Here is a 134,966-nt window from a genome sequence, read left to right on the forward strand (position 1 = left end):
ACTGCCTTTTATGCATGTGAAATCTAGAAATGCTAAGCCCCTTCATTATTTCCCTTGGGAACCTTATAATTAATGTTTCCTTCTAAGAAGTAACCCTTTGCCAGACTGGTATGACCCTAAATCTGCTACATTTAGATATTACTGAAATTTTCATTACATGGGCACAATCCAACCACAAAGGGAAGAGAGTAAGCATTTGTTAAGGCCTTACCATGTGCCAGGCCCTGTGCTACGTGCTTCACAAACATTATCTCATCTGACCCTCACAATAGCCTTAGGAGGTAGAATATAGTCGAGGAAATTGAGGCAGAGGTTAAGGGACTGATGTGAGGTCATACAACTAGGAAGGCCCTAGAGCTAGACTTGAACCCAAGCCCTTCTGATTCTGGAACCTTCGTTCTAACCACCGCCTCTTGATTATCCTCCCAGTTGCCTCTGCTTCTATCAAGCGTTGACCTAAATCCTGAGGGTGCCTTCCAAGGCTCCTTCTCAGGGGTTATGGATTCTGCACTATGGATGGCATTTTCCCGTCTCCTGCTGGGGATTTCTGGTGGGTGTCTTTGGCACCCGGCTGTGCTGAAGGTGTGGTTTTATTCCCTCTGCTGTGACCCACTTCCTCTGCCTCCTCTCTGTCCAAGCTTACTCCCTCAATTCCTTCCTCCCCTTGCTACAGCCAACACTTCTAGGCTCAGAGTGGGCTTTCTGCCTCTGTCTCACCTCTCCTGGCTGCCCTTTCTCCACAGCTGGAGAGTGCCCACCCAGAGCCTGCCCATCGGCATGCTGCCCAGGGTCCACGGCACACAAAAGGTGGCAGAACCGGGGCGTCTCCAAGAGGGAAAGGACCCTCAGGGCTGGGAAGGGCTAGCTAGAAAAGGGAAGAGTGAGGCTGAGAAGACAAGGAATTTGACCACAGTCATTCATGCCAATGGCCGAGCTGGGATGAGATCTCACATCTCCCGGCCAAGAAGCCTGACGGATGGTGATTGCTCCTCCTCTCCCTGCCCACCTCCCCCACCCCACAATGAGAAACCTCCGGACAAGGTGGCTCTAGGACGGACTTTATTGTCAGGTTGACCACAGCCCCAGGGGCTGGGGCAGGGGGCCCCCAGGGCCAGGGAGGCAAGGGCAGAGACGGTCAGGGCTGTTTGGATCGGGGCCAGAGGCGGCTGGTAAGAGAACTGAAGAAAAGGCTCTGTTTGGTGGTCTTGGCCAGGTCAGCCATGCGCTGTTGCTCCTCCTGGGGGGTGGGGGGAGAACAGGGTGAGGCCTCGGGGCCCTCCAACAAGCACCTGAAGACCCAGGCTCCCCTCTCCTCCCCCAGCTCCTTCCTCCAGGAAGTCCTCCATGGTTTCCCTCCTCCATGCATCTCCACACCCAGAAGCCACAGACCTGCTCCAATCGAGACTGCCGCTGTTTGAAGGCCTCCAGAGGGTCTTCCTCTTGAGCATAGTTTTCTAGGACCGTCCGGACATCCTCCACCCCATTCAGGGCGATGGCTTAAGGGAGGGAAGAGGGAGGACAGGCTCAGGGAGGTCAGAGGACTGGAGAATCAGAGGTTTAAAGCTACACGGGGCTAAGAAGTCACCTAGGTCAACATGCTTAGTTTACAGAGAAGGAAACTGAGGCAACGATGGCCTGAGAGAGCTGGGACTCGAACCCGGGTGTCTCACTCCTTCCACTGAAGCCCCCGGCCCCAAGGCCAGGATCAAAGGCTCAAAAGGGAGGGGCAGGCGGGGCAGCTCACCCTTGAGGAAGGCAGACAGGTCGAGCAGGGTCCGGTCATCGGAGTTCCCATCCCAGGGTCGCAGGGCCACGCCGTTGTTGGGCTGAAGCCGGAAGGCCTCCTTCTTACAGTCGACCACGACCACACGCGCAGGGTCTCTGTTCAGGCAGGAGATGTCCTGGCAGAGAGAGCGAGTGCTCACCACAGGATTCATGCAACACCAGCCCTCCAAGGGCTCCAAAAGCAGCCCTCAGGTCTGACCTGAAGAGGCCACAGTCTCTTCCCTGACCTTCCCTCACCACCACCCTACCCCTAGCAGTACTTTGATATGGTGTCCATCCATGTAGCGTGTTGCATCCCGGAAGAGGCGGTAGGAGATAAAGCCATGGGGATCCACACTGTCAATGAGGGGAAAGGCTGTCTGGGAAGGAACAAGGGAGTCAGTATCTCACCTTCCCTTCCCTCGCAAAGGACAGCTGGAGTCCTCTCCTCGCCCCGGGAGGGACTGAGGAAACAGGTGGTCCATCCCCAACCCTCCCCAGACCTTCCTTCCAATCTGGCCCCCCCACCCTTTAGTTCCCTAACCATGCCAGTCTCTGAGGTGAAGATCACAATCTCATAGAGTGGGGCCAGCTGCTGAAAAAGGGTCTCAATGCCTGGACGCTTCTTGAACCGCCAACCCGTGGCCAGCTGCAGGGAGGAGGGAAGCTCATCAGAGGAAAAGAGACATCACAGGGTCACAGGGACCCTCTCTGCTGCCCAGATAACAAGGCATGCTCCTCCTTGCCCCTTCCCCCAATGCTCAGGAACTGCAGCCCTGCCTTGAGGGCCCTGCCCAAGATCCCTCTGGGATTCCTCAAGGACTGAGAATTCAATGGCGTGGCTTCTTTGGCACTAATACAGACCACCCAAGATGGCAGCAGGCATTTAATAAAGGCTTACTGACCCACAGATGACTGATTATTTCTTGGTGGATGGTGTTCAAGATTTGTTCTGGCCAAAAAATTCATCCCTACCTCCATGACCCTATTTGGTCACGAGCCTCTTAGAACTCAGAGGCTGATCCTGAGACATCTAGGGGGCCTTCATCAAGTAGCCCCCCCATCCCACCCCCATAGTGGAGATAGCACTGATTCCAGAAAAAATGCTACAAACTCTGAGATATTTCCCCTCAAGAAACCTGGAAATCCCCCCAAAAGCTTGGGGTACCTTAAATCTTTTCCTTCAAATCCTACAGAAGCTCCCAGGCCCTACTACTGAGTCTTCTACCTTCCTTTCTCCCCTATATCCCAGTCTGGGCCCCCACTCCCACGCACCGACCACTCGGGATGCAGCAGGACACCCGTCAGCTCCAGGACAAGTGTATATGGGGGTTGATAATACGGCTCTCGCAGAGGGTCCGGGAGGAGGCAGGGGCTGGTGGGTTCAATGATCATCTGTGGAAGGGGGAAGTCACTTGAGAGGTCAGGGGAGGCTGGAGATTCCAGGGTACCTGAGAGAAGACTAATTCTCAGGCCATCTTTGCAGGGTTTGAGGATATCTCTGGGGAATGGTGAGGACATCGGGGAGAAGACAGGACAGTCCATGAGGGCAGGAAGGAGTCTGGGGGCGGGGGAGGGTTCCTGTCTCTGAGACTCCTGGGAGGCAGCTCTGGGGACTTTTAGGGCACAGTAGGATCAGGGGTCAGGTCAGCTGGAAGGGGAGGACTGAGAGCAGCTGAAGGTGGACGCTATAGAGGAAGAACCTGGGTGGGTCTTCAGAGATACCTCTGGGATCTGGAGAGGTGGGGAGCCTAGAAAAGAAACCTGGGGACCATCCCACCTGTCGATAATCCTTAAAATACTTGTATGTTCGCCGGAGTTGCTGAACCAACACAGGATCTAAGGAGAGATAAGAGAAAGGACCTTGTCTGCCAGCCCCCAAGAAGCCTCTCGTTCTCCCAATTCTCAGCCCCTGGCCCAGAGACCAGGTAACAACACCCTCCCTCCCCACCCCCCCAGCAGAACCAGGCAGAGGAACAAGGCTAAGTAGTAATGGACTTGATAGGAACAGCAGGATCCCATCCCCTGAAGGGCTGGTAGGAAGCCACCTTTAGGTTCTGTCCCCTTCAAGAGACCAGAGAGCCCCTGGAGGACGGGCCAGGGCAGTGTGGGGAATCAGGAGGGCCCAGACACCTGCACAGAGAATGCGGGAAGGCTGGGGGACTGGGGGATGCAGGCACTGAACACTAGAGGGGCTGAGGGTGTCAGGCACCTGGGCCATGAAGGGGCTGAGTCTTCAATAGGGGAGAGATTCCTCAGTCCCCAGGGGGGTGAAAGAAAAGACAGAGAAGGCATGTGGCTGGCCCCTCCCCCAAGCCCCTCCCCCACTGGGCTTGCCTCAACCATCTGCTCCTTCCAGAGGGCCCCCCCACTCAGAGGATGGTAAGGGGCCTTTGTCTACCCCAGCCCAAGCCCTGCAGCTGCCCCAAACACTGAGGGGGAGGGGTTTAGCTACCAGATGGGCTGGGGGAGGGGCTCCTGGACAGTGGTCTCAAAGGAAGAGGGGGCCACAGAACCTGAAGGGCTCAGCGCCCAAGCCCCCCCCTCCCCTATCCGCCCATGAGGACACTCACCATTGTCAAACTCATCTGGAATCTGAGGAGAAGATGGAGAGAGAGAGAGGTGGGTGAGGGGGGCCTTGGGGGAGGATCCCCAAGGGGATTCCAGGGTCCTCTTCTCCCTTCCTTCCCCCACCTCTTCTTCCCAAGGGGGGGGACATCAAAGGGACTGGAGGAGGTGGGCGGAGGGGCTGGGCAAGGCCGGGCACTTCAAAGCCAGAGGGCGGGGCAGCCCAGACACCTGGCATGCCCAACTTACCTTCACACCATTCTCATCCACAGAATTGTTTCCTGAAACAGAAAGACAGGGAGGGTCAAGAGATGCCTGGACCCTTAGGGACTGGAAGCCCCCTCCCCCCAAGGCCTAAACAGGGAGCAGGGCCAGGGTCCCCTCTTCCACCCCATTCTGGGAGCAGAGGAAGTGGCCACAGTTGAGGCCACAGGGGCAGCCCGGGTATGTCCTGGTCCAGAGTCAGCAGCTGCCCTCTGACAAAGGCAGGGCAGGTTTGGGGATGAGGGGTCTTACCAAAGATATAAACTATGCTCACGGCCCCCCCAGCCCCGAGGAGCCCGGCCACCCAGATCGCCAGCTTTTTGGCATAGCTGGGGCCCTGCTGCTGCTGCTGCTGCTGCTGCTGCTGCTGCTGCTGCTGTGGCTTGCGATGTGTGGGCAAAGGTAAGTCTTGCATATGGCTCTGCAGAAGAAACAGCCCAAGGTCAGGTCAGCACACACTGGGCTCAGATTCTCATTTAGTAAGTGCCTACCGTGCGCCAGGGATAGCAACAAAGGCCAGACATGATCCCTGCTCTGGGGGAGCTTACGGGCAAACAGCCACGTGCTAACTCTGAAAAAGTAAGACCCCAAAAAAGCTGGGACCAGGGGACCAGGAACCTGGGGGGATCCCTGGAGCAACAGCGGCTGGCACCCAGACTCTGGAAGTGTTGGGATCTGGGGAAGAAAACTGGGAGCCCGATTCAATCACAACCATATTCAACAAATATTACAGACAAAGCACAGAGAAGTGATTTAAAAGCCAGGTGTGGGACCCCACCTGTGGCCCCTGCTCACCTAAGCGGGCCCCAATTCGATCAGCCCGTGATGGGGTGAGGCGGGTGGCCATTAGGCTGCTCAAGGATGGACAAATGAGTCCAGCCTGGGCCCAAGGGGTGGGGGACCTGCAGCCTCCGGGCCACACGGGGCCCTCCAGGTCCTCGGGTGCAGCCTTTTGAATGAGTCTGGGGATTTGTTTGAATTTGGTCAAAGGGCTGCACTCAAGGACCTAGAGGGCCACATGCGGCCCAGAGGCTGCAGGTTCCGCATCCCTAGAGTAGGAAGAGCCAGAAAGACCAGATGCTGGCTGCTGGGAATCACAGACCAAGAGGTTCACTGGCCACGGTCACAGATGGAGGTGCTGGAGAAAAATTCAAACACAGTCACCAAATGCAGATAGACACCAGGGTTCCAAGGGAGCAGCCAGATACCTGGGACCCCAGGGTGGGTAATCACAGTCCTCAATACAAAAAGCAATTTGGAATGAGGCTAAAAAAAGCATCAAAGCGACCATCCCCATGACCCGAAGGCCCATAATACAAGGAGGTCACTGACAAAAAGGAAGGCCCCAAACATGTCAAAGGTCACCTGATGTAAAAACAAAGAACTGGAAACAAACCCAGAGCGTGGAGGGCTCTCTCTCCCTGCCTCCACCTACCAGCCCATCAGGGCCTCCTCTGAACTGAAGCAGGGGGAACAGGGCCGGGGAAGACTTGGAGAAGAGGCTGCCACCATAACCGGATAACCCAAAGCTTCACCGAACCACGAGCACTTGGGGCGACCAAGAAGCTCAGCCCCACCGGGTGAGAACACGCAGCCAGGGGTGTCTGAGCCCCAGGAAGGCCTCCCTTTCCTCTCCCTTTTTATTCATCCTTCCAAAGGGTAAGTTGATGGGGTTTGGGGGAGGAGTATATTTATAAATAAAGATGACATAAAAGCCAAATGTCTGCATGATGAAAATTTTTAAAATAAAGGTGGAGACAAGCATTTGCTAAATGCCTCCTGTGTGCTGAGCACCCTACTAGGCACTGAAGGAGTCAATACTTGCATAGCATGATTACGTGCCAAGGCCAGCGCTGATTTGATTTTCAAACACCTCTGGGGGGAGGTGCTGCTATTCCTCCTACTCTTCAGACCAGAAAACCAAGGCCGGCAGCGTCAGCGACTCGCCCAGGGTCACGCAGCAGGAAGCATCCAAGGCTGGATCTGACCTCCTGCGGTGCCCCCAGCACCTCTATCTGACGCAGTAACAGCTAGACCTGACGATGACAAAGCCCTTGGAGCGCCTCACAAACCTGTGCTGTGCTACTAGACACCCACTTTACAGATGGGGTAACTGAGGCCGCCACATGGCCAGGCTCGCCACCAATACCTGCCAAGGGCCACAGCCCCCGGAGTCCCATGGGAAGCCAGATGCCCAGCCCCTGAAGGGCACAGCGGCTGGTGTGGGGGCCCCTCACCCGGATCGCTTCGGCCCTCTCAATCCAGCCAAAGCCCAGGCTTCCTCGGCCACCCGGGGACAAGATTGGAAGGGACTTGACATCCTTCACCACCTGGCTCCCAGCAACCTCTCCAGGCTTATACGGCCTTCCCCAATGACAAGCTACTGCTCCTCAGTCTCCAGGCCTTTGCCCAGGCTGTGCCTGTTATGCATGCCATCTTCACCTCCTCCAAAGACTCCCTAGCCTCAGTTTAACTGCCTTCTTCTTGCTCTCCCCCCCTGATGCCCCACTTCTCCCCATAAAGGACGACCTCCCCCGGCAGTACTTTTCTGCACACATGCCACATCTACTGGCACAGATACCACATCTCCCTGCCGAGGCTGACTTTAGGATTTGTCCCTGGAGTCCAGGCTGCTTAAGTCCTGGGGGCTTTAAAGGTTCTGCCTAAGCTCCTGAGGAACTGGGCCTGGGGGACCAGAGGGCTGGATCCTTGAAAGGTTCCAGAGGATAGATCTGGATGCTGGGGACTCTAAAGGAAGTTATGAATGGGGGATCCAGATAGTGGAAGAAAGAGGGCGCTGAGAGCTAAGGACATCTAGGTGTTCCAGGGGATGGAAGAGGCTGACGCCTGGGTCCTTCAGGGGAGGGGAAGGGAGGCTGGGGATCAGGACACCTGGGTCCTGGGGGAGGGTAACGCCGGGGATAAGAGCACCAAGGACACTGGCGAAGGGGACTCTGGGTATCCTGACCAGGGGTCCTTGGGGGCGGGGCCGGCAACTCGGCCCGGGTTCCACGTGGGAGCCAGCCACGCTGTGGCGCGAGGCCGAGGGTGAGGAGCTAAACCTAGAACCTGGGGAACCTAGAACCCAACGTGTTCTAGGCTCCGCACTTCCTTCTCCCTCTGCGCCCCCCTCCCGTCCGCTCCCCGCGCGCACGCGCAGTGCTCACCTGTCCTGGGCCTCGCGGCGGGGTCACCATCCGCGCGCACAAGGACCTGGGCAAGGGCACGAGCCCGAGCTGGGGCCGTAGCCGCAATCGCAGCCGCAACCAGTGCCCACCCTGCAAGCGTGAGGGCAGAGCCACCGCAGCCACCGAGGCCGCCATCTTGCTCGGACGCTACCGCCGCCGCAGCCTGGCCCCGCCCCGTTCGGCCCTCTTCCACGGAGCCCGACCAATGAGCGCACGGAGCGGTGCTCGCGCCTCTGACCAATGAAGAGACAAGAGTTCCTCTTTTTCCCGCCCCCTCCAAGAGCAGCCAGTGGGCTTCGGAGAGGGCTGCGGCTTCAGCCAATGAGAGGACGCTATTTTCTCCATTTCTCCCCTCCGGGGCGCTCTCTTCCCCCACCCCCAAACACATGTGTGCCTAGAAGTCAGGAACCGGTCATGACGGGACCCAGGGAGGGTCAAAAGAGCTTCGTGCGGCCGAAGCGAGGAAGCTAGTGTGTTCACGGGCTTGTATGAGCTGGGCTTCCTTGGGCTTCTTCCAGGGAGCCCGAGCACCGATGAGAACCCCTCCCACGCCTTAGCTGCGGGTTCCCTGGTCAGCACAGGCCGCCCGAAGGCGACAACTAAAGGCCTTGGCAAGGCACTAGCAGAGGATGCTGGGGGAGTTTCATGCAGGAAGGGGTAGGAAGGGCCTTGAACGCCAGGGAATTTTGTACTGGAGGGCATAGGGGGCTGACGTGGCAGGACCCGTGCTTTAGGTGAAAGGAAGGAATCCACGGGAACCATGGGAGCTGATGAGATTCCCCGAGTGAAGCCATAGGAGAGAGGAAGGTGCAGCACAGCCCTGGAGGTCACGATTTGGGGGAGGGTCCAGCCAAGGAGACAGAGAAGGAAAGGTCAGCTTGAAGGGTGTCCTGAAATAGGACAAGAGCCTGACCCACAACAGCATCCAAGGCCAGAAGTCAAGGAGAATGAGGACCCTGAGAAAAGGTCAGTGGGCTTGACTGATGGTCACTTCGGAAAGAGGGGTCACCAGGATGATGAGGTCAGAAGTGGGATCTTAAGTGATAGGCCCCTGTTGTTCGGTCACAAGAAGCAGAAGAGGTATGGGAATATGGAGGGATGGAAAGACTCCAGACTCAGGGGTGTGTGCCAGAGGAGACAGGGCTGAGCCTGCCAGGTGATGAGCACCGACTGTTAGGGGAAAACAAACCAAAGCCAAAGTCACCCAAGGGCCACCCTTTGGCAGAGGGCAAGGAACTTTTCCCCTCTAGTGCTGGTTTGGTCAGAACCTGTCTCGTCCAGTCCACTCAAGATCCCTTCAGACAGCTGAGAATGACACCACTGATCAAACAATCTTTTATTCAAAGACCACAGACAGAGCAAGCTGGCTGGGGTGGGCTGGAGCTGGGAGACTTCTCTGTGGACAGCCCTGCAGGTGGTTAGAGAATCTTCAAAAAGGAACCAACAAAAATAGACCAAGGTCTCCCAGGCCCCTGCTTTGAACCTGGCTGGGGACAATGGTGGGGGTGGGGTCAGGGTGGTGGTGGGATTAGGAGGCACGAGGAGGCCCCTCCAGCTTTCCTCTAGGCTTCCAAAAGCTTCCCTAGAAACCGGAGATTGAGGATCTTGAGCTGCTCGTCCAGGTCCATCCGCACGATGCCGTCCTCCCCATCGATGCTCAGCAGGTCCCCTGTGGCCTCCCGGTCCTCCCCTAAGATCACCTTCACCTGGAGAAGAGAAGAAGGGGCTAGCTCCCACCTTCATCTAGTAATAGGGGGAGGGGGGCTCCATCCTTTGGAAAGGAGAGCCAAAGTGCTTTCGAAAAGTAACCACCCTTTAGTGACCTTCCTCTGGCCCCAGCGGTTCTGCCCTTTCACCTCATCACCTTTTCCAGGGGCCCAGGACCCCGTTACCTTGTTGCTCTTGGTAGGAGTGATGGGCTCAAGATGCTCACTGGAGATGCTGACTACCTTCTCACTGTCTTTCAAATACACAGAGCACATACCTCCCTAGGGGGCAGGGATAACAGGCATGCAGCAATCAGTCCCCATACCAGGACCCTAAAGCCACCCCAAGTTGAGCGCTCAGCGCCGCCATGCTCACTTCAAGCCATCTGATTTCCACTGCCACCAAAGCCCCAGGTGTCCAGCACCAGGCCTAGCCCCAGAGAGCCCAAGTCCCCAGAAAAAGAAGATGCTGTAAAATAGGTGGGAAGGAGACCTGCAAGAAGCCCTTACCCCCTCCCTCCCTCCCAACACCACTGTGACCTCCTCAGGGACCAGGGTTACTTCATCTCGGGCCCCCTACATACCGTGACACTTCGGATGACACCTGTCTGTCCAACCACCTGGCTGTCCAAGTAGGTGTCTCGCACCTTCACCTGGATGTCTGTGGTCACCCAGTCACTGGAGTTCTGCTCAATGCCAGAGCCAGGTGTATGAGGATTGTAGCCACCTGGGGATGGTGCCCCAGGAGTCATTGGACTATAGCCCACTGGGCTAGGGCTAGGGCTAGCCTAGGGTTAGAAAGGAAAGAAGGGTCCTCCACAGTTAGTTCAGTTACAGTTATCATTCAATTCAGTAAACGCTTATTAAACACCTGTGTGCCAGGCCTGTGCTAAGCACCGGAGACACACATCAGATCATCTGGCATGTTCTCAGCCCACCATTCCCACTCCAGCCCTAGTCTCCCCGCAAAGCAGGGACACTTCTCCCCCTCCTTCTCCCCCCAAGGTCTCTGCTCAGCACCTGGTAAGCCATGGGCGAGGGTGTGGGGTGGTAGCTGGCAGGGGAGTGGGTGTTCTGATAGCCAGCAGGACTCGGCGCCACCTGGTGGTAACTCTGGGGGCTGGGCTGGTAGGAGCCTTGTGGCGAGGGGGCCGCATAGGGTGAAAACTGGTCCGTGTTGTACCTGGGGGAAAGGCCAGGTGGTATAGGGACAGAAGGAACCTACAGCTCCCGCCTTGGTCCAAGGCCACTCAGGGTCAGAAGAGGGCAAGGAATGCAGCCAGAGAGGGCAGGAAGGAGGTGGGCAGCAGCTTGGCTTGCTCCTTCACACTGGGAGCTTCCCACTCAAAATCCATGAGTGAAGATTCCTGCATCCCCATACTGACTTGGTGTTAAACTGTAACCTAAGTTAACTGTGTTTTACTGCATTTTCATTTATATTCTTAAATATTTCCTAATGACACTTTAATCTGGTTTGGGCCCATGGGCCACTAACACCCCTGCTTATATCTCTATGGGAGGTGAGTCTAGGGAGAAGAGTCCCCTGCAGACAAGTCAGGGAGGGGAAGGCACCCCCTCCCTCAAGGGCATAAGGTGGGGGAAAACGCAGCCCAGGTGGATGGGTGCCATCATCACTTACATGGCGGGGGTTCCAGGAGTCTGGGGGTTGTACTGTGCATTGACCTGTGGGGATGAGGGATCAGGATAGCCTGGTGTCTGGGGGTTGGGGGTCCCACCGTAGGCTTGCGGGGATGGGGTAGGCTCATCATCAAAGGCATACTCATATTCTTCCTCTGCCCTGAATGGGGGGAGAAAACAAGATGGTTGATAAGGGGAAGCATCCTTGCCCCTAATTCACCCCCACTGCAGTTCTGTTTCAGACCCTCCCCATGACTGAGGAGGGGGGGAAAGCCCCCTGCTATGGCCCTCCCCTTACCTGGATGGTGTGTTGGGGTTGTTGGGGTCCCAGGCACCACTCTGGGCTGGTGTACGGCTGCCATCATGAAGGGGAGTCTGGGAACCATAATGTGGAGTGCGGCTGCCTGCAACAAGAGGAAAAAAGGGCATATAGGATTCCACCCCACTCTGTCTGCACCAGCCTCAAGGGCTATTCTCATCACCATCCCCCAGGAGAACATGCAAACGCACGCACGCACGCACGCACGCATACGCTTTCCTTATCCCCATACCCTATTTCTCAGCCCTCAGATAGCCCCAGGATAAGGAGACTCACCATCGTGCAGAGGGGTCTGTGAACTGTACATGGGGGTACGGGAGCCCTGGACATACATGGGTGTCTGAGAGCCATACATCGGAGTCCGTCCATAGGCTGAAGTCATGCCCCCTGGACGTCTGGTGCCACTGTGAGTAAACATGGGAAGCCAGAGTGAGAAGAGATAGACAGCTGATGGACAAAGGAGATGGTGAGGCACAATAGGTACTCCTCCCAGCCCCAGAAAACCTTCCCCTGCTACTAACACTGTGGTGAGCCGCAGGCGATCCACAGAAATGGTCTGGCAGGTCGAGTGAAGCTCTACTCGGGCCGTGGACTCAGTGGCATCCTTCACTACCCCAATATAGCCTGAGCAGGGAAGGCACAGGAAGGGTTGGAGGCTGTCCATGATCTGCATCTCCAAGAGCCCCCTCCACTCCTCCTTGACACCAGCCCAGACTCACCTTTATATGGACCCTGAGAGATGCGCACGGTCTGTCCAATAAGGTCGTTATCTCTGCGGCCACGGCCACGGCTCATACCACCAGCACCAGCAGTCCCAAATCCTCCCCGCTGACCTACAAGAACAGGATGGCAGGAGGGGAGAGGTCAGGATCCACCTTCAATCTCCACCCAATCCTGGTCCCAAACCCCTTGCCTAGGTTCTGTTTGTTCGGAATCTCTTCCCCAAGCCAGGGCATCCCAGATTCTCCCCTACCTCCCCTGCTCACCTCCAGCACTAGGGTGCATTGGGCTGCTGATGCGAGGGCTCATCGGGGCAAAGCCACCCACAGTGAAGTTTGTGACATCTCGAGGCTGGGAGAGAAAGATGAGGGGCAGGAGGCGGTAAGGAGACAGGGTACCCCATCCCTGCCTTCCTCCCCCATCTCCCCCACACCACAGGCTCTGCACACTCTGAAGAGCTCTAGGAAATGGGGGCTGTTATGATTACTCCTCAAAGATGGTTCCCCCCCACCAGCTGGCCCTCAGCACAACGTACCTTGGAGCCGCCAGCCAACACCAAGTTACGGGTTTTACAGACAAACATGCCACCATTTTCCACCAGCTTCTTGCAGTGGAGAAATGCAAATCCTCGGTACAGATGCCTGATCTCTCCTTCTCTGCCCTAAGAAGAAAGCCAAAGTGAATGTGCCCCTGGGGTCCCACTCCTGCCCCTTGAGCCTTCTCCCCACTCCTGAGCACAGTTCCTTCCCCCACCAGCTCAGCCCAAGCCCCTGCTTCCCTTGGGAGCGCTCCACCCCTATCCTTACCGAATGGGGGCCATCGATGACCTTCACAATGTCTTTGACGTGAATGTTGTTCTGTTCTGAATCCAAGGCCACAGCAAAGCGGTTGTCCTTCTTCCGAGTCACTGCCTGATGCCGAACTGTAACCACCTTCCCAAACATGTTCAGGACCTATAGGGGCCAGAGAAGCCGGGTGAGCACCCCAAAGCAACATCCAGGGTTTCCCCTTCTGCCTTCCCTCACCCACCTGGAAGGTCTCTCTCTCCAGCCGAACAATGACTCCCAGAGTCTGGGGGTCCAGCTGCACCAGCTCACCCCACTCATGCTGGCCCCCAACATCCACCCCTGAGGCTGTCTCTGAGCAGAGCTGGAGGTCCCTCGGAAGGACTTTCAGCTATGGGGGGAGAGAAGAAGGGGGGTGAAGAGGAGATACTGTGTGCCAGAGACACTCACCATGCCATACCCCAGCACAGCCCCTACCTCGTGCATGGTAAGGTCGGAGAAGAGGATCACAAAGTTCTCTTCAACGCGCACAATGAGCCCTGTGTCACCCTCAAATCGCCCAGCAATCACTTTCACATGGTCCCCCATCTTGAAGTATTTCCGCAGTTCCTGGGCTGGGAACTCTAGCATGTCCTAGAAGAGTGTGTGAAAGGCTTGTGAGGGTCTCCATTCTCTCCCCAGGGAGCCCTCACTCACCTCTTCATGGCCCCCAGGTTTGTGAGGGCCTCTGTTCTCTCCCCAGGGAGTTCTCATCCACCTCCCTGTGGCCCCTAGGCTTGCAAGGACCTCCATTCTCTCCCCAGGAGCCCTCATTCACCACCCCTTAGCCCCCTAGGAGGCAGGAAGCCCACCTTCAGGTCCTCATGCTTGGGCATAATGGTGATCTTGTTGCCGTCCACACTCAGGATCTTGCCCTGAAGGTTGATCAGCTCACCTTCACACACTTCCACGTTGTCCCCAGGCTGGAAGTTGTGTTCACGTTCCTTCCCTAGAGGAAAAGAATAGGAGGCATGAAGAAAGCAAAGGGGGCCGGGTGCCCAGCGCTCCTGAGGGCTGGGGGTGAGGCTCATACCTGTGCTCTCAGTCACCACCTCGAGGTCAATTCCCTCTGGCTGGTCCTCAAATTTTTCCAGTTCTGAAAGTGTGGGCTTCACCCCCTCTGTGATCTAAAGAGAGGAGAAAGATGATGGGGGTAGGGGGGGCAGGCCATCAAGGAGTACCTACATGGTCAGAATATATCCTAGTCCCTCCAGGGGGCCACTGTAAGGGGGGGTCTGCCCCCCCAAAATGACAGGGTACAAGAATGTGACCCTGCATGCACTCTCCAATCCTTTTTGGGCAAAAGCAGTCTTTCTTCCTTTGTCCATAAAAGGCTGGGTGTTGTGAAGCCCTTCCTTGATTTGGGCAATAAATGGAGTTAGGGTGCAGGGTGGGAGAGGGGGCAAATTTGAGAGAGAAATGAGGTTTTATGAAGGTGAGTGGGGCTCAGCAATCTAGCTGTGGTTTGGAATATTCCAGAAGAAAGATAAGAAGACAGCACATTAATTCAGACTGTGAGCTGCTGGGCAGCAAGCTTTGGCCTTTCCCCATATCCCTAGCAAAGAGCACAGTGCCTGGCACATGAGATGCTTAATAAGGGCCTGCTGACCCAACCATGGGAAAACTGGTTTGAGCCAAGCTGAGCAAGCACTCTGTTGTTCTGCCAAGCAGCAACAATATCTCCCAAGGTCCCAGGGAACCCTTGGCCCAAATGCTAAGTGCTCGAAGCCCCACCAAGCAATCAGCAAGCTCCCAAGGCCAAGGAGGCAGCCCTGGAAGCTCAAGGCCACCAGGCTCAAGCATCTTGTGCCCTGAGAGAGCCCAGGGCTGAGGGAGGAAGAATGCTCGGACAGGCAGCCAGGCCAACCGGGGACACCTCTGGCAGACACTCACCACCGCTGACATGGCGAAGCTTTTGAACAGGAAGCCTTTTCGGCTGTAGCGGTTCCCCTCAAAGATCAGGAAATCTCCATCTGAAGCCACATCTCCCCCCAGGGAACTAGAGGAGACAGGAGAGAACAGATGCTGAGGGGATGGGGGCGAGGGAAAACTCGCTAGAGCTCTCAGGCCTAAGTTCACTCATCTGAAAAGTGGGGAGCAGAACAGCCCCCACTAAGGGGAAGGATGGGCCAGGCCTCAACACCAAGTCACAGAGAAGAGCAGTCCAGAGAACTGCCCTTCGAGGCCACGCTGTGACCTCCATCAGGCCCCACACAGCCTTCCCACAGCCTCCCAAGTGTGAGTGCCCCACGCCAGCCCAGGGCTCCCCACTAGGCTAGAATGTTCTCAGAGGAGTCAGCTAAGTCTCATCTCTCTCTCCTTCCCCAAGAAACCTTTACTCGATGTCCCCTACAGCCTGACCACGTGGGGCTTGACAATGAGGGTTGTCTCAATCTCAAACGGGCTGCCTCAGGAGGTGATGAGCTCCCCACCCAGCAGAGGCTAGATGCTGCTTGTGAGGAAGAGAAAGGCCCCTTAATCCCAGGGGCCATGAAACCAGTGACTTTTAAAAAATACATCAATTGCTGCTCTTTTAACATCTCTGGGTCTCCCTTGTGTTCCTGTTTTATTCTATGCATCTGAAGTCATGACTCTGGGAAAGGCTCCACAGGCTTCCCCTGACTGAATGCCCAAGGGACCATGATACCAAAAAGCCAGAGGAGATTCTCAGGCAGGTACAGGGTGGAGTAGTAAAAGTTGTGACAGCTGGCCTCTGAAACTCCTTCCCCAAGGGAGGAGGGAAGTAGTCTTGAAACAAATGACCTACACTGAGTTACTGGCTAGGGGCGGGGGGATGGGGAACACAAAGCAGGAAGTGGGGGGGAGTTAAGGCGGGGAGGCCTCAATCAGTTCCCAGAGGGTGAATTTTACCGTATCTTCTCAGCATCAAACAATCGTTGTGGGGGTCTCTTGAACTTTTTCCTCTTGGCAAACCAGTCTTTCTGTGAGGATACAGGAAGAGGGAAGGGATGATGACTGTCGATTCTGCCTGGAGGGGAACCTAGGGGCTGAGTCCCTGGGCCCATCCATCCCCCTCCCCTCGGCTCATGTCCCTACCAGGCTCATTCGGGCTTTGATGCGGTCATAGTCAATTCGAGGAATCATCTTGAGGGAGATGGTGTTCTGGCTGGGCTCTACATAGTCCACCTGGAAGGATGGGCAGAAATGATCAAGGATATACCCAGGGCTGTCTTCTGAGCTTCAGCAGCCCTAGAAATCATTGAACCTAAGACCCACAGGACTGGGTGCACCAAACCACCACCCCACCCACCCATCTAAGTAGTCCCTCCCTCGTCTCGGGTACCTGGGCAATGTCATCTTTGTAGATGCCCCTCTTGAGACGGACCCAGGACTTGGGCTTGAGATTGGTGACCTCCTTGACCACCTTAAGTACATCTGTCATTTCCTTGATGGGCACCATCTGCTGGTTCCAGTAGCCCAGGCGCAGGTTGCCTACCCCCTCAATGGCCTGCTTCACATGGGTCTGTTTGTAGGCTTCCACATAGATGTAGCCCTTGACGTGTTCTGGGGCCACCACTGACTTGATCTGCAATGGCTGTGGAGAGGAAACATGGCAGGTAGAAGACACCATCTCGGGTCAGGGTCCCAGAAGGGAGCTGTCCCTGCCTGCTGTGCCAAGGGACCTCTCCAAGGATTGTCTCCTCCCTTTCTCGCAGCCTGTTGCCCCCCTCAGTTCAGATGTTTACTCAAGGCCCCCTTCAGCTTTTGAAAGCTACAAAACAATCATTCTATCTAATCGTCATCCCCAGGGTGCCTGGGCACAAGGCAGGTACTCAGGAAACACACGATAGCCCTCTGGAAAAGCTACAGTCCTCTGAAAAGAAGTTGGATTTGAATAAGCTCCCTTGGGCACCTCATAGGAAGAAAGAAGAGAGGACATCAGCTCTGCTGGTCTGATGGGAAGCAAGTTCAATGGCATCACTACATGCCACAGAACTGAGTTACGGGCTCTGAAGGACCTTCCCCATAATGGCAGGAGATGCCTAATTTGTGAGCTATCACCCCTCACTGGGAGAGTCACAGGTGACCTTTTGGGAGCAGAAACTTGTGTCAAGGAAGGGGCCCTCACTTCCTGCACCCTGATCCAGCTTCCATCTACATCCAGAGTCCCCCACTTTGGGGCGGCACAAAGAGGGATGGCCAGAGCTGGCTTACTCACCACCTCCTCCCCCATTATTGACCATCCCCTCCCAGGAACACGCCTCCAGCCCTCCCCAGCAGCTACCACCTACTGTGTCTGTGAACTGGTAGGCAATGAACTTTCTCATGAGGGCAATCGCTGTTGCTCGTTCCTCCCCAATCTGGAAAGAAAGACGGTCCAGAATGAGACAAGGTGGACAAATAAACAGGCCTTCCCCCCAATCCCTGAATCCCATTCCCCAGGCCAAGAAACTCACCTTACATTTCACAGTCCACAGATTGGGGTCCCTGAGAAAAGAGGAAAGGAGACATTACTGGGGTCCCAAGACAACAAAGCTTGCTCCACCACATCCCCACCTGGAGAGCTCCTCCCCCTTCTTTCTCACATATGTCCAGTTCCAAGGCCGGCCCTCTTTCTTGACCTTCCCACAACTGGCCCACCTGCAGCCTGGGCTTGCAGCCAACACCACATTTAGGGGCTCCTCTGCATTCCAGAGGTGATTCCTCACATGCTCTCGGGCCAGCCCCCCCACCAGGCACTTCCAGGGCTGCTCATGTCCACCCTGTCATCCCACCCACCCCCCTACCCCCCATCCCCTTGCCTCCAGCACAACATACTTGACTCCAGGCAGCAGCTGCTGTTGAGTAATGTCGTCCGAGAGCTCGTCAGACCCCCCGTACACACTGTGATTAGAGGAAAGCGGTCAAATTTGTGCCATCCCCAAGTCCCGACCCACCCCCAACCCCCAACCCCCCAGCCCTGACATGCTCACGTTTCTCCCACAGATGATTTAGCGTATTTCTTCATGTAATACTCGCCCAGTTCCTCTTCTCGCTGATCCCTGTGATGGAAAAGGGGGGGAGAAGCAAGTCTTACACACCAATTCACAGGGCTTAGACTAGCTGGGAGGGCCTGGGAAGTCACAACAGCTACATTTTACAGATGAGGAAACTGGGGATTGGAGACATCCAGTGACCTAAGGTCCCCCGGGGAATGGAAGGCAGAGCTAGGACCTGACTTCACAATCTAAGCTTGCTCCTCAGGCAGCACCTTCCATGCCCCAATACTGTCCCCCCAGCCCCAGCACAATTACCTCCAGAGATTCTGGAGGCGGCGTGCCCCAGAGCGGTCCTCATCCAGAACGACATTGTCAATGTTGGATGCTGCAAGAAAGAGGAAGAGCCAGTGGGCCAGAAGGGATGAGGAGAGATGGGGCAGGACTAGCTGCACCCTGAGCTCAGCTGTGGGAAGGAGATGGGCAAAGGACAGAGACTCCAATTGGGGAAGGGGGTAGAGAAAACCTGGATGACAGCGAAGCCTAAGAAGTGTCTCTGCCCCTGCCTCAAGCCCGGCCAGCCCCAATTTCCAGCTCGTGGGTGCCTAGAGCAAACACCCATGGGCTAGCTAGCTGCACCTCAGTTATTGTCAATACAGAGCACTCGATAAAAATACACAGAAACACCTACAGAGTCCTAAAAAGCAAATAGCAATGACAAGCCCTTCCTCCCTCCCTCCCCTGCCACTAGGAGGCTGCATTTGGGTGGGGAGGGAGGGTGGCAAGAGGAAGGGGAAGGGTTGGGGGGGTGCGTAAAACACCCCTGACTCTTACCTTCAATCTCTTCTACTCGGAAGAAGAGGAGGTGGTGGTGGTGGTGGTGGTGGTGGAGGTGGTGGTGGTGGTGGTGGTGGTGGTGGAGGTGGTAAGCAGACACAGTATGAGCCAAATTATATCAGCAAAATCAACCAAGGTGGGGTGGGGTCAGGCCAGGGAAGGGACCAGGAATGATGGGTAAAGGAACATAGGAAGGACAAAATCAAAACTGAAGGCGAGGCACAGGGAAAGCCGGAATGTATGAATCGCACAGCACGAAAAACAGTGGGGAAGGGTTTGGGGGGGACAGCTTGGGGTGGGCCAAAGGGCATAGGCAGAGAAGAGAAACCCAGAGAGGACCCAAGCCCACTCCCACCCCCACTCCCCAAATGATACCTCTCTAGGAGGGAAGGGTCCCAGTACTGCCAAACACCCCAATATACCCATTCCCTAAGGCCCCCTCCCCCCATTCAGGTGCCTAAAAGAAAAGGATATGAGAGCTGTTCTCTCAGGCAGCAACAGAAAGAAGCCAGGTGATAGAGGAGGGGGATGTAGGACTGGAGAGACAGGGAGATGGGTTCTGGGGCCATCCCCCTACCCATGAAGGACTCCATTTTAGAATATCAGACACTCGCCTTCCCCCGCCCCCTCTACCCTTCCCTTCCCTTCTTGCTCAACCTTGTCCGGGGAAGTAGAGGCCAGCTCACGATCCCCACCCCAATCTAGACCCTGCCCTTTGCTAAACCCCAATCCTGAGGGCTCCCCAGAGTCTCCAGGCCCAGGCAGAGCTAGGGGAACACAGGAAGCTGGCCTCTTTTTGCTACTTACCCTTCTCTAGAATGTCCTCAGCTCCATCTTCCCATTGGTCTTCATCTTCATACTCATCATCCACGTCTGAAAAGGCCCCAGAAGGAAGAAGATTGAGACTGGGATGCTGAGGTACTCCCTTTGTACCCCACCCACCAGACCCTCCTTTCCTATCAAGCCCAGCCCCACTGAGAGCCAGAGAATGAGTTACAATAAGCGGGGCGGAGGGGATGCCCAGGTACAACCAAACAGCTTTGTCCTAATCCTGAGTCCTTAGCATGAAAGCCTTCTGAACTGTTCTTGTGCTACGGACCCCTCAGGCAGTCTGGCGAAGCCAATGTTTTTAACATTAAATTAAATGCACAAAATATACAAAGTTTCCAAAAAACCCAATTATGCTGAAATATAATTATCAAATATTCTTAAAAACATGTTTATACAACTATGAAGGACTTATGAAAAATGCTATCCATCCCCAGAGAGATAACTGAGGGTGTCATACAGACTGAAGCATGCCTCATGCCTCATGACTTTATTTTCCTGGAGGGTTTTTTGGGATCTATGTTTTCTTTCATAACATGACTATCAGGGAAATGTTTTGCATGAATACACACGTATAACCTATATCAAACTGCCTGTCTTCTCAAAGAGAGGGGGTGGGGAGGGAGGAAGGGAGAAAATTTGGAACTCAAAGTTTTTGAAACTAATGTTAAATGTTGTTTTCACATGTAACTGGGGAAAAATAAAATACTAAATAAACAAATGAACAAACCAACCAAAAAAGTTCAAAGACCCCAGGTTAAGAACCTCAACCTTAAGACAAAGGATTTGGGAAAATGACCCAGAGATACCCAAGTTCTTGGGGCTGGCCACAGAACTCATCTTCCCAAAATGATACCCTATCCCCAAAATTCCATATTTTCCAGGCACATGGGAGGAACCCAAGAGAGACTAAAGGTCAAGCATTCTACCCCCTTGCAGGCCCACTCTTCAGCTCACCGGCTTCATCCAGGATGAAACCTCCATGTCTTGGCTTTTTAGGGGGACGGTCATCATCTTCTTCCTCTTCCTCTTCATCATATTCCTCTTCTTCTTCCTCCTCTTCCTCTTCCTCAGGCTCTTCCTCCTTTTCACTGCCTGCCACACTCCGTCGCTCCTCCTCTACCTGCTGGAAGGATAGAGGTGATGGTTGGAAAGCCAGAAGAAGAGCCATACCCAGAACCCCTCACGATGCCCATTTCTACCACTCAGAATGACTTCAGTGAAGGTGAAAAGGTTCACATTTCTTAAAGCGAACAACCTAGCTGGGGTTCACAGAATCACAGAGTTGGAAGGGTCTTCAAATCGCATCAGGGCCAACACCTTCATTTTACACACACACACACACACACACACACACACACACACACACACGCACACACATGCACACACACACACACACACATGCACACGCACACGCACACACACAGTGAGAACCAGAAGGTCAGTGACTTGCCCAAGGTCCCACTGTGAGTAAGGACAGAGCTGGCCCCCAAGCCAAGGCCCCCATGGAGGCCTGAAGGTCTATAAAGTCAGGCAGGGGGAGAAGTCCCTCCCTAGTGACCACGATCACCCATCATCGGCTCCACCTAGCCTCCTCTACCAGCTACAGGACAGATAATACTGAGAATGCTCAGATCCGGGGATTGGGCAATGGGGCTGCAGAACCAGGCAGGGAAACTTTCCAGGTGCCTCTGGGAGAAGGAACCAAGGACCCGGATGAGAAGCAGAGACATCCAGAAGCCAGCAGAGGGTGCCAGAGAGCTGGTTCTGAGGCGTTGCCCTAGGAAGAGGGAGAGCCCCGCCCGTGCCCCCCCAACCCCAGCACACCTGCCCAGACCAGACCAAGCACCCCCTCCTCAGCACTCACCTCAACCTCCTCCGCCTCCTCACTGCTCCGCTCACTGTCCTCCTCCTCCTCCTCCTCTGAAAAGTTGCTGTCATCACTGTCAGACATCTTCTAGGTCTTTAGGTCAGACTAACCAGGGGAGATGAATAAGTCAGGGCCATGGGCTCCCCCAAATGAGGCAGGAAGACAAAGGATCCCCCGATGGCCTCATCTCTTCCACCTCCAGAAGGCCCCCTCCCCCATCCCCACCGGTTCCTTCCTGTGCCAGACCACAAGGGGCTTCCAACGTGTCTCCTCAGAAGCCCCTTCCCCTCTACTCTGTCCCAAGAATCCTCTATTTTCTCTCCCTCTAAACACACAAAGGAAACCCTTTGCAAAGGCTCTCAGCCCTGCTCCCCACACGCAAGCACACAAAACACACACAGCCCCTGTAGCCCAGTCCCCATCACAGGAGTGTCTACTAGGCACCCATTGTGTGGAAGAACTACGGGCTCCAGCTGAGAACACCGGCCTAGAAGGACCAAACCCCCCATCCCCAGGTGAGTCCGGTCCGGGGAGGGAGGGGCACAAAAGCGGATACAAAGTAACACAGAGTAACCAGAGGGAGCGGATGCTAACAGCCGGGCCAATCGGGAAAGGCCTCCCTGGGAAGAAGCCCCCGCAGCCGGGACATCCTGGGAGGGTCCTACTATGTGCACAAGTAAGAAGGAAAGAAATCCCCAAAATGGAGGCAAGGGCGCCCCTCTCTGGAAACGGCCCAAAGGACGTTTGGACTGAATCTGGGTTTGGACCGGCAGGCTCAGGGGCTTGTGCGTTATCCCAGAGAGCACAGGGACTCCGGGGCAAGGTGTCTTAAGGATCGTCCTTTGGCTCCTGTCCTGAGGTTGGACTTGCGTGGGCGGGGGAAAGGGGAGGGTCCTGGGGAGCTGGACACACACCCACCCACCCCACCCCCAACACCCACACACACACCCTCCCCTTCGCCTGCCCCAGGGACCCTTCCTGGACCCCCTCTGCCACGTACACACAATCGTTAGCACATGCGCCAGGGCTTACACACTTCTTCCCCACCTGAAGCCAGGTCCCATCCCACAACAGTGTCACAATCACGCGTGCACTCACCCTCACATGCTTCCTTTAAAACCTCCACTTTACAGGCTCTCTGACATTCGATTTCTCACCCTTACACACTTACAGGCTTACTCTGCCACACTCCCCCTCTCATCCTTACACTCCCCCGACACATTCATCTTTACACGCCCCTGACACACTCATCCTCACACTCGCCCTCTTGGACCTCCCACACACACTCGTCTTTACACGCCCCCTGACACACTCATCCTCACACACTCGCCCTCTTGGACCCCACACATACTCATTTTTACACTCCCCCTGACACACTCATCCTCACACTCGCCCTCTTGGACCTCCCACACACACTCGTCTTTACACGCCCCCCTGACACACACATCCTCACACACTCGCCCTCTTGGACCCCACCCCCGGCACACTCATCTTCACACTCCCCCTGACACACTCGCCCTCGCGGGATCCCCCGACACACTCACCTTTACACACGCACACGCGCAGCCCCGCTGGGCCCCTCCAGCCGCGATCCTTACCCCAGGGCGGGTCGGCGTCGCTCACTCCGGGTCCCGCAGCTCCTGGTCTGGCTCGGGCGGACGCGACGTCAGACGAAGCGGCGGCGACGGCGACGGCGGCGACGGCGGCGGCGGTGACTGGGGCGGCTTATCTCTCGAGAGTTCGCGAGAACCGGAACCGCGACCGCCACCTTGGGAAAGGCAGAGAAAAAGCCCGACTTCCGGCGGGCCGGCGCCATCTTAGGAGCGGCACAGGAGACCGGAAGTGACGTATTGGGAGGAGGCGAGGAAAGCCGGGAGAGGGTTGGGGCAAGGCTAGAGGAGAGGAGGCAAGGAGGCGGTCGGCTCGTGCCTCGAGTGCTTGTGCGCTCTGGAGCTGGAAGGGTGGCGGGGGGGCGGGGGAGGAGTGCCTGTGACGTCACAGAAAGGGACCTTAGGGGACTTTCTAGTCCGCTCCTTACCTGAAATGGAACTGCCCTGGGCCCCCGAAGGGCGAATCACTACCGGCCCTCTCAGCTTCCTAGCCATCTGCCGTTCCTTCCTCCAGACTCATGGTTTTTACGCTTTGGCCGACAAAAGTACCCAAAGGGGAAACTGAGGTCCAGAGAGGATCAGTCCAAGTCCGGCCAGGATTTGAACCGGGGTTCTCTAACGAACTCTAGGGTTCTTTCCGCTCCTTGCAGCTGCCTCTGCCTACTTGGCCTCTTGTCTTTATAGCCCCTATTTATTGTTAAGTCTTTGACCTTTATATTTTTGTCACTATGCATTTCATTTCAGTTGTCAGTTTTCTTGGCATGTGGTTGGGCAAAATCGTTCCAAATAATTTCCTTCCATTTCTTCTTCATTTGTTGTGAATTCTCCTTTATCATTTGAGTTATTGGTAATTAGGTTTTCCTAGCTATTTAAAAATTTCAATTAGGTTACGTTTTATTTCAGTGGCTTTTTCCTCCCCCAAAATCAACCGTGCTGGTTTTATTAATTAAATGGGTTTTTACTTTCAGTTTCAAATTTTGGAATTTTATTTCGGGGTCTCATTTGGTTCATGAAACAGATTGGTTGTCTAGCTTAGTTTTACTTGCATGCCCATTTATTTGACTGTCCTCTCTTTTGTGGATCTGTGTTTAGAGATACATTTTCCCCAAAGGGCAGCTCTGTCTGTAACCCATGGGTTTTGATATACTGTCTCATAGTTGTTTCCTTTGGTGAAATGACAGATTGTTTCCACGTGTTTTTTGACTCACCAATTCTTTGGAGGAAGTTTGATTTTTAATTCTTTTATTCAGTTGCCCTTTACTGAATAATACCGTGTTGTTTGGTGGTCAGTCAGGTTGTGTTCCACATTTTGGCCTTGATGTATTTACTTTGCACGTGAAGGATGGGTCAAAGTACTAGCTTGATGCTGCCTGATAAACTGAGTCAGTATGTCATCTCCCTTCCCAGAGCCCCCAGTCCTACTTGGTGAAATTAGAGGAAGGGGCAGGTAACAGAATGGACAGAGCTAATGAGGTAAGGTTTGGCCTCATCTGACAGAGCTGAGTGGTGGTGGCATTCACAGCTTGTCCTTGCTCAATGGGCTTCAACACTCACATCTCATCAGTACCCTCAACGCCCTTGGGCCCTCGGGTCAGAAGGCAGAGCAGAGCAAAAGCCACTTAAAGCCTCAGGCTAACAGCGGATAGAGTGCCAGGCCTGGAATCAGGGAGACTCATCTTTCTGAGTTCAAATCTAGCCTCAGACGCTTAGTAGCAGTGTGACCCTGGGCAAGTTATTTCACCCTGTTTGCCTCAGTTTCCTCATCTGTAAAATGAGCTGAAGGAAATGGCAAACCACTCCAGTATCTCTGCCAAGAAAACCCCAAATGGGGGCAGAGTTAGACTCCAATGAACCAGAAGCTCATCCTACTCACTCATTTCCTACCACCAGCTACATACCTAGGCCTGGATTCCACCTAGCCCCACCCAGCCCAAGAGATCTTCTTCCCCATCCCAATATCTTTACTGGGGCCTTTTGTTTGTTATCTGCAAGGCCCCGCCGCCCCCCCCCCCCAAGTAAGTTCCTTGAGGGCTGGGACAGTCTTTCTTTTTTCTAATATGTACCCCCCCCCGGGGGCTATGTGATGGAATCACCCCTGGCTAGCAGAAGGACCACCAGCCATACCCCCAGTGGTCTCCATTCCAGAGAGGGAATCTTCCTTGGTCCTTTACTTTGACCCTGAACCTGAGTCCTGGGGAGAGGGGGATTTCTTGACCTCCCCCCGCTACCTTCAGTGGGATGGCATCCAGCCATAGTATTAGGCCATAACAGTGCGGGGCAAACGAGTATGGGTTACGATTTTTATCTGGTAAAACAGCCTGAGCATCTGGCTCAGACTTGAGTCTGGCTAATGATAAGAGCAAGCAGTACTGACCAGCTAGCCTTTCTGTCCCACTCTCAGGTTTGCAGAGCTTTTTATAAATGACTTCATTCGATCCTCACAACCCAGCTAAATTATCAGTTAGAACTACCCAGCCATCAACTGGCTGCCTCCTCCTCTTCCCTTGTAGGTCTAGTTTCATGATCTCCCACAGTGGGTTCTAGGAGGGCAGCCATTGAGCCTGGGAGGGCACTCCCCCGCCCACGGAAGGGGAGGAGGCTCTCCTTTGAATCCTAACCCAGGGCTTGGCACTTCAGACAGTGGATAAATGTTAGGTGACCTTGAATCTGATGTTCTTCCCTCCCGCTCCACCTGCTTCCTTACAGCCTGAGGGCATCTTGATCCAGTCCTCCCAAGTATTAGAAATGGCACCCTGCTCCTAGGCCTGGGTGACCAGACCCTCCCCTGCCCCGATCTGGACAGACCGACACACACAGACACACACACAGACACACACACACACACACACACACACACACACACGCCTTCCCTAAACGAACTGTAGACCAGGGGTCCTCACCATCTGTCAGTCCCACCCTTCCACATTCTTCCTGTCCCCCAAAATCTTCCATCCCTAAAGGTCTTGGGAAACAACTCCAGGTAACTCCCCAGTAATGTCACAGGCCCCTTTAGGTGACTTTTGTCCCCTGTAAACTGATGGGAACACTGTCCTGAACGTGGTAAATTTAGAGGGGCAGTAATAAGTGGAGGAGGAAAAAGAATTGCTTTGTCTTTGTTAAAACTGTGGAATTGGGGCAGGGGGCAGCCCAGAAAACTTGTGTAGGCCTGAGAGAGAGACTCTAACTCAGAAATGCCGTGCCAGCCAAAATGTGATTTACCAACCATTTTACTAAGTGTTTGTGCCTCCTGTGCAATTCACTGAGCTGGGCACAAGACAGGAAGGCCTGGCCCCAACCAGTCTAGGAGGTGGGAAAAGCTACGTTCATGAAATTCGTGAGATGAACCGAGTGTTCAGCAGAGCTGAGGCGTCGGAAGGGCCCTCAGAGAGGGCAGCCCATGGATGAAGGTCACAAGGACCATCTGTCTGGTGCCTTCACCTTCCTGTGGAGGGAAGGAGACTTGCCAGGGTCACTCAGCTAATCAACTAGAAGCCCAGCCATTCTTCTGACTCCACTCCACCATGCTGGGCTTTGAAGGAGGGATAGGTGGCATTTGGATAGGTAGAATTAGAGTTAGTGGGGAGGTCATTCCAGGTGGAGGGAACCTAGAGAGCAAAGATGCGGAGGCTGGGAACCTTGGTGCCCACTTCAGGAGGTAAGCAATCCAGTTTGGCTGGAGGGAAGATCCTGGGGGTCTAGGGTATGGCACTGAAAAGCCAGAGAAGGTAGGCAATGGGAACCATGGAAGACTTTTTCTAAAGGAGATATGAGGGAGTGTCCGGGTGCAAAGCTGTGCTTTGGAAGGCTTCCCCTAGTCGGCGGTCTTTGCAGGGTGCACAGGGTTTGGTGGGAAGCAGGGGTCACGGGTGGGAATTCCAGCTAGGAAGCAGCTCTCACTGTCCCAGGGCAACGTCATGAGACAGGGTCTCAGATTGGGAAGAGGGTGCATCCTCATCTGTGAATATCAGTTCCGGGTTATGCAGCAGGGGTCATCCACCTGGCAGCAAGATCCAGGTCCATTAAGTATTTCACAAACCTCTCTGTGCCCTTAGGATGTTATTTATAGATCAGTCACTCCCTGATATTCACACTTTTATTTGATAAACATGTAAATGCCAACTGGATGCCCAGCCAAGTGCTAGGGTCAGGACACAGCCTGGGGAGGGGTTGGGAGAAAGGGGAACTTTAGGGATCCTAAAGGCGGAAGCAGTCCTGTCCATGGAAGGTGGAAGGTGCCGCATTGGGGTGAGGGCAGCAGCATCATCACCTGTCTGGAGATGGAGGGGGTCTGGGCTAGGCCTTGGGGAAGCCAGCCTACTCCACCTTCTCCAAGGGGAACAGAAGCCAAGGGTCCCCGACCTCCACCTCCAGCCCTAGCCCAGGATGTGAGGCCCTCCCTGAAGGGATGGGTGTCAGTCACTCACCATATCTGCCTTCTCTTCCTTCTCTGGTCTTCCCTAGTTCCCTCCTACCCTAGGACCTGCTGGCACTCCAGATGTGGTAACAGGGGACCCTGGAAATCTAGGCCTCTAAAGGCCTCCAGCCTGAAAGCAAGGGTGGGGGTGAAGAAGATTCAGGTGTTAAGAGAGGGGCAATGGAGACCTCCAAGATCTCCCATTCCCTTCCCTTTTTATTCCCCCACTTCCTTCCCATCCCTCCTTCCCTGAGGGATACCTGAGAATGTCTCCGGGGACCTGCAGGGGTAGTGCATGGGGGAGGGCTGTGCAGAGGCTTGGCCACCCCCCCTCACCCAGCCTGATGGGCTCCAGCACAGGCTACGTGCAGTAGCTCCAGAAGTTTGGCCAAGAATTGGAGGACAGGCCTCTCAGGGTATCCCTCGCAGGGGGAACAGGGGCCTGAGGCAGCTCCTCCCCTGGCTCCCCACAGGTGGTACCCCAGGGCTCGAAATGAGCGCTTCAGCCGGTTCACAGCCCTCACTGCTGCTGGCCCTTCCTCATGCCCAATCACAGACAGCTCCACCCCAAAGCAGTGCAGACTCTCCATAGGGCACACCTGCAGAGACCCACCACCTCCATCCTGTCCTGGGGGACCTCCAGCAGAAAGGCCCCTAAATTCCATTCCCCATAGCCTTGACGGAACACACATTGATGGAGACTCATCACCCCCATCTTGAGGAGTCCTCATCAGAGGGCCCAAAACATGGCTTCTCAGAATATACCTCCCAAGACACCCAAACTGCTGACTTCTGAGGCACACCCCTCCCAAATCACTGGCATCCCAGGGTATCTAGGTGAAAGGGAATCAGACACTCTTGCCTAGGACCCCCGAGGACAGACAGGTTTGCCCTTCTTAAGGGCCTCTGACTTTCTCTTCTCCTCCACAGAAAAATGGGGAAATAGGACCCCCACCATGGGGAGTGGGATAGGGCAAAGCATACTCACAGAGAGACTATCCGGAGTGTAAAGGGTCCCGTCATTTCTATCGCCCTGGGATTGGAGGGGGAAAGAGCTGGCCACCAGATAGCCCAGGTTCCTTTCCCACCATGCCCTCCCATCCCCACCAGCTGCTGTCCTCTCCCAGTTCCCACTGGCCACCAGCCTGCCCACTCACTAGGGCCTCCATGATAGCCATAAGAACCTCGAGGGGCTCCCAAGGGCAGCTGGGGGGCCCCAGAGGGGGACCCCCCAGGGGGTGAACCAACACAAGGAGGGCCCAGAAGAACCACATGAGGGCTGGTGGGGAGGGGAGGGCCTCTCCTACCCCTCCTACCCATCTCCCTGGCCTAGGGAGCAGGGAGCCTCAGGCACCTGGAAGAGACGGATGGGAGGGGAGGGTTAGAGTGCATTTGGGTGAGGCAGAGCTCAGAGCTTCTGCAGAGCAGAGAAACGCTCCCCAAACCAGGGAAACTTCGGGAAGGTGTGAAGAGTCCCCACAGTGAGGAGGGGGAGATGTTGGCTTGAGTTTGGGAGAAGGGGGCCCAGCCACACACACTCAAATCTCACCGATACAGACTAGGCCCGTGTTCACAGGTTACAGTGTAACGGATTTAGGGCTAGTGTCATTAGACCTGAGTTCAAATCCAGCCTCATTCCCTGGCTGGGTCAAGATGGGTAACATTCATTTGCCTGCCTCAGTTTTCCCATTTCTGTACTAGTGATAATCATAGCCCTCACCTCCCAAGGTGGCTGTGGGGCTCAAAAGACATAGTATTTGTACCCTGCTACTTAATGCTAGCTAGCACTCTTCTTGTCTGGGTCTCTAGAGTAGGGGACTGGCTCTGTCTCTTTCCGTCTGTCCTGGAGCTGTCTGGGCCTCGGGGTGAGGGTGGGAGCTGGTGTCTCTGCAGGCAGGTCCCTGGCCATGTCTCAGGGGGTACCCATTTCTCTTCCATCCCCTCCCCCTTCACTCACTCACCCTCGAATCCATCCTATGCTCTCAGCTCCACAAAGGAATGACAAGTGGGAGGCTTCCAGCTGGACTTGGAAGTCTGGCCCCTCCCCGGTCAATCAATCGATCAATCTATCAGGGGCCAGCAACCAGGGGAGGTGCAGTCAGAGGTCCCAGGAGATGAGGCGCTACGGGTCCATGGAGTCCTGGGGACACATAGCCATAGACAGACACACCTCTGACCTCCCTGGACAGAGGGCTAGGCTGGGGAAACTGAGGCAACCCCCCCCCCCAGGCTGTAGGGGTGGGAGGCGCGGGTCCCTGAGAGGATGCCCAAGGGGGCTTGGAGGGGGGTTGCTGTGGAAACGGGGGAGGGGAAGGACTTAAGGTAAGGGTCTTGAGGAGAGTGTGGGGAGAAGGGGATCCTAGAAGGGGCTTTTGGAAGGGGGGAGTCTAAAAGCGGGGAGATGGAGGAGGGAGGAGAAGGGGGTGGTTCGAGAGAAGGAAGGCTGTCCTGAGGGCGGGCGGGGGGAGGATCGTTAGGCAGGGGGCGCTGAGGAGGGGGATGGAAGTCCAGCGGATGGAGTCTGGAGGAAAGGTCTTAGCCTAATGGGTGGGAGTCTTGAAAGAGGGAGCGGTACGGGTGGGCGGGGGCGGGAAGAGGGCCTTGGAATCTTAAATGGGAGGAGTTGGGGCAAAGGCCGGGGAGAGGAGGGGGCGGTGTCAGGGATGACTATACAAATGATAAGAGCCAGCCAATAAGGATCGCCGTCACTTCGCTGCTAGACCGTTGGCTCCTCCCCCTTTCCCCAAGGCCAGGCTCCGCCCCTGCCGTAAAGTGCCGCCGCCGCACCTCTTAGGCCCTACCCCCTTTCTCTGGTGAGCAGCTTGCCCAGGCGTCTGCGCCTGCGCAAACCGTGGAAAACAGCCCTCGCGTTCCCAAGAGCCCCTTTCGTGCTTTAGCGCCGCACGGGTGAGGAGCTCTCGTCTACGGCTTCCGCCGCTGCCGCCGCCACCACCACCTCCTCCTCCTCCTCCTCCAGCCCGGTTCTGGGCCTGCGCCGCCAGCCAGCAGCATGCCGTCCAAGGGGCCGCTCCAGTCCGTCCAGGTCTTCGGGCGAAAGGTAGGTGAGAGGGTCCGCGGGGTGGGGGAGGGGAGAAGAAGGGGGCCTTCCGGTTCCGCCGGGGCCCACGTGTCTGCGCCCGGGGACGCCTCCCGAGCTGATGGATCCGGGCGATCCAGAGGTTCAGATCTTGCCTTTGACATCTTCCCGCCCAACATCGGCTCGTTCTCTCCCTGGAGTGGGCTCGTGGATGCGTGGATGGAAGGCAAACCTCCAAGCGTGTCGCGGATTAGGCCTACCGTGAAAGAGCCGAGGTTCGATGGAGATAGCCCTGGCGTAGCGTTAGGAGGGGCCTGGATTCGAAGCCGGGAAGTCAGGCCTTGTCTTTGCTCTCGCAGGCCTATGACCAGCCCAAAGCCTCAGACCTCCCCCGTCTCACAAATTCACATACATAAAAGTACATGTGTCTGTATACATATATGTGTACTTATCACTCTGAAGTTTGCAACCTTTAAGAAAAACCAAAGAATTGCATCGCCCCCGAAACCCCACCCACCCAACTCTTAGAGAGATGTGAAATGGTCTTCTGGGTCAAGGTGGCCCCTTGGCTTAGGATGCCCTCAGCCCTTTGGACCCTCTTTTGCAGGAACATAATTCATCTTCCAAATGAGCCGGTGGCCTCGGGGTCTTTGTCTCTCTGGCTCAAACCCTTCCCAAACCAGATTGGGGCTCTTCACCCAAGGGTCTGCCTGGCATTGCCTCCACCAGGGCCCTTTTCTCAATTCCTCTCAGGGAGTGGTGATAGTATTTCAGTCTCAGCTGGTCTTAACTGACTGGTAGGGAGTTGGCCTGGCAGGGGGAGTAATTACCCCATGTTTCCAAATGGGAAAAGTGAGGCCAGAAGAGGGGGAGGCTTGGAAGGGCACCTTGCATTAGAATGAGCACAGGTCTGTGAGGTGCATTTGTGTATGTATGACCCTCAGGTTAACAGTCACTTGATCTTCAAAACAAAACCAATGAGGTGTGCGGGGTGCCCAGGATCACATAGGTCATATCTAAGACAGGATTTGAACCTTGCTTTTCTTGAATTCCTGCCCAGTGCTCTCTCCATTATGCCATGCCTCCTCACAGGTCCTTTGCCTGTTTTCTTCAGTGAAATAAAGGTTTTGGATTGAAACTTTCTGAACTAGAGATCTCAAATATTTAGCTATGGGTTACTTGGTGAGTTTGGACCCCTCCTATCTGCCTTACTGAATCTCAGCCACTTCTCCTGTCCTCTTCTTGGAAATGGGTGTAAGCTGTCCCGAAAAGTGCCTTTGCAAATTTTAAAGCACTGCACATGGAAAATTTACTCCTGTTACAGGCCCCTCAGCAATGCTGGAAGACCACTACATCTTTAGCTAAGTTTCTGTGTCTAGAAAATGGACGTACTCTCCCTACCCTTTATCGTTGTGGGGAGGAAAGCACTCTGTAATCCCTAAAACCACATAGAAATGTGAGTTTTTTTCTTCCCAGAAAACTGCCACCGCTGTGGCCCACTGCAAGAGAGGCAATGGGCTGATCAAGGTGAATGGGCGACCACTGGAGATGATCGAGCCTCGCACCCTGCAGTACAAGGTACCTGGACTGGCCTGCCGTAGCCTCAAGGGTTCTCTACACCTCCCCCGCCTCTTTAGCTCTCTTCATCTCTTCAGGGAAGAGAAAAGGCAAAGGCAGTCCCAGTGCCCTCCTTTTCTGCTGACCAGAGTGAAGGGGCCGGGTGGGGGTAGGGCAGGCAGACACACCTGCTGTTAAGACACTGAGCCAGCACAGATCAGGGGATAGCAAGGAGGCTGTATGTGCTTATAAGCTCCTCAGCAGGAGAAAATGTAATTCTTCTACTCACCTACCTTTGGAGGAAAAGATAACCTCGCCTAGACTTAGCAGTCCCTGTATTTGGCCAGCAGGGATTTATTAAACTTGTGCCTTGTGCAGAGCACTGAGAGTACAGATACAAGAAAGGGGGGAGGGAGGTGGTGAAGGACAGCTGCCTTAAGCCCCTCCCCTAAAGAGAGGCCTTGGGAGGAGCTCACCTGTGGTAGAAAGGGCCCAAAGGCTTGGGCTGAGGCTCCTGGGACATCATGATCATAGTTGGTGTTGATTGGTTTGGGAAGGAGTCTGCCCTTGTCACATAATGGGGAAAGAGTGTTCTGGGAGCCCTTGTCAGGCCATGAGTGGTTTGCCATGATAACCAGCCAGCAGATTATTTCACTGTGTTATGGTCAGTTGGAGTGATCCTAGAGGCACATCTGCTGAGACTGTCTACTGTTTTGCAGCTGCTGGAGCCTGTCCTCCTGCTGGGCAAGGAACGTTTTGCTGGAGTAGATATCCGGGTCCGTGTGAAAGGAGGAGGCCATGTCGCCCAGATCTATGGTGAGTTGGGTTTGGGTGGAAAGAGGAGCCCAGGAATGTCTCTACCAGCCTCTTGGCATTCTTGGGGGGTGGCAATTACATAGTCACTGCTAATGTCCCCTCTTCCTCCTTGTGCAGCTATCCGGCAGTCCATCTCCAAAGCCCTGGTGGCTTATTACCAGAAATGTAAGTAAAGAGCCAGTGATGTGGTCATTCCCATACCCTCCCTGTTTCCTGGGTATCATTGTTAGGCCTTGGGGGCTACATCCGTCCATGACCTGGGTCTACAGGAATCATGTGGACAGCAGCAGGGGCCATCGATTCCTCTTTGGGGGGTAGAGTTGGTGGGTGTTTCTGTGGGATGCTTTCCTTCTCTTGGCTCCTCCTTCCTTGTCTTTAGGGCGGGTGAGCCAGCTTCTGTTTACAAAACACTTTGCGTGTGTTTCCTCTTTTGATCCCACAACCCACCCTTTGGGGTGGAAGCTATGCCCAGGGTCACACTCCTAGTTAAAGGTATCTGGCACAATTTGCACCAGGTCCCCTTGCCAGCTGTCTGTAGATACTGTCTGTACTTAGGACCAAATAGGAGTCAACCTGGAATTGTTGGTCAAGTTGTTGTCAGTGTACTGATAGGGCTGTTCTTCCTCCTTCTACCTCCTTCCAGATGTGGATGAGGCCTCCAAGAAGGAAATAAAAGACATCCTTATCCAATATGACCGAACTCTGCTGGTGGCTGATCCTCGGCGCTGCGAGTCCAAGAAGTTTGGTGGCCCTGGGGCCCGGGCTCGCTACCAGAAATCTTATCGATAAGGCAACTGGTGGGATTGTGGGCCTTTTTGCAATAAATTTGCTATATAACCTTTTCAGGTTTAAGAAGCTGTGGTTGGTCTTGAATATGGATGGACCTTTATGTCCTAAGAGGGAAGCATTGGAGCTGAGCCACAGATCTCTAACCTTTCTCATGTTGAAGTGCTAGTCTGACGTAGTGGACTGTCTTCCCCAGCTACCCCCACATCGAGATAAAACAGTCACCCTTCTCAAAGTGGGTTTGAAACCTTTTTCCTGTTCTTAAAAGCAAAAGGACCCGGTCCTTGCCCTCAGGAAGCCCTTACTTAAGGAAATGTGACAAATAGCGCTGAACAAGGCATTTCCTATCTCTGCTCTGATGGTCTGCAAGGTGAGTTAGGGACAAGGGCCAGGATTAGGCGGCAGAGATGGGAAGTGGTACATGTGTCTGTATACATATATGTGTACTTATCACATATGCATAAATTGGGCAACTCAGTGCTGTTGTCAGGATGGAATGAGTCTTCTGTGTGCTGATGGATCCCAGAAGGTGATGGAAGTTGGTCAGTGATGTAGGGAGTGGGTTGATCAGGATTTCTAAGCAGGGAAGTGTTAGAACTATAACTGTTAGGAACAAACAGGTACCAAGTGTCCTGGTGAGGGGTAGGAAGATCCTCCAGAAAAGATCAGGCCTTGGGCACTGGCTAAAGGACACAGTTGACACTAACCAGAGGAGGATGAGGATGCTGGTGGGATCTCCAAGTAGATTTCACAGTTGGGTCTCTCTTAGGGCCCTGCTGGATCCCATGTGTGCTTTCTACCCAGCTAAATAGAGAACAAAGGAAATGCAGGCTGTGCTGTGGAGGGGTCCCTGCCCCCACTGTTTTCAACTGCCAGGAGGTGTGGAGAGCCTTTTCACCTTAATAAAGCCATTCAGCCTCGGGCTGAGGAGCTTGGGTGACCATCCTGAGGGTGGGCCCTGAGAAGATGCTGAAAGGGGATTTTTTCTTGGTGGGGACCCAGAAGCTGCCCTTTCTCAGAAATTTAGACTTCCCAGTTGGTGTGGAGGAAAGGGATGGGCCAAGAGGCAAGTGGAGGGTGTGTGATGGAGGAAGTCTGGTCAGGCCTCTACATCTAGCTCCTTCTTCTGGACCTCGAACTAGTAGCAGGGCACTCTTGGGCTTCTACCCTTTACCCACTGACAGGCCTTCCAACTCAGAATCTAGAGGCTAGGGTCCTAAAGACTTCAGGGGGAGAAGGTTGAGGGAGTTCCCTGGTTGAGGACCCTCAGCATCCCACCAAGCCCCTCTCTACACCATTGCCCTCCAATCCTAGCTTTGAAACGACTACTTTCTGTTCCCACAGCCATTACTGGGTTTAGGCTGTTGGGTTTGAGAAGAGTTGTTGCTTAACCAATTTTAAATTGCTGATTGATGGGACAGGAGCTAGTTTGCAGAGGGCACCATTTACCACCCAGAAATGGGAGATGTTCTATGAGGTGGAACATGATAGAGCAGAAGGCCATCTGCTCCAAACCTGGAGGACACAGACCCAATAGGGTTAAGTGACTTGTCTAAGATCACTGGGCTAATACTGGTAAGGACTGGAACTCCGCCCCCTATTTTCCTGACTGCTACATCTCCAGTCAATGAGGGGAAAGGTCTCCAGCCTCTGAGCAGGTTCCTTCTAAGCCACACCTAGTCTAGAGTGTTTGGAGTCTAGAGTGGGACCTGTGCCTAAGGGCATTCCTAGAGGTGCTAGATTCTCTCAGCTGTGAATACCTGGCCATCTCTGCTAGGTCTCCGAGCTTTTGAGAAATGTGGCTTGCCTGATCCCCCACCAGGAACAGCTGGGATGCATCTGGAGCTGAATGACTGCCTGTATACCCCACCCCCTTTCCCCCAGGGGAGGGGGAAGATGCAAAACAGAATTCCCCCCCCCCCCCACTTGGCCTCAGTTGGAGGGGGGAGTGGAATGCTGGGAATGCTTGCTGACTGGGAGCGTTGGCTGGGAATTTTCCTTCCTTCCCTTGGATGGCATCCTGGGAAGCCGTGGGCGGGAGAAACATGGCCTGGGAATAGCCCTTATACGGTCGTTCGCTATCAAACCTTTCACTCCCCCCTAGCTGTAGAGGGCCTGTTACAGACTTAGGGGAAGGAGACCCCGAGGCTCCAACCCTGACCCACAAAGCAGCACGTTGGTGAGAGGCTTCATAAGATCTAATCCAGCAGCTGGATTGGCTCTGTCCGTGGTGAGCCTGTGGGTTTGAGGTGAGCAGAACCTACAAAGGGCAGTCTCCCAAGATGAGAAGACATGCTCAGGCCAGGCTACACCAGACAGACTCCCGAAAGCGGCTCCTTTGGAGGCAGCCTCCTGGGCCTCTTGGTTAAGACACTCAGGGGTTAGAGACTGAGCAGGCCCAGGAAGCTGGGTGGTCCAGATTACATCGAGGACAGGCCCCTGGCTGAAGTTCCCCCAGCTACTTGTACACCCCAAAGCTCAGATGCTACAGACTCCATAGTGCCTTACCTGTTTCATCCACATAACAACCCAGCAAGATGGGTTCTATCGGTGTCCCAATTTTACGCATAAGGGAACTGGCAAGTTAAGTGACGTGTTCCAGGGGGTCATATAGCTAATGAGTGTCAGAAGCTTGTATTGGAACTCAGGCCATACTGCCTGTCTCCTAATCTGGAAGGAAAGGAAGGGGACCACAGGCCCCTCCAAAGGGGCATTCTGCCCTTGAAGAGAAAACACCTCCACGTGCTCTGGAGGACAGGTTAATTAATCTCCTTTGAGGCAACAGTGCCCAACTGGAGTCAGGCGGAGCTCCAAAGCTGTGGTCTTCAGAGATCTCTTCTAACCTTCCTCTTTGGTGAGGACACTTAGGCTCATGAGGTCTGCATTGCTCACGTGGGTGAGCCAGTCTTCAAACCTACAAGTTCTCCGCCCATATCCAACTTTCCCCACTACACCGGGTTTCAGGCTTCCTGACAGTCCTGTCTCTACCCTCAGACCAGAACTTCCCAAAAGCAAATAGCATCACCCCCCCATATCCAGTCACTAAGAATGAAACAGCTTACATCCATTTATTGGGGGTGGGGGTGGGGGGCTTGGTCTCTCAAAACAAGGAGAGGAAGTGAGGAACTGGAGTCAGTGCTAGGATAGAAGGGGCTTGAGGGTTACGTGGAATATGGGATATTTCCTTACCCAGATCCCCAAGCCCCATGCCCTTCAAAGAGAATTCCCTTCCTGCAAAGGGTTTGGGGGAAGGGCAGCAGGGTTGACAGTATTTAAATGGAGCTGTACAACTGAAAATGCCCCCACCCAAGGAATGTGCAAACATAAAATAACATTAATTATTAATAACATTAAAGGCAGCCCCCTATGGATTTTCAAAGCACTTAGTGGGCCTAACAGACCTGGATTGGACAATGGGAGTGTATAAGGGAACTGAGGCACAAAGCCAGCTCCAAAGTGGGACCCAAATGTCCAGATCCTCAGTCTTGTCTTCTCAGGGCCTTAAATATCTTCAAGTCTATTTTTGGAGACCTGGGCATGCCTCCATCCCCGACCTTGTGTCTGGAGGACACCTTCATTCAGCTCACCTTCTAGGACTGGCCTCGGTGGCTCCCTGAACCCGCCGCTGCCCTGGGAGGTCCAGGGAAGCCAGCAGAGGGGCATGATTCAGGCGGACCTGGGCCTTAGCTGGACCCAGCCGCCCTCCACCCCCAACTCGGATGCTGACTGTGGTAGAATAGCTGGGCCGAGCCGAGGGTGGTGGTGGTGATGGGGCTCGAGACGAAGGAGCCGAAGCCCAGGGACCCCTGGCTGGGGAGGGCCTCCAGGCCAGGGGAGCCTCCCCTTCTGGGACCCCTGCCCCTCTCCTTGCTAGACTCTGGCTGATACAAGAAGCAGCCAGGTACCTGGACAGGGCAGCTGCACTCGAACCTAAGAGCTGGCGTCCCTGAGGAGGTAGGCTTGGGGCCAGGGCTGGAGGCAGGGCTTCGGGGGCCGGCTGAACAGCCTCTGGAACAGGGAGGTTCAAGGCTTCCTCTTTGGGGACCTCAGTGTCTAGGAGTCCACCAGCCTCAGTGGAGCAATGCTTCCCAGCAGGGGCAGGCTCAGGCCTTTGGGTGACCAATGGGAGGGAAGCATGCGATCGCATTGCAGGGACCAGAGCCACAGAAGCATGAGCATAAGCCATGGGAAAGCTCACCTCTCGGACCAGGACATGGCCAAAAGCAGAGAGGGGCCCTAGAGGGAGAGAGACAGAGGAAGAGTCACCTTTCTCCCCTTTCCTTCACCTCCCTTCCCCCACCCTCACCCCACCACTGACCTTTACCTCCCCTCCCACCAAGGATTCTAGTACCTTGGTTCTGGGAGACTTACCTGGTTGAAGTTCCTCCTCCTCCTTTGGGGGAACCAAGAGTTGGTGGGAATGTACCAGGCCCCGGGTTCTCCTCCGGCAGCCAGCAACAGACACCTGGTTCCCCGCCTTCTGGAGTCTCTCGATTCGGTCACTGTACATACGTGCTAACTCCCGGACTCGTGTGGCCACCCTCTCTGAACCAGCAGCTCCACTGGAGCCATCCCCATTCCTGGTCCCATCCCCACCAACAAGGAGCTGGGACAGGGAACCCACTCTGCAGTTTCCCCTGAAATCTGACTCTTCCAGGATGAGCAAGGGTTCCAGAATGCTGCCCTGGGGGCTCCTTCCCTCTATGGAACCTTGCTCCATGGCCCGCCAGGCCCTCCGGATCTCCGAACAGGAGTGGAACTCTGGGGTCTCTGAATTACCAGTCTTGATGGGAGAAGTGGGAGACTGCTCGCCTTCTGTGTCCTCCTCCTCCTCGTCTTCCTCCTCCTCTTCTTCTTCCTCCGTCCAGGATGACTGACTTTCCTGTCTGGGCTCAGCTCCATTATCCATCTTTTCTGATGGGATTGTCGTTCCAAATGTTGTAGCATCTGAATTCTCATCCTGAGCTGATGCTTGGGAGCAGGGTTCCCCTTGTCCTGAGGAGTGGTCAGAAATTCTGGGGCTGTCCTCACAACTGGGAATTTGGGGAATGTCTGGAAGCCTGGGGATGTCAGAAATTGCTGCAGTGCCCAGAATTTCAGAAATGCTGGAAATTTCAGTATTGTCCAGACCCTCTAGGACATGGAGTGGGGATGCCCCTTGGCCTTCCAGCTGTTTTCCCTCCTCCTCTTCAGAGGACTCTCTGCTTAATGGATCTGGGGTCTCTGGGCCAACATTCTCAGTCAGGTTTGGAGACTCGGACTCCTCCTGAAATTTGGGGGCTTTGGAAACTTCCAGGGGTGAAAGCTGGAGGAAAGAGAGGGAAAAGGTTAGGGCCAGACACCTGGTCTTCAGATGGTACAGGTCCCGAATTCAGTGTCTGAACAAGACCAGCCCCCATCAAGGACCCAGGGGCTGCCACTGGCTCACCCCTGGTTCCTGGAGACCTCTCTGGGTCAGCAGCTCCATGATCTCCTCAGTAATAGAGAGCCCTGGGGGGTCCAGGTTTGGGGGAGCTGGTTCCTCCAAGTCTTCAGAGGTTCCTGAGGCCAGGACCAGGGCCGGCTCCGGGGCTGGGGCGTTGCAGAGGGACTCTGACGTTGGGAACAGCTCCCCCTCACTGCCTGCATGCTATCAGGGGGTAAACAGTGAGACCACTGGGCAAAGACAGGTGCCCAGTGTCCAGTGCCCACCCCCTCAGAAAGCCTAGCTTCTGCCTCCCTGGCACAGAGGTGGTGTTTCTTACCTTGAGCCTGGATCCAGCTGGAGGAGAAAACAAAGGATATTAGGAAGTTCTTTAATTTCTGCTTGTCAGTTCCTGGACCCCCTACCAATACATACATATATAGCCCATCTAGAAACAGTGAAGGACAAAGGACAGACACAGACACAGACACACACAGACACACAGACATACACACACACAAACCAGTCCCAGAGGGAGCCAGGGAAACTGACCTATCTGTGGAAACATGATGTGAGGCTCCTTTGCGGGCTCTGTGGGGGTGGGTGGCGCAAGATAAGTGACTTGGGGTGGCTGGCTAGGTGCTTCCCCCACAATCCCCATCCCACCCCCCAGCCCCAATGGTCTGGGCTCTCCACTTACCAGACTGCCTTCGGCCTCTTCGGCCCAGGGGAGCCCCTGCAGGGCTGTTCAGAGAAGGGGAAGGGTCTGTGGGGAAGAAGAAGCTGCTCATCCTCTGCCTTCCCACCCCCCGCTCCCTGCCCCCACACACTCACTCATGTCCTAGCTGAGGAATGGGCCCATTGGGTCCCTGGGAGATAGACCCTTGGATCCAAGGGTGCATGCTGGTGTGCTGGGGTCCTGAGTCCACTGATGGAGTAAGGCTGGAGGGGTGAGCCACCTGAGCAGTCTTTGTACCTGTTGTCCTTCGGCCCGTGAAGTTCCGGCCTTCAGGGAGGCGGGGGGACCCAAGTGGGGGTGTTAGAGGCTCACAGCTGGGCTGGCCTTCAGGGGCGCCTGCAAAAGAAGTCTGGGAAGTCAAAGCCACCACCTTATCCCACACAGGTTTCCTTCATTCCCCCTTCCTCACCCCTATCCCCTGGTGGTGGGCTGTGCAAAGTTACTCACAGTGGAAAGTGTTTTCCAAGAGGACTTGCTTTGCCTGAAAGAGACCAAGAGAAATGGCTGCAGGGTGGATTCTCCCAGGGCCTCTGGGCAGGGCCAGGGGCTGGTTGGGGTGAGAGGCAGGGCAGGGCAAGGACCTCCTCACCTTAGGGGGAATGGAGGCTGGGTGGTTTTCCACTATTAAACGCTGCAGGTAGTGGAGCCACAGGCGTTTCTCCTCATGGTTCTTGGCCTGGGGGTGTGGGAATGGGGCAAGAAAGAGAGCCACATAAGGACCAGAGGCCCTTAGAGGAGTGCCCCCCACCCCCCACCCCAGCCCCCTGGTCTGTGGTTACCTGCAGCAGGTGCTGGTGCTTGGGGATGGTCACATCAGCTACCTTGAAGCTCAAGGGGTCTTTGGGACTCTCACTCACAGAGAGGTTACAGCACTGGGGGGGAAGGGGGTGCAGAGCCTGAGTCTCAGATCTTACAGCCACCAGGCCTCCTAGTCCCGGGGATCGAGACCCAGGCTCTTGGCTTCCCACTCCAGAGAATCTAGGATGGTTTGCCTCCTTCCAGCAGGGCAGCCTCCTAACCTCACTCCCTGGAGAACCCAAAGGTGCCTAGGTCTCTGGCCCCCCCCACCCTCCAGGGATTTAGGCATCCAGTCTTCTGGCTGCCTGCCTATTCAGGGATCTCACCCCTCCTAGAATGCACTCAGACTCCTTTTCTCCCCAGTCCCCATGACCCACCCCTCCCAGGATAAGCCCCAGACTCACAAAGATGTGTCCTTTGTAGCTATAACCAGGACCTCGTCTTTTGGCCACCAGGAGCATACGAGAGAAGAGGAACAGGAGACGCTGGCCCCCCCGAAGCCGGGGGCCACCCCCACCTCGGAACACACCCTCCAGGACCAGTTCCCCAAAGGCACTCAGTTCCGGGCCCCCCCAGCCTCCCAGCCGCCGCTGTACTTCCTGTGATATGTGGAGACATACAAATGGACATCCATTGAGGGGGGCACCCATGGATGGACAAGCAGGGGCCAGGAACAGGACTCCGCCCCGATCCCAGGCTCCCAGAGGCAGCCTGCCCTGCTCCCCAAGCCCTTGACACACCTGCAGGCGAGCTGCATGCTCCTGTTTCCTCTTCATGTCATTAATGTACCAAGCAACCGCTGTCATGGAGACAATGGCATCTTCCACCACCTCTCGGCCCCCAGGGCCTTGCTCTGCCCCAGCTCCCTCTGGCCAGTGTTTGCCCAGCTCCTGAGAAGGGAGGGAACGGGGAAGGAAGGACATAGCATTCAGCCGCTTTCTCCCCAAGCCCGTCTCTCTGCATCTGGGTCAGTCTCTCATCTTCAGTCTCTATGCGTCCCTGGGTCTGGGTTTCTCGTCATGTTCTAATTTTCTCCAGCATCTCTCCCATTCACTCCAGACACGATGCTGGCCCACTAAGTCACCAAGGCCTGGGTTTCCTTCTCCCCAGTCCCAGTATAGGGCCCTGCCCACTGAAGGGTCTTATAAAATGACTCCAAAAAAGCCATCTTCCATATGGGTCTCCTCCGATCTTTGTCTCTCCAGCCATTCTCCTGGGTTCTCTCCCTGCCCCCTGCCCCCCACCCCCGACAGCTGCCTCATCATCCCCCAGCCCTGAGCTTTCGCCTAATAACAGGAAGCAGATTTATTTTTAGGGTCTGTCCTTCTCTGTCTCTAGCTCCCCCTGTCTCTCCCCATCCGCAGTCCCTAGGCCTGGGTTGGCACCTGCAGTAAGAGGTGGTACTTTAGGATGCGCTGCACCGGTTTGAGGAGGAAGCTCTGTAGAGGCAGGGAATGTCGAAGCTGGGCCTGGCGCTCCTGGAGCCACTGGGCCATGGGAGGGGAGAGGGATAGGTCCCGAAGCAAGGCCATTGAGCTGGGGAAGGGTGGAAGTTACAGGAATTAAAAAGGGTGATGGGAGTCTGGAGGGCATGATGGTGGCGCAGGGGGCAGTCAGAGGGCCACTAAAGGGGCTAGATCATGGAGGACATTGGCTTTCCAACAGCAAATAGCACTTAAATGCCACACAGGGCCAGAGAAGGAAAGATGATGGTAGCTGGAGGTCAAGGGGCCCCAAAAGGAGCTAGAGGGGGAGAATGAATGGGCTCACCTTGGGTAGTTCATACAGTAGAGGGTATAGATGTCAAACTCTTCACTCTGAGGGCAATATGTATGGTCAGCAGGGACCCCAGATGTCTGGCTGCCCTTCCCCCACATTGTGTGCGCACACACACAGAGATCTAGGATCCCAGCCCCTTCTCAATCCCCTTCCTCTGCTCTCATGTCAGGCATAACCCCTCCCAGGGCTCTGGGGACCTGCCTTTCCTCCCGACCCCCGAACCCCAATGGGTGTATATCACTGGCATCTGACCAATGCTCACCCTTTGCACAAAGCAATCAGCGATGCCATGGGCACTGCCACTATTCTCCAGGTCTTCTAGGAGCTCACTGTGAGGCAGGGAGTGGGGACAGGGGAGAGGTGACAAAAGGTCCCCCATCTTGAAGGGAGGCCCCCTTGTCCTTCTCTCCCTAGATCCCAAAGACCTCTGCACCCCCACATTCAAGAGTCGTTATACCCATGCCTCAGACCCAAGACCCAGGAAGGCATCCTGTCACCCCTGAATCAAGTGTCAATTATGCCAGCTCCCCCAGATCCAGGGTCCAGGAATTCAGTTCTCAGAGCTGATATCAACTCCTGGGAAGAGGGGACCTTATGGGAAGGTCATTTATACAGACCCTGATTGCTGCCCCACCCCTTCCCCTGCCACAGCATGGTGTCTAGAGTACTGGAATTGAAGTCAGAAAGACCTGGGGTCAAATCCTGCTTCAGACACCTGTATGACCCCCAAGCAAATCAATTCATGTCTTTGAACCTGTTTTCCCATCTGTAAAATGGAGCAGCTTCTGTTATCTGGCTTCATGTCATTGTTAAGTGGGGAGGGGGAGAATGGGTTATAGTGTGACATCATCCCCATGATATAAAAGAGGAGCTCTATCCAGAGGCCAATCCTAATGAGAATCTAAGTGGATGAGAGTGGGTTTTTCCTGGAAGCATGCCTCACAATTCCTAGACATTTGGCTCCCTTCTGACCTGCTAAACTCATAGATGTCTTCAATGTTGGAAAAGAGGGTCCCGAGATGTTCTGAATTCAGCCCAGGAGGGCCATTGGCCACCAGACATCCCAGGTAGTCCTGCAGGGAAGAAACCCAGTTCTCCCAATCCCCCTGCCTCCAAGCCCAGGCTGATAGCTGGGGTAGGAACTGGAGGGGGGCTGAAAGCACAGGATATGGACCCAAGAGGGTTTCTGGGAGAATTAAAAGGGAGAAGGGTTTTCTGGAGGACCTGGATGGGTACTACATTTGGGGAGTCTGAGGAAGGGCCCCCCCTCACCTCCACAATGCTCCTAAGGTCCCGCACATAAGCCCGTTCTGTCTCCACAATCTCCCGGACCACACGCTCCAGGTGTGAGGGCTTCTTGGTCCCTTGCCCTGGCTCCCCTCTAGGACCCACAGGAGTCAGGTGCAGTCGAATGGGGGGACCTGGCGGGGGCTCCAGGCCTGGCACAGAACAGGCCTGGCTGGGGCTGGGGCCTGGGCTGGGGCCTGGATGAGGCTCCCCCTCAGAGCCCACAGTACTCAGAGATGTAGAGCTCCCAGATCCTCGGGGGGAGGCCATGGGCAGGGCTGGGGGAAGTCCTGTTGGGAGAAAAGACCAGACTAGACTCAGCAGCAGGCAACAGGCAGCAGGCTTCCAGGGCCACCTGACACTCCCCTCAAACAGTTCCCCTTGCACATCATCTGTACACAAACATGCTTCCTGGTATCTTCTGTATACTCCTCTCACCTCGGTGGCTACACCCAGGGCTTGGGGTCGGGCTGGGTTTGGTGAGACTCTGACGGTGGGCTCCCTCAGGCATGGCTGGCAAATCTCAAAGCACTGTCCTGGGGGCACCAGAAAAGAGAGAGGCCACTGGCATTTGAAGAAAGTGAGGGGAAGATGGGCAGGGATGGTTAGAAATACGCAAAGGTTTGGGAACTCAGTGAGACACACACACATACACACTCCCCTCCTCATCAAGGTCTCTCTGGGAGTGAGCTGATGAGCCTTTGGAAGGGAAGGAATTTATTTGGCAGAAGAAAGAGAGAAGAGACAGACCCTGAGAGAAAGAGATTGAGGGAAAGACGGGATGATGGAGAAAGAAAGGGAAAATGAAACAGACTGACATAGACAGCAAAAGATTTCTGTTTTCTATTTTGCTATCCCTTGAAGAAGAGAGTAAACTGCCTCTTGATCAGATATGAGAAGAGAAGGGAGAGAGGAGGGGAGGGGAAGGGAGAGGGAGCCAGAGAGAAGAGAGGAAAAGAGAGAAAGGAGAGGGGAGGGGGGGGCAGTGAGTGTGTGTCTGAGGGGAGGGGCTGGGAAAGGCTGCGGGGGCGGGAGCCTTGGAGGGTCCCCAGGGGAAAGGAAGAGAGGAGGCTGGAAGGCAGGATGCCAGGGTCCCAGCTGAGCCTCCCCCCTTCCATCTCCTCAGCCTGTTTCTGTCTCAGTCCCTCTCTGTCTCTCTCTGACTCAGTGTCTCCTTTTGTCTCTATTTCTGGATTCTGAGAAGTGAACACAGGCCCCCAGCCATAAACTTCGGCTGTGCCTCAGCAATGTAATACCTTTGAGCAGGGAATGGAGCCAGACTCAAGCCCTGATGAACCGACCATTTCCTTTCTTGTTGGAACCAAGACACGATTTAAAGGGCTTCCTAAGTCTGCCCCCTCCAAGATCCCCAAGGATCAGCTCTAAGAGCCAAAACACTGGAGGAGCCTGTATCTGGAGGGAGAGGAATGTGTCTGGGCTCTAGATCTGCACAAAGGTCTCTGATCTTGGTTGGGGGGGGGCGGGATGTCGGTGTGGGTTCTGAATCTGAGCGGCACTAAGGGAGTCTAGTCCCCACGTCCACCCAGGGGACCCAGGGATCGAGCCGACTCCCAAGCCATCCCTTGGTTCAGGGAGGAGAGGAGAGGGAGGGGGCCGAGGAGGAAGGGGGCCGGGGAGGAAGGGGGAGCGGGGCTCTCCTGGGTCCGGCGCCGGCCCCGCCCCCTCCCCGCCCGCCTGCTCGCCCCCTGTTCATTGTTCCTGGGCCGGAGCCGCCCCTCCCCCGCTTCCCTCCGCTTCCCCTCTCCGCCTTCTCCTCCTCCTCCTCCGGCCGCCTCCCCCCTGCCGCCCCCCCGGATCTCACCTTCTCCCTGGGGGGCTTGCGGGGCCCCAGACCCCGGGACCCCTGCGGGGCCGGGTCTTGCAGCAGCCAGCAGTGCGTGTTCAGCCCCGAGAGTGTCCGCAAGTGGAGACGGAGCGGAGCTACCCGAGGGGGCCGGCGTGTCCGTCCCGGGAACAGCCGAGGGGCCCAGCCCGGCCAACTTTGGCCGGAGGTCCAAGCGGGCTCCTAGAGGGCACTCCAGGGCCCGGGCAGGGCGGCAGGGAGACTGGCAGCCAGTCGTCGGTCTGTCTGTCTCCCTTCGTGGGTCCGTCAGTCCCTGGGCGCTGGGCCGGGCCGGGCCGGGGGGCGGCGGCGGCGCCACATCTGGGGAGGGGGGCCGGCTCCAGCTGTGGACCGGGAGGAGGGGACAAGGCAGGCAGGCAGGCAAGCAGGCAGGGGGGCTTGGCTCCTCCCCGCCCCCTCCTCTCCATCCCCGCCCCCTCCCGCCCAGACATCCTGTTCCCGCCTGCGGGGGAACTGGGGAGAGGGTGGGGTTAAACCTAGCCGGACCACCGCGAGTTAACATGCCTCATGAATATTCACGAGGGAGACCTCGCCCACAGTCCCAGCCTGGGCCAAGTGCAGCCGGGCCCCTTCATCCTCCCCCTTTCCTGGGTTGCAGGGCAGCCCCAGGCTGGACTGGAGGTGGGGGTCACTGGAAGGCGGAGGATCGGGACGCCTGGCTCCCTCCTCCCTCAAACAGCTGGGAAAACTTCCCAGTTATAGCTCGGGTCCCCCTGGGCGAGAGCGTGGGAACTGGAGGAGGCGCCTGGAGATCCCCCCCTTCTGATCCCCAATCCCCAGCCCTGGGTCACTGAACAGATCCGAAAACCTCGGAATCCGCTTCTCCAGAGCCTCAGTCCATCCTCCTGGATCCCTCCGGAGCATCTCTACTGGTCTCTTTCTTTGTCTCTCCCAGGCGTCTCTCTCTCTCATCCATCTCCTTCAGCCTCTACGAAGATTTCTTTTTCTTTCTTCCAACAGCTGTTTGGGGTGCTTTAAGGTTAAGCGACTTGCCCAGGATCACCCTTCCCTATTTGGGAGAGGCTGGGCTCGAACCCAGGTTTTCTAAGAATTTAAGTTTTAGAGCAGTTGACGATTGGCTTCCTGCGCCAGAGATGACAGGTCAGGACCAAAACGAACTTCAAGTTATCAAGCATCTACTACGGGCCGGGCGCTGTGCCGTTCTTGGACCTTAGAATTCCTAGTTTCCTTCACAACCTAAGTTCCGCTTTCAACATAAGAGGATTCCTAGCGGCTAGTGCTTTCCTCCCTCCACCATCACCTGGCATTTATTTTGTAACCCTAAATCTGGATGGAAGATGAGCTCACTGAGAGCTAGATAAATAATGGACTGATTGAAGAATCCCCCAATCCCTCCAAATTCGAGTCTTCCCTGTTTGTTACTACCTATTTATCCTGGCTATAACTTGTTTGTGCATATTGGTTGGTTGCTTGTCTGTCTCCCCCATTAGATTGTAAGCTTCTCGAGGGCAGGGACTTTTTGCCTTTCTTTGTAACCATAGTACTGAGCTCAGTGCCCGGCGCGTAGTAGTATTGACCTATCCACCCACTGTGGTATACGCTGGTTCTACAAAGATCTGACCCTATAAAATATAGGATATCGTCCTGGCTAACCCGGAGATTACATTGTGGGAGGTGGGGAACTTAATAAATGTCACTAGATAAGAAAGGACAAAGCAATTTCGGAGATAAGGTAGCAACAATTCTGAGCAGCAGTCGAGGTCTCCAGATCGCTGCCGCGGGGGCCGGAAAGAGAAGTTTCCGGTTTCACCTCTGTAATTTACACAAAACTCTCCTTCATTAATTCCATTCTTTCAACTAGCCGTTGGTAACAAATCGCTGAATACTCAGGTGTTGCAGGTTACAAATAACTCCAGTCTCAACTCTCAAGGAGTTTACATTCTAAATAGAGGGGCGGGGCAAAGACCCGTGCTAGAACGTCTCACCTATTCAAAAATAATGCAAAGGAATTGGCAGGGGGTTGGGAGGGGAGCATTAGAGTCTAAATCTCAGCCGCTTTTTTCCCCTTCAGATTCAGAGGTCTGGAATCCAAAATTATGCCAGGTGCCGCCACCGGGCGGTTGCCCAACTCTAGGGAAGTGTGGGACAACCGTACAGATAAGGAGGGAGAGTGTTCCCAAGCGCCCCCGTCTAGGTGAGGTCTAGGAGCAACTTGCCTCCAAGCAACCCTAACCTCCCATGAACTTGTCAACTCGCAGGGTGAAAGGAACCCGAGCACCTAGTTCTGTCCCCTAAACCTCGAAATCCCAGCACCACTCTTTGCTCCCGCCCCACCCCCTGCCCCGGTTTGCTTCATGGGGACAGAGCGTCGAAGGGCGCTTTTCTCATTGGCCGGCAGGGGGCAGGGGCGATCTGTGATGTGGGCAACAGGAAAGTGGACGGGGTGGGGGAGTTGGGTGTGCGCATGCTCCCGCAGAACACGAGAGCGCGGTGGTGAAGCTTCTGGTGAGGAATCTAAACGACGTCACGTGCGACGTCACGCAGGCGCAGGAAACAAGTAGACGAATGAGGGGGGAAGAGAACCGGGAAAAGGGTCACGTGGGTAAGCCTGAAGGGGCCTGCTCCGCAAAACAACGACCGAAGCTCCAGTGGCGCAATCGGTTAGCGCGCGGTACTTATACAGCAGTACGGCCGTAGCGATGCCGAGGTTGTGAGTTCGATCCTCACCTGGAGCACACGTTTTTCCTTCCACCTCACATTTTAATAGATAATCATGAGTCCTGGCTCCAGCCTCGAGCCCCTGCTCTCTCTAGGCTCCCAGGATCATGCGGGCTGGACTAGGCGCCATTCCGCACGGCGGCCGGGAGGGGGCAGCCGCGGTCTTCGCCTCGGGCCCCGTCCCCCGTCCCCGTCCTCCTCTTTCGGTTCTCGGGGGCGCGGGCCTGGCATCTTCCTCCCTCCCACCCACATCTCTGTGGCTGTCTCCTTGCGGGTCTCCCTCCTGCCCTCCTCGGCTGCTGTTTCTCAGTCCCCTCGCATCAGACCTCCGAGCTCTTTCTACATCCCTACGTTTCTGGGACTCCCTCCCCTACCCTCTCCGGTTTCCCAGAAGAAGAGGCCGAAGGTCACAGGAGGCCCCGGGAATGGTCCGGACTGGAGCCTAGCAGCTGAACGGGGCGGGGCCCGCGGGCGCTGACGCCAAGACCCCGCCCTCGGGGTGGCCTCCTGGCCTTATACGGGCATCGGACGGAGCGGAGGGCCCCCCCCGCCTTCCCTCCCCCTCTCTCCAGTCGGGGCGGGGACTCCGGGGCACACGCGCGCACAAACACACACACACACACACACACACACACTCGCACCCCTACGTCACTGACACGTAGCCTCTCGCCCTGCCGGGGCCGGGGCACATTCCGTCCCCGTTCCCCCTCCCCGCCCCCTCCTCCTTCCCCAGTCGCCTGCGAGACGGAAACTTCCTGTCCCCACCCACGGCCTCGGAGAGCGAAGAGGACTGGCAAAGACTCTCCGCAGAGAGAGACAGAGACTCTCCCCCCCGAGCTGTCGGCGGTTTAGATGGGGAGCCCCCGGAGGGCAGGCGCTGTCTGCCTTCTTTGTAGCCCCAGCTTCTACTTAGCGCAGGACCTGATACGCAGTAAGCGCTCAATCAATGTCTGTTGACTGACGGGCAAGGGAGAGAACTCTTAGACACAAGGAAGTATTCAGAAACACAGACTGGCAAGAACAGACGAGAGTTACAGGAAAGGGAACAAGTGTTTATGGAGAGCCTACTGTGTGCCGCGCACTGCTAATTAAGCGCTTTACAAATATCTCACTTGACCGTGAGGTTCCTGAATCACCAGGAGGGAGGGACACGGAGGCGCTGACTCCCCCAAGTGGGGGAAGGGACAGAGACACGAGAAGCCTGTTGGGATTTCTCGGAGACCCAGGGAGACGCCCCTGAGAGTCAGGAGGGAGGGAAAGTCAGAGTCCCCTCAGAGTCAGACACCCCGCCACCACCACCTAGAGACAGATGGGAGAGATGAAAGAGGGGTGGGGATGAAAACACGCTGACACTTGTAGAGGGGGGCTGATAAGAGAGACAGACAAGGGGGGAGATGGGAAGGGGAAATATGGAGGGCAGGTACAAGCACTGAGAGAAAGGTAGAAGAGATGGGCATTGTGGAGAGGGGCAGAGTGACTGAGTCGTATAACTCGTTCTGAACTTCTGGAGCTAAGACTGCAATCAGTCCCTTCCCCCACCCTTCCTGGTGACCTCACCCGGGCCACCTCCTCAGGTGAGAGGAGTGCCCTTCCTTCCTTCCTAGGTGAGTTCACCTGGAACCGCCCTACCCTGGGGCCAGAGGAGTCAGGAACCAGCTAGACAGGCCCCCTAGGTCCCAGGACAGGCCTCCCCACCCCTGAACCCCAGGAGACAGACATGAAGACAGCCTTTCACACACAAGATTCCTCTTTTGTGAATTGTATTAGTTTTAATTAAAAAACAAACTCCACCAAAAACAAAAATAGAGAGATTTCTTTTTTGTTTAGCTAACAATATATATATATATATAACATTTCAAATATATATTATAGTGGCAGCAACCTCCCAATATTAGACAAAAGGGAGAGGGGGACGACTGCATTTATAAATACTATAAAACCCGTCGGAATAAATAATGTCGTCACCATAAATAAGGGGCCCCGAAGTGAGGCAGGGAGATGGATTTGGTCTGGTTAGGTGGGGTTTGAGCACCAGGACTGGGGAGACCCCCATCCAGGGGAAACTTGGGGAAGCTTGTTCACAGCATGAAGAAAGGGGGGTAGCTACTATTCTGACCCCCCCCCAACAGGGTGTCTCAAAGACAGTACAGTTTTAACCTAGTAATGCTTACAACTGAATTAAGACTTTTGGGACACGCTGTAATATACACACATACATACACATATGTATATATATACACACATATGTATGTATGCGTGTGCATACACACACATATATGTCAATTCATTATGCTACATAAAAAAACACCCCCAGAACACCTCTTTGAGAGTTTTTGCTCCCCATAGGGACCTGCCCTGGGAGACTAGGCAATGGGTGAATGCTCTGGGGGCTAAGCAGATGAGGGACCTCCACATCTGGGCACAGCTGGCAATGGGAGAAGAGAGGAACTTTCTGATCCCCCTACTCAACTGAGTTTAGAGTAACGAGGGTGTTCAGTCGGACACAGATAGCCGGTTGAAGATGGGGAGTCGCTTGGGGGGAGCCGGGGCCAGGAGGTGAGAGTTAGAGGGTGCAAAGGCACCCCCCACTGCTACCTCAAACACTGGGGAGTCAGACCCCCCCAGGCTGCTTCCTCCACTGCTGGCCTGGTCATCTGGCTCAGAGCCCAGGGAGTGAGCAGAAGGGCTTCGAGCCAGCCCCAGCCCCAGCCCCAGGCTCAGGGCATCCCTTGTGGGCCCCCAAGTACCCGTGGTCTGGCGGCAGGAGGGGCAGCAGGCTTCTCCCGCCGTGGCTCCACGGGGCACTGGGCCAGGGGCAGCAGAGAAGGCAGAGGGTGAGAAAGGGACCTCCCCGGGGGCGGTGGGTATTGGGGGCGGAGAGGAAGAAGGGGAGAAGAAGCCTGAGGGGGAAGGCAGGTCCGGCAGGCCTGGAGGGCTCAGAGTGGGAGAGCCCCGGCGACGGGAAGAGGGGATCCCAGAGAAGCTGATACTCTGCCGGAGCAGGGGCGGGTGACCCGACGTCACCTGCAGATCATAAGGGTAGTGGATGAAATGGCAACGGGTTCCATATGGGCAGGCGCCCATGGTTAAGAATTTGCGGCACAGCTCCGTCTTGTACTTGGGGTGGCGGCTGGCCGGTCGCAGCTCTCCAGGACCGTGGGCGAACTGGCATTTGGAGCCGTAGCGGCATTTGCCGCTCTCCGAGAAGGTCCGGCACAGCTCCGTCTTGTATCTGGACGAGGAGGCCGCCCCAGCCGGGGAGGTGGAACCAGGAGCAGATTCCGAGGGCGCTGTGGTGGCAGCCGGCACGGCCCTGGGCGGCAGGGGCTCAAAGCCCGGCGGCGGGGGTACCCAGGCGCGGCCCTCCACCAAGCTGGTAGAACGGCCCGGGAGCCGGGAGGCCAGAGGGGCAGAGGCCCGCGGGGGAGAAGGCGGCTCCAGGTCTGCGAGGCTCGGACTCCAGAGGCTTCGAGAGCCCCAGCCCAGGTCAGGGTCCAACTCCCCACGGGTCGCTGACGCCAGCTCCGGGCTCAGGGACAGGAGTTTCTGTTAGGAGGGAGAAGGGCGAGGAGAGGAAGATTAGGGAGGAGACTGACCGTCGGACCTAAGGTCGCAGAGCAGACCAACCCCACCCAACTGCACTTCTGGCCTCTGGAGAGTCCCTGGGAACTAAAGCGTCGGTTCAGGCTCTAGAGAACTCCCCCAAACCCAGCCCCACCCTAAAATGGGGGGGGGTGCGGGCCAGGACCCAGGCGTCACTCTCTTTGCCCCTACCTGACTCCACCCTAAGGCAGCTCAGAAACTGGAATCGTAAGTTTCCCCCAAGTAAACCTCCCCCCAACTTAAAGAACCCCAGCTCCTAGTCCCAAGACAACCCTAGCATGAGCACACACACACACACACACACACACACACAACACACGCCCTGAGGAAGCAGCACCCCCTTCTAAGCCTTGGGTTCCCTATCTTGAAGGGACCCTTCTCAGATCCCAGGGGGAACTCCGACTTCAGAGTCTGCCAAGCTATCTGCACTCAAGAAAGACTGTGGGACCCCAGCCCAGAAGTACTGGCGAAAGGAGAAACGTTGGCCGTCACCGCCACTGTCCTCCCAACTAGACAGCAGGCGGAGGCGGCCGGCACCCGGGCTCCCCCGCTCCAGAGGTGGGCAGGGAGGCAGAGGTGGGGCGGACAGGAGGGGGCAGCTCACCTCGTAGAGGGCGCACAGTTCCATGCCGGCGGACTTGGGCTTCCCGCCTGCAGTGGCGCTTCCGTCTGTCCCAGTGGATGCTTAGGCTGTGCGCGTATGCTGGTCTGTGGGGAGCTTGGCCAGAGCGCTATTCTTGAAGGGACAGCTTTGGGGGCGGGGCCTCTTGGTTCCGCCCAGGACCCACCCCCCGGGGAGCTCCAGGAGCTAGAGAGAGAGGAGGGGGGTGACGGGGGACCGGGAAAGGGCGGGGACTAGGGAGGACTCGGGGGAGGGGCGATTCCCGGACTGAGTGCCCCCGAGCGGGGCGGGGGAGGCCCAGCACCTTAGTCCTGGCGAAAAGCTGACCCTTAGAGGTTCCCCCAGTCATTGGATCACAAGCCCTGGGATTTAAGACTTGGAAGGGAACTCTCTCGTCTTCCCGTCTAACCCCCCTCATTTTTCAGAAGGCGAAACCGTGACCCAGAAAGGGCCTGAGAAGGTCTTTCCCAGGTTCAAGCCCCTTCTCCTACCTATGCGGGCAGCTAAAGGTCAGGAACGGGAAGCACCGTTAAGGTCCTAGAGCCAGAGAGGGAGCCAGAACCAAGAGACACAAGAGTGGACACATAGAGTCAAGTACTAAAGACCTGAAAGCCAGATACTGACAGAGACCCAGGAGCAGAGAGGCAAACTCCATTTATGAATTCTCTAACCCCAGAGAATACAGCCAGGAGAGAAAGCTGGGAGACCATGAGTGCTAGATTTTCCAGAAATGGAAACTGAGGCACAGAGCAGGGCAGGGATCTGTCTCAAACCCCCAAGGGGGTTGGGCAGAGTAGAACTGGAGACCAGGACTCTTGAGATAATCTCTCCCATTCTGAGGAATGTTCTCATCCCTAGCGACAGATTTTGGGGGAGATGACCTCTCAGGCGGGGAACTATCTTATTCTAGGCCTGGGGCTGGAGTCTTTCTCTGACTTGAACACATTTAAAATAGCAGAAATCTTCATTTTCCAAAGTGAAGGCTTCTCCTCCAATGGTGCTCATTTTCCAGAATGAAGACTTCTGTTAGGATGGAGATCTCTGAACTTGTGGGAAGCTTCTCTGGGGAGAGATGGCCAGAAGGGACCTTCCCAGGAGCTGGGACCTCCCCAAGTCTCCCTTGGGTCTCGTGAGCCTGTGGTCTCCAATTTTCACCTGCCCATAGTGGCTGGCTCTCACGCTCCCCAGTGACTCACCCACCGCAGGGTGTGTATGTGTGGGGGCCCTTCCTGGAATCAGGTGACGTAAGGGCAGGGAGGGGGGAGCTGATCCGATGCTAGGGTTCCTCTCTCCTTGTAAACAGAGAGCTGACAGACCTAGATCACAGCATGCTCTATCAGATCTGGGCCTTGATTTCAGCTCAAAGCAGGTGAAACTGTGACCCAGAGACCAGGTCACTGCCACCTTATGGGGAAGATGGAATGCCCCCCCTTCTCCACCTCGGAGGTTCTCTGGGGGCCAGAAAGAACCTCTTTCCCCAAGACCCTTCCCCACTTCCCAGTCATCCTGAGGGGCATTGGTTTGTCTTTCTCTTGGGATCCGAGCTTGTGGGTACATTCCAGCATCCTGACTCATTCCCTGATGACTCTCCAAGCTCCCCATGCTCCACCCCCTAAACCAGAGTGTTACCTCACCATGCCTCAGGACTCCTGGGTCTAGGTCCAGCTTTAGAGGTAGGGTGGAGAGGGAGAGTCTATAAACCCCACTGAATTTGTCTCAAAGACCACACTTTTCAGTCCCCAACTAGTGTCGTCAGACATCCAGGCTTTCTATTCTCCCTCCTGCTCCACCTCAAAAAAGATGCGATATAGAAATTTCAAAGCCTCTGGTAGCTTAGTATAGAGGATAAGTAACTGAACATGTAGTTAGGAAGACCTAGACTGAAATTGTGCCTCACACACTTGTTAGCTGGATGAATCCAAGCAAATCCGGGCACCTCACTTGGCCTATTTCCTTTTCTGTAAACCAGGGGGGATCCTCTTGACTCCTAAGGCCCCTTCCTGGTCTAAATCTGTGATCTCAGAGGTCTAGCTGTTTAACTATCTAGCCTGACTCCTTGGGATTCCAGTCTCCAACCTGGCATCTACCCCCTTAGGACTCAGGCCTCTCTACCTTTTCAGGGACTATGATCATTTTTCATTGTATATTTCTAGTTCTTAGCACCAAGCCTTACATAAAGTGGACATTTAAAAAATTTCTTCTAGCATCCATCCCTTTGAGTCACACAGAAATAGACTCCTCAGGGTGCAGGCATCTAACCCCCTCAAGGATTCAGGTTTTCGCTTGCCTTCCAAATTTAGGTCACTTCAGAAGGTATTACAACCTTCTGACCTCCTTCAATTCTACAGCCTCTAACTAGTCCCTGGCTCCAAAGTTTCCCAAACCTCAGGGTTCCAGGAGTCCTTTCCCCTCCTTCCCAACCTCTGATAGCTAAGGGTACCAGATCCCCAGCCTCTGATCCCTCAGGCATTCTTATTACCGATCCACTCCCTAACCTTTGGGGCCAGATCAGATTTACTCACCTTCCCAAATGCTCCTGGAATTCCTACCACTTCTTATAGGACTTTTTGGGGACCTGCCTCTCACATTCTACCTCAAACCAATCCTTGTGTTTTCAGCATTAGGAATTTGAATACAGTAAGCACCTAATGAACGTTTGATTAAATTGGGGGCATCATCATCTTCCTTGTGGAATCTACGATTAAAAGCTTTTTGTCTCTTTCCTTAGCATAGTACTAAGCACATAGTAGATGATTGTTGTTAACTTGAGTTGGCTCAGGGGTCTCTTCAGCAACACTGGCTTCCTCTGGCCTTTCAATCCTTAAAGCCTCACGGAGCCCCTGGTTCCGAGGCCAGGAAGTTAGGTGTTTGGAGCTGTGAGAGGGAAAATCCCGATTTGGGAAGTCTGGCTGTCATAGTTGGCGGGAATCCCCTCTGGAATGAGGTTGGGGAAAGGGTGGGACTGGGGGCCAGGGCCCCCGGGATGGGGAAGGGGGAGGGGAGGGGGCGGAAATTGGTGGATCTAAAAATATCACCAAGCTTCCGGCCCAGAAGGTGGGCAGAGTTTCCAGAACAACAAGGGAGAGGGAGGCCAGGGCCGGAAACCGCCAAGGCCTGAGAGAATGAGAGATTGAGAAAGAGACAGACACAGAGACAGAGATGGGGGGCGGGGTGGAGAGGGAGAGAAAAGGGAGGGGGACAGAGACAGAGAGACAGAGACAGAGATGGGGGGAGAGAGAGAAAGACAGAGATGGGGAGAGAGAGAGAGAGGAGATAGAGAAGAAGGAGAGAAAGAAAAGAGAGAGAGAAGGGGAAGAGAGAGTGACTGATGATCGCGGCCTTCTAAGTGTGTCAGACAACTCAGGAACACCCAGGGCAAGGTGACAGATTGTGTCTCACTGTACCTTTCAGATAAGATTGTGTGTCCATGCCCCCATGGGATTGTACTGGGAAGAAGAGGGGATGGTTTGTGTGTTAGTTACCCAGCCCAGGGCCCATTGGATCTGTCTGCCTTTGAGGGGTTTTGGTGGTGCCCAGTGACATCTCTGCCTCATGATTGCATGTGCTCCCCCCACAGGCAAGGGGAAAGGACAGAGTGTCCTAGTCTGGGTGTCCTCCCCACCCCTGGCTAAGGGGCCAGAGGAATTTCCCAGGCCTGGCAGAAGGGCATGGACCCTCCCCTAGGGGCTGGCCACAGCTGGATCCCAGATGTTCCCTGAGAGGCTAGGTCAGGCCACCTCCCCTCCCCACCAGCCAAGGGCATAGTTGCAGGCCCCTGCTCCGCCCTTCTCACTTCTCCTTTGGGGCTAAAAATACTCTGGACCCTGGTGTCCAGGCCCCACCCCCCCCTTGCACAATCAGCTGATGACGCAGGCAAGCCCAGGGGGAGGAGGAACATGAGGGGCCAGAAACTACCCCCCCACCCCAGCCCAAAGGGGCAGCATGAGGAGAAATCTGTAGATGAGGAAGGCTAACTCCACAATCCCTGCCTACCTTCCATAGGTCCCAGCCTCCACTTCCTGGTCCCAGTCTTATGTTTCCCCTTCCCCAGCAACAGGCAGGGAGGCTTCCCCTAAACTGGGCAATTAGGGTAATTGACTTGGGATTGGCTTCACAGCTCCCCCTTCCCGGCAGGCTCTCTCCAAAGCCTCCCCCCAAACCCCCACCCTGCCCAGTCTGGGACACCCTTCCCTTTTCAGGGTCCTGGAAGCATGGGACCTAAAAGGAATCTTAGACGTCATCGAGAGAAAACAGAAGTCTGAGGAGGGATAGTGGAAGTTTGCCCAAGATCACAAAGAAACTGGGTTTCAGGACCATTGTTCACCAATAGGCTTCCTACAGGAATCCTTCTCAGAGACCCCAGCAGAGGTACCCCTCCTTTCCCCAACTGTGATACTCTTCTGTTTCAGGGATCCAGGGGGATCTAGGACCTTCTCCATTCCCCATTTCAAGTGTCCAAGGTTAGCCCAAGATCAGGTATGTGCTGGGGGCTCGGTAGCTGTGATTATATAACTGGGGGATTTCCTCCCTCCTCCTGGGAGCCTGGGGTGAGTCAGGAGCTGTGTCAGCAAAGCTGGTCTGGCTAGGACCCAAGAGCCCTTCCCCTCCCCCTCCCTTTCCTTCCCCTCTCAGGGACCCAGGCTTTCACCCTAGAGCTCCTCCTCACTTATCCATGTCCCAGTTTTCCTGGTGAAAGGAGATGGAAGGGGCGGGGAGAGGAGTGATCCAGTCAGAGAGAGAACAGAGATCCAGGGCCTGAGATATCCTCCTGGCAGAGACACCAAGAGCCTTAGCTACATCCAGAGACAGAGCTGGCCAGGGGGAGAGACAGAGAGATCCTGCCAGAGAGGGACAGTTCAAGGCAGTGACAGAAGTCCGGGCAGTCACAGAGACCCAGCCAGAGACGGTTCTAGGCAGATAAATTCAGCCAGAAGGAGAGTCTCGGGCAGAAGACGAGGATTCAGACACAAAGATCCAGGCAGGGAAACAGATACAGCCAGAGACGGTGCTAGGCAAAGAGATCCAGCCAGAGGAAGAGTTGCAGGAAGAAGACAAGGATTCAGATACAAAGATCAGGGCCTGCTAGGAGCCTCAGGCTAGGCTGGGCCAGGGCTAGGGAACCTCTAGGTCCTCGAGTACAGCCCTGTGAGGCCCTGTGATGAGGGCTCTTGAGGACCTAAGGGCCATGGGGTGGTTCCCCAGCCCTGGCCTTGGCTGACACCCCATTCCCTTAGCTTCCCTTTGTTGTAGCTCAGTTGGGTCCGACTCTCTGACACACTGGGGCAGGGAAACAAGAGATCCTGCCAGAGACAGTCCCAGGCAGAGACATTCAGCCAGAGGGAGAGTCCCAGAGAGAAGACAAGGATTCAGACACAAAGATCCTGGGACAGGGAAACAAGAAATCCAGCCAGAGACAGTCCTAGGCAGAGACATCCAGCCAGGAGGAGAGTCCCAGAGAGAAGACAAGGATTCAGACACAAAGATCCTGGGGTAGGGAAACAAGAGATCCAGCCAGAGACAGTCCTAGGCAGAGACATCCAGCCAGAGGGAGAGTCCCAGAGTGAAGACAACGATTCAGACACAAAGATCCTGGGGTAGGGAAACAAGAGATCCAGCCAGAGACAGTCCTAGGCAGAGACATCCAGCCAGGAGGAGAGTCCCAGAGAGAAGACAAGGATTCAGACACAAAGATCCTGGGACAGGGAAACAAGAGATCCAGCCAGAGACAGTCCTAGGCAGAGACATCCAGCCAGAGGGAGAGTCCCAGAGAGAAGACAAGGATTCAGACACAAAGATCCTGGGACAGGGAAACAAGAGATCCAGCCAGAGACGGTCCTAGGCAGAGACATCCAGCCAGAATTCCAGAGTCCTGAAACAGAAAGATCCAGACTAATAGTCCCAGGAAGAGACAGAGACAGTCCCAGGAAAAGAGGGAGCTCCAAAGAGGAGTCAGTCCCAAGCAAAGAGATCCAGGCGGAATGAGACGGTTCCGGGAAGAGAGACGGGAGGGGGCGGGGAAGGGGGGGAAAATAGTTGGGTGTAACTGACGACGCTTCCAGACTCAATCCTACTCCCACCTTTTTTCCCCTGGGAGGAGGCACAGACGCAGGCGCAGATGCAGACACCAGTTGGGCGGGGCCACCAACAGATAGCCATCCTCTGGCGCCCCCTGGCCGCCAAGAGGCGAGACTGCTCCCTTTTTCCAGGTCAGAAGGTCAACCTTGGGAAGACTGGAACCAGGCAGCCCTTCCCCCGCCCCGGGCGCAGGCCCTGGAGATGCAGCCGCAGAGAGAACTAGCCGTAACGTAGTTAGGAACCTTTAATTTAAAAAAGCCAAGCCCCGTCCCCTACGTCCCTGCTTCCCTCCCCGCAGAGGCCGTCCGAGGTCAGAGCCCGCCTGGCGCCGGCAGCTTGCCCGTGACCTTGTTGGAGCACTCCAGCAGGGCGTTGTGGATGTCCTTAGCGCAGCCGATCTGGGCCTTGATCATGCTCAGGTACTGCGGGTAGGGCAGGCTCTCGGCTTGCACTGCGTCCGGCTTGGTGGCCGTGGGCACCAGCGTCGGCGAGTGCTTGGCGCTGTCGTAGCTCTGGGACAGGCACTCGTAGGCCAGGCGCTGCGGGGACAGCGGGGGAGGGGCGCAGAGACCAGACCCCGGGAGTCAGTGCGGAACACGTGGGAGGCTTCCCCAGGGGCGAGCCGATGTCAGTCAAGACAGTCCGGGGCCGGGAATAAGCCCAGCGAAGAAGCCCTGCACCAACACGGGGTCGCCTGGCTGGCTCAGAGCTGCCCTCATTGGTCTGAGAAGGGTAATATTCGCCAGACACACCCAGGGGCCTGCTAGGAGCCTTATGCTCTGCTGGAGAACCTCTAGGTGCTCGAGTGCAGCCCTGTGACCGGGGCACTCGAGGACCTAGAGGGCCACGGGTGGTTCCCCAGCCTTGGCCTTGGCGGATACCCAATTCCCTTGGCTTCCCTTTGTTGCTTTGTTGTAACTCAGTTGTGTCTGACTCGGGGCAGAGATACTGGAGTGGTTTGTCATTTCCTTCTCCAGTTCATTTTACAGATAAGGAAACTGAGGCCAGCAGGTTAAGGGACTTGCTCAGGGTCACACAGCTAGTAAGTGTCAATGCCAGATTTAAACTCAGGAAGATCAGTCTTCTGAACTCCAGGCTGTGGGCTCTGTGCACTACAGGGCTACCTAGCTGCCCCAGCTGCCCTTAACACCTCAGTATTTACAGCTGGAAACTAAGTGTGACAAAGACCAGGGGCCCCCACACCATCCCTTGTGGGTCCGTTCATTAGGATGAACAATGCCTTTAGCACGGTGCCTGACGTACAGTGGGAACCACTCAGTGAATATCAAGCTGAATCGTTCAGCTAAATGGTGAAAAGGTAGTTTCCAAAGCACCAAAAGGGAAGGAGAATGAAGTCATCGTTCAACTACAGTAAAATGGAATGCAAAATTTAAAAAGAAAACCATGGTTGAAGAAAGGAGACCCTAAATGCCATGGAGAGACAAGGACTCAAGCTTAGAGGAACACACAGGGGGCACAGAACTGGACAAAACAGGCCCAGGCAAAGAATTAGGAGACAATGTACCACGTGTTAAAAGTGGGCCGATGATCAGAGGAAACAGGACGTAAGAAGTGAAAGTGGGAGCCCACTAGGTCAACCTTTTCATTTTACAGATGGTCAAACTGAGGTAGAGGCCAAGTGATTTGAACCAGGTCACTGCTTGCTAGGGGCCGCCAGGTGGCGCCATAGTGCATGGAGCCCTGGGCCTGGAGTCGGGAAGACTCCTCTTCCCGAGTTCAAGTTCAAATCTAATCCCAGACACTTACTATCTGGGTGACCCTGGGCAAGTCTGTAAAATAAACTGGAGAAGGAAATGGCAAACTGCCGAAGTATCTTTGCCAAGAAAGCCCCGGACAAAGCAAAAGTAAAAACAGATCTAATTAAAAGAGATAAAAGGAAGCTACATCCTGCTAAAAGGCACCATAGACGGTGAAGTAATATCATTACTAAACATATAGGCACCAAGTGGTATAGCATCCAAGCTCTTAGAGCAAAAGTTAAGGGAGTTACAGGAAGAAACAGATAGCAACACTGCACTAGTGTGGGACGCGACTGAAAATGACTGAACAACATATTGCTTCCTGGTCCTCAGAGGAGCCCGGGCTGGATTCCAGGTACTGGGGTGGAATGTTGGCAGAATGACCTAGAGGGCTAACTTTAAGCTAGGAAGACCTGGGTTCAAGATCTGCCTCAGACATTTAGTGGCTGTGTGACCCTGGGTAAGTAAACTTTCAGGGCCCCTTGCCAATTCAAGTCAACACTGGCATTTTTTTAAAGAGTGCTATAAATGTTAGCCTTTATTATTATTATTATTACTATTATTATTGTCATAATTACCAGTATCATGGCAAATGCTATCAATATTATATACAAAGATGGGAGAGAAAATTAGCACAAAGTCACTATCCAAAAAGCATCCTGATGAGTTGGGCCAAACCTAATAAAATAAAATTCATTAGAGATTAAAGTAAAGGCTTCTTTCTTGTTTATTTTGTGGTTAGATTTGTCTAGTTCTGAGAGGGGGAGGTTAAGGTCCCCTACTAGAGCAGTTTTGCTGTCTATTTCTTCCTGTAACTCCCTTAACTTTGCCTCTGAGAACTTGGATGCTATACCACTTGGTGCATATGTGTTTAGTAATGATATTGCTTCCTTGTCTATGGTGCTTTTTAGCAGGATGTAGTTTCCTTCCTTATCTCTTTTAATTAGATCTATTTTTGCTTTTGCTTTGTCTGAGATCAGGATTGCTACCCCTGCTTTTACTTCAGCAGAAGCATAATAGAGTCTGCTCTAGCCTTTTACCTTTTTCTCTGTGTGTATCCCTCTGCTTCAAATGTGTTTACAAGAAACACATTCAACTAGCATTTATTAAGCCCTTACTATGAACTTGGCATTGGAGACAGATAAAAAGGAAGCAAGCCCACAGCAGGGAAACAACTGGTGTATGCAGGATGTATACAGGGTAAACTGAGATAATCAACAGAGGAAAGGTGTAGACTTTAAAGGAGATCAGGGAAGGTTCCCTAAAGAAAGCGGGATTTAAGCTGGGACTGGAAGAAGCCAGGGAGCAGAGATGAGGAAGGAGGGCATTCCTGGCAGAAGGCACAGCCAAAAAAAAAAATGCCTGGAGTGTAGAGATGGATTGTCTAGTTGGAGGAACAGCAAGGAGGCCAGTATAGTTCAGTCACTGAGTTTGTGGAGGGGAGTGTAAGGATACTGGAAAGGTTGAAGGGGGCCTGCTTACAAAGGGCTTTAAAAGCCAAACAGGTTATTTAATCCTGGAGGTAAGAAGGAGCCACTGGAATTTACTGAACAGAGGTGTGACCTGGTCAGCCTTGTGATTTAGGAAGATTATCTGGGTAGCTGAGTGGAGGATGAACTGTGCAGGGGAGAGACTCGGGCAGAACCCCCAGCAGCTCCTGTTACAGTCCAGGCATGAGGGGGTGAGGGTCAGCACTAGAGAGATGGCAGTGGTGGAGAAGGGAAGGGGCAGACTGCAGAGATGTTGGGAAGACAGAATTGACAGGTCTCGGCAAAGCATTGGATGTGGGGGGTTGAGAACGAGGGAGGAGTCACTGTGGATGATGCTTCTGTTTTGAGGCTAGGTAACTGGGAGAAGGGCAGTGGCTTCAACAATAATGGGAACGTATGGAGAGGGGAGAATTTGGGGGAGAAAACAGTCGTTTGGTTTGGGATGTGGTGAGTCTAAAATGTCTACAGGACATCCAAGTTCAAAGATGTCCAACAGACAGATTCTGATGGGGAGAGGTCAGAGCTAGAAAAATAGATGAGAGAGTCATCCGTGTGCATAGGGGTGATCCCTGAATACTGTGCGTTCCCCAAGACTCTTAAGTTGCAGAGTTAAAAAGTGCTTGCCATCCCTGACAGAGGGAATTCCCCAAAGTCAGTATGGCAAACACCATTCTAAAACTCTGTCAAAGTCCGGGGGGGGGGGGGTTTGCTGGAGACACAGAGAGTTGCTAGTACACTGGCCTTGTCGCTTCTCTTCCTTCCCTAGCTTCCTCTCTCCTTCTGTAGCTGCTCTGGCTGTCTTCTCATCTAGCACCCACCTCAGCCCCATTCCCATCCCAACCCTGGACTCATTCCCTACTGACCTGCCCTCAGCCTTGGCCTTTGAGGCAGTATGGTGCCAAGGATTTGGAGTCAGAGGTCCTGGGTTTGAATCTCAGCTATGTCATTTACTGCATGTGTGACCTAAGGCAAATCACTTCCCCTCTCCGGGCCTCAGTTTCCACATCTGTAAAATGGGACTGCACTCAAGGATCTCTAGAGTCCTTTCTACAGCTATGATCCTGTGATGCTCCCCATCCCAGCCCTCACCTTATCCCATCCTGCCTCAGCCCTGGCCTCTTCTCATCTTGCACTCCATCTGGTCTAACTTCTTTTCAGACCAGCTCTATCCTTGGCCCCAGCCTCTAGGCCACTGCCCTAAGCCCAGTTCAAAGGCTTTCCTAGTTTTGGTCCTTAAGAGAGGCCCCATCCATACCTTTGGGCTCCCTCCCCAGCTTGGGGTTTGTTCGCTACAAGGAGGCCCTGGCTGAGAAGAGCCCCCCTTCAGTGTCTTTGTAGGGATGCACCCTTTTGGGGTCCTTGATACTGTATGGTCAGCTTCCCCCTTTCCCAGAATTAAAAAACCCCAAACCCTGTTGAGGTCCCAGGAGGCCCCAAGGGAAGGGAGCCCCTCAGCCGCAGGGAGAGTATTACCAGGCATAGCTCCAGCTGGTCACAGAGGGCATAGAACTCTTCGAGGCTCTTGTCGAAGCGCTGCAGCCCGCCCTCACTGCTCTTCCTGCCGGGGATGGAACAGAAGAAGCAGCTGAAAAGGGCGAGCTCTGGCTTCCAGGGAAAAGTGCAGACCTTGGGGCACCCTGGGGTCCCTGCTAAGGGCCGGGCATGGTCCAGGGGGCGGGGCATGGCTTGGGGAGTGGAACCAAGCCGTCAGATACTCACTGGCCATTGTCGATGTTGGTATTCTGCACCAGGTTCTGGGCTGCCACCTTCATCAGGTTCTGGCATGGGATGGAGAAGGCGGGGTCATGTTCGGCAAGCCGCTCCCAGAGCCGGACCAACTTCCCCCCTCCCCCTAGTCTCAGGGTGTCAAACTCTGAAACTCCAGGCACCGCCTCCTTCCAAACCATCGGGCCAATCATCGACCCTGGGATCCACCTAGTTCCACCTTCTCCTCAACTATCGCCCAAGATCTAGGCCCCTCCCCCCCAACCGGTCTTACTAGACCTCCCACAGTCCGCATGCGCAGATCTGTGGGGGCGGCAGCTCTAGCCTAATCATTCCTCCATTCCCAGGCTCCAGCGCTCTCGTAGTCCCTCCTCCTCCCCTGTTTGCTGCCAATCCCTGGGTTAGCGACGCCAAACATCCAACCCCAGACTCTTTAACGATCCCGCCCCCTCGACAGCCCACCCACCAATGGCCACCCCCGCCTCGTGTCTGGACCCACCTCCCTCGGGGTTGGGGGCCAATCACCTGTAGGCTCTCTTTAAGCTGAGGAATCAGGAGCTTGTAACGCTGCACAGGGTCGAAGTCCTGCTGCTGCTGCTGTAGGAGGCCGCTCTGAGCCGCCTGGATCTGTGAGGCCGCTACAAGCTGTGCCGAGGGAGGCTGCTGCTGCGGTGCCTGAGCCTGCGGGGGCCCCGGAACCGAGGCACCAGTCGATCCTGGGCCGGAGACGCCGGCCGTAGGCGCTTGCGGAGGCTGCGGCGCCGGCTGCGTTGGTGGCGGTGCCGCCATCTTTTCTTCCTTTTATCCGCCGCCTCCAGTTGGTCACAACCTCGGTCACTCAAGGCGATCGCGGATGTGCGTCATTTTTAGGCCTCGCCTTGGCTAACCGATCAATCCCAGCCTCCGAGGAGGGACATTTGGGCCGCCTCTTCCCTCTCCATCATTACAATTCGTGCAAAACCGACCAATCACAACCTTCTCCCTCCTGAAAAACCCGCCTCCTCCCACTGTGGCCAATCCGTCGCCGATTTAAAAAAAAATTAAATCCGAACTACGTTTCCCAGAAGGCATTTCGCCCGCCATCGGTAGTTTGGGCCTTGAGTCCCGCTGGGTCCTCGTTGCCGCCGCCGCTAGGGAGGCCGGGAGGCGGAGCGGCCCACGGGGTTGCCTAGAGAGCCGCCTGCGTGGCTCGCGGGCTGGATCTGGCCCACTTCGCGACTGGTAGTCCTCCTCGTCGTCGTCATGGCGCCTACCATCCAAACCCAGGCCCAGAGGGAAGACGGCCACAGGTGAGAGCGCTGCACCGCCCCCCACCCCGGCCACCCCCCCCCACTCCCCGCCCCTGGAACGGAGGGCCAGCGGAGCGCTACAGACGTCACTGACCCTCCCCGTGACGTCAGCGCACCCCGGTTCTCGGTGACGTCACTGAGTCCTCACCATCCTGAGCTGCTACCCCTTGTTACGAATGGCGACCCCCGCGTTTCTTTCCTCTTCCTCTCTTGAGAGGCTTCTGAAGGGCCTAGCCCAGTCAACGCATTGAGATCCCCTCACCCAGCGCTTTGAGATCGCATCCTTTGGACTCTTTGTAGAGGGGCTGCTAGCTCAGGGAGAGGTGCCCGGGGAGGGGAGGTGCAGGCATCCCCGCGTGGGGCAAAAATGACCCGAATCCTTGTGTCCCCCCAGACCCAACTCCCATAGGACTCTGCCGGAGAGGTGAGTGCAGGGATCGGGGGACCCCGGGGCTGACATGTGTGTGTACTCTTGCGGGGCTGGAGGGAGGGATGACCTACATCTGTGCTGGTGGGGTCGGAGAGCGCACCTGTTATGGATCTTTTGCTCCCAGGTCTGGTGTGGTCTGTCGAGTTAAGTACTGTAACAGTCTTCCAGACATCCCTTTTGATCCCAAGTTCATCACCTACCCCTTTGACCAAAACAGGTGAGTATGGCTCTGACCCCTTCCCCTCCAGGACTTCCTAAGACCTCAGAGTCCCTGGGCAGAGGTTACCGATCCAGCAGGCCCAGAAAGACAGGTCTGGCCCTGCCTCTCCCTGTCTGCTCTGCAAGGGGGCGGGGGTGTCTTCTGGGATGAGGACAGAAGTTCTATGTTGAGGGGAAGACAGGAGAGCCCCAGAAGATCTCAGTCCCTTCCTCTAGGAGAAAGCCTGGTCTCTTACACCTTTCCTCTCCCAGATTCGTCCAGTATAAGGCAACATCTCTAGAAAAGCAGCACAAACATGATCTGCTCACAGAGCCAGACCTGGGAGTCACTATCGATCTCATCAATCCTGACACCTACCGAATCGACCCTAATGGTGAGGCACTGGGGGGAGATGGGGAAAGACTTGGAGAAACCTGTTGTCAGGCCAGACACTCTCCCCGCCTCACAATTCAACTTGTTCCAGTTCTCCTAGATCCAGCAGATGAGAAATTACTTGAAGAAGAAATCCAGGCCCCAACCAGCTCCAAAAGGTAATGTTTTTCTAGGGGGGGCCCTCAGCTCAGCTGTCAAGGGAAGGTCTGGCTGCAATACGGGAAGGTCTTGAAACCCATCCTGGCTTCTCCTCCCCCAGGTCCCAGCAGCATGCAAAAGTGGTCCCCTGGATGAGAAAGACAGAATACATCTCTACGGAGTTCAACCGTTATGGTGTCTCTAATGAGAAGCCAGAAGTCAAGTAAGGGGTGACAGGACAGAGGGGCTGTGGGAGGGGGGGGAATGCGTGCCCTCCATTTCACGGGCTCATTTCTCTCCCCTAGAATCGGGGTGTCTGTGAAGCAGCAGTTCACTGAGGAGGAGATCTACAAAGATCGTGACAGCCAGATCACAGCCATTGAGAAGACTTTTGAGGATGCCCAGAAGTCGGTAATGGGGGGCAGAGACAAGGAGCTGATTCTGGGGGGGGGGTCTTGAAGCCCCATTTTCATGAATTCTTCTGCTCCTTAGATTTCTCAACACTATAGCAAGCCGAGAGTGACACCAGTAGAGGTGATGCCTGTTTTCCCAGATTTCAAGGTCAGTCTGAGAAAATCTGGAGGTGGGAGGGAAGAAGCTGAGTCTCTTGGCCTTCTCTGAACCCCCTTTCCCATCTCTTCCTAGATGTGGATCAATCCCTGTGCCCAAGTGATCTTTGACTCAGATCCAGCCCCCAAGGACACCAGTGGTTCTGCAGCCTTGGAGATGATGTCTCAAGCTATGATCAGGCAAGTCTAGGTAGATGGTGGTGCCTCCCCCAGTGCATCTGTCCTTCCCTTCCAACACTCTCCCTCGACCCTCCAGGGGAATGATGGACGAGGAGGGCAACCAGTTTGTGGCCTACTTTCTGCCAGTGGAAGAGACCATGAGGAAGCGCAAACGTGATCAGGAAGAGGAGATGGACTACGCGCCAGATGATGTGTAAGTGGCAGGGCCGATGGTCACAGGGCCAGAAGGCAGGACCTGGGGAAGGAAGGGCTGACCACCATCTGACTATCCCTCCACAGCTATGATTATAAGATTGCAAGGGAGTACAACTGGAACGTGAAGAACAAGGCCAGCAAGGGCTATGAAGAAAACTACTTCTTCATCTTCCGAGAAGGCGACGGTGTCTATTACAATGAGTTGGAAACCAGGTATGTGGTGTCACCCTCACCCCTTCTGCCCAGTTGTGGCCTCAGGCTGGGTCCCTGATCCACCCTTTGCCCTCCCTGTAGGGTCCGTCTCAGTAAACGTCGGGCCAAGGCCGGAGTGCAGTCCGGCACCAATGCCTTATTGGTGGTCAAGCATCGGGATATGAATGAGAAGGAGCTGGAGGCTCAGGTAAGGGCCCAGGTGTCAAGATGCTGGCAAGGAAGGGAGGCAGGGGAGTCAGCTGCTCAAGAGCTCTTCCTCCTTCCCCACTCTAGGAAGCTCGGAAGGCCCAGCTAGAGAACCATGAGCCAGAAGAGGAGGAGGAAGAGGAGCTGGAGCTGGAGAAAGAAGCCCCAGGCTCCGGTAAGTGCTCTGGGAGCCTGCTGGGATACCTAGGCTCCTGCCTGGCAGAAATCAGGGGGGGGAAGTGTGGCACCAACATCCCCTCCCCTCCATCCCTCCCTCAGATGAAGAGCGGGAGAAAGGAAGCGGCAGTGAGAAGGAGGCAAGTGAAGAGGAGGAAGAGGAGCACTCAGGAAGTGAGAGTGACCGGGGAGAGGAAGAGAAGGAGGAGAGTGAGAAGAGCGGGAGTGGAGAGGATGAGGCTGAGGAAGAGAGCAGCGAGGACGAAGCCCGAGCAGCCCGAGACAAGGAGGAGATCTTCGGGAGCGATGCTGACTCAGAGGACGACGAGGAGGAAGATGAGGAGGAAGAGGATGGGGGAGGTCGAGCCAGGGGGAGCGGGGAGGATGAGGATGAAGAGAGCGGCAGCGAGGGAGGGCCTGGGAGGCGCAGCCCCAGCCCCGCCTTCCTTAGTGCCAGTGACCACTCAGCCCAAGAGGATGGTAGTGAGGGGGGTGCTTCTGACTCCAGCGAGGAGGCCAGCGACAGTGACTGAGGCTCAGCAACCCATTGCAGGCCACCAAACAGGCCAGGAGGGGCTGCGCCTCTCCAGCTCAGGCACCATTCTCAGGACAAAAGGAAAATACCCATTTCTTTTTTTTTTTTTAACTTTTGCTGTCAATAAAGGCACAATGTTTACAAGTTGAAAGCCAGGAATCTATTACCTTTATCCCAGCACAGTTCTCCCTCCCCCAACCAGAGGATGCTGGGACAGTGGTCCCTAGTCCTTCCTGCCTTCCAAAGGGGGAAGCCTGAGTAAAACACCCCACTCCCCCCCATCCCCCCCCACATAGGGTCCCCATCACAAAAAGCAAGGCGGCCAAAGATTGGGTCAAAGGAATTTTGGGTTTTCATTAAATGTATTATAACAAAGGTCAGAATTTTTTTTCCAAAATAAGCCCGGACCATTAAACAAGTGAAACTCCAACAAATTTGTTTTCTCCAACAGAGAGAAAAACTGTGTACAGTTACTCAAAGCTGCTTCTGCCAGTGGGGCTGGGGAAAGATGGGGGTGCTGAAACCATGGAGGGCCCGGGAGGGAAGGGAAGACAGGGGACGGGGGACTGGGTCCTGCCCGTCGGGGTGGGGGCCGCCTGCGTCCCACACACTCTGGTGTCAGGCTGGAGGGTGGGAGAGGATGGTTTTCTCCTCTCTGGGGGTCCCCACCCCCTTCCAATAGGGAGGTCCTCACTGGTAGGCTGAGCCGGCTCATGCCTACCAGACTGATGGGATGGGACCCGGCTGGGGATGGGGGCAGGGGGGTAACCTAGAGTGGACAGGAACCCCTACCCCACAAAACACCATTCTGCTGATTCCAAATCGTGGTGTCCCCTAGGAGATGGGGGACAGGCAAAGGCACAGCAATATGGAGGGGATGGGGGAGAGGGGCTTGCATAGGTTGATGAGTGCAAGAGGTACATAAATAAACCCGAGCCCCTCCCCACCCCTCCCCCCAGCCAGGGTGTGGGGAGGCCCCCCTGGAGATGAGGCCCCTGGGATTCCCTGCCCCCCCTCCCTCCCTGGGCAGGAAAGGGAATAGACCAGGAGCTGAGAAGGGAAAGTTGAGCCAGGGGCACCAGACTGGGTGGCTGTTGGGAAGAAGGGAGAGGGGACAGGTGTGGGGGGGGTTTTTTGGTTTTTTTTTTCCAACATTTTGTTTCTTTAATAACATACGTAATGGTTACCAGCCATAGTCATAACAAAAGTTATTCATAAAATGTATCTAAAAATAACATTTTTTTTTTCCTTTTCTGTGTGAAAAGCTTGAGAGAGTCCCAGCAGAAAGGGGTAGGGTGGGCCCACCTGAGGGGGAGGGGGAGGAGAGGGCAGTTTCTGACATCTCCCCTCCAGCAGCCCCAAGGGGGTAGGGGGATGGGACTCTAGGCTATGATGTAGTGTTCCACTTTAGTGAGGTCACGACAGAGCAGGGAGAAGGTTAGAAGAAAAGGAAAAAAACTTAAAGAACAGCCCTTCCATTGCCCACCCCCAGTCTCTCACCTCCTGGTTAGGGTGGGGCTACAGAAAGGGTGTGTGTGAAGGGAGGGGGCATTAAGGCAACAGACTTTCTGACCCCACTGGTCACTCCCCCACCTATTTGCCCTGCCCTCCCTCCCCCCGGGGCCTCCAGGAGCTAGGCAGGGGGTAGAGGGGAGTCTGGGGGGCAGGGTGGACGAAGGATGGGGGGAGAAGGCGCTGCCCTCTCCCCGGTCCCATCCCCCAAACCCTCAGCCTCCCCTATCACCCTCCCTCCACACATCATGGCTCAGAGAGACCCAATGAGGAGATTAAAAATGAGAGGAAGGGAGCGTGTGATTGAAAGAGAGAGACAGAGAAACCGCTAAGAACTATATAAATATATGTCTTAAATAGGCCTAAGAAATTAATCGTACGGAAACTCTGGGAAGGGGATGGGGGCGGAGGGGGAGAGGGAGGTGGCTCCCAATCCTTGGGGCAAGATGTGTGTCTGCGAGAAAGAGGCGAAATAATGGAAGAAAACAAGACTTTGTCTCCTCCCACAAAGTGTTGACCAGAGCAGGCAGAGATGTGCTCTGTCCCCCCCACTGCTCCCCTAAGGGGGAGGGGGAATCTGGTGATCTCCTTTGGAGTCAGAGTTCTGGGAAAGCCATCGTCCAGAAAGGAAGCAGGGGAAAGAAGAGGTGCCCAGGGCAGCTCCCCTGGCCCTGGTTCCCCTCCCTACCATGCCCTGGCCCTCAGCAGAGATCCCCCTCTATACCCTGCATCATAGCAACGTGGGGCTTCTGGGGGGAGGGGGGCGAATGGTGTCTATCAATATTAAACCAGAGTTAAAGGGATAATAAAGTAGAAAAATATTAGAACATATAACTGAGCCAACACCACCCCTCTGTCACTGAGGGGATGGACCAGCCCCCTCTCCCCACCCCAGGGAGATGACGTGTCTGCTGGGCTCTCGGTCACATCAGATCGTGGAGGTTTTGTCTGTCCCATCTGTGAGAGAGAGAGGAACGAGGGAAGTCAGGAGCTGAAGGAGAGATGCAGCCCTCCCCAGACCCATATCCCTGGGACTGGGGCCTCCTGCCCCGTACTGCTGCAGCTGGGCTCAGCCTTCCAGGCCTTGCACTGTTCGGTGGGCTAAGAGGGGAAGGCCGAGGGAACAACCTCTGAGAAAGGAGCCCATGGAGGGGAAGGGAGAAGGGAAGCTCTCACCACCCAAAGCGTGCTCTGTCATGCTGAGGCAGAGAGACTCCAGCGTAGGGTTGATCTCCAGGTCTGGGCCCGGCACCTGGCAGTCTGGACAGAGAGAAGGGAAAAAGTGTGAGGATGACAGAAGAGAGATACGGAGGATGGCAGAAATAAAGGAGAGATGGATGGTGGCTAATGAGGGGAGACAAGGACAAGACAGCCCGACTAGCACCAAGTCCCCACTGCCTCTGTGAAGTGCCTTCCATGAGGACGTGTGGCTCCACCCTCCTTCATTTGCCCGTCACATTAAGCCCTTCCTGACCAAGCTTCTATTTCCAAGGCAGCCTTGCTTATGGAAAGATGGAAGACCACTCCTCACTGGGCAAAGTGAGCTGACCTGGGTTTTGTTCTTGGCTCAACAAGCAAGTACTTCCTACGAGGAACAGTCTCTATGTCCCAGGCTCCACAGTCTGTGCACGAGTCAATATTCCAGCTTTCTGCACCCCTTCCTGAGTTTAGAGAACCCCAACCCGTCCCATCTCAGCCTGAATCTCCTGAGAGCGAGGAGGCTGCATTTCAGGCCACATCCAGAACTTGCCTGTGATCACAGGGCTCTTCTTGGGACCTTTTCCAGCTCCAGGGAAGCATGGAATCATACGACATCAGAGGAGGAGGGGATGTCAGAAAGTGAGAAAAAAGCTGACAAAGGCTCTGGATTATATCCCCAATCCTCTTTCTGAGAATACACACTGCAGCCAAGGGGGTAGTGTCTCTAAGCCCCAGACTCTGGTGAGATTCTGGACCTTGCATTTCTGATGTGGGCAGCACAAAGCCGACCATTGCATACTGTACAGGTTTAACCCTAAGTCAATCTTAACCTTTATTAAGTGCCTACTATGTGATGGGCACTGTGCTAAGTTCTGTAGATACAAAAAGGGGCAAAAGGCCGTCCCTAAGTGCATGAAGTCAAACTTGTGTGCTGGGGAATGTAACTCATCTTTTCTCTCCACTCATACAGGCTTGTGAGATAGCCCTGTATTTGATCACCAATTCCATTTAACTCACTAAACATCATCTGCAAGCTTAGAAGCCTTCACCTGACCATATCCTTTCCAGATCATTTATTTATTCAGGTAGCTGGGCAGCCCAATGGTTAGAGCACCAGGCCTGGTGTCAGAAAGTCAGGAAGACCTGACTTCAATTCCGACCTGAGACACTCAGCTGTATGACCCCGGGTAAGTCACTCCACCTGTTTGCCTTAATTCACCAGAGAAGGAAATGGCAAAGCACTCCAGTATCTTTGCCAAGCAAAGGCCATGGTTGGCATTGGTGTGATATGGTCCACAGGGTCACTAAGTCACAGGCACGACTGAATAACAACAGAATCTTCCCACACACTGAAACCCAGATGTTTTAACTGTGACATCAAAATCCCTATTTTAACCTGACAAGGGCCCACTTCTCTACCCTATTTCTTTTCCATTCCTAAGTCAATCAATATTATGGCTCATTAAAAAATATCTACCTTTTGATTTGAAACTTTGCTAACAGCTTTGTATTAAATCAAGTTCAGTGGTACATTCCTTTTGTCCACATGTCCACTTCTTCATATCTAGTCACAGAATCTTAGGTCAGAAAAGGACCTCCAAGATCATAAAGTCCAGGCCTCAATTTAATGTAGTTTAAAACTGACATGCGCAAGTAAAAAGGAACACAAGATCAAGACACAGGAGGAGAACACAGAGAATGAGAGCTCAAAATACCAAGGGACAAAGAGGAAAAAAAAAGAGAGAGAGACAAAGGCCCCAGGGAGAGGGCGCCTTACCTGGGGGGAACATGAGGAGAGCCTGTGGGGAGGAATGCACAGGGAGGGAGTGGGTGCGCTGCACGGAGCTCCGGCTCTGACTGGGCATGCTGTTACTGCCTCCAGGGTTGGCAAACCACAGGTTCTGTGGGTGAGAAGGTTTAACAGAGATTGGTAAGGGGAGAAGAGAAGGACCTACCTCTCTGCAGGACTCCCCACCAGACTCTTTCTGTGGAGACTCTTCCAGAAGCTAGGGGGATGGCCTCCACCCCAGCTGGCATCTTACCTCCCGAAACTCATAGCTCTGACCTAGACACACCCGTCATCCTTGCCCCCTCAAGACTAGGGCATGCTGAGGTGAGATACCCCCAATGCCTCCAGGGCTCCCCACTGGACTCTCTCTCTATGGAGCCCATCACAACCCCCTCCGGAAACTAGGGGAATGGCCTCCACACCAGCTGGCATCTTGCCCCCCAAGCTCATAGCCCTGACCTTGACATACCTGTCGTCCTTGCCCCCCAAGACTAGGGCTGGTGAGGGCATGCCGAGGTGAGACGCCCCCAATGCCTGCAGGACTCAGGATGCCCATTCGGCTAGGTGGCAGAGCCCGAGGAGGCATCTGGAACTGCCGCTGGGCCCGTCGGGTCACTCCCATCCCCACAGAACCAGCTATGGGGAGCGAGTTGGAGCCAAAAGCCCAGCTGTCAAAACAAAGGGGTAAGGGTGTGAGGGTAACGGCTGTCCAGCCTTGTCCTGCCTCCCTACCCTAAGGTAAGAGTCCAATGCTGGCAAGGGAAAGAAGAGACACAGAAGGCACAGTTTGGGAGGCTTAGTAGGAAGGCGCTCCAGCTGTGTGTGTTCACCAGCCTCTCCACAAGTGAAAGGGAGGTTGAAATGAGGACCTCATAAATAGCTTGGCAAACCTTCAATGGTCTCTAATGTTATCAAGCACTGCTCCTGCCCAGTGTGCATGATGGGAGCTGGGCCAGGGCTCCCTCCACAGAAGCTGAGAGGACCCTGCTGATGCCCAGTGCGCCCCTCCTCAGCGCTCACCCCTTCTGCTGCTGCCGGTAGCTCTGCATCTCCAGGGCAGCTTTTCGGGGAAAGGTTCGAAGCAGCTTGAGCACCTGCTGCTTCCAGGACAGCAGGCGTTTCTTCTGTGTCTCGGTGAAAGCCTGGGGTGGGGGGAGCAGGCAGAAGGGAATCTCTTTCAGAACTGCCTGGCTAGAAACTGGGAAACCCTCCAGCCCCTCACCTCCTAGGAAGAAGATCAGGGAGGCCTCACCTCATGTGTCAGGCACTTTTCGATGAGCTGGAGGTAACTGGTAATGTTTTCCTCATCTGGCCGGGACACCAGCAGCTGGGTGCACACTGATTAGACAGGAAGGAAGAGAAAGAGATGAGCAAGGCCCTGGGACTACCCTGCACTGCCCCCTCAGAGCTGTGACTTGAGGAGACCAGAGGCCCCACTCCAAGAGGATCCTGATAGCAGCAGGGTCCTTCAGCAGGGGAGTCTGGCAGAACTTAGCACTTAGTGTGCCCAATAGGGAGCACCCAGTGGGGCTCTGCTGGCCTCCCTGCTCCTCTTGCACCCATCTCCCACACCCAGCTGCAGCCCTGGGCTGTCTTGTGTCTCTGGGCAGCTCCTTCCTGTTGCTGCCCCATCCCCCCAAGAAAACCCCAACTACCGGCTGTGGGTCTGTGAGCCCCAGGACTCTACCCACTCTATTTAACGGCACAAGTCAAGGAAATGAGAATCAGGCCCTGCCCTTAGGGAGTTTACAGTCTAGCAGGGAAGACAAGACTGCACAAACAAAGGCACCACAGAAGGGATGGGGCAAGTACAAAGGACTATGTTTGGGGAAGGGTCTGATCTGCCTCTGCCCTGAGAAGCTGATCAGGAAAGTGCACCTGATTCAGTCACCTGCATCTAGACTCAGTTTTCATCTCTGCCCCGCCCCACCTCCACCTTTCTCCCTTGGCCTTTGGCCCAGTGCTCCTGAGGGTTAGCAGCTCGGCAGGTGTCCAGGATGGGGTTCTCACCTTTGCCCATCACACGGGTAAACTGGCTAGGGAGGTCTCCATCGGCGACAGGGGCTGTGGCTGGCTCACTGCCATCACTGGGGGCAGGGGCCGGCTGGGGGGGATAGCTTTCTGCTGGAGGATCCTTGGCCTCAGGGGCCTTCTCTGGGGCTGGGCGAGCTGGGGGGGGCTCGGCGCCCAGCGGCGGCTCCCCCCTTCCCCCCTCCTTGGCTGCAGCCACCACAGCTGCCTGAAGGATGCTGTATGCCTTAATAGGTGTGACAATGATCTGCTGGAGCTCCTGTAATGCATTCCTCAGGTTCCCACCTTCCAGCACATCCTGCGAGTGGGGTGAGAGTACACACATGCTGAGTCAAAAAGGGTTTCAGAAGTAGGCACTGTAGGAGCCAAGCATGAGAGAGACAGAAAGAAACTGAAGGATCATAGGACCACAGGCTTTTTAAAAGGATGCAAGGGCCTCCTTGTTTTCCATTTAGCACGGTGCTTGGTATACATTAGGCACTTAATAAATGCTCACTGACTTGGCAAATGAGGTCCAGAGAAGGACTGGCCCAAGGTCACACATCTAGAATCTGTGACTTCAAACCCACAGTTCTTTCTACTACCCTATATACCCAGCCTTACCCAGAATACTAGGTGCTTAATAAAATATCAAGCTGGAAACAGACAAGCAGTCCCTTTGGTGCCTCCTGTAGGGCACTGAGCAGAGAAGATGACCAGAGCTCTCAGGCTTCTAGTGCCCTGAATCTTACTAAAAATGGTGGGTCTGACAACTTGTCTCAAAATTGGAAAGACTTTAGAAAGCAAGCCCAACCCTGTCTAGTATGCAGAGGAGGAATCAGGCCCAGAGGTAAGAGACCAGAACACTGTACATCTCATCCCTGGCAGGGCTGATCCAGTCAGTCCTGACACCCATTCTGGTGATCCTTCTATGACACCACACGGCCTCTGCCAAATGCCCCCCGAGTCTTTACCTTCTCCAGAGACTTGAGGACACTCTGCCTCTCACGAAGCTTCTGGATGCTCAGGGCAATCTTGTGACGGGCACCTTTGGTCACATTCTGTGTGGGGAGGAGGGAAGATCTCAGAAGAAAGCTGAGACGGCTGCCCACAGGAACCCAGAGAGGCCCTCCTGGGCTACAGCAGAGCCGGAGGTGAAGAGGAGGGCCTGGAATGGGTGGGCACCAAAAGGAAATCCAGGCCCCTCTGAAATGCCTTCAGATACTCTGGCCGGACATTCTAACCCTCCTGTCTTGGTCTATGGACCTAGATTGGCACAGGAGAAGGAAGCTGACTCAGGGATCTCTCTTTGGGCTCTGGGAGAAAACTGTGGGAGCTCACCTGAGATTCCAGATGCTGCTCAGTCAGGGTCATCATTTCCTCATAGCTCATCTGGGAGAAGAGGGCAGCGTACTTATGCAAGCGAAGACTCTTGAGCCACAATGGCACATCTGTGGTGGGGAGAAGACGAGGTGTCACATCTCCTGTGTCTGTGCCTTTATGCTGGCTGACCCTCATGCCATGGAGGCCCTCCCTTCTCTGCTTTGGGATTGCTCTCACTACCTGGAGTCTTTAATGATCTACGCCCCCCACCCCACACACTCCACTCGGTTTTTGTCTTGAATACACCTCTGGAAGCACATGGTTGTCTCCCCAAGAGAATGGGAGCTCCCTGAGGGCAGAGACTGTTCCAGCTTTGTCCTTGCACCCCTAGAGCTGAGCACAGGGAAGCACATAGAAAGGATATCCTAAGTGACGGCTGGCTGGCTGAGAGAGGGAGGAGGTTTTCTGCCACTCTGCCCCTTGCTTTGGCAGGGCCAGGAAGGCCATTTCTATCTCTTAGTCCTTGCCTTGTCCCCCACAAACCCAGACCCAGCCTTTCTTAAGGCAATGCCCTCTGAAGAGCCCAATCGCTGCTTCTACCCATTTTATGTGTTCCACGAGAACTCTGGCATTCCCCAGGGTTTCTCTTAAAGAATTCCTAAAGCTCTTGCATGGCTACTCTGCCTGCCTGAGGGGAGCGGGCCATGTAAACACAGGGGGCTTTCTCCATTTCCTCTCCTTGGGGACAGCAAGGGTAGAGCAGCCACTCCCCAGCTCACCTTTCATCCCACTACCGTCCTCCTGAAAAGTGTTCCGGCTGGAGCCCTGCTCCTCCGTCTGCTCACTGCCTGAGGAAGCCACACTGCTCTGGGGTGAGAGGGGCGCATGGTCGGGTGGGGCAAAGGCTGCTCTCGCCCCCAGTTCCTCTGGGCTCAGCCATTCACCAGGACCCTGTGGGCTTGTGGGGATGAGTGACATGGACCGCTTCAGCGGGCTCGGGTGGATTTGGCAGGGGAGACCTAGGGAGGAAGTACAGTGGGAGGAGGGGGAGCGTCAGCCTCCCAGACCTTGGGTGGTGGGAAGCCCAGCCCCCATCCCAGGCAATCACACTACAGCGCTAGCAGTGCCATTCCAGTACACTCCACCGGGCTTTCCCATCCATCATCACATTTGATCTTCACAGTAGCCCTTGTGCTGCAAGCCGGCAAAGTGTTGTTATCCTCTTGTCCCAAATGAGGAAATCAAGGCACAGAAAGGGGAAGTGACTTGCCTAGGGCAGAGAGAGGCCTGGAAGCCACATCTCCTAACTCCCAGCTGAGCAGACCTCCCAGAAGCCATGTGCAGGCAGGCCTAATCCCCAACAACCCCTGGGGTTGCTCAGCTGTTCCTAGAGCCCCCTCGGCTGTGGGGCCTGGAGCTGGAGTCCCTCTTCCTTGTGCTCAACCATCTCTGCCGAGGGAAGCGCTAACCTGATGTTAAGTCAGAGACCTGAACAGTCGCTAGGCACCTGCTGCCACCTTTGCTCTTTATGAACAAGATTCTAACCTTGCCTCCTTTTTCCAGGCCCTTTCATCTCATCCTTTGCATCTTCCTTCTCTGCAGGAGAACCCTGAAGTCCAGACTCCCCTATTCCCGGCTTCTGCCCCCTCAGGCATAATGAGTTCTCTCAAAGAGGAAGATGCTAGACAGATCCCAGGCCAGGGGAGGGCAAGGTTTCCAGGATCTTGAATGGAGCGGAATGGGAACATGGGAGAAGATGCTTGACACTGGCAGGGAAAACTCTCTTCAGAACAAAGTACTGCCACCCTTTACCCCATCTTCCACCTGCCTCCTCTGCCCCCCAGATCCCAGGACTATTAAGGGGTGGGGAAAGGAAGGAAGGAAGGAAGGCTAGAGCAGTGAGGCCGAGATGGTAGGAAGTGAGGGATGGGAATGAATAGACTGTCACTACACAGGGCCTAAGACTGACCAACAGAATAAAAAGAATACAAATCCTCTCTCTGAGAGGGAGTTTTAGGCTTTTCATCAAGTTCCTGTCTCTTTCCCACCTCCAGTTTATCCCGCACATCTGACAGGATAATTTTCCTTAAATACTGCTTTTACTACATTACTCCTCTGCTCAAAAAATCATGGAAGATTCTAATTTCCTGCTGCATCAAGACAAACTTGCTCACCCTAACCTTCGAGGCCCAGCCCTCTACAATCCAGATTCAACCTTCCTAATGCAGCCATAAGTCTCCCAAAGAAACCCCTCCACTCATTTCTGCCTCCACCTCTTGTCACCACCAAGCCTTCCCCGCTCCGCCTGGCCCCTCCTCGAGTCCCAGCTCAAGCACATCCAGGAAATCTTCTCAGCCCACACTGAGATCCTTTCTCCCCCATGGCAACTGACAAGACCAGGTGACCCACAATGCCAGGCTCCACTCGACCGCTACCACATGTGACTGAAGGCAAACCACTCCCCCGAGGTCTATCTCACTTTCTCATTCGGAAGGTGAAGAGGCTGGCCTCGAGATCTCTGAAATTCCTTCCTATTTGAACACTGTGATGTCTCATTTCTATGAATCAGATCTGGGAGCTGGAGCTGTATCCAAAGTGCTCCCAGCGTGGCTCAGGCTCAGGCCCTGCACCAGCAGCTGCTAAGGGTGGCCATGGGCCAGGCCTCACCTGCATTAGCAGCGCTCCCAATACTGTTGATGGTGGATGGCACCGCACCAGAAGGGTGGAAGGGCACATGTCCGTTTTCTCGTGGTGGCTTGTCCTGCCAGCCTGGCCCTAGCTCACCAGGGCCAGCCTCCCCGGGACCACCCCACTCATCTGAGCCCTGGCGGGAGTGGTAGGTAGTCTCGGCTCGGGTCCGGAAGCCCCCAGCCAGCCGTTCCTCTAGGTGGCTGAGCCAGAGGGCTAGCGAGTTTCGGTCCTCCACTGTGGTGGCCGGGTGAATGAGGGCATAGGACAGCAACTGCCGACTCTCCTCAATGAAGGCGTTGTTTTCAATGGAGTAGGCCAGCACTTTCTGCAGCAGCTTCATGTATTCGGACTTGGCCTCTGTGTTACCAGGCTGGAGCAGGGGCAGATGGGATAACAGGAGGGAGACTACCTTCTCTTTGGACTCTTGCTGCCATTGGTTGATGATGGCTAATGGGAAAAGACAAACATAGGAGATGGTAAAGAGCTCAGCTCGAAGACAGGGAAGAGTTGATGGTAGAGAAGAATCATGGGAAAGGTGGTGAGCAATAGCCCGACTTCTGGATTCTGGTTCCATTTCAGGGTCTCTCTCATTCCTCCCCCAAAGCCCCATCAAGGTTACTTCCCCCTCACAAATTCTGGGCCCTGACCCTTGAACATCTTCCTCTTGCTCCCTCTTCTCCCCTTCTACACTGCCTCCATCCTCAGAACCACCTGCTTTCACTCTGGAAGGGGACTAGAGATCATTAGATCCAACCTCCTTATGTTTAAGATGAGAAGATGGGCCCAGAGAAACTGAGAGATTTCCTCAAGGACACACAGGAAGCAAGGGGCAGAGTGAGGATTCAAAGCCAAGTTTCTGACTCCAGGTCCCTTCCATGCATCCCAGGGTGTCCCTTTCCTCTCCTGCTCCATCAGGTTGGGGGACTCTCCCTCACACAGTTCTGGGATGCCCTTCCCTTTGTCCTGTCCTGGCTCCATTCCCATGGCCCTCCTATCAGAAGCTCCAGAGGAGGCAGCTCAGCATTTCCTCAAGTGCTGTTCTGAGACCCCTTTCCTTCCATACATCTCACCTCTGCCACTAAGTTTTCTCCAATCATCTTTGTCCACAGTGACCTCAACCTCCTCTGAGCAACTGAAATTCCAGAGTCTTGTCCCAGTCCTTGTCTAAAGCCCTGCCTGGTTCTCCAGTGTGTGACCTATCTCCTCACTGGGACTTTAAGCTTCTTAGAGGAAGAGACTCTGCCCCTCCCCCAACAGGGAGGGGGGGGGGGCTGGAAATGCTGACAGACCAAATTGGTCCTTTCAGTTTTCCCCCCATTTCCTTTTGAGACAAATTTAGCAAACTAGAGAATCCCCCTCAGTAAAGGGGGCAAATGCCATTTCACTGCCAACGACCTTCCCCTTGACATTTTTCTGAAAGCAGAGACAAGGGCCTGGAAAACTGGTGATGTGGGCGTGAAGAGCCCAAGGGCCCCCAGCACATCCACAGGGATCCCCAGGCAGCTGTGCTCACACACTAATTCAGAACTATTGAGAACCAAGGATGGCCAAGGCAGGGCACCTGCTCTCCTGCCCTCCTAGATATAGGCAGAGGAGTAAACCATGACCCCCTCTCCCTGACAGCTACCAACCCACCCTCTTGCTGCAGTTCTGCCTCCTTCCATTTACAAAGAAGCAAACCGACCCCACAGGCATGTCCGATGTGCATGCTGAGTGCCCGAGCCCAGAGAGAGGCTGGTATCCTGCCAATTATGACGGGAAGAGGATAGCATCTGAAGAAGGGAAGTGTCCTGATCTCCACGCACTGGGATCCAAACTACTTCTAGCCTCAGCCTTTCTTCCCAATGAGACTCAAAACAATACCCCCTGCAGTGAATTCTCAAGAGGAGCCTGTCTTTCTCCAACTCTCTTTCTGCCCGCCTGCCAGGGGAATGCTTGCTACTTGGGACCTCATGTGACCTGAAAAACACTCAATACCCACCTCCGTTCTGCAATCTATCAAAGGGGTACAAATGCACAGGTTTTGTTTCTTGGTCTGGGATATCTCCAAATGCCACAAACTTTCCATGGCTATGGCTTTGGGACTAGCCATTCAAAAATGGGTTAAATTCTTCCTGACCCCCCCCCCTTGATTCTTCACCCTGTGCAATCTCTTGGGGCTAGCTAACACCACAATGGATCAATGATTTAGAGCTTAGAAGGGACCTCAGAGGTAACTGAGACCCAGAGAGCTGCCCAAGGTCACACAGCAAGCACCAGCAAGGTCTTCCTGGACTCTGAGTTCCATCCCGTATTCACTCAAAGAGTTCCTTACTCAAGACACCACTTCTGTCTCTCAGAACTGTGTTGGGGGGGGGGGGGGTGGCTCAGAGACTTGCCTGGGGTCACACAGCCAATAAGTGTGTGAGAGGGGACTGGAAGATCAGATTTTCCAGCAACCCCTACTATCTACACCACCATTACTGGGGCTTAATGAGGTCCTCTTACTTGGCCTAAGCCTACTTAACCCTTGACCTGATTGTGCAGCAGTGTGAAAGCAAAGGCTATTTTTAGTATCTAGGATTTCAGCAATTTATCAGGCAAAACGACTGAGTCAGATGCTGAGATGCCTTTCCCCATCCCTTCCCTCCTGGAACTCTTCTGAGCCCCTGCTAGTCCTCCACAACCTCTATCTTCCCAGACTAAAAAGCTTCAACCTTTCAGTCCCCACCTCCCCCCTTCCCTCCTCAGGGTCACAAAGCCTTGGGAGACAAATGACAAGCCCTGGGTAGTGGAGGCCAAGCACAGGTGACCTCCGGGTTTAGTATACAGGAAAGGAGGCTTTCTGTTTCATTACCAATCCCTGCCTCTCACCTCAGTCCCTATACCTGATCTTAAGAGACACGTGCAAAGCAAACTCTATCACAGAATCCTGGGAAGGGCTTCCCTAAGTCTCTCTTCCCTGCTCCCTCCCTCCCCACCCCATTGACAAATCTGTCAGGAAAGTTTTCACTTCTGGCTTCACTCCACCCACCCCCCACCTTCCCCCCCCCCCAGCCTGCACCCGCGCCCGCGCCCCCCCACCTGAGGTGTCCATTCTCACTGACATTCGTTTAGACCTCAAGAGGAGCAGAGGTCTCAGGGCCATGGGGAAGCCCAAGCCACTATGCTCCGTGCACTGCCTGGGCCTCAACATGGCACAGCCTCTCACTGGTAAAGCCTAGGCAACAAGTTGGTAAGAAAACCCTGCCCAAGTGAAGTGAGTGCTTCAATGAGGGACCTTGTTCTGCTCTGGAGAAAGGAAAGAGTTGTTTCTGATGCAGAGAGTCTAGCCTTGGGGGTGGGACCTGACACTGAGTCGGCAGATGCCTAAGAAACAGTGAGATGGTAGTGGAACTGCTCCAAGGAACTTGGATTGGGCCCCTAAAGAAGCAGTCCCCACTGAGACTATGGGTAACGGGTGGGAATCTATCCTCGTCAGGGCCATCTATACAAAACTAGGCATTCAGTAGAGTATACCATAAATACATGTGAACTGAAAATTTCAAGGGGCCATCCACAGTGGTGGGGGCTAACATAAGAGTGGGAGAGAAGGCAATGTATTCTGGAATCTCACCCCTTATTCTGAGGGACTTCCCCCACCCATCCCAGAAAAAAGAAAATCTTGTTTGTGGGAGTCTGCAGAGGATACACCATGCCTAGCCTAGCCCATGCCCCATCCTGGGAAGGGAGAAGAGCCGACTTGGATCTCTCCCACAGATTTGTGATGGTGGTGCAAGGGAATCTCACAGGAAACTATTTTACCAAAACCAGATGTGACTGTGGTCCTCTAAGCCAGAGGCATAACAAGCAACTCTGACCCCAAGGGTATGGAGGGAGGAGGGGAGGATGAAGCACCGTGTTCTATCCCCATCCCTCACTAAGCCATAAACCTGTTCTTGGCAGCCAGTATTTATGATGAAGGGGGTGGGGGCATGACTTGGATAGGGAGAAGGGCTGGTGCTAGCAGGGGTGGGGAGTGGGCAGGCCCCATACGGAGGTGGGAACAGCAAGGGGAGGGCCAACTAGAGCTAAGTAGGGCACGACCCTGAGGCTTGGCAGCTTTCGGGGGCCAAATCTATCTTTGAGGCGCTGATGAGGCCAAACCCTTTTTTATATCCCTTACTGTTGCAATCGCGTTGGACAGCTGCCAAAGGGGCTGAGGTTTGGCTGAGAACTGCCCATTCCCCACGCTCTAGCCATGGCTGTTTGGGGGGGAAGGGGGAGGAGATGAGGGGAAATAGGCCAGGAGGGAGGCTCACATTTTTGTATAATGAACTGGACTGAAGGAACTCATGAAAGAAGCATTGCTGGGCTCACTCTGACAGGAGAAAAGAGTAAAGATGAGGTTTCCCCAAGCTCCACCCCAGGGTGTATGGTGTTTGTGTGGGGGTGATGATCTGGACTGGGATCAGGTCCCTGATCTGGTGACTCATTGTCCCCTTCCTGACCTCAGTTTCCCCACCCAGATTGAGGCAGAGTGAGGCAGGGCAGGAAGGGAAGCAGAATAAGCCTAACCTAGAGGTTAGCTGGTTTGTTTCTTTGTTTGTTTGTTTTTGGAAAGGGTGAAGGGGAAGAGAAAGAATGGCCTTGGATTCACAGAACCTAATACAGGCAGGAGGAATGCTGGAAGTGTTGCTCAGGGAGCTTCAGGGACAAGAAATGGAGTCCAGCTGATCTGTCCCCAGGCTCCTCCCCCATACTGGAGCCAGGGACATCCCTAACCTAGCCTGCCCGGCTCTGGCCCTCCAAAGAGGCTTAAATTTATGTCACTTACTCACAGCTGGACGGACAGTAGCAGGAAAGACAGAATGGTTGTAGGGAGAAGGGAAAAAGAGGATTCACTCCCAGGTCCTCAGACCATCTGCATCTCCCCACCCCCGATATTAAGATACCTCCATGAAGATGCTATGCAACCAGCTCTCATTCCCAGGGCAAAAAGAGGGAGGTTGGCTGAAGTCTCCTCAGATCCTTAGGGGAAAGGGACAGCATTGGCACTTCCCCTGGCACCTCCAGAGCAGGGTGGAGTCTGCAAAGCTGCCTTGGGGAACCCTTCCTTCCAGGCAGTAGATATAGCTCCTGCTCTAAACTCTCAAATAGAAGGATCCAGATAGGTCTTTACCTTTAGTCTAAGCAAGGGGTTCTTAGCCTGAAGTCCACAAACTTCTTTTATACTGAATAAATATGTTTTAATGTAACTGGTTACCTTTGTAACCCTATGGATTTTATATTATGTTCAGAGGTAGCCAATGGTACAGTGGACAGAGTGCTGGGTTTGGAATCAGCAAGATCTGGGTTCAAATCCAATCCCAGACACTTCCTAGCTGTGTGACCCTGGATAGGTCACTTCATCCCTGCCAGTCTGTTCCTCCTCTGTAAGATGGGGCTTGGAATTGTTCTTACCTCCTAGCGTTACTGTGAGGATCAAATGCAATAATATTCGTAAAGCTCTTAGCGCAGTGCCTGGGACACAGGAGGTGCCGTATAAAGGCTTGTTCCTCTCCCCTTCCCTTCCGCCCTACTCCGGTAAGAGACCCACAGGTTTCATTAGACTGCCAAAAGGAGTCCCCTTGACACAAAGAAAGGTAAGGTCTCCATCCCTCACGCAACTCCCCACTTCCCTCCCGTAAAGGAAGCCCCCTGGATTCTGCCCAATGCCAGGGGGATTTCAGAGCACAAGGACATAAACCTTAAGTCTCTGGGGGTCCTCTGACTGAGGAAGAATGCCACAGGCAAGGCGTGCCACAGGGGCACTCCACATTTTGACCTCCTAGGTGAAATCCATGGGAGTGGGGGTGAGTCTGCAAACTAGAGGACTCCGATGAGCAATTACCCAGGGCCTGTGATGGCCCAGCACCGTGCTAGCTGCTATGGGAAATACAAGAGAGGGCCACAGGCTTCCTGCCTTTCAGGGTGGGAGGCCAGGAGTCCAGGAGAAGGACACAGTTTCATGTCTCCTCGGGTTGCCATTCCAGGCCCTTCCAGTCTTATCTCCCCTCGCTCCCTATGGGCAGCTTTTGTCCAGGCCACGCTCCCTAGCTCAACCGATGGCCACCCTGGCCTCTTCCAGGCTCTTCCTTCCTCTTTGTCCTTCCTGGATCAGCCCAGCCCCCAACAGGCCCTCTGCTCTTCTGCACAAGTGCTAACTTCAAATAACATATCTGGCCTTTGACTAACTCCACAGGTCAGTCTCTGCTACCCTTTTATGATGAAGTCCTGGCTTCCGAATGATGTATTATGCCTTTTAATATCCCCAAATCATCCTTTGCATCCCACAGGGCATTCGAGTGGGTGAGGAGAATGTCAAACATGAGATACCTCTTCCCTATGCCCCCTAGATTCTCTGCTCCACAATTCCCTAAGAAACCCCAGGAGGAGGTTCTATTGTTGTTCAGTTGTTTCAGTCATGTTTGACTCTTCGTGACCCCATTGGGGGTTTTCTTGGCAGAGATACTGAAGTAGTTTGCCATTTCCTTCTCCAGCTCATTTTACAGATGAGGAAACTGAGGCAGAGTTAAGTGACTTGCCCAGGACCACACAGCTAGTGTTTGAGGCCAAATTTGAACTCAGGAAGAAGATTCTTCCTGATTCCAGGCCCGGGCTCTATCCACTGCTCTGGACGGTAAGCTGACAATGACAGACGGCTTTAAGGCTCACAAAGTGCTTTTCCCCAGTATCCCTTCTGATGCCCACAAGCACCCTGGTACAGAGACACTTTATGTATCACCACCACCACCACCACCACCATCATCACCCCTATTTTATTACTGATGTGGAAACAGAGGCTGAATGATTTAGCTAATGTAACAGGGGCAGGATTCTAACTCAGAGCACTCCTAAGAGCAGCCCTCTCTCCTTGTCTCCAGACCTGGCTCTTGGGCTAGCTGGGCAAGGCTTAACTACATTTCTCCTTGTCAAAGCCAGAAGCTACACTGCTCTGACTAGGGCCTTCCCTCCCTCCTTCCCTCTCCACATCAAATAGCTCAAATGCCCCAGCATCCAGAGCCCAGTGAGGGGTGTGTGGTGTTGAGGAACAAGAGGAAATGGAGAGAGGGCAGGCCAAGAGGAGAGCTATGAGCTCCTAGGGTCACTGAGAGTTCACTGGCTTCAATGTTTAGACTGAGCAGACCAGGTGCCAAGAGGAAGGGCCACTCACTTTAGGCCACCCCCCCCCCCAGGTCAGAATGACCAGGTGTTGTTCACAGCCACCTCATCAGGTAAAGTTCTTCCTCCTCCACTCCTACTTCTTTCTCATGACCATAAAGAAATCTCCACTGAGTGCCCAGTTTGCATATAGGCCTAGGCCTAGGAGCCGGTACCCCTTTGGGCTCTTCAACCTCTGGTCCTAGCTGGTAGAGGCCCTGGCAGGGCACCTCAGTGGTAGCTTCAAGTCCTTTGGTTGAGTGCCCAGGCCTGGGGGCACAAGCTACTCCCTATCCTAGCCATTCTCTTCATGAGTTACATGACAGACCCTAAATTGTTTCCCTCACCAATTCCCATACCCCTCCCTAGCACTGGCCTTCAACTTTGCAGTCTAAGAGGCCTTATTCTCTCAGTACATCCCTACAAGCTCATCTTAGTGGCCACGACGCTGTCCTTCCCCGAGTAATGGAGGGATCCTATGTTCTCTGTTTCTAATCCCATTCCGAGGACGCCTGGCCTTTCCTGTCTTCCTTCATGATCTGTACAGTGGGCCTTCGTCTCCTCATCTGTAAAGTGAGGGGTTGGACCAGATAGCGCCCAAGTTCTGTAGCCTCTGATTCCATTTTGTAGTGATGTGCCTGTGCCTTCTTTTCACCTAGACTGATGGTGAGCTCCCCAAAGGCAGGGATTGTCTATCTTGGAAATCCTAATTAGGGCCGAGGATGAGGGCTTACCACATGGAGGTACTTAATGTGGATTTAAGTGAACTGCACTGAGGAGAAGGATTCAGAGTGCTTCTGGGATATGGCAGAGCACAAATTCGGCTTCCCTCTCCTAGCCTCTCACCGTACATTCAGGGCTCAAGACCTTTTTGATGACTATGTTCCTTGACACACAACATGAAAATCCCAGAAATGGGAGAGAGTACAAGGATGATATCAAAGCAGCTCTCTTGACTCTCTGGCTTCCCTTCCCTGACCCCCAGGTCTGTGTTGGGCCTTAGTCTGACAGGGGAGCAGACTCACCAGCACTGTTGGCCTCTGACTCCAGAAGGTGGATATCGTTACAATCTGCCAAGGAGTGCTCCAGGCAAAGCTGCAGAAATCGGGCCTGGGTTCGGGTGACCCGCTTCAGCAATGACAACAAGGCTACTGTCTGCTCACACTCATTCCAGCCCTTGAACCAGCCAGCGAGGATGCCAACCTGGTCTCGGAACATCATGGTGCCGTGGCCAGGGCCTGGGCTTGCACCGGCAGAGGCCGGGGGTGGGGGAATGGTGGGGCAGGGCAATGCTGTCACATGGTCTCGGCTCCAGAATCCTGCTGTCTCTCCCCGGGGGGATCAGGGTGCTTAGAAAATCCCAGGGGGGCAGCGGGGGCAGAGGCCTGTTCACGTCAGGGAGGTCTCCATGGGCTCCTAGAAGAGAGAAAACAGGGGTATTAGACATAGTCCAAGGGCTTAGGAGGCCTCGGTATCTTCCTTGTGTGCAGAGCTAAATTAGCAGCTGAGCTTCTGGGAAGAAAGAATATGGGGATGGATGTTCCTTTAATTCTGTCCCCAGATCCCCCGGGCCAGAAAGCAGATTTAACCATGCTATCCAAGACTGCTAAATGAGAATGCTGACTGACTTATTCACATCTCTGAAGAACTAAACTTAAACTTCAGTAAGAGACATGGTTTGACTGAACGAAGAACTTTCAGAAAGTGCTGGCTGTCCAGAAGGGCAGAAATGCCAGAGTACTCCTCAAGGAAGCAGACCATCTGAATTCTAGCTTCTCGGGCCCAAAAGTGACTTGTTTTGCAACCCTGGGTGTATCACTTCCTTAAATGTCTGGGTTTTAGCTGCCTCATCGGTGGAAGGGTAATAGTACCTAAACTGTCTGAAGGAGACAATCTCTTTAGACTCCTTTTGGCTCAAACACTATCCATGAAGTGCTCTAATCCTATGATTAGTGACTCTGAAAGGCCACTCAAAGGAGGCCCTGAAAAACATGAGAGCCACCTGTCTATATCAGAATGAGCTAGATGCACTCCTGTCCCAGGGCAAGAGGACAGGCTGAACGACCTCTTCAGAGCGCTTTCAGAAGAGGCATCTTACGCCTTTGTAAAATATTCTTTCTTTCCTGATACAGGCCACTCTTAGGGGCTGATGGGTAGAGAGACTTATAACTTCTTCCAGGGATGAGTACACTTCTCTGGCCCTCAGATTTTAGGCAGGGAAGGCAGAAGGAAACAAGCATTTATTAAGCACCTACTATGTGCCAAGTGCTTTACAGGCATTATTTCATTTGATCCTCCCAACAACCCTGCAAGGTAAGTGCTGTTAATATATCCATTTGAGGAAAAGTGGAGGAAACCAAGGAACAAAGAAGTTAAGTGACTTACCCAGGATCACAAATCTAGGATGCTTCTGAGGCCACATTTGAACTCAGGTCTTTGACTCTAGACTGGACACTGTGACACCTAGCTATCTCTAATCTGGGCAGATTAGGAAGTCCCAGGGCTTCTACAAATGCCTGAATTGTCACACAGGTTCCTCTCTGATAAAAATATTCATTGGCTACCTGGTCCAACCAGTAGCCAAAAAAAAAGGCCCCTGTACAACATCCAAGTGGTCACCCAGCCTTAGAGGACACCCAGTGCTCTTCCTGGGAGCTCTCCCCACCTCCTGAAGCACTGCCCACAGGGACAGCTCTCACTGCACCTTCCCCTGCACTGCTCTGCACCAAGCAGGACAAGGTTAAGACCTCTTCCAAATGAGAGGCCCACCTGAAGACAACCACTATGTCCCCTAATTTAGTCTTCTCCTCCCTCGAGTTTCTTTAACTGACCAAGGGGCCTGAAACCAAGGCCTGCCACCTGTCCCCACTGCCTCCTCACCTCTTCCTCCCAGGATCTCTCTTTCAAGGCTTGGCCCAAGCACCATCCTACATGAAGTCTTTACTGAATTCCGCCACCCCCTCCCTTCCTGCCTTATATTAATTTTGAATTTGTTGAATAGAATGTTGACTCCTCTCAAGTAGAGACCAGTCCCTTCAATTTTTGTAGGGACATCCCAACACCTGTGGGCCCAGTGCCTGGCCCACAGTAAGAAATGTGTGATACTTGACTGATTGGCAGATCAAAAGGGCCAAGGAATAGACAGTTCTGGGTCCCCTACTGACTGAAGGTTGGAGTCAGAAAGGCTAACACCAACCTCAATGAGTTTGACGTGCCTGGCAAGGAACCCAATGGTGGCTGTAGCTTACCTTAGAGCAAGCTGGTTTCTACAGATGGGGAGGGGAAATTACCTTGTAGCTCTCCAGCATGGAACAGTGTGATCGAACTAGTAATACTCCTTGTGCCCCTGAGGGGGTGGGGGTGGGTACAATTCTTTGCTTATTTATTAGGGGTGATTTGGGGAAAGTCAGAGCTTTAAGCAGCAGTGTTGGAAAGACCTGGACTCAAATTCCCATGTTCACTGTGTGACCACGGGCAAGTCCCTTGACTCTCACTTTTCTTATTTGTAAAATGGAGACAGTAATAGCTGTAATACCTACTTCACAGGGGTGTTATAACGTGCGAGTAAGATAAAATGTAAGGCCCTTTACAAATAAAGCACTATGTAAATATCAGTTACCATCTGGAAATTCCTAGGGTACCACAAGAGGCATCCAGAGAAAGAGAAGGTGAATCTAGAAACCTTACGAGACACAGTTGAGAAAACTGGAGAAAGTTCTTTAACAGAGGGAAGAAACTGACACAACCACTGTCTTCAAGTATCTGAATGATTTTCATGAACAAAGAACCTCTTTGGCTCCAGGAGCAGAAAATTCACTGGACAGAAGAGAGAGGCTTCATGCAGGAATGGGCAGAGGAAGCTTCCCTTCCCAGCTCTCTGCCACAAACACCTAGAACCTTGGGGAAAGTCTGCTTTCTCCGCCTAGGCCTCAGTTCTGTCATCTATAAAATGAAGGCCCTAGACTAGATGATTTTTAGGAGTAATGTTACAGTCACATCTGGACTGTGGCTAGGCTGAGTTCAGCTCTCTTTGAGATCCTCAATAAGACCAGAAAGTCTTTCCAATAGTTATAGAAAACAGGAGAAATAGTCCTCTATAATAGCTGAGAGGGCCCCAGAATCTTGCAGGAGAGCCTGACCATCATCTATAAAGTCAGGTGTGGGGGAAAAGAACAGTGGTTTTTAAAGCAGCACTGTTCAAACTTCATCCAAAGAGAAAATTTGCAGCTGTTTTCAGGAGTCAAGGGCTGTCTAGATGTCTTGAATGTGACTGAATGATGAGGTGCCCTCAGCAATTTGGGAGATTCATGTCCCAACTACCTCCCTGATCCCTGCCCAGCCCTAGTGAGGGTGCTGCCACTTCGGGGGGTGGGAGTGGACAGTCTCTTTGGCTTTTGGATCTGCCTCAGCCTCAAACAAGGTTCACTGCTACTCTGGGCATGCCCAGCCAGAACATGGATCCCCATATGTCACAGAGGAACAGGCAGCACGGGGAATCCTGAGGCAAAAGTCCTCTGCAGAGAGCACATCAAGCTCCCCACGAACATCTGAGGAAAACAAGGAGCTGGATACTTGGGAAGTATCTGCTAATCCCAAAGGTGAAGAACAGAGGGATCATCCAGGAAACCACCCAGTCAGACCAACAGGTGATCCTGGAAGAGGTTACCCAGTTGTTTTTGCTTCCTAACTCCTAGAGAAAAGACAAGAGGGACCTGTTCCAAGAGGAGAACAGGCCAAATTATCTGAGTGCTACTCATTTTCCTGCAAACCCTTCCTGGCTCCCAACCCCATGTATGCCAACAACAGCTAGACAAACAAGGTGGCACTAATGACTGCCCTCACCTTTATGGCACCCTGGGCATGCCTACTGCACAGAAGAGGTAGTAACAGGCCAGTAACCCAAAGGCAACTGCCTAACCTAACATGAGAAAGCAACCATCAAGTGAATGGCAAAGCCAAGGAAACAGCTTCAGGTCTTGAGATGTACTGAAATGTGACTTTCTGCAAGGCATTCCTAAAAGGCATAGACTCATGCCATGAGAAAAAGAAGACCTAGCCTATAGGAACGGTAATTATCATGAGGGTAAGAAACAAGAGATGGCCAGAGCTTCCTGGAAAATGACCAGAGCACAGGAATTCCTTGAAAATGCTCAAACAAGCCACCTGGTTCTTCTTGTGTCTCTTTCAATGGCTCTTCTGCATCCTACCCTCCAAGTACAAAGGCCTTCCGAAGCTCTGTGCTTCCCACTCTGCTCATCTCTACCAGACGCTCACTCTCTTGGAAAGCTCATTCCTTCTTAGGGCCCCAACTATCTCCTTATACAGATGCTCCTACCCCCACCAAACGCTCTGTCCAACCCTTGTATTTCCAGATGCCTGCTAGTGGAACATATCACCTGCACCTCAATCTTAACATGTCAGTCAACAAACATTTATCAGGCACCTACTATGTGTCTGGCACTGTGCTAAGGACGTGTCTAACAGTACACTCATTGCCTTATCCTCAAACTGGCTCATCCACCTAACATCTCTATTTCTGGCTCAGCGGTATCATCATTCTCCCTGTCACCCAGACTTGGAATTTCCAATTCACTTTGAGGCCTATCATGCTGGTCCTCACTTAGTTTCTGGTTGGTCTCTTCTTGTTCCAGCTCCTTCCCCACTCAGCTACCAAAGAGATCATCCTAAAGTACAAGTCTGACCATAACTCCCCCTCCACCCCACCCCCCCAGGCATTCAAGAACTTCCAGCTGGATCCCTATCACTTCCAGAATCCTTTGATGGCATCCAAAGCCCTTCATAACCTAGCCCCCTCCCACAGCTGCAGACTTCTTACAATGTGCTCCCTCCACCGTACTCTTCAATCCAACAAACCCAGTCTCTTGGCTATTCCATGAACAAGACCCTTCATCTCCAGACTGTGGTTTTCACTAGCTGGCCCTGGAATTCTCTCCTTCCTCACCACTACCTGCTGGCTTCCTCTGAGTCTCAGCTAAAATCCTCCCTTTTCCATGAAGTCTTTCCTGGCCCCCTTAATGCCAGTGCCTTCTGACATCACCACCAATTTAGCTGCAAATGTCTCATTGGTACATGGCTGTCTACATAGTGCCCAGGAATTTGCTGGAGCCAGATTGACCATGAAAGCCAATTATTACATTTTCGGTATTTACACTCTGGAAATCAACAAACACTGAAAATCAGGGCTTGTTTTTCTGATTGTCTAGATTTAAGAAAGTGATAGAGAAAATGTTAATAATACAGTTTAAATTTAAAATTGTGTGCTGCCCATATCTTCTCCCTCCTCCTTGACAGTTGTCCCATTAGACTAAAAGCTCCTTGAGAGCACGCACTGTTTTTGCTTTCCTTTGAGTCTTAGCACAGTGCTGGGTACCATCAATGCTTGTTGAAGTAAACAGTCCTGTTGTATCCTAGCCTGATTAGAATATATGTGGAGTACAGACAGTTCTCGGTTCTCACTTTACACAAATTTGACTTTATGTAAAGAATTCTGAAAGAAACCTGCATTCCAAAAACAAAAACACACCGGATATGAACTTTATTGTGCAGTACCATGCTTTTGAGCTTTCTTTTTTTCTCTCTCTCTCCCCTTGCTCCTGTCTCTTGGCTCAGCACTCCTTGCCCATCCCCCCCACCACCACCACTCTAAAAACCCTAAAATAAACCCTTCCAATTGGAAGCACAAGAAACTGCTACCAGCACTGATGCCATGGCAGATCAGGGGCTTGGCCTGAGACCTCTGGCTCTGCCTACCCACCCGAGGGTCTGTCTTCCATCTGTCAACTCTCAGGTACCATGTGTCTTCTCCTGCGGGTCCATGTCTGGACTCCAAGTGTTGTTCTTCTCAGTTCGGGCCAGGCTTGGACATTGCTGGCCCCAGCCCCCTGTGTTCCTCCTCCTGCTCTCTCTCCTCTGTACCTAGTCCCCAAGTATCCTTGAGCTACCTTCCTCCATGGGTGCACTGTCCCCTTTCTGACTCCCTCCCCAATGTCTACAGCCAAATTCACATTACACAAAAATTGCTTTACATAGAGGTCTGCAGAACAGTCCAGTTAAATAAAGTGAGAACCATCTGTTCTGTGTTTAGTTTGGTCACTTTTAAGAAGGAAACTGACAAAATGAAGCACGTCCAGAGAACGTAAGACCATGACATAGGAAGATGAGTTAAAGGACTCATGATTTTTAGCTACACAAGAGAAGACTGAGGGAGGAAAAGCTAGCTATCTTCAAATTTGAAGGCTTCTTCTGTGGAAGCACTTTCCTGTCTCTGTTTTTGTCACTGCCCTGCTAGGCCCCTAAAATGGAGAACAGAGAACTAGGAGCAATGGGTAAAGTTGCAGAGAAAGAGGATTTAAAACGTGGAAAAACTACCTAATGATTAAAGCTGTCCAGAAATGGAAGGGGCTTCCTCTGTAAATAGGAAATTCCTCATCACTGCCCTCTTCAGAAGCTGAATGATGATTTGTAGGGATGTTGTAGAGGGGACTTTTGTAAAATATATATTGGATTAGCGGAACTCTGGGGTCCCAGCCACTCGTAATCTGACTCCTCTCTCCCTGGAATCCCACATCCATTCATCGCAATGATTCTTCCTTCATCATGTCCCTCAAGCTCCCTCTCTGGCCCCAAGACCACGTCCTTATCACCTCACACCTAGCTTAGCTGGTCTCAACAACTCCATTTTCTCCCTCCTCCAAACCACGGGACACTTGGCTGCTGGAGTGATCTTTCTAAAACGTCATTTTACTTGTGTGACTCCCCTGTCCCAAATACAAATGGCTTATTACTGCCTAAAAGATAAATTCTCCATTGTTCTCCTAACCCAAACCTACTTCACCTTCATTGCTTCAGCCAACTTGGCCCACTACTCCCCAACATAGCACCCACTTCATAAACTGCCACCTCCCCGACCTGGAACCCATCTCACAAACTGCGACCCTTTATTCACAGCAGGCCCCTCGTCCAGCTGGTATCCCCTTTCCTTTACAGTTTACCTGAATACTGTTCATCCTAACCCCATCTCCTCCATAAAACCTTCAGTGACCACCGTGATCTCATTTTCCTCTGAATACCTATAGCACTCATACGGTCTGTACCACTCGTCTTTCATTTCAGAATAAACCACCATGTATTATTATTTCATGGCCAAGCTCCCTGAAGACAGCCACTACATCATTCTTGTCTTCAGAGCTCACCCAGGCCTGAGATGAATACCAATGATGAATTATGACCCTCTTCTCCCTCAACTCTCTATTCCCTGGCCCAAGGTTCACCACCTCCACTCCTGGAATGTTTCCTACTAAAATGGAATCAAGACAGGTTTCTTTTGAGCCCAGCATCTGTCCAGTGCTAACCTAGTCTCAATTCACCTTTTCTATCCTCTGTACCAGTAGTGTCAAACTCAAATAGAAGAGGCTGCTTAGAAAACCACAAATTCACATTATCTATGTTGTATTATATTCTTATTTCTTTTGTTACATGTTACAATTCCTGACCTCTTGTAGACCCCACCATAAGTCTGACATCTCTGTTCTTCAATATTCTTGTTTTGTATGTAACTCAACCTTAGCAAGACCCCAAAGCACAGAAACCTGACAGTTTAAAAAAAAAAAAAAACAAAATACCTCATTCCACCTACAGAGATCTGACTTTACTCCTTCCACTACTCTGAGCCCCAGTGATTATACTGACAGAATGTCAGAGCTAGATGGTCTGAGAAATCAACAAGTCCAAACTAAGGGTGAAGAGAGAAAGGTCTGGGCACCAGGAATGCTGGCTGTCAATGCCATTCCCACAACAAGACTGGACTCTTCATTCATCTCTTTATAAACCTGGAGAAAATGCCATGATGTTCAATCAATCAAGTTAGCTGACACACTGCTAACAATTCCAGTCATTCCCTCTGATCTTATAGCAGCCTTGTGCTGTGGGTCACGGTCAGAGAGGTTAAGGTGGGAGGCAGCATGGTCTAGATTTAATCCAAAGACCTGGGTTCAGATCTGTTACCTGTATGACTTTGGACAAGTCATTTAACCTTCTGGCTCTCCCCATCTGTAAAATGAGGCAGCTGGACCAGGTGTCCTCTGAAGATCCTTCCAGTCCTGCTGCTACGCTCCCATGACGTGAAGCACAGCCTCCTCCTTCCAACCAACCACTCAGAGGTGGTACAGATTTTCAACTGGAAATATCCTAGGAAGCCCTTTTGCTCACTGATACTGCAGGGTAGTTGGGAAGGAAAGGGTTATTATCTATCGCTACAGTTCAGAAAGGCAAATGAATAATAACTATCTACTGATCTACTCAAACAATAGGTTGAGACTAACGGACCATGATGGAGGTCTCGGCAAGATGGGGTCTTCAGCAAAACTATACAGTACACTGACTACTAAGGACAGCCTTTCTCCTATTCGTTCCCCTTCAGAAGGCAAAAGACCTGTATCTTTCTTATTTAACATAGTAATTTGCGTAGGCTCTACAGGATTTATGGACATGCTTCTTATCACCTGGCTAGGGAGCTCAAAGCACTGTACAGTTCATTCCCTCTCATGCCTCACTATTCAACAGGAATGTTTCAAAGGGATTCTTTCACAGGGAGGGAAAGAAAATGAGACACAGAGAGGGTAATGAAGGTAATCTGGGGCACACAAAGAATCCGACAAAATTAGGTACCCTGGCCCATTGTGGTTCCTGATTAAGAAACACTGGTTGGAATGTCATCTAGTCCAATTCCTGTGGAATGAAAAACCAACTAAAGACCCTAGTGTTTAAAAAGAAAACTGACAGGATGAGGAAGAAAGGCTCCAGATGTTGAGCAGTGAGGAGGGGAAAGGACAGGGGAGGTAAGGGACGTAAAAGGGTCTCTTTTCTCCTTCCCAGGAGGACTCTACCCTATTAGGATGAGAAAGATCATCATTCCGGAGAAAGATGGCAAAGTAGGAAGTTTAGGACCCAATAACGGATGTCAAGAAAAGTATCTGCCCAGGTCAGAGTGCACAGAGACTTTGGGGTTCATTTCTGGATAGCACATTTTGGCAAAGATACTATCAAACTAGAGAACTAGCAAAGTAAAGCGATCAGGATAGACTCAGGGTCTAGAAACCATCTCAGGAGGAATGGCTGAAGGAACGAGAGGTGTCTAGACCCACGGAGAGAAGATTTAGGGGATATCCTGACTGGTGTCTTCAAATACCTGAAGGCCTATCACACAGAAATGGGAGCCAACTGGTTCTCTTGCTTCCTCAGGGCAGATATGAGTCCAGTGACTAGAGATCAAAAGGAAGCAGGCTTCTGCTCAAGCAAAGTAACCATCAGAAGTCTCATCGGGCGCTCATTCTGTTCTACGTTCAAGCAGGGACTGGGTGATCCCTGTCAGACAAGCGGTAGAGGGGATCCCTACACTAAGAAGACTGGATGCCCAGGGGTCTGCCTGACTGGGCCTAGTCTGGCCCAACCCCCAAGCAAGAGAGCAGGACAACAATCTACCAGACAGGAGCTGGACAATAGGGATACCAAAAGGGAAGCAGAGAGGATATGCCTCTGACCAAAGGGAGGGAGGACCTGGTTTCCACGGGCAGAACAGTGTGGCAAAGAGAAAAAAGAGAGTTAATGGTTCTAGGAGATAAGAACATGGAAAAGGATAAAACCTATTAAAGTGTTGGAGGTAAGGGGAAAACTGAGAGAAGAGACAGAGCTGTGCCTATGCCAGGGAAGGACCTTTAGGGAAAGCTGTGGGAGTCCAAAGGGGCAAAGCTAAGGTATGGAAGCAGTGAGTAATTTTAAGGGAAGGGTAAAGAATGAAAATTAGTCTTGGGAAATGGTCAGGGGAAGGGGGAGGAAGAGAGGAAGACCTGATGGAGACCTGAGAGTTAGTAGGAACAGTCTAGAATGTTCTTAAATCTTTTTTGTGCCATGTCTGGTAAAGTCTGTGGACTCCTTCAGGATAATGTTTTTAAATGGATAAAACAAAATACATAGGATTACAAAGAAAACCAATTATGTTGAAATGTAGTTACCAAATATTGAAGAAAAAAGTCCATGAAAAAAAGTCCCTGGTCTAGAAGAGAGGCCTCTCTAGGAGACCCAGGAGAGGCTGAAGAGATGGGCAGAAGAAACAGCTATGGTTATCTGCTGGGGGATGTGAAGTGATAAAGAAATAGAGGAAAAAACTTTACCTTCCCACCTCCCTCACTTTCCTCCCTTTCTGTCCACCCTAAGTTAGGCCTTTATAAACTCCTGCTTATATTACTTAGTCTTCATTAAACTCCCTGTATCTAGTCTCTTCTTCGTCCAAACCATCTTTCACACTGGGCCAAAATATTCTTAAAGCCTAGTCCTGAGCACTTCCCTGACCAAAAACCCCTGCTGGGGTCCCACATATCCCCAGGATAAACTACAGATTCCTTAGGTTGGCACTGAAACCCCTCCATAATTTGGCTCCCATCTACCTTTCCAACCTGATTTCCTAATACTCCAATTTACTCACTCTATTCTCCAGCCAAACCTTACTATGAGCCATTCCCCAAACTCCAGAATCTGCCCTTAGTACTTGCACCAGCCATTCCTCAAGCCTAGAATGTCATCCTTCCTCATATCCATTTGTATGAAGCTTTGTCTTCCATTTAGCCTCAGCCCCTCTCTTCTAGGAAGCCTTCCTTGATTTCACCTCCGTGTAAGCATATACTCCTCCCTCCATTTTCCTGGGACTGTGCCGATGTGGGCACCTGTTTTATCACTCCATTAGAATGAAAGCTCCTTGAGGCTAAAAGTTCTCTCTACTCTCTTTCTCCAGGGTCTCTCCAAGTGCCCTTCATCAGTGACTAATAAATGTTTGCTGAATTGAAGGGAGGAGGACTGAGAGGTGAGACCAGGGGTGGAATCCTGACCTTGAGGGAGAGATGTACAGGAGCACAAGGAAAGGAGGCCAAAAGGTTCTGAAGCAGAGAAGAGTTAAGGGCTTTGGAAGGGACAGATGGACACTCTAATGGGCTGTTCTGGGTCCAAGGGAGCTAAATAAAGACACATTCTCTGAGTTTCTTAATAGTGGCCTGGGGGTGGTGGTGTCTTTGTAAGGCTTCTGGGGTGAAGGATGCTTAGTACGGTATGATTTGGTCAGGGATGGTGAGTTACGGGACTGATGGTGGAGGATGAAGTCTCTGAGCTGGGAAGGATCCTCATAAGAAGCATGGGAAGCAGGTTTCTACATTGGTGGGGTGGGGGCAGAGAGTCTGGTAAAAGGAACTCCTGAGGAGCTATGAAAGGTCCATGGACCAGTGGATATTCTCTGAGCAACGAAGGTGACCAGAGGAAGGGCATCCCTCTGAGGAAAGAATTTTAGGATTCCCTTGGAGTAAGGGAACAGAGGATACACTCCGAAGAGGAAGAACCTGAAGAAAGATAAAGGACCTGGTAGAGCCACTAGAGGGGAAATGGGGGCAGGCTAAAGGATACCTCTAAGGGGAATAGGGGGGTGGTCTATAGGACCCTCTGAAGGGGGAATGGGGACAGGCTGAGGGGGGATTGCTGAGGAGGATCACTGAGGGGAGTGGGGGGCCTGGAGGACCCTCTGAAGGTGGAATGAGGACAGGCTGAGGGGGATCGCTGAAGAGGATCACTGAGGGGAATGGGAGGGTATAGGAACCTCTGGAGGGGGAATGGGGACAGGCTGAGGGGGATCACTGAGGGGAGTGGGGCCCAGGAACACCTTCTGAAGGGGGACTAGAGACAGGCTGAGGGGGATCACTGAGGGGAGTGGGGGGGTGTAGGACCCTCTGAAGGGGGAATGGGGACAGGCTAAGGGGGATTACTGAGGGGAGTGGGGGGCCAGGGAGACCCTCTGAAAGGGGAAATGGGGACAGGTGGAGGAGGGTCACTGAGGGGAGTGGGGGGCCTGGAAGATCCTCTGAAGGAGAGCTAGAGACAGGCTGAAGGGGGTCACTGAGGGGAGTGGGGGGTGGCGAAGATCCTCTGAAGGAGGACTAGAGACAGGCTGAGAGGGCCTACTGAGGGGAGTGGGGGGCTGTAGGACCCTCTGAAGGGGGAATGGGGACAGGCTGAGGGGGATCGCTGAGGAGGATCACTGAGGGGAGTGAGGGGATGTAGGACCCTCTGAAGGGGGAATGGGGACAGGCTAAGGGGGATTACTGAGGGGAGTGGGGGGCCGGGAAGACCCTCTGAAGGGTGACTAGAGACAGACTGAGGGAGATCGCTGAGGGAAGTGGGGGGCTGGGAAGACCCTCTGAAGGGGGAATGGGGACAGGCTGAGGGGGTTCACTGAGGGGAGTGGGGGCCTATAGGGGAGGGACTAGAGACAGGCTGAAGGGAGTGGTGGGCCTGGAAGACCCGCTTAAGGAGGAATGGGGACAGGCTGAGGGGGATCACTGAGGGGAGTGGGGGCCTGTAGGACCCTCTGAAGGGGGACAAGCTGAAGGGCCTTCTAGGCAGGTGGGGGGACTCTCGCGGAAGGGCTGAGGGGGTCCTTCTAGGGGGCGGGGTCTGGCCCCGCGGCCGGGTGGGGGGGTCCCCGAGGGGCGGGGCCGCGCGGCTGGGGGGGGGGGTCGGGCTCGCGCCGCGCACGCGCGCGGGGGGGCGGGGCCGGGCGGCCTCGCGCCTCTCCCTCCCTCCTCTCCTGAGCTGCGCCGCGGTAAAGGGAAGGTGGGTAGTTGCCCGTCCGTCCCTCCCTTCCTCCCGCCCGCCCCCCGAAGTGGGGAGGCCTCTTCAGGTCACCCGGGACTCACCGCCTCCGGCCCGCGCCACCGCCGCCCTCACTCGCCTCGCTCTCACCGCCTTCCCTCCCTCTCTCCTCACACCGACCGACGCCGTCGCCGCCGCTGCCGCCGTCGCCGCCGCCACGCTGCGTCACCGCGCCGCTGCGTCACCCCTCCTCCCTCTCCGCCCTGCTCGTGCCGTCGTTCCGCCCTCGCCACCGCCTCTGTCCTGGAGCACCAGTTCATTGGACAGTCCTCCGTAGACGGACAGCCCGTTAGCCAATGGGTGCTGCAGAGGTCGGAAGCCGAGAGAGGGTGAGGAGAGGAACGCCACCGGGTTAGCTGAAACGCCGGCTGGGAAGGTACCGCCCCCAGATCCGGGCCAGGATTGGCTGGATTTCGCATGATTGGCAGACCGAGACAGGGAAAGGCGGAGGATTGGGGGAAGAAGAAGGAGGGAGGCAGGACCGCGCTGTCTGGAGCGTTGCCATGCCAACGGGCCGGGCTGTCCTGGGCTTCTGGCCTCCGCCCTGCCGGAGGCGGCTTCAGATTGACGCTTCGCCCGCCGGCTATGCACCCCACATCCCATCACTCCCTCGCCCCAATATCCCCTTCGCCCTTATTAGGTCCCCCTTCCCTCACGTTCCCTGCTCCTTCAGCAGGTCTCCTTTCTCCGCACAGACCTTCCCCCCAACAGACCCTCCCCTTTCAGCCGGCGCCCCCTCGACCCCACATCTCTTCCCCATTCTGTCACTGTCACTACCTCGGTAACGAAATCACTTCACTCTTCTGGGTCTCCGTTTCCTCATCAGTAAAATGAAACCTTTGGACCTCTGAGGTCACTTCTAGGAGCAAATCTGTGATTTTATAATGCCTTCCTTAACCTCTCAATCCCTTTCCCCCAATCTCTCTACACCCCTCCTAGTCATCGGTCTCATCCCCCGCCCCGCATCTCCATCTCTCTGTTTTCCCATTTCTTTCTCTTCCCAAATGCTCCCCTATTTATTCCCCTCTCATCTCCTCCACTAAAACCCTTCAACCTCATCACACTCACACCCTCCCTCCTCATCTCCTCCTAAATCCCCCCGAATCTCCCCTACATCCCTCTCCTCTAAAAGCCTTGCCCCTTGTCTCTTCCGTTCCCTCTCCATCCCCCTTCCTCCATATCTTCCTTCTCCAAATTCATTTTCCTTAAATCTTCCCCCCCATCTCTCCCTCCAAACCTTCCTTCAAAATCTTCTTTCCAAGCCCTCCTCCCCTCAAGTACCTTCCTTCCAAATCCTCATTCCCTACAGCCACCTCCCAGAAATGCCTTCCTCATACATCTCCTCCAAACTCATCCTCAAGTTCCCTCTCCACACTCTTCTCCCTTATCATTCCTTTACTCAAATCTCTCCCCAAATCTCCTTCCTTCCAAAACTCTTCTCCCTCATATTCCCACTTGCAAAATTCTCAGTGCCTTCTCCCTATAACTCTGCCCAAATATCTGTCCTGTACATCTGGACCTCAGATCTTCTCCTGAGAATCCCCTTGAATTCTTACCCATCCCAAATCCCCATCCTTGATCCCATACATTTTCTTCTCCTCCCATATCACCACACTAACCAATCTCCAAATCTTCTTTTAAATACTCCTTCCTCAAACCTCTGCCTCATTGTCCATCTTTCCATGTTCCCTTTAAACTAGTTCTTGTCCCCATGACACCTGCACTTCATATCCTTTTCTCCTAGATCCTTTCTCTCTCCCGTCCCCATAAAACCCTTTGCAACCTTCCCAATGCCTCTTGTCCTGTATCTATACCTTCTTCCATCAGCTCTCTACAAAGCTGCCCCTTTCCCCAGCCTTCCCTCCCCACTTAACTTACAAGTAAGTAGCTCTTAATTCAAACATCCTTTTAAGGATGCAGGGATAGGGGAGGAAAGAAAGCAGAACTCAGGTGTATGTTACAGGGTGAAGGAGGTGGGGAGGAGATGGACAACAGGTGTTCCTAATGTACTCATATAGAGGAATCAGCCAAGTTCTAATGACAACTCTGCCTCTGACATGCTCTAGGACCAGGGATATATTCTGAAGCCTTTAGTTTCCCTTTGTGTAGACTGAGGAAGTTGAAGCCCAGGGTCCCTTCTTAACTCTAGAATTGTGTTCCTGGAGGGCTTCTTCACATTTTCTGTATGTCCTGGACCCCAGCTGAGAATCATGTTTTTAAATTATAAAATTAAATAGAATTAAAGAGAAAAGCAATTATATTGAAATAATGGTGTAATTTTTTTCTATCCAAATTCCCAGACCCCCTGTCCATTACCCCAAGTTAAGAACCCTTTGATTTAGAGGCTGGAAGAGTCAGTGGATCTGGGAGGACTTCCTGGAGGAGGTCGGGAGAGAGTGAGCATTGGGGGCCTGAAGATGAGGACTGGAGTGTAGAAGTTTGGGGGTGGGGAGAAAGTAGGGGAAGAGGAAGTATGACAGGGCTTAAGGGAAGAGGAGGGGCTCAGGCAACAGTTACCCCAGGACTGATATAAACAGGATGTGGTATCAGAGCAGATCTTCCCCCCTCCCCAGACGACAGGAATCAACCTAAGGGAGACATCCTTGAGAGCTATGGTCAGAGTATTTGGGGGTAGGGGAAACGAGATGGGGAGGGGAAGGTCTAAGACGGCCTGGGGACAGGGGTAAGGGAAGGACAGGACTGGGGGACTAAAGAGACAGAAACTGGGACAGAGCTATGGGGCTGGGGAGAAATAGAAGAGTCCAGAGATAGTGAAGAGAACAGGCAAGGAAGACAGAGAGAGGGAGATGGGGTTGGTGGAGGGGAGGCAAGAGAGAGCTCTAGAACTCTGGACAGGGCCAAGGGACTGGAGAAACAGAAAGGGAGGCAGAGATGTCGAGAAGGAAAGGAATGGGGAGCCAGGGAGACCAGGAGGGGGACAGAGCGGGGCTGGGGAGAAATACAAGAAGCCAAAGATGATAGGGTAGGCAAGGAAGGGGGGGTGGGGGAGAGAGAGAGAGAGAGAGAGAGAGAGAGAGAGAGAGCACTCTGGACAGTGCTGAGGGATTGGAGAAACAGAATGGGAGGCAGATGGGGAGAAGGAAAGGGATGGGGGGAGCCATGAAGAGAGATAGACAGGAAGGCTAGAGAAAGAAGGGGCATCATAGATCTGTAGAGTGATACTACAGAAAACTAGGAGTTAATCTGGGACATTGCAGGAAGGCTGGGGACAACAGAAGTATGGGATGAGGAATGAGATGGCGAAGAGAGACAGAGATCAAGCCCTGAGCCCTGAACTTGCCCTGTTCCCACCCCTGGGGCCCATGGGCAGAAAGGATTCCTGAAGATTTGGGGTTCATTCTCTTCTCCCTCTCCTCCTTTCTTCTTCTGGATTTCTGAATTCCATTTGGGACCCTGAAGACCTTAGAGGGTTCCTTGGTTCCTGGTTCCTCCCCAGGGTACCACTCTGTCCCCTGGTAAAAGCCCACAGGGTTCCCTCTAGGCCCTGGGATAGCAAGAGGGGCTATTGGTCACCAGCTGCCTCCCTCCCACCTGGTGCCCCAGCTCCCTCCACTGTTGTTCATTCTTGATGCAGGCGGACTCTTTGGTGGTCTGTGAGGTGGACCCAGAGCTGAAGGAGAAACTGCGAAAGTTCCGCTTCCGGAAAGACACAACTAACTCGGCCATCATCAGTGAGTGGTCCCCATGCCCTGGGGGATTTTGATGCCAGGTCTCCCAGCCTCCCTATGGAGAAGAAAGGGATTCAGGAGTAGCCTGTCTTCCACAAAATTGGAGGCAGGAGCCTGTAAGGAGTTTGGGGGTTCTGGGAATGTGGGGAGGTGGGGAGTCTAATCATTTCTCTGTCCTTCCCCCTGGGATTCCCCCAGTGAAGGTGGACAAAGACCGGCAACTAGTGGTGATGGAGGAAGAATTTCAGGTGACAGGGTGGAGAGGGTGATGGGGGAAGGCCTGGGGCTGGAGCCACAGAGGGAATCCCACTCTTCCACCAATTTATTTCCATCTTCCTTGATATCCATAGAATATTTCGCCTGAAGAACTGAGGAATGAGCTGCCTGAGAGACAGCCCAGGTATCTCCACTGTTAACCCACCACTACTTTGGAAGAAGCCAGTCTTGAGGGGAGGTTCAGGCATGGGAAAGAGAAGACTGAGGTGCTGAGGGGTTCAGGCTCCACCTTCAGAGCTCTCTCTCAAGCCCTTTGATTTTCCCTACCCCAGGTTCATAGTTTACAGCTACAAATGGCTCCATGAAGATGGACGGATCTCTTATCCACTCTGCTTCATCTTCTCCAGCCCCGTAGGTAAGACCTTCTCACCTGATCCCCATACCCAGTCTTGGGGAGCGTGCAGGACCTCAACACTGAACCTACCAATCCACCAATCCTTTCCCTTAATTCATGGTCAACTTGGGTCCTTATCCTTATAGCCCTGCCCCAGGGGCCCTCTCCCTAGTAATACTTTCTTCTTACCCAGTAACATTCTTTCTTCCCATTAACACCACGATTTCCACCTCTACCTACCAGGCTGTAAGCCGGAACAGCAGATGATGTATGCAGGAAGCAAAAACCGACTGGTACAAACTGCCGAGCTCACCAAGGTCCGGAGCCTTGGGTTCCTGAAGGGGACTTGGGGGGAGGGGAAGCGGCATCCACATCTGGGTTGTAACTTCCACCTCTTCCTGCCCTGGGGTCTACTTTCTGGGGCCAGAGAACAACGGTAACCCCTCTTCTATGTGAGGGCACTTAAGATGCTTGAAAACAGATAGCTTCCCCCCCCCCCCCCGCCCCTGCTTCTTCTCTGGTTGTCTGGGTGCCTGAGATATTTCCCAATCCCCAGCCCATTCATTCTCTCGGTCTCTCATTAGGTGTTTGAGATCCGTACCACAGATGACCTGACAGAGGCTTGGCTTCAGGAGAAATTGGCCTTCTTCCGTTAGCTGGGGGTATCTGGAGATGTCCAAGGATCTGGAGACTGGACACCTGGGTGCTGGGAAATGAAATCCCCTCAGACAAAATAAACTAGTGAAACCTGGTCTGACCCCAGTGGTTCTCATGACTCCGCCCATGCAGCCTCTGCAGGGCTCCATGTGGTCAGCAGAGGGCAGTCAGCCATCACAGAAGTGGGAGGAAGAATGCAGGCCATCCGGGTCCCACTCTGGAGAGGCTTAGGGAAGGGACACCAAGTTTGCTGAAAGGGTAGAGGGCTGAATGATGGGACACCTGGGTGCCTAAAAGGGCAGAGGGCAGGGACACAGGAAGCGTCTGTCCTGGGAGGGAGAGCTAAGAGGCAGAATGCCTGAGTTCCATAGGCTGCAGGAACCAGACATTTGTCCTGGTGAGAGAGAGGGGGACAGGTAGTCCCTATATTCTGGGAAGATCCTTCCGCTCATTTTGGACTTTTCCTTTAGGGAAGGGGTCAGTATGGGAACTGAAGCTTAGGGAAAGATCTTGGGGAGATATTTAACAGACTCAAAATTGGCTGTTTGAGAAAGGGAGTGGAGCCACATGGAAGTGCTTTCTGGGGTCTAACCACTCTCCTTGGTGTTGGGGTCAGAGTTCTACTCCCTCCTTCCACGATTCCACTATATTATGTGTATTGGCGGGGTCAGGATTGGGAGGGGGTGGCTAGAGAAGGAAGAGAAGAACCCAGATACAAGAGAGTAACCAGTCAGGTTCGTGCCCCACCCCCCTTGGAGAGCAAGGTGTGCCCTGGTCCAGAGCAGATGTTTCTTCTGCTCAGGCTGAGGCTATGTTTCCATGGCAACCAGCTACCATCCCCAGGTCTCCAGGCCAGAGAACTGTGTCTCCAACCTCCAGATGAGGGGACTTTACTCCAGGGCTCAGGGGGCAAGAAAGGGGCTCCTCAATTAATTTTCTCTGTTTCTGTTAGGGTTGTGGGGGCCCCCTATAAACCTTCCTGTCCCCAATCACCAAAAACAGATCTTGAAGCAATTCTTGGTCACTGGGGTCAAGCAGAGCTCCCCCCTTTCTCTCCCAAGGTGTCCCCCATCCCTAACTCACATACCTGAGGCTCCTTCCTTCCTCCCTTGTTATAGAGGGTTCCTATGACCTCTATCATTCCCCACACTTGGGGGGGGCAGGCAGAGAGGAAGTACCCACCCACCAGACATGGGAACTTGTCAATCTGGGAATTAGCATGCAAAGGAGGAGGTGGCTGGCAGGAGGAGATTAAAGCAGGAAAGTCACCAAACAGTTTAATGTAATTGCTTCAGGGAATGGGGAATAAGAGGGAGGGGGAGGGACTGATCTTCGAAGATTACCCACTATGCCTGTCTGAAAGGAGGATCAGGGGTCCAAGTGGACCCCATGAGAAAGGGGCCTGGAAAGGCAGAGTTGGGGGAAGAGAGAGCCAAGGGATCCCTGTGTTTCCCTATTCTGACTCCTAGTCTCTAGAGCCAGGAAAGCCACTCCTCCTCCTCTTCCTCCTTCATTCCCAGGTCACTTGAAGGGAAATGGTGGCCGTTGCCATGGTAACAATGACATAGTGACCTTGGGCCCAAGCCACCCCAGCCACCATTGATTCTGAGGCTCCACAGTGAAGGGGCAGGAGTTTCCAGGCTGGTCCTTCCCTTCCCCTCTTTGAGAGGACTTCCCTCCCTTTTCCCTTCTCTCCCATCTCATCCTATCGCCCAAAGCCTACAGCCAGTAGATATAGACTGAGACCGAGATGCTAGTGCCAGGGCTCTTCATGGTCTGGGTAGCACAGGGGCAGGCTCAGTCATCATCCCCTCCAGTTCAGATGACCCTCCCCCTTTTTACTGATCACTGGATGGACTCTTGGAGACTCAGCTCTTCATTTGCTGGGTCTCAGCTTTCTTGTCCCTAAAATGGGCAGGTGGGAATAAGGCATCTCAAGCTCCCAGTTTTAACATTCTAAGATCCCCTACATTCTCTCTCTTTCATTTGTTGTGGTGGAGGATGGGGGAGTGAGAGTCCCCAAGCGCCAGAGCTGAAAAGGGTCTGGGCTTCCAGAGAGAGGAGGTTTCCATGATTTAATTAGTAATAAACACCACATAGGAATTATAAACCCCCTGCCCTGCCCAAAGAAGAAAAATCTGATTTTTAGTGGATCTGGGGGGAGACAAAGCAAGCATCATGTATGCTTTGATTTCTTTGCCCCCAAGAGATCTGGGCAGAGCAACTCATCCCCTTCAATGCAGAAGGTTCAATTAGGGATGGGTGTACGAAGGGGAACTGAATCGGGCAGGGCCATCTGGATTGTAGAATAATCAATCAGAGTGGAAATTTCAGAGGCTTTTGAACAATATTGAGTAGTGGGTTTCAGCCTGGGGAATTCTAGAAGGATCAGTTGGAGAAGGTATTGAGAAGGCTTCTGTTCAACCAGGAATGCCCAGTATAGTGCAAAACTGGAAGGCTTGCAGGCTGATGGATCAGACAAGGCCACTGGGAGGGTTTGGTGGAATCACTTCCCTTCTTTGCCCCTTAGCTTCCACCTCAGTTAAATGGAAGTTAAATGGACCTAGGTGACCTAGCTCCCTTTTGGATTAAAGGTATCTTCCTTTCATTACTAAGGTCCCTTATCCTGTGATTCTAACACAAGAAGAGGGTGTTTTGGACCAATGGACTAGTGGAGGAACCAGATGAAGTGGGAGATGAATGTTGAGAAAGGCTTTTGGGTGATCAGGGATGCTGAGAAGCAAGCTGGGTCTGAAGGATTGCAGAAAGGCCTTGGAGAGGATGAGTGGGCTGAAGTCTGTTCTAAGTATACCTCCCTCCTCCCTTTCTCACCCCTCTGCCTAACCAAACTCCCAGTCCTGGCTTTCCAGGTTTTGCTCATCCCCAGCTATCCCATCCTTTTTAGACTCAGTCCAGGTGGGGGTCTTCTTGGGGGCGTTCGAGAGAGAACTGAATCATAAAATCATAAATAGACCAATCAGAAGGCCTGATTGGTAGACAGAGAAAAGGTTGGGGTATGGAAAAAAGGAGGAGTGTAGGGCTGGGGCTAGGCCAGGTGGATGGGGGAGGCAGACCACAAGGATGGGGTGGGGGGCAGAGAAGGCCCTCTTCCACCAAAGATAGAAACTGGCCTCCCCCAGCAAGGAGGTGTCCTCTCCATGGATCCTAGGTCCGTCTTCATCTCCCATGGCTAAGGACATCACTGTTGCTCCCCTACTGTGTGCAAGGTCCAGTAGCCATGCCTGGCTCTTCTTACCTGAGTTTCTGCACAGTCTTCCCCGTCTCTGTGTCTGTCTGCCTTTCAGGTTCTGTCTGGGTCCCCTCGTGTCTCCCTGACTCTGTCTCTGTCTACAAGCCTCCCTGGCTCTTCCTCCGGCCTTCCCCTTCCATTTCCATCACAATCTCTTACTTTTCACTTTCCCCTCTTCCAGTTCCATGGGGACCCTCCTCCTGCCTCTGCAGCATAATCTCGCCCCCACATCAGTCCATCTAGTCCCCTCAGGCAGGGGACCTTGGGGACCCTGGCATCCGAGGGTCCCAGACCTGGCATGGCCCCTCCCTCTGCGGCCGGGGGTGGGGGTGGGGGAGGCGGAGAAAAGCCGGGACCAAAGCCCGACCGCCATGGTTGGGGGCGCTGCGTCTAGGCTGGGGGCCTTGGTGGGGAGGGGTCCACGGTGCTCTCGCTCCCGGACTGGGGAGCAGGGGAGGGACCCAGGCGCGCCCGCCTCCCCGCCCCCTCGCCCCTCCCTTCCGCTCCCCTCCCCCCCTTTGCAGATCGGGCGCCCGCGCCCCGCGCTGTGCGGAGGGAGGAGCCGCGCGCCGAGCTTCGGCTGTACCGCGCCCCCCCCGCCCCCTCCCCCCAGCCCTCCCGGCCCCGGCCCCCCTCCCTCCTTCCCTCCCTCCCTCCCTCCTCCGTCCCCATCCCCCTTCCCTCTCCGTCCCCTCCCCTCCCCTCCCCCCGCCATGGCGCGGACCGAGGCGGCGGCGGCCGGAGCCAGAGCCAGAGCCCGGGACCGGGCCGGGGCCGGGGCCGGGCCCCCCCGGAGGTGAGCTCGGGGCCCGGGGTGGGGAGCGCGGGGGACGGGAGCGTGTGTGCTGGGTGATGAAAGATGTGGATGGAGGATGTGTGCGGTGCGGGATGTGTGTGTGCGCGCGTGTGTCCGCGCCGCTGCGGTGCCCGGGTCTGGGGGTCCGGGCGTGTCTGTGTGCGCGCGTGTGGCCGGGGGTGCCGGGGGTCGGCGGGCTCCGCGGCTGGGTCGGGTGCCCCGGCGTGCCCGGGTGCAGGCGTGCCCGTGCCCCGGCGCGCTTGTGTGGCTGGGTGGGCTCCTGTGCATCTGTGGATCTGTGCGCCCTGATGTGTTTGCTTGTTGGTGTGTCCGTGTGTGTTTGTCTGCATTTGTGTGTGTCTGCGTGTGTGTCCGTGTGTGTCCGCCCATGGGCCCATATGTCTCCCCGGTGTCTCCGAGTCTGTCCATGTGTCTCCGTGGGTGTCCGTGTGTCTCAGGGACAGCTCCTACCTTAAGCCCTTGGGAGGGGAGCGGATGGGGGGTGGGGGGGACACCGTGGGCCTGGGTCCCTGGGGCTTTCGGTGGGAGAAGGACTCAGTCATTTCCTCCCCTGCCGATGAGCAGACCTAGGGCTGAGCCTGGGGCTGGGAGCTGGACACATGGACACCGACTCCAGGGGAGAAAGGTGGAATCTGACCAGAGACTACCCCCTCCCTTTCGAAGGGGGAGGCCTGCCCAGCCCTGCCCCTCCTAGCTAGATCTCCCAGGATCCTTCAGAATCTGCCCAGATCCACGGGGATCCTCTAGGCCTCCAGAGGGAGGGGGGCCTGAGGGACCCTGCCATAGGCCCAGATCTGATTTTATTTGCAGGATTCTCTCCTCCTTTCCCCTTCACCAGCACATTTCAGTGTTTTGGGATTGGGGCCTGGAGGGAAGCCATGAGAGAGAGCTTTGGACTCTATCCCCTCCAAACCCAGACATCCATCCCCCTCCCCCTCCCCTTCTACCGGCTTCATCGAAGACCCAACCCTACCTGCCCCACTTCCATCTCAGGAGACTTGACCTTCTGACCCCTCATCTTTGCTCCTTAAATCCTGATTCCCAGAGGCCTAAATTCCTGGGTTCTCTCTCCCTTGACTGGGGTCAGGTTTGGCCCTAGACTTCCCCTTGGGGGTGGTGGAGAACTGGACCAAGGTGAGGTTGAGGCTGGAGTGAGAGATCCTGGGATCCAAGTGTGGTTAGGTCTGCTTGTCACTGCCTGGCTGCGGGTCTGTGTCTCTGGGATTGTGTCTTTCTGTGTGTGTGTGTGTGTGTGTGTGTGTGTGTAAGAAACCATGTGCTACCAGCCAGTCTCCTCCCTTCCCACAGCTTTTTGTGTCTATGTATCTGTATGTCAAGGTCCCAGCATATATTTTCAGTGGCTGGGCTTTTTGTCAACTGCCCATGTATATGGGGAATATATGTTATAAATGTATGTGATATGAGTATGTACAAATACAGGTGTGTCCTTCTGGTAGGCTGTGCATGCCTTCCAGTGGGGACATGTATGTGTTGGCACATGTCAGAACAGGCATGAGTGCAAGCATGTCTAAGCATGTACTGTGTTTCTTGGTGTGACATGGAGATTACATGTCAGCAGGGATATAGAATCTGTGGACCTTCCTTCTTCCTTCCTCTGTGGGCATGAAAGTACTGGAAGCCTAGGATACTTATGTTCCCTTTAGAGAGGCAGCTTGGGGATAGAATGTTGGGCCTGGAGTCACAAAGATCTGGGTTCAAATTCTGTCTCTGACACTAGCTTTGAACCCACTGGCAAGCCATTCAGCCTGCTTCTGGGTTTTGTCATCTGCAAAATGGGGGGGGGGTGTGATAACATGTAGTGCCTATCCCAAAGGTTTTGCTGTGAGGCTCAGATGATGTGTAAGTGAATATATTAAAAAAAACATGAGTTGTTCTGGAAGTCCTGGAATCTTGGGTTACCAGGTTTGTGTTTCCCTGGACCAAAGTAAAGGGCTGGGGAAGTTGCAGCAGGAGGGATTAGAGACACACTGCAAAAAGGACTTCCCCAGTCCCCAGGTGGGGCTGATGGGGGAATGTTGCTGTCTTTCCAGGTGGTGCCGGCCATGATTTCCTGAGGAGAGGTGAGCTGGGGAGTCAGAAGTTGGAGGGGGCAGCTTGGATTTTTTTTATACCTCAGGAGCCCTGGATCAATGGTCTGCTGTGACAGGGCCAGGGAGAAGCATGTCTGGGGTGAAGGGGGCGCTTAGCCTGGGATATGGAGTGGGGGAAGGTTGGAGGAGAACTGAGGTGGGGGGAAGGTGTCATTTTTCACCACATGGATGGCCACTTATGACAGTGGAAAGGACAGCCAGGCTAGGAATTTCTCGATGAGGTGGAAGAGGGAAAAGGGAGACAGGTGGCTGACTCTGCCCCTAGCAAGCTAGAGGAGGGCTTTGGGTAGAGGGAGTTGATCAGGATCCAACGTATGTAATGTAAGCCCAACCTCCAAGTTCTGGAGTGAGATGGGATCGGGGACTCACCACACAGTGGAGGCAGGGACTGAGGAGCTCCCTCCCTCCCTAGGCAGTGGGCAACAGTTTCACCCCCGCTGGTCCAGACTAGGAGAAAGAGAAATCCAGCAATAGAGGGCTGAGAAATTCAGGAGACAAAGAGACAAAAAAAAAAAAACCAGGGAAACAGAGACAAGAGATGGAGAAACAGGCACGAGGATTCAGAGACACCTAGAAGCAGAGACAAAAAAATAGATACAAGAACTGGGAGCTCAGAGAAATGGAGGAATGGACATAGGGGACTAAAAGGCTCAGAGAGACAGAGAAGAAAGGTACAGAGAACCCCAAAGACAGTGGGCCAGAAATACAACCTTTGAGTACCTCAGAGATAGAGAGAGGGGAAGAGGAAGACACCTGGAGACAGAGACACAGGAATGGAGAGGAAGATGGACACAGAGGCACAGAGAGAGACAGACACGGAGACAGAGACACAGAGAGAGACAGACAGACACATAGGGAGGCAAACACAGAGAGAGAGACAGACAGACACATAGGGAGACAGACACAGAGAGACAGAGACAGAGAGAGACAGACATAGGAACCGAGAGGGAGACAGAGAGAGAACAACATACAGACACAGGAACTGAGAGGGAGACAGAGAGACAGACCGAAATAGAGAGATACAGAGAGACAGACATAGGAACTGGGGCGGGGGTGGGGGTGGGGGTGGGGGTGGGGTGGAACAGAGAGATAGGTTGAGAGACAAAGCCAGAAAGAGATTTAGGGTCAAAAAGATTTAGAAAAAGGGGAAATGAGGAAGATAGGGGAGAGGTAAGAGAGGGGGAGAGAGAGAGAGAGAGAGAGAGAGAGCGCAATGAAGAGATGGGGGATCCCAAGGGGGCTAGAAAGGGGCCAGGAACTTTGCCTAGCTGGACTCTTAGATACTTGTTTCCCCTGGGAAACCCCGGGGCCGTGGGGTGGGGAACATAAAGTAAAGGGGAAAATGGATGCCCCCCCCCTCCCATCTCTCCCCATTCCCTCCACACTCCTCCTTGGGGCCCTGTTGTGATGGGAGCTGACACGCCGTGGGCTGGAGCTGCCACAGGGGGATTCCCAGACGAAAAGTTTGCCGGGAGCAAGTGGGGGGCTCTGTGTGTGTGTGTGTGTGTCTGTGACTGTCTGAGCAGGCATTCCCACAATTAGACACTGGAGGCTGACACCCCAGTGGGAGGGTTGGAGGCTAGACACCAACAAAGACTTCCCACAACTTACAAGTGGCAAAGCCTAACTTCCAAGTTCTGCTGTGCATGTTGTAAACGCTCCGCCCCCCCCACTACCTCTACCCCTGGGGAGGAAGGGATGAGGTCCCTGGAAGAGGGAGTGAAGTGAGGACACAAGAGATATATCAGACATGGGGAGGGAAGCTGTAGTACAGTGAGGAGGAGAGATACCCCTCCCTTCTCCCCACTAATTCTTTTTTCTCCTCCTTCCCTAGGACTGGTCACTGAGGTCTCCACCATGGCCCCAGGATCTTCTACATCATCATCTCCTCCATCGCCAGCCCTGCCCCTCCTCCTCCTCCTGTGGGCTGGGGCACCCCCATCCATTGGGCAGCCCTGCCCAGGCCGCTGCATCTGCCAAAATGTATCCCCAACTCTGACCATGCTGTGTGCCAAGACTGGCCTGCTTTTTGTCCCACCGGCCATTGACCGCCGAGTAGTTGAGTTACGACTAACCGACAACTTCATTGCTGCTGTCCGCCGCCGGGATTTTGCCAACATGACCAGTCTGGTCCACCTCACTCTGTCCCGCAATACCATTGGCCAGGTTGCCCCTGGCGCCTTTGCCGACCTCCGGACTCTCCGTGCCCTGCATTTGGATAGCAATCGCCTGGGGGAGGTGCGAGGTGACCACCTGCGTGGCTTGGTGAACCTGAGACATCTCATCCTGGGCAACAACCAGATCCGCTGGGTGGAGCCGGCTGCTTTCGATGCCTTCCTGGGTACCGTGGAAGACCTGGACCTGTCCTATAACAACTTAGAGTCACTGCCATGGGAGGCTGTGGGCCAGATGGTCAACCTCAACACCCTCACCCTGGACCACAACCTCATCGACCACATCGCTGAGGGCACCTTTGTACAACTTCACAAGCTGGTCCGGCTGGACATGACATCTAACCGGCTGCACAAACTGCCCCCTGATGGGCTCTTCCTCCGTGCTCAGGCCTCTGGGCCCAAGCCACCATCTACTCTGACAGTCAGCTTTGGAGGGAACCCCCTGCATTGCAACTGTGAACTTCTCTGGCTGAGGAGGCTGACCCGAGAGGATGACCTAGAGACCTGTGCCACTCCGGAGCACCTGACAGACCGCTACTTCTGGTCCATCCCCGAGGAGGAATTTCTTTGTGAGCCGCCTCTCATCACTCGGCAGGCAGCTGGCCGGGCCCTTGTGGTAGAAGGCCAGGCAGTGAGTCTGCGCTGTAAGGCTGTGGGTGACCCCGAGCCTGTGGTGCACTGGGTGGCACCCGATGGGCGGCTCCTGGGGAACTCTAGCCGCACTCGAGTTCGGGGGGATGGGACCCTTGAAGTGACCATCACCACTCTCCGAGACAGCGGCATCTTCACTTGCATAGCCTCCAACGCAGCGGGAGAGGCCACGGCGCCGGTGGAGGTGTGCGTGGTGCCTCTGCCACTCATGGCCCCACCCCCTGCGGCCCCGCCCCCCCTCAGTGAGCCTGGGTCCTCAGACATTGCCACGCCTGGACGGCCGGGGGCCAATGAGACTGGCTCTGGCGGGGCTGAGAGGAGGCTGGTGGCCGCGGAGCTGACCTCCAGCTCTGTGGTCATTCGCTGGCCCGCCCAGAGGCCTGTACCGGGTATTCGCATGTACCAAGTGCAGTACAACAGCTCGGCTGATGACTCGCTGGTCTACAGGTGAGTTCCATGGGCTGGGAAGCCAGGGAGAAGGGACTCTTGAAACCCGCTGGTGAGCTCGCCTCTCCCCCGAGCGCCTAGACCCTTCCTCCAGCTGTCTCCAAGTCACTGTTTCTGTCTCCATCTTCGGTTTTGTCTTCTCTCTGCCGGTCTGTGTCTCTCCACCTGTTCTCCATTTATTTCTTCCTCTCTCCTCCTCTGTTTTTCTTTCAGACTGCCCCCCCTTTTTTCTTTGCTATTTTTGTCTCCGTATAGCCCTCTGACCCTCTCCCTCTTGATCTTCCCACCTCCCCCGGACTGTCTCCATGTATCCTGAAGTCTCAGATCAGAAAAGGGACCTGGAGTCCCCTCAGTTTATGGATGGAAGAAAGTGATGGGAAGGGAGGGCAAAGGGCTCTGTACACCATACCAGGCAGGCTCCCCAAATGTCCGGCCTCTGTCTCTCTTCCCACATCCCTGGCATTTTTGGGGATGCAGAATAGGCCCCCGCATCTTCATTCGGTCCCCTCGTCTAGACCCCCAGCAGGGATGCTGGACCCCAGCCATTGTCTGACCTCTCTTCCCTTCCCGTTAACCCATCCTCGGCTCCCAGGAAGGAAGGGATTGGTCTAATCCCAGTTCCTCAAAGGAATGATAAAGTTGGGAACCAACTGTAACACTACCTTCCCTCCCCACTCCTCCCCCCCACCCCCAGTGCTGTGAGGGTTAATTTGTACGCCTGCCTAGATGGGCTGAGGTCTTATCCAACCAGAAGCCATCTTTTACCCCAGTCTGGAAGCTCCTGACCAATCAGAGCCTCTTGGGCCTGGAGTCTTTAAGGGGGGGGGGGGGGTAATGGGACAGATTAATCCAAGGAAGATCCCTGAAGTTTGGGGGAGGGAGCTCAGTGGAGTCCGGAGGGTGAGGAAGACAGTTGGCTTAGAGCCTGGTCCCAGATGTGGGAATGGAGGAGGTCTGGGCTTAAGGTGGGGTGAGGGGAGGGCTGGTCCCAGGAAAGGGGCGAGGCTTAGTAAGAGCGGTAGGCGGGGCTTCTTGCATTTGACATTTCTTGGGACGAGGGGGAGGGGCCTGAATTGAGCAGGGCGAAGGCTTCTGGGGCGTGGCGTTTGCGGAGTGAGGCTGTTGGGGCTGGTTAGGGTCGGACTTGCAGCCTGGGGGCGTAGTTTGGCGGTTGGGATGGGAGTGGGAACCCCTTTAGGCTGGAATAAAGGGGAAAGCGTGCTCCTTAATGATTATAATCATCATCATAATAGTAATAGCCTTTTAATTGCACTTTCAAGTTTGCAAAGTGCTTTTCAGTGGTTAACTCTTTTGAACGTTCCCTCTGGGGACCACAACCCAATATGCCCCCACCTCACTTAGAATCGCTGAAAAACTGGGCGCAGAGTTTTCGGAGCGAGGCCAACCTGGTGGGAGGTGGTTTAGGGACTGTTTGGAGGTTGAGTATATTTCTGGACCATGGCTGTGGGAAAAGGTCAGGGCTTGAGGGGAAGGTGCCAGGGATGGGCCAGGGTTCCGCTGAGTAGCCGGCTGGAGAAGCAGCGGGGTGTTGCGGAAAGAATGCTGGGCCTGGAGGTTGGAAGTCTGGGGTTCAAATCCCTGCCTCAGGCACTTATTACTCTGGTCACGAAGTGTCTCTCCGGCTTTTACGCTTGATATATCTCGGGCATGATAACACCTGTCCCCACCGGGTGATTGCGAAGACCTAATGAGATGATACCGTAAAGCGCTATATCATCAGAAGGCCTCTAGCTAGATGGGAGAGGAGGGTCCTGGGGGAGGCTGGAGAGAGACTGGGCTGGGCTTAATCCTGCAGCTGGAAGGCTCATTACGTTGCGGGATTCAGAGCCTGGAGAGTTTAGCCATTTTCTCAATTTACGATTTAGAGCTGGAATGGATCTTAAGAGGTCCAGGGTCCTCTGTGACTTGCCCAAAGTCAGGGAGAGCCTAAGTATGCCAGTCACTGGGCTAAGCACTGGGGATACAAAGACGCGAGACAGTCCCTGGCCTCCAGGGGCTCCTAGTCTAACGGAAGAGTCTACCAGAAACAACCAGTACAAAAGAAATATATGCAGGATGAAGTGGGGTAATATTAGAGGGAGGGCGCTAGGATTCAGAAAGACTTCTTGGATAAGGCGGGATTTTAATTGAGGCTTGAGGTAACAAATAGCAAAGGGGATCCCAAAAAAAGGATTTGAAGCGAGGGCCTCTGGCTGGAAGTCCGGAGGAGGGGGCATTGTGGGATAGGTCACAGGGCTTCCTAGACGGCCTGGCTTCGGAACGCAGGGACACACTTGCTACATAGAGTAGGGCTTCTCCAACAAGGGGATGGGGCGCGCAGGGAGACGGCCCTAGAGGGGGCGGGGCTTCGGTAAAGGGCGTGGTTGGAGAGATGGGAGGGGCTTAGGGAAAGGGGTGGGATTTGCTAGATGAAAGAACCGGGGCTGGCTAGACGGGAGGGACGGGGCTGCTTTTGTGGGATGGAGCAGCATGGTGGGGCCTCCTAGGCGGGATGGGAGGGCAGGGGTTCCTGGACGGCAGAGGCCGGTGCTCACTCTCCGTTCCCCGCCCCTCTCTTCCTGTCTCCCGGGACCCCCAGGATGATCCCGTCGAGCAGCAAGACGTTCCTGGTGAACGACCTGGCAGCGGGACGGGCGTACGACTTGTGCGTGCTGGCCGTATACGACGATGGGGTGACGGCGCTGACCGCCACGCGCGTCGTGGGCTGCGTGCAGTTCACCACAGCCGGGGAGGTCACGCCGTGCCGCCCGCTGCACGCTCACTTCCTGGGGGGCACCATGATCATCGTCATCGGCGGCGTCATCGTGGCCTCGGTGCTCGTCTTCATCGTCATCCTCATGATCCGCTACAAGGTCTACGCGGGCGGCGACGCCGGCTCTGGCCACAAGGGGGCGCCGCCGCGCGTTAGCCACGTGTGCTCGCAGACCAATGGCGGCTCCGGCCCGGCCCCGCCCCCGCCCTCCACGCTGGACCAATACGAGGCTCTGCACGAGCTGGCGCCCGCGCCGTCGGGGCCAGACAAGGAGAAAGTCAAGGTCGAGGCCGAGGGGGCGGCGACGGCACCGCCCCCAGTGGTGGAGGCGGAGCGGCTCCCGGCCCGGCCGCTGGGCGGCGGCGCATCCTCCACCTCGCTCTGCCTGCTGCCCTCGGGGACCGAGGCGGCGGCGCCCTTGGGGCCGGAGGAGGACGGGCGTGCGCAGCTGGGGCCCGTGGGCCCTCGGCGAAGCCGTTCGGGGGCCCCCCTGGGGACCTCGGCCCCGGCCTCAGCCCCCGCGCTTCCCCCGGGCCGGACCCCCCGGCAGCGCTACTCGTTCGACGGGGACTATGGCGCCCTCTTCCAGAGCCACAGCTACCCGCGCCGGGCCAAGCGGACAAAGCGCCACCGCTCCACGCCCCACCTGCTGGACGAGGACGGGGGCTTGGGTGGCCTGAGCCCCGCGCGGGCCCGCCTCGCCTTCACCAGCACCGAATGGATGCTGGAGAGCACCGTGTGAGCGGGACCCCTGGGACCTCCGCCCAGCCTGGGGTGACTCCCACTCCCCAGCCGAGGGGAGTGCGTGCCCTCCTCGCCACCCGAGGCACGGACGCCCGGGTTCTGCAGGGGGGCACCTTCCGCGATCTGGACGCCTGGGGCCCGAGGGGAGGAGGGAGGATCAATTGGAGGGAGAGGGGAGGGGAGGGAGCCGAAGGGAAGCCCCGCTCCTCCTCTGCCTGGCCCCGCCAGCGCGCGGGGAGGGGCTATGTTGGAGGGGGAGGGGTGTAGCATGGACATACTGGGGCTCCTCGCTTTCCCTTTCTCCCCCACCCCGGGTTCTTCACGCGCGCTCCGGGACCTCGCGGGAGCCGGTGCCTTACACAGCGGAGCGCGGGGCGGACACTTAGCAGCACTGAGACACGACACTCCCCACCGGGGACTGGTGGATGCAGCCCTGGAAGGCCCTCCGGAGAGGAGGTGCCCGATGGGGCAGGGGAAGGGAGGGCTGGGAGGGGGAGGGGGGCCTATTTATTGTATCTGGCTGGACTAGATCTTGTTCTGTCGCGTGTTCCCCCGAATCATGACCCCCGAATCATCCCTGTCTCCTCCACCCGACACCCTTTCTCTCGCTCTGCGCCCATCGACCCTCACTCATCACCTTTCAGCCCCCTCCCTGACTCCAAGGATCACAGTGTCAGAGCTGGAAGGGGCCTAGAGATCAGAGTCGGCTCCCACGTTTTACATGCAGGAAAACTTGCCCAGAGAGGGGAAGGGATTTGCCCGAGGACACACAGCCAGGACTAGAATCCAGGTCTGATTCCCAGTCTGTGGTTTTGTTCGATGCACCACACTGCCTCCTCTTCCTCCCTTCCCACATCCTTCCAATCTTTTTCCATCACTTCCATCTGTCCTCTCCAATCATCCTCATCTCTCCCCCCTCCCCCAGTCATGCCCACCTCTCTTCTCCCCAGCCCTGTCTCTCCCACATCATCTTCATTCTGGGCTGGTCCTGGCCTTGGACTCAGGGTTTTCCTTTGTAGGCCTGGAACTAGGACCTACCCCAAACCAAACCAAATCCTCTTCCATCAACACCCCTACCCCCAGCTGGGGGCTTCCAGTCGCAGCAGAATTAAACTTTTCTGTGTCTGAGCCCCCGGAGTGATCTGTGTGTGTGGAGTGGGGCAGGCTGCCATCCGAAGAGATTTAGGTTAGACCTCAGAAAGGGTCAAGAAATGTCTCCCCACCTCCAGAAGATGGGGGATGACCATTGTGCAGAAGAGGAGCAGAAAACAATCAAATTTCGAAGGTGAAGAGTGCTGTGGGGAGATGGAGGAGGTAGGGGGAGGAGATGGGAGGAATAGGTGACTGGCAGACCTGGTAAAGGGGGCAAGAATGTAGGCTACCAATCTGGTCCTGGTGGCCATGGCAGAGCTAAACTAGTGTGGGGTTTGGAGAGCTGGAAGGAAGCAAAAAGGCAGCAGGAGACAGAAATGAAGAGACGGAAACGAGGGTGGGGGATAGTGCCCTTGGGGGCGACTCCAAACTCCTCCCTACCTGGTCTGGGGATGGATATGTGAGGCCCCAGTTTCCTGGGTTTGCCGGGGGTAGAGCCAGCCTTATGTCCCTTTGGGGCCAAGCGGGCGGAGGATGGAGAGAGACGGAAATAGAAACAGAGACGTCTCCAAGAGAGAGGGGGGATGGAAAAGACTGCAGACTGCAGAAGGGGGAGGGGAGGCAGGCAAAGAGGCTGAAAGACTAGGCAGGGACAGAGACACTGGGGTCTGTATAGATAGACTGAGAGACAGACCCTGCAGGGCAGCAGCATCTCAGTAAATGTTTAGTAATCGATGGGGAGAGAGACGGACTGGGGAATGGTGGCAGAGGGAAAGAAGGAAGGAGATACATTCAAAGAGGCAGGAAGACAGGTAGGTTGGTAAATGGAGAGAAACAATGAGAAACGGAAGCAGGCAGAGAAAGATAAAGGTTATTTTGGCCAAGATGAAAGATAATTCCTCGGAGGCTTTCACTCGAGGGTCGTGGCTCCTGTTAGGTTCTCTCCAGAACACCCTTAATCATACTTTGGGACACCCCAGGGTCCCCCTCCCCCCAGCTCCAGATTCCTATATCCCTCCACCGCAAATAGGAGATAACTCACTGCACGCCCCGCCCCCCAGCATATCCCATGATGAAAGGAAGAGTGGGGGGTTAGAATCCATCACTTCGAGCCTTAAGAACAGTCCTGTGGACTGGGCTGACCGGCATAAGAGACAGACCACTGCAAGAGGATCTTGGCAGGGCTACCAGTTGGGACTTGGAAGCCCCCAAATTTCAGACCAACAACAGGGACAGAGCTAGCCAAGAGGGAGGAGGTTGGAGAAATGGATTCCCAGGAGGCCTGAGGTCAAGGACCAGCTCTGCCACCGTTCTTGGCCAATTCCCTTCCCCCTAGCTTCGTCTTATAGGGGAGCTTTTCTCTGGCTCCACAAGGTGATTGGGAGGGAGGGGCAAGCCCGGAATATCCAGAAAACTGATCCCAGCTCTCCCGTTGACTCCCATGCCAAAAATTTGGGGGTACATTTCTGCAGAGCAGGAAGTTTTCATGAACATGTTGAGTAGAAATCACCTTGTGGGGTAACTGCATACCTTCCCTAGGAAAGCTGGAATTAAAGTGAATTTTTTTTTGCTAACAACTCCCACCCCCGCCCCCATGTATCTGAGGTCATCTTTTCCCAAAGGAACCATGCCTAGATTCTGGTCCAGGTAGGCATTATGTATTGGGACAACTTCTTGTAGACCAGTTCTGTCTCAAAACCCAAGTGCCACAAGGATTCTGTGATACTATGGTATGGAGAAGAGGTGAGATTCAGAAGTAGGCACACTGCATTTGAAGTCAGAGGACCTGAGTTCAAATCCTTTCTTTCATCTCATGTCAGCTGTGTGGCCTTAAGTAAGCCACTTGATCTCTCTGGGCCTCTGTTTCCTCTGTAAAATGTGGACCAGGGAGACCTTCCAGACTGAGATCTAGGACGCTATGGTGGAAAGAGCCATTGTTTTGGAGTCAGGGAATCTAGGTTGGAATCCCAATGCTACCTATGTTTCTGTGTCTCTACAACTCTGAGAGCTAAACATCTGTGCCCATCCAGGAATTAAACAAGGAAGCTTTATGGGAAAGGAGCCAGGAGACCTACTGAAGCTCTTTAGAGACTCCCTCCTGGCTCCAATTGGGCAAACTTCCTCCTCCTCCTCTTTCCTAGGGAATTGTGGTAGTTGTAGGCCTGGCCTGCCAGCCTCTTCCCACCCCCGCCCTCATTCTCCCTCCCTCCCTACTATCTACCTGCGTTGTTATCTGAGTGGCTATTCCTATAGTCCAGAAGGCCCACCCCTTTGTTTAGTCCCTGGGTACTCCTGAGCGGAAAATCCCTTTATCGGCTAAACGCCAAAGTGTGACCAAAAGGAAAGTGACTCAGAGGAAGCCAGCCAGGTAAGGCACAACGTGGTGTCACCTCTTAGGTAACTGGAAAACCCAAAGGAGGGATTTCCCCACTGCCAGCCCTTCTGAGCTCCCTGCCCCCTCCTCTGAGAAGACCCCCTAAATTCAACATTGTCACTAACTCCCTGAGCAATACTGTCAGCCCACCTCAAGACCCTGGGATACCCCTCTGAAAAACAAGGGCAGTGATTTGTTATTGGTGTCTGTGCTGGCAGGTGGCAGGCAAGGCCCAAAGAGAGGTCCAACATGGGGGAGAAGCATGGAAGTGCCTACTATGTGCCAAGCACTTTGCTAAGTACTTTACAAATATCACCTCATTTGGTCCTCACAACTCTTTGCAGTAGGTGTTATGATCACCCTCATTTTAGCATCAAGGAAACTGGAGCAAAAAAAGGTTAAGTGACTTGCCCAGGGTCACACAGCTAGTAATTGTCAGAGGCAGGATTTGAAGTCTGGTCTTCCCAACTCTAGGCCCAAGGCTCTATCCCCTGTGCAACAGGACTACTTAGATAATTGAGTCTAGGAAGAAAAGAAATACAGCCTTAGAGGACCAAAGAGGAAGTGGAGTGCTGGACTCGGAGTCTGAGAAATCTGGGTTCAAATCTCCCATTAGAAGCCTTCCTGAGGTGGGATCCTTGGCAAGTAGCTTAAGAAAAATTCTCTAGTGGCAGTCAGGTGGGCCAGTGGGCCCTGGAGTTGGGAGGACTTTTCAAATCAGGTCTGACACTTATTAGCTGTGTGACCCTGGGCAAGTCATTTAACCCCAACTGCCTCCCCCTAAAAAAACATCTCTGTGCCTCAGTTTCCTTATCAATAAACTAAACCAGTTGGACTCCCAACTCTACAGTCCCATAATTAGAAAATCACAGCAATAGGAGGGAAGAAAGGAACTGCCAAAAGAAACAGCAGTGGGGGAGGCGGAGACAGACCTGTGGAGATGCACATACACCTAGAGGGTTGGGAGAGACAAAGAAGCAGGGCAGAGACTTGGGGAAGAGAGAAAACTGACAGATGCAAAAAATTGGGCAGAGAGAGACGGGAAAGGCCCAAGGAGGGAGCCTGATGTAATCCTAAACTTAGGTGAGGAAAGCAAGCACTTGACGTTTGAAAAGCCGGGAGAGTTAGTGGGCAGGCCTAGCACCAGCTCTCGATGTCCTCTATCTCTTTGATCGGTTTACCCTTTTCCCTCCCCCTTGCCTCTGAAGGATAAAACCCAGCATCATGGGGTCTAGGCGAGCAGAGGTGCGAGCAACCTGTAGCCCTGCCGGGTACCTCAGGATTACACCTGCAGAAGGAAGGAAGGAGGCTCTGTTCTCTAGGGGCAAAGGGTTGGGAGTCGGTCAGTTTCTCCTCAAGTGTAACTCGGATACACGAAGCAATCGGGACAGAGTCTCTTGGTTTTCTTCAGTCTGGCGATCTTGACCCCTCTGGGTTCAGGGGACCCTGGTGTCCCGCGCCCAAGGCGCTGCAGTCTAGGACATTGTTACTCGCTGGACCCCAAGGCACTGGCTGCGGTCAAAACGTTCAGGGACTTATACGTGAGTCACGGAGCCGGGACTTCACCAAACGTTCAGCCCTTCCCAGACCAGGGTTCTAGGCAGTCAGGCTCCCAACCCTTTGCCCCCAGCTCCTCAGGGACTTAGGTACCTGGAAACCTAGCCTGTCTTATTCAGCTCGACGGCAGTTAGTGGACCTAGGGACCGCTTAGTGGAGACAACGCTGCATCTGGAGTCAGGAATACTCGTGTTGGAATCCTGCCCAGGTCATTGCCAAGCTGTGAAATTTAAGCTTTAGCTTCCTCGACAGAAAAAATGTAGGATAATAACAGTTATCAACTTCTCCGGGTTGTTGTGGGGACCAAAGGAGAGAATATATGTAAAAAGCTTTGCAATTCTTAAATAGCTACCCTTAGCTATGGCCAGAGACCTGGCCTCGAAGCAAGAAAGAGTTGAGTTCAGGGGTCACCTGGGATACGTCCTGGCTGTGTGACCCTGGACAAGTCACCTCACAGATAAGTGCTCTAGGCAATTCTCTAAATCGCAGAGGAGATGGTGACTTCCATTAGTACGGAGAGCTTCCCGTCTAAGGGGTTCCCAGTGTCTTCTATTATTATAAGCATCTAACTCCAGGGTCTTCTAGTTAAGACTCCAGAGTTCTCGGGGCTCTCAGCACACTCCAGCCTCGTCCCTTTTCCTGCAATCGCCCGAGTAGTCCGGTTGCCCATTCTCCCTAAAGGTTTCCTTTCTCCTCCTCCCCCGCCAGGAGCAAGAGATGCTGAACTGGGGAAAGAGAAATTGTTCACTCTCTAGGGGAAAGGAGCTCCGGAAAGTCTCGGTGAGACCCTAGGACGTGGGGGAGGGGAAGGGGACACTCGGAGGATGCTCCAAGGACCATCCCTCCAAGGGCCGTTTCACCCCTAGCCCTGCACCCGTCTCCATCTGATGGCCCTCGCCCTGGCGAACACCGAGTCCGTTCTGCGGAACCTGAGTCGTCCTGCTTTGGCTACCAGCGCCGGCCCAGTCCTCGAGCTGCTCTCGGCGGTGAGGAGGGATGTGATCGCCTGTCTGACACGGTCCAGCCTAGGCTTCCCCGCTCAACCTTCCGCCACTCCTAGCACGCCAGACTATGATCACAGTGGACCCCGGGCAGGCAGACCCAGAGAACTGTACCGCTTAGCGGAACTCCGGCGTTCGGAAGGTCCCCCGACTACACAGCCCTGGGCACGAGACCCAGAGAGAAAGGGCCCTGGACAGGGGAAATGGGCTCAGCTCCCAGATTTCGACAGTCAAGTCTCCCCCAGCAGCGGCAAGCTGGAGGGAGTAGATCGGAGCTCCAAGAACAGGAGAAAGTACCAACAGGAGAGGCGTCTGCATAAAGCGAGGAGATTGGTAAAGAGTGCGATGTAACAGGAGGGGTGGTGGGTAGTCCTGAATAGAGAAGCCAAAAGATTTGAGGGTCGGGGATTTGGGGGTGGGGGTGGAAAGGAAAAAGGAGGACGATTCCGAGGGGAAAAAAGTGAAGATTCATGCGTTCTCCACCAGGAAAGTCCACAATGTCGTGAAGCCGAGACCATTCTCAGCCTCCTGAAACTGCTCACCTTTGACCTGAAGCTGGCAGTTCTCGCTGGGTCCTGTGCCTGAGCTAGCCCCGGTCCAAAGCGGTTTTCTCCACTGGTGCTTTCTACCATCCGGTGCTGTGTCCCAACGTCAGTTGGCGAGCGAGGTGCTCAAGCTCCCTATTGTGCCTGGTTGGACTCCAAACTTCTCCAGGGCTCATTCCCAGAGATCATCATTACACAGCAGGACTACTGTGATTGGCTCAGTGCCGATAGCCTCCTGTTCAAAATCCTGGGGCCGGGGCCAGGGGGAGTGAGGAGGTCGGGGAACAACAACTCTATAATCACTGTGGTAGGGGCAGCGAGGTGGGGCAGTGAGTGGATATAGCAACCCTGGAGCCAGGAGGACCTGAATTCAAATTCGACCTCAAACATTGTGTGACCCTGGCCAAGTCACTTTACACTGATTGCCTCAAAAAAAAATCACTGTGGTATCTTGGGCAATTCACGGCACCTCCTTGAACCTCAGTATTTGCAGGGCTGCAAAATGGGACAAAAAGAAGCATAGGGTGACAGAAATTTGAGCTGAGCCTGCAATCAGGAGACCTTGGTTCAAATCCTGCCTTCCCCGTTTTCTACCAAGTCCACCTTGGGCAAATCATGCAGTTGATCAGTTTACCCAATCTGGAAAATGGGGACAATACACCTACCCATTGTGGTATGATGCAAAGTAAATTGAACCTGGAAGACTTAGTGATACCACAAACTGTGGAACACTGCACGAATCATTTATCCAACCAGGTCTCAGTTTCCTCCTGTAAAATGGAGATAGTACTTGAAGTATTTAGCTCACAAGATTGTTGTGAGATATGTGTTTGTCAATTAAAATGTTTTGCAAATGTGAATGTCATTATCCTGCCCACCTCATAAGGCAGGTTGATAGGGAAAGGGCCATGACTTTTGCAGAATACTTCCCAAATATGGTGCTTTGTTAAAGGTAGATTGCTGAACCTCTGTGAGGTATAATTCTGGTAATATAATACAGATGCTATTTTTTAAATGGTCTCTCTGCCTGGTCCTCTCCCTGCTAATTGATAGTTCTTTATAAACCTTATACAAACGACAGTGTCTTGTAATTAATTCACTGCAGACCCACTCTCATCTTACAAATCCTCAAGGCCTCATCCCACTCTTAAAAATCTGTGGAATATTCAGGGTCCCATACAAACAGTGCAGTACAATGTTTGGGAGTGGGGTGGCGGGGAGGCACAGGACAGAGAGCCAAGAGGTCTAGGTTTCATTCTGTAGTCAATTCCTGAATCACTGTGATCTCACCCTCCCTATGCCCTACAAAATGTGTGTGTGTGTGTGTCTCATAAGTTCTTCAAACTTTGACATTTTTTGGTTCCATGTAATGGGTCAAAGATAGAAGCATGATGTGGGTGTCAGAGAACTTGATTTCCCTACTGTGGAGAGCTGCCACTCAGAGTCAAACACTAGAAAGAAGCAGTGGGGACACATGTAACAGGTTAATCAATGTAGCTCAATGAAGGCACCAATAAAGTAAGGGCTGGTGGCTGCCTCATTGTATTGGAACCAATAGCATGGCAGTCATTCAGGATAAAGGCACTCATTAAGAAGTTATGCATTGCATCAGGACCGGTCAAGGGAGGAAAGGAATAACTAAGGAAGAAAAAATCCTCCCCTCCCTAGCTGCCTTCAGAACTCAGCTCAGGAATCACGTTCTACACCAGGCATTTCCTCCTCTACCCAGCCACATCTGCCTCCCCCTCACCAAGATGCAATTTGTACTCGTGTGCATGTGTGCTGATCTTTTCCTACCCATCCCCCAATAGATCAAGTTACAGAATCACAGAACTTGAATTCAAAGATACCTCACCCACCATCCAATCCAACTCATACTAAAAAAAAAAAAAAGAAAAAAAAGGAATCCCTATTATAATTTACCCAATGAGTGGAAGTCTAGTCTCTGCTTGAAGACCTCTAAGGAGGAGGAGCCCAGGACCTTCCAAGCCATCCTATTCCTCCTTGGGACAGCTCCAAATGTGAGAAAACTTTTCCTGATACCTAGTATAAGTTGGCCCCTTCCCAACTTCCACCCATTCCTTTTGGCTCCATCATCTGGAGTCAAACAGAATGTGTCTGATCCCTACTTGACATCAGTCAATCAATAAACATTTGGTAAGTGCCTACTCACCTACATTACTCTAAGCATTGGGATACAAAAAGAGGCAAAAGATAGATCCTGCCCTTAAGGAGCTTACTATCTAATGGGGGAAGACAACTTGCAGACAAATATGTACAAAGGAAGCTCTATTCTATAAATAGGAAACAGTTAACAGAGGGAAGGCATGAGAAGTAAGAGGAATTAGGGAAGGAGAGAGAGGTGCGGGGAGGGGATTTTAGCTGGGACTTAAAGGAATCTAGAGAGATCAGAGAAAGGGCATGGGGGTGACAGCCAGCCAAAGAAAATGCCCAAAGCCAAGAGAGGGAGTATCTTGTTCATGGAGCAGGTTAGGGTCACTGAATCAAAGAGTCCAAATACTTAAGACGTCTAGCCAAGATGGCTGCCTGAATGGAAGCAGACCACCTCACTCCCTAATACCTACTTTAGCAAAAATCTGGAATTCACACCAAGCCAGATAATGATCCAGAAATACAAGGAGAAACTACAGGAAATTACTTGTTCTACAACAGAACTGAATAAAAAGCCAGCTAGCAGGTCACAGGCAATAGGAAAGGGGCCACTGTAAGGAAACAAGCCTGGAATTTCCCAGCATGAAAGAGAAGAGCTATAGACAATTATAACCTGCAGAGCTCTGTGACTGGAAGCAGCAAAAGTAGAGGGCTACCCCCCCAAGAAGGTCTTTGGAAGCCCTTGGAAAGCAATAGTTGCAGTAGGGCAGGCCAAAACAAATACAATTGAGATCATACACCCCAGGGCTCAAAGGTCCTGAGACAAGAGAGGGCTCTGAATCTCAAAGATCCAGGGGTGCGGGCTAACCCCAGGAGGAAGAAGTCATCATAGAAACCCATGGAACCCAGAATGAGACCAAGGAGAACTGATCACTCTACACCAAAGTCCAGTAGGAGTTGGAGCCTGGCCCTTGGACAATTCAGGAATTAGAGCTGGAGAGATGAGTAGACCAAATCAGATGCCACCCAGGATTGAAAATTAGTCCAAATCTAGAGGTTTCCGCAAAGGAAGAAGAAAATAACTGCATAACAACTATAAGCAGAGACTCCAAGGTTGGGGGGTGGGGAAGGATTTTCTAACAAGTACTATGTGAATGTTTACAAGAAACGAAGTAAGAGGGGCAGCTAGGTGGTGCAGTAGAGCACTGGCCCTGGAGCAGGGAGCACCCGAGTTCAAATGAGACCTCAGACACTTGACACACGTACTAGCTGTGTGACTTTGGGCAAGTCACTTAACCCCAATTGCCCTGCCTTCCCCTCCTGCCAAAAAAAAAAAAAGAATTGAAGTAACAGGTAAAAAAATAAATAAAAGGAAAAAAGTTCTAGATGAAAGAACTGGATGGAGAATAAATGGTTTAGAAGAGAAAGGGGTAAACCTTACCCAAGTAATGGACAACTTAAAAAGTAAAAGAGTAGAAACAGAAATCAAAGACTCCATGAGACAACAAAAAAAATATTAGAACAAAATCAAAAGATTAAAAAATGGAAAAACATACAAGAGATCTGATTTCAAAAACAACTGACCAAGAAAACAGTTCAAAGAGAGATAATATAAGAATCACCAGACTCCTTGAAAACCATGATTTAATTTTTTAAAATCCTGGATACTATACTTCAAGAAATAATAAAATGAAAACTGCCCAAAATCTATTAGAACCAGAGGATGAAGGTAGACATAATGTATTGATCACCTCCTGAAAGGAATCCCAAAAGGAAATGTCCCAAGAATATCATACAAAAATCCAGAGTTTCCATATCAAAGAAAAAGTATTGTAAGCAGCCAGAAAGAAGCAGTTCATGTACCAAGGAACTATAGCCAGAATCACACGAGACCTGGCAGTTTCTACTATAAACCAGAGATCTTAAAATACAGTATTCCAAAAGGCAAAATAAATGTACTTTCAACAAATAATATTTTACCCTGCAAAGTTGAGTATTATCATGCAGGATAAAAAAAAAGGAGACTTTAATGTAATAGGGATCTATCAAACATTTCTGATAACAAGACCAGAGCTGAATAGGAACTTTGAAATACAAGCACAAGAGTTAAAAGAAATTTTTAAAAGTTAAATGTATTTGAGGAATTGGAAGAAGTTGCATGATGATGTAGTGCTAACATTCTAAATGGGAGAAAAGAAACAAATGTTCCTTCAGAACTTTAATTCTTCAAAGTCTCTGAGGGAGTTGAAAAGGAAAAAAACCAGAGTCTTGGGGGTGGATTGGTTCTATTCTGAGGATTTTAAGAGGGGGAGAAGAAAAAGAAGAGGAAAAGTAATATCTAGAAAGGAGCAAGGAAGGGGTAGAGCTTGCTATTTCTCATAATGGGGGTATGAGATGGAGGATATACAAACATAGAGGAAGGGGAGGGGGATGGCATCTAGTGAACCTCACTTTTATCTGATACAAGGAGCGTTGGATACATATAAGCAATTTATTGTAGAAATATATCTTAGTCAACAGGGAGACAAGCTGGGATAGGGGTATGGAGGAAGATAGGGGCATTAATTGAGAGGATTGTTTCAGACAGAGAATAGTTCCAAGGAAAACAAACTTCTCCATCATGAAGAGACAAGTAGAAGGAGGAGGGTGGGGAGGAAAATGTAAGAACTTGAGGTGTCCATCAATTAGAAAATGGATGAACAAATTATGGTATGTGAATGAAGTGGAACATTATTGTGCTAAGAAAATTGCAGAAAATCCTGGGCAGAATAAAATTGATGCAGAGTGAAGTGAGTGGAACCAGGAGTACAATATTTACAAGGACAACACTGTAAAGACAAACCACTTTGCAAGACTGAAAAACTGTGATCAATGCAGGAACCAACCATATCTCCAGAGGAGTAAGCATGATCAAGCATGTTACCCACTAAGTAGTGGTAGATTCAAGTTAAAAAAAAAAGGAATGCATTTTTAGACATTCAAATTCAAAAACCATTTATTGAGCACTTGCTATTTGCTAGGTTTTCAGCCATGTTGTCAAAGGCCTTCAGTGAGGATGAACATGGCATTAAGGTCAGCTAAAGCACTGATGATAAATTCTTCAACTTGAAAAGGCTACAAGCCAAGACCAAAGTGGAGGGTGGGTTGGTGCATGATTTTCTGTTCGCAGATGATTGTGCACTCAATGCAGCCTCTGAAGCTGAGATGCAACAAAATATGGATTGATTCTCTGCTGCTTGCGTTAATTTTGGCCTAACAATTAATACCAAGAAAACACAGGTGCTCCATCAGCCACCACCACACCATCCATATGTGGAACCATTGGTTACAGCAAATGGAGAAGTTTTGAATGCTGTGGATAAGTTCACTTACCTTGGTACTGTATTTCCAGGGATATACACATTGATAATGAGATTGACACACTCATTGCCAGAGTAAGCTCAGTGTTTGGGAGGCTCTGAAGGAAAGTGTAGGAGAGAAGAGGTATTAGATTGACTACCAAACTGAAGGTCTACAGAGCTATTGTGCTGACCTCATTGTTGTATGCCTATGAAACCTGGACAGTCTACCAGCACTGTGCCAGGAAACTGAATTACTTCCATTTGAATTGTCTTGGGAAGATTCTGAGGATCACCTGGCAGGATAAGGGACCAGATACCGAGGTCCTTTCTCGAACTAAATTTTGGAGCGTTCAAACTGTACTCCAATGCCCTGGCTACGTAGTTTGAATGCAAAAAGACTGCTTTATGGAGAACTCACACAGGACAAGTGCTCACAGAAGAAGTGATACAAGAACACTCTCAAGGTTTCTTTTAAGAACTTTGGAGTTGATTGTGTGACATGGGAGAGACTGGCACAGGACATTTCAGCATGGAATGAGAAGGAGCTGTGCTCTATGAGCAAAGTAGAATTGAAGTAGCACAAAAGAAATGCAAGATGCAAAAATTTGGAGAATCCACCCCAAATGTTTACATGGTCTATTTGTGCCTGACCTGTGGTAGGGCCTTCTGAACTTGTATTGGTCTGATCAGCCACAGCTGGACATGCTATAACTTGACTCTAGTATAGTGATGTCATTTTGATCCTTTTTGAGAATGAAGGACAACAACCACCAACCATGACCACTACCACTATGTGCCAGGAACTGTTCTAAATGCTGGGAATACAAATAAGAAAAAGAAAGACAGGTCCTACCCTCAAGAAGCTTACAGTCTAATGTAAGAAGGAAAAGGACCTGGACTATGTGAATTTGTTTTTCTTTGCTATGCTTGTTGGTAATGGGTGTTTTTTTTTCTCTCTAGTTGAGGCAGCTGTTAAAGCACCTGGGAGCCAACTTAGCAATACTTGTCTCCCCCACCCCACCCCGCCAAAAAGAGGGTCATTAAAACATTTTTAAATTACAAAGAAGAAAATGGAAGGAAATTCAAAAAACTGAGATAAGCAAGACAATTTTGAAAGCATTGTGTAGAGTTTATTATACAGTTTAAAAAATAACAAGCAACAAGCATATAAAGTATATAAAGCAGAGACACATGATTTCATGTGCTATCCTTTTTGTTGTATATATAGCAATGCTCTTTTTCCTTAGATGTTTAAGTGTGTGTGTGTGTGTGTGTGTGTGTGTGTGTATGTTTAAAGGCACCTGTCATATCCTACCTTGAGTCTTCTTTCCTCCTATATAACCATACTCAGTTCCTTCAATTGATCTTTGTATCATTTCAACTCAAGGTCCTTCCGCATCCCTATTGCCTTCCTGTACACTCATCAAGGTCCTTCTTAAACTCTAGTGACCAGACCTGAACGTAACATTCCACAGATGAGATCTGATGAGGGTAGAACACAGTGGGACTATTGCTCACTAAAAGAGTCGAAACAGAAATCAGTGACTCCATGAGACAGCAAAAAAATATTAGAACAAAATCTAAAGATTAAAACATGGGGGAAAAAAGATAATCTGATATCAAAAACAACTGACCAAGAAAACAGTACAAGGAGAGATAATCTAAGAATCACCAGACCTCTTAAAAACCACGATTAAAAAAAAATCCTGGATACCATGTTTCAAGAAATCATAAAATTAAAACTGCTCAAATCTATTAGAACCAGAAGATAAAGGTAGATATAATCTACTGATCACCTCATGAAAGGAACCCCCAAAAAGAAAAGTCCCGGGAATATTGCATAAAATATACACCTTTGACTCTTTTTGGCTGCCATATCTCACTTCTGATTCGTATTAAGCCTGCAGCCCTCCTGATTCTTTCCAGAATAACCACCATCTACCCATGACTTCTTAATTTTATTATTAGGAGGTTGATTTTTTTTTTCTCTAGTGCAAGGTGCTACATTTATCCCAACTGCATTTCATTTCATTAGGTTTTGTCCAGTGCTCTGGTCTGCCATGATCCTTTTAGATACTGACTGTTGTACACTATGTTATTCCTCAAAGCTTTGTGTCATCTGCAAAAGGGATGAGCTCACCATCTATGCCTTTACCCAGGTTATTGATAAACCATGATAAACAGCAGAGGGGCAAGCACAGATCTTTGGAGGTCTCCCCTGGGGACCTCTTGCCACATTGACATTGAACCATTAAAATGACTTTTAGCCTGGCCATCCAAGCAGTCCTGAATCCATCTGGTGTATTATCATTTATTCCATATCTCTCCATTTTTCCAGTGGAATAGGATAAAATAATTTATTAAAAGCTTTGCTGAAACCTAGGGAAACTAACTCCACAACATTCCCCTCATCTATGAGACTAGACTTCTTGTTGAAAAAAGGAAATGAGACTAAATTGGAATGACTTGCTCTTGATGAAACCATGCTGGCTCTTTGTAATGACCACTTTCCTATCAAGTGCTGATAACCATCTCTTTAATGATCTGTTGGGGCTGGGGATGGGGTTGGAGCCATACCAACCCAGTCATGTTAGGACTAACCAGCTTGCTTCAAATGACCTAGTAAGGGCAGGTAGTTGATGGCAACTGGATTATGTTGGATTGAAGTAAATCAGAGAAGGGCGATTGTCAATGTTGGGACCAATTGGTGTAGTCTGGTTACTATAGGTAGTCTGGCTTTTGTTACAACCAGTGTTTTGGTCTCAGTAGTCTCAAGACAGAGACAATCTCTTCAGGAACCATGTAGATGAAGCCAGATTATTTTGGACCCATTATTATGGGTCCTAAAGGCAGGCTGGGATGATGGGGTTGGCAAGTTGGTTTGTGTTCAGACCATTACCCAAGGTTTGCCTTGGGAGCTGAGTGGTTGATAGGGAAAAGCTCCCAGAATCTTTGAGCTGGAAGAAGACCATAAAGAGCCATCCCCTCCTTGACCGATGTGTGATTTTCCTATGCAGCATTCCTGGTGTAGAAAGTCCCTCCACTTAACATTCTCAGTTCATCCAAGACATAACAAATAAGTTCTAAGATACCTAGAAGTGAGTATGAGTTTTCCCATACTTCTCTGTATTTATCATGCTTATCGTTTCTTAGAGCATGGTACGACAATTTGTTTAGTCATTCCCCTATCAATGTGGGCATCTTCTTTATTTCATGTTATTTGTGACCACAGAAAAAGTACATCTGTAAATATTTTGGAATATAAGAGAATCTTTTTTTTTGTTGTTGTTAATAACTTCCTTGGGTATATGCCTAGTCACAAAAGGTATGGACCACTTTATTTGCATAACTCCAAATTGTTTTGCAGAACGGTTGTACTGATTCACAGCTCCATCAACAATGCATCAGTGCACCCATTTCTGCACAACCTCTCTGTTATTGCCTATTCCTATTTTTGTCATCATTGCCAGTTAGGGTTAGTTGCAGGTAAGGTGAAACCTCAGAGTGGTTTTGATTTGCATTTCTCTATTATTAGTGATTTGCAGCAGTCTTTCATAGGTTAATAGTTTGCTGGGATTTGGGGTTTTTTATTTTTTGAGAGTTCTTTGCTCTTCTCCTTTGACCACTACTTTGGATCAGCTTTAGGGCTTATATATTTATGTTAGTTGGCTATAAATCTCTCTCTGATACAAAATCCTTATCAGAGCCATTTCATACAATTTATTTAGCCATTCTCCTTTCAATGAGCATCTACTTTGTTTCTGGTTAGTTGCTACCACACAAAAAAAATATTGCTATAAATATTTTGGTGTCTATAGAGCCTTTCTTTTTGTCAGTAATCACCTTGGGACATATGTCCAGCATTGGAATCTCTGGATCTCTCCACCCATAAAATCTTGGTTCACGCCCTTGGCACCTCATGCCTGGGCTATTGCAATATCTTTCTGGTCGACCTCCCTACCTCAAGCCTCTCCCAGCTCCAATCCATCGTCTGCTCTGATACCAAAGAAATTTTCCTAAATACTCTTAACAGGTCTGACCATGTCACCTTTTCCCCTTTCTTCTCCCCCAACAATCTCCAGTGGCTCCCTGTGATCTCCTCCATTTGGAATTTAAGGTCCTGCGTAACTTCTGCCTATACAGTTCTCTTCTCTCCTACTCTGCTAAGTGTCTCCGTGGGTAGAGCACCAAAGGAAGACCTGAGCTCAAATCCAGCCTCAGACACTTACTAGCTGTGTGATGCAGTACAAGCCACTTAGCCTCTGTCTGCCTCAGTTTCCTTGACTGTAAAATGGGGACAATAATAGCACTTACCTCCCAAGATTGCTATAAGCGTCAAGTGAAATAATATTTGTAATGCGATTAGCACAGTCACCTGGTCCATAGTCAGCACTCCATTTCCCATCTGTGTTTTTTCTGTCTGGTTGTTCCTACAGCTGGAATGTGTTCTCTCCCCACTGTTGCCTCTTGGATTCCCTGACCTTCTTAAAGACTCAGTATATATACATACATATATGTGTGTGTGTGTACGCACACATATATATGTAGTAGAACATGTATACTATATATGCATTATGTATGTTATATATGTATGTGTATATATGTGTGTGTGTGTATGGATATATATATATATATATATATATATATATATATATATATATATATATATATATATATATATATATAGTCTCTGGCCCAAGGGTAAATTCTTAATAAATAAATTCGTTTCCATTCATTGATTAATTCAAAACCCTCCAAATTAAATCAAGATATGTCCTGAACCTCAGTGACTTCAAAGCAAAGATCACTATAGGTGAGAATGGCAAAAATATTGGGAAATATAGTTCAAGATTAAAGAATGAAATGGTCCAAAGACTTACAGATTGCAAAGAAGCCTCATGACTATACTTAGTGAAGACTATCTTGGAGGAAAGACTTGGGAGGCACTGGTCATGGGGAACAACAAACAACATCTTTTCCTCAATAAATGGTCAAGGGCTATGAATAGGCCATTTTCAAAGGGAAGAATGCAAGCAATAAATGGTCCTTTGAAAAAAGTTCCATAATAATTGTTGCTACTCAGGCATTTCAGTTGTATTTCATTCTCCATGACCCCATTTGGGATTTTCTTGTAGTTTGCCATTTCCTTCTCCAGTTCAGATGAGGAAACTGAGGCAAACAGGGTTAAGTGACTTCCCCAGGGTCACACAGCTAGTGTCTGAGTCTGGATTTGAACTCAGGTCTTCCTGAACACTAATAATTAGAAAAAATGCAACTTTGAGGACAATGTCATACCTATCAGATTGATTTTTTAAAATTCTTTTTGTTTTAAAGGAAAGTGATAATTGTTGGAGGAAAATAGATGTTCTTAATATTCAAGTTCTCCTGTGGCCTTTTTCATCCTGGAATATCCTTCTGGTATGCTATCCCCCTTCTCTCATTCTCCCTCCCCACCTTGCCCTTAGCCTCTGTTTTAATGAGGGCCTCACCTTCATCCCATCTTGGTTCCCCTCTACTGACTTCTGATTCTCCTCTCTTCTACACCTTGCTCCCCAGTCCCCTTCCCCAGGGTACCTTCAACCCTCACTTCCAGTGTGGTATTACAACCCCCTCCCC

At 53.1% G+C, this 134,966-nt stretch overlaps 10 protein-coding genes, 1 long non-coding RNA gene and 1 other non-coding gene across 23 annotated transcripts; 5 read left to right on the plus strand and 7 right to left on the minus strand.

The window, feature by feature from the left end:
- Window positions 1–1,042: 1,042 nt before the first annotated feature.
- Window positions 1,043–7,949, minus strand: TIMM50 (translocase of inner mitochondrial membrane 50). 2 transcript variants are annotated; one of them, XM_036742533.1, is made up of 11 exons: window positions 7,764–7,949; window positions 4,849–5,017; window positions 4,582–4,613; window positions 4,338–4,359; window positions 3,545–3,603; window positions 3,040–3,159; window positions 2,309–2,413; window positions 2,046–2,144; window positions 1,745–1,901; window positions 1,390–1,496; window positions 1,043–1,237 (listed from the first exon to the last, which is right to left on the minus strand). In XM_036742533.1, the coding sequence occupies exons 1-11, from the start codon at window positions 7,917–7,919 to the stop codon at window positions 1,136–1,138; spliced, it is 1,128 nt and encodes a 375-aa protein (XP_036598428.1). In that variant the 5' UTR covers window positions 7,920–7,949; the 3' UTR covers window positions 1,043–1,135. The 2 variants fall into 2 exon arrangements, with proteins under 2 accessions (XP_036598428.1, XP_036598427.1); XM_036742532.1 differs by having other exon boundaries at window positions 2,034–2,144; window positions 7,764–7,934.
- Window positions 7,950–9,105: 1,156 nt separating this feature from the next.
- Window positions 9,106–23,266, minus strand: SUPT5H (SPT5 homolog, DSIF elongation factor subunit). 6 transcript variants are annotated; one of them, XM_036743104.1, is made up of 30 exons: window positions 23,062–23,163; window positions 21,461–21,568; window positions 20,551–20,719; window positions 19,573–19,638; window positions 18,763–18,774; window positions 18,247–18,316; window positions 17,926–17,994; window positions 17,771–17,836; window positions 17,410–17,440; window positions 17,245–17,313; window positions 16,296–16,547; window positions 16,049–16,138; window positions 15,863–15,933; window positions 14,885–14,990; window positions 14,025–14,118; window positions 13,804–13,940; window positions 13,430–13,585; window positions 13,197–13,343; window positions 12,974–13,120; window positions 12,703–12,828; window positions 12,434–12,518; window positions 12,167–12,280; window positions 11,969–12,071; window positions 11,724–11,851; window positions 11,427–11,532; window positions 11,130–11,288; window positions 10,511–10,673; window positions 10,075–10,278; window positions 9,677–9,772; window positions 9,106–9,490 (listed from the first exon to the last, which is right to left on the minus strand). In XM_036743104.1, exons 2-30 carry the CDS (start codon window positions 21,545–21,547, stop codon window positions 9,347–9,349), a joined length of 3,267 nt encoding a protein of 1,088 aa, XP_036598999.1. In that variant the 5' UTR covers window positions 21,548–21,568; window positions 23,062–23,163; the 3' UTR covers window positions 9,106–9,346. The 6 variants fall into 6 exon arrangements, with proteins under 6 accessions (XP_036598999.1, XP_036599000.1, XP_036598998.1 ...); XM_036743105.1 differs by having other exon boundaries at window positions 20,551–20,716; window positions 23,008–23,146; XM_036743103.1 differs by having other exon boundaries at window positions 23,008–23,146.
- Window positions 23,267–27,148: 3,882 nt separating this feature from the next.
- Window positions 27,149–30,090, minus strand: LOC118835827. 2 transcript variants are annotated; one of them, XR_005009523.1, is made up of 5 exons: window positions 29,449–30,090; window positions 28,645–28,841; window positions 28,476–28,520; window positions 27,498–27,617; window positions 27,149–27,344 (listed from the first exon to the last, which is right to left on the minus strand). It is a non-coding gene; the product is annotated as an uncharacterized LOC118835827 (long non-coding RNA). The 2 variants fall into 2 exon arrangements; XR_005009522.1 differs by lacking the exon at window positions 28,645–28,841 and having other exon boundaries at window positions 29,449–30,089.
- Window positions 30,091–30,341: 251 nt separating this feature from the next.
- RPS16 (ribosomal protein S16) lies at window positions 30,342–33,752 on the plus strand. Its single transcript, XM_036743109.1, has 5 exons — window positions 30,342–30,545; window positions 32,001–32,102; window positions 32,801–32,897; window positions 33,015–33,062; window positions 33,541–33,752. The coding sequence occupies exons 1-5, from the start codon at window positions 30,498–30,500 to the stop codon at window positions 33,684–33,686; spliced, it is 441 nt and encodes a 146-aa protein (XP_036599004.1). The 5' UTR covers window positions 30,342–30,497; the 3' UTR covers window positions 33,687–33,752.
- A 2,985-nt stretch (window positions 33,753–36,737) lies between these two features.
- PLEKHG2 (pleckstrin homology and RhoGEF domain containing G2) lies at window positions 36,738–45,752 on the minus strand. The gene is made up of 19 exons (XM_036745547.1): window positions 45,513–45,752; window positions 44,129–44,226; window positions 43,676–43,980; window positions 43,376–43,476; window positions 42,666–42,732; window positions 42,395–42,441; window positions 42,010–42,160; window positions 41,365–41,514; window positions 41,029–41,223; window positions 40,606–40,698; window positions 40,416–40,502; window positions 40,274–40,307; window positions 40,064–40,162; window positions 39,788–39,853; window positions 39,640–39,678; window positions 39,428–39,444; window positions 39,112–39,312; window positions 38,055–38,988; window positions 36,738–37,919 (listed from the first exon to the last, which is right to left on the minus strand). The coding sequence occupies exons 2-19, from the start codon at window positions 44,199–44,201 to the stop codon at window positions 37,267–37,269; spliced, it is 3,312 nt and encodes a 1,103-aa protein (XP_036601442.1). The 5' UTR covers window positions 44,202–44,226; window positions 45,513–45,752; the 3' UTR covers window positions 36,738–37,266.
- Window positions 45,753–48,157: 2,405 nt separating this feature from the next.
- On the plus strand, window positions 48,158–48,250 carry TRNAI-UAU. Its single transcript is given in 2 exon segments — window positions 48,158–48,195; window positions 48,215–48,250. It is a non-coding gene; the product is annotated as a tRNA-Ile (tRNA).
- A 1,726-nt stretch (window positions 48,251–49,976) lies between these two features.
- On the minus strand, window positions 49,977–54,796 carry ZFP36 (ZFP36 ring finger protein). Of its 2 annotated transcripts, XM_036747587.1 has the most exons (3): window positions 52,950–54,796; window positions 52,441–52,644; window positions 49,977–51,779 (listed from the first exon to the last, which is right to left on the minus strand). In XM_036747587.1, exons 2-3 carry the CDS (start codon window positions 52,462–52,464, stop codon window positions 50,727–50,729), a joined length of 1,077 nt encoding a protein of 358 aa, XP_036603482.1. In that variant the 5' UTR covers window positions 52,465–52,644; window positions 52,950–54,796; the 3' UTR covers window positions 49,977–50,726. The 2 variants fall into 2 exon arrangements, with proteins under 2 accessions (XP_036603482.1, XP_036603481.1); XM_036747586.1 differs by lacking the exon at window positions 52,950–54,796 and having other exon boundaries at window positions 52,441–52,800.
- A 3,963-nt stretch (window positions 54,797–58,759) lies between these two features.
- On the minus strand, window positions 58,760–64,712 carry MED29 (mediator complex subunit 29). The gene is made up of 4 exons (XM_036743326.1): window positions 64,034–64,712; window positions 63,503–63,561; window positions 63,257–63,341; window positions 58,760–59,072 (listed from the first exon to the last, which is right to left on the minus strand). Exons 1-4 carry the CDS (start codon window positions 64,295–64,297, stop codon window positions 58,845–58,847), a joined length of 636 nt encoding a protein of 211 aa, XP_036599221.1. The 5' UTR covers window positions 64,298–64,712; the 3' UTR covers window positions 58,760–58,844.
- Window positions 64,419–68,163, plus strand: PAF1 (PAF1 homolog, Paf1/RNA polymerase II complex component). Its single transcript, XM_036743325.1, has 14 exons — window positions 64,419–64,797; window positions 65,192–65,221; window positions 65,352–65,444; window positions 65,699–65,820; window positions 65,911–65,977; window positions 66,079–66,180; window positions 66,263–66,368; window positions 66,450–66,518; window positions 66,603–66,706; window positions 66,783–66,899; window positions 66,986–67,114; window positions 67,196–67,301; window positions 67,388–67,475; window positions 67,580–68,163. The coding sequence occupies exons 1-14, from the start codon at window positions 64,751–64,753 to the stop codon at window positions 68,008–68,010; spliced, it is 1,611 nt and encodes a 536-aa protein (XP_036599220.1). The 5' UTR covers window positions 64,419–64,750; the 3' UTR covers window positions 68,011–68,163.
- A 178-nt stretch (window positions 68,164–68,341) lies between these two features.
- SAMD4B (sterile alpha motif domain containing 4B) lies at window positions 68,342–99,619 on the minus strand. Its single transcript, XM_036743324.1, has 13 exons — window positions 99,450–99,619; window positions 86,724–87,114; window positions 78,514–78,984; window positions 76,626–76,865; window positions 75,865–75,974; window positions 75,498–75,584; window positions 74,524–74,842; window positions 73,766–73,851; window positions 73,534–73,655; window positions 72,983–73,181; window positions 72,502–72,625; window positions 70,701–70,784; window positions 68,342–70,481 (listed from the first exon to the last, which is right to left on the minus strand). The coding sequence occupies exons 2-13, from the start codon at window positions 86,917–86,919 to the stop codon at window positions 70,453–70,455; spliced, it is 2,067 nt and encodes a 688-aa protein (XP_036599219.1). The 5' UTR covers window positions 86,920–87,114; window positions 99,450–99,619; the 3' UTR covers window positions 68,342–70,452.
- A 203-nt stretch (window positions 99,620–99,822) lies between these two features.
- Window positions 99,823–104,461, plus strand: GMFG (glia maturation factor gamma). 4 transcript variants are annotated; one of them, XM_036743327.1, is made up of 9 exons: window positions 99,823–99,979; window positions 101,319–101,369; window positions 102,534–102,547; window positions 103,001–103,097; window positions 103,293–103,342; window positions 103,445–103,494; window positions 103,643–103,725; window positions 103,948–104,021; window positions 104,289–104,461. In XM_036743327.1, the coding sequence occupies exons 1-9, from the start codon at window positions 99,823–99,825 to the stop codon at window positions 104,358–104,360; spliced, it is 648 nt and encodes a 215-aa protein (XP_036599222.1). In that variant the 3' UTR covers window positions 104,361–104,461. The 4 variants fall into 4 exon arrangements, with proteins under 4 accessions (XP_036599222.1, XP_036599225.1, XP_036599224.1 ...); XM_036743330.1 differs by lacking the exons at window positions 99,823–99,979; window positions 101,319–101,369; window positions 102,534–102,547 and adding an exon at window positions 101,963–102,036; XM_036743329.1 differs by lacking the exons at window positions 99,823–99,979; window positions 101,319–101,369; window positions 102,534–102,547 and adding an exon at window positions 101,963–102,020.
- A 3,912-nt stretch (window positions 104,462–108,373) lies between these two features.
- LRFN1 (leucine rich repeat and fibronectin type III domain containing 1) lies at window positions 108,374–117,326 on the plus strand. The gene is made up of 4 exons (XM_036746224.1): window positions 108,374–108,407; window positions 110,480–110,509; window positions 112,374–113,811; window positions 116,411–117,326. Exons 3-4 carry the CDS (start codon window positions 112,397–112,399, stop codon window positions 117,324–117,326), a joined length of 2,331 nt encoding a protein of 776 aa, XP_036602119.1. The 5' UTR covers window positions 108,374–108,407; window positions 110,480–110,509; window positions 112,374–112,396.
- Window positions 117,327–134,966: the final 17,640 nt, after the last annotated feature.

This window comes from Trichosurus vulpecula, chromosome 2 (assembly GCF_011100635.1).
Source record: "Trichosurus vulpecula isolate mTriVul1 chromosome 2, mTriVul1.pri, whole genome shotgun sequence".
NCBI classification, from domain to species: Eukaryota; Metazoa; Chordata; class Mammalia; order Diprotodontia; family Phalangeridae; genus Trichosurus; species Trichosurus vulpecula.

Excerpts from the sequence above, each read along its gene's own strand:
- TIMM50 (XM_036742532.1), bottom strand. The coding sequence starts at position 7,919 with ATGGCGGCCTCGGTGGCTGCGGTGGCTCTGCCCTCACGCTTGCAGGGT. Across the intron at positions 5,018-7,763 it reads CGCCGCGAGGCCCAGGACAG|AGCCATATGCAAGACTTACC; the intron begins GTGAGCACTGCG and ends TTTCTTCTGCAG. Across the intron at positions 3,160-3,544 it reads ATTTTAAGGATTATCGACAG|ATGATCATTGAACCCACCAG; the intron begins GTGGGATGGTCC and ends CCCCTTCCACAG.
- SUPT5H (XM_036743104.1), bottom strand. The coding sequence starts at position 21,547 with ATGTCTGACAGTGATGACAGCAACTTTTCAGAGGAGGAGGAGGAGGAG. Across the intron at positions 13,941-14,024 it reads GGTGGTGACTGAGAGCACAG|GGAAGGAACGTGAACACAAC; the intron begins GTATGAGCCTCA and ends CTTTTCCTCTAG. Across the intron at positions 10,279-10,510 it reads CCTCGCCCATGGCTTACCAG|GCTAGCCCTAGCCCTAGCCC; the intron begins GTGCTGAGCAGA and ends TTCTAACCCTAG.
- RPS16 (XM_036743109.1), top strand. The coding sequence starts at position 30,498 with ATGCCGTCCAAGGGGCCGCTCCAGTCCGTCCAGGTCTTCGGGCGAAAG. Across the intron at positions 32,898-33,014 it reads CCATGTCGCCCAGATCTATG|CTATCCGGCAGTCCATCTCC; the intron begins GTGAGTTGGGTT and ends CTCCTTGTGCAG. Across the intron at positions 33,063-33,540 it reads GGTGGCTTATTACCAGAAAT|ATGTGGATGAGGCCTCCAAG; the intron begins GTAAGTAAAGAG and ends ACCTCCTTCCAG.
- PLEKHG2 (XM_036745547.1), bottom strand. The coding sequence starts at position 44,201 with ATGCCTGAGGGAGCCCACCGTCAGAGTCTCACCAAACCCAGCCCGACC. Across the intron at positions 42,442-42,665 it reads CTGATTGCTTTGTGCAAAGG|AGTGAAGAGTTTGACATCTA; the intron begins GTGAGCATTGGT and ends TATTGCCCTCAG. Across the intron at positions 38,989-39,111 it reads GAGGTCTCCAGGAACCAGGG|CTTTCACCCCTGGAAGTTTC; the intron begins GTGAGCCAGTGG and ends TCTTTCCTCCAG.
- ZFP36 (XM_036747587.1), bottom strand. The coding sequence starts at position 52,464 with ATGGAACTGTGCGCCCTCTACGAG. Across the intron at positions 51,780-52,440 it reads AACTGTGCGCCCTCTACGAG|AAACTCCTGTCCCTGAGCCC; the intron begins GTGAGCTGCCCC and ends CCCTCCTAACAG.
- MED29 (XM_036743326.1), bottom strand. The coding sequence starts at position 64,297 with ATGGCGGCACCGCCACCAACGCAGCCGGCGCCGCAGCCTCCGCAAGCG. Across the intron at positions 63,562-64,033 it reads AGCTTAAAGAGAGCCTACAG|AACCTGATGAAGGTGGCAGC; the intron begins GTGATTGGCCCC and ends ATCCCATGCCAG. Across the intron at positions 59,073-63,256 it reads ACCAGCTGGAGCTATGCCTG|CGCCTGGCCTACGAGTGCCT; the intron begins GTAATACTCTCC and ends CTGTCCCCGCAG.
- PAF1 (XM_036743325.1), top strand. The coding sequence starts at position 64,751 with ATGGCGCCTACCATCCAAACCCAGGCCCAGAGGGAAGACGGCCACAG. Across the intron at positions 66,519-66,602 it reads CTGTTTTCCCAGATTTCAAG|ATGTGGATCAATCCCTGTGC; the intron begins GTCAGTCTGAGA and ends ATCTCTTCCTAG. Across the intron at positions 67,115-67,195 it reads TACAATGAGTTGGAAACCAG|GGTCCGTCTCAGTAAACGTC; the intron begins GTATGTGGTGTC and ends CCCTCCCTGTAG.
- SAMD4B (XM_036743324.1), bottom strand. The coding sequence starts at position 86,919 with ATGATGTTCCGAGACCAGGTTGGCATCCTCGCTGGCTGGTTCAAGGGC. Across the intron at positions 78,985-86,723 it reads GTCAGAGGCCAACAGTGCTG|CCATCATCAACCAATGGCAG; the intron begins GTGAGTCTGCTC and ends TTTTCCCATTAG. Across the intron at positions 73,656-73,765 it reads AAAAGTGCCTGACACATGAG|GCTTTCACCGAGACACAGAA; the intron begins GTGAGGCCTCCC and ends CCCCCACCCCAG.
- GMFG (XM_036743327.1), top strand. The coding sequence starts at position 99,823 with ATGATTGGCAGACCGAGACAGGGAAAGGCGGAGGATTGGGGGAAGAAG. Across the intron at positions 103,343-103,444 it reads TGATGGAGGAAGAATTTCAG|AATATTTCGCCTGAAGAACT; the intron begins GTGACAGGGTGG and ends TGATATCCATAG. Across the intron at positions 103,495-103,642 it reads CTGCCTGAGAGACAGCCCAG|GTTCATAGTTTACAGCTACA; the intron begins GTATCTCCACTG and ends TCCCTACCCCAG.
- LRFN1 (XM_036746224.1), top strand. The coding sequence starts at position 112,397 with ATGGCCCCAGGATCTTCTACATCATCATCTCCTCCATCGCCAGCCCTG. Across the intron at positions 113,812-116,410 it reads GATGACTCGCTGGTCTACAG|GATGATCCCGTCGAGCAGCA; the intron begins GTGAGTTCCATG and ends CGGGACCCCCAG.